Source organism: Bufo bufo, chromosome 4 (assembly GCF_905171765.1).
Source record: "Bufo bufo chromosome 4, aBufBuf1.1, whole genome shotgun sequence".
Classification (NCBI taxonomy): Eukaryota; Metazoa; Chordata; class Amphibia; order Anura; family Bufonidae; genus Bufo; species Bufo bufo.
In genome coordinates this window covers 47,514,104-47,658,282 of record NC_053392.1, presented here as the reverse complement: position 1 = coordinate 47,658,282, position 144,179 = coordinate 47,514,104, and the positions used below count along the sequence as shown (strand labels likewise).

At 44.9% G+C, this 144,179-nt stretch overlaps 3 protein-coding genes across 5 annotated transcripts in view; 2 read left to right on the top strand and 1 right to left on the bottom strand.

The window, feature by feature from the left end:
• Positions 1-45,328: 45,328 nt before the first annotated feature.
• Positions 45,329-101,331, top strand: PAQR8 (progestin and adipoQ receptor family member 8). Of its 3 annotated transcripts, none has more exons than XM_040427202.1 (2): positions 45,329-45,429; positions 96,692-101,331. In XM_040427202.1, the coding sequence occupies exon 2, from the start codon at positions 96,739-96,741 to the stop codon at positions 97,801-97,803; it is 1,065 nt and encodes a 354-aa protein (XP_040283136.1). In that variant the 5' UTR covers positions 45,329-45,429; positions 96,692-96,738; the 3' UTR covers positions 97,804-101,331. The 3 variants fall into 3 exon arrangements, with proteins under 3 accessions (XP_040283136.1, XP_040283138.1, XP_040283137.1); XM_040427204.1 differs by lacking the exon at positions 45,329-45,429 and adding an exon at positions 92,579-92,619; XM_040427203.1 differs by lacking the exon at positions 45,329-45,429 and adding an exon at positions 92,588-92,614.
• An 11,303-nt stretch (positions 101,332-112,634) lies between these two features.
• On the top strand, positions 112,635-130,585 carry EFHC1 (EF-hand domain containing 1). The gene is made up of 10 exons (XM_040427200.1): positions 112,635-112,751; positions 121,982-122,203; positions 122,357-122,644; positions 122,802-122,951; positions 125,285-125,477; positions 125,567-125,787; positions 126,931-127,071; positions 127,181-127,394; positions 128,074-128,215; positions 130,450-130,585. Exons 1-10 carry the CDS (start codon positions 112,689-112,691, stop codon positions 130,508-130,510), a joined length of 1,695 nt encoding a protein of 564 aa, XP_040283134.1. The 5' UTR covers positions 112,635-112,688; the 3' UTR covers positions 130,511-130,585.
• Positions 130,586-140,760: 10,175 nt separating this feature from the next.
• TRAM2 (translocation associated membrane protein 2) overlaps positions 140,761-144,179 on the bottom strand; it is a 24,267-nt gene continuing 20,848 nt past the window's right edge. The window contains exons 8-11 of the mRNA XM_040427201.1: positions 143,716-143,820; positions 143,457-143,600; positions 143,107-143,276; positions 140,761-142,130 (exon numbers count right to left, since the gene is read on the bottom strand). Of these exons, the coding sequence (XP_040283135.1) occupies positions 142,057-142,130; positions 143,107-143,276; positions 143,457-143,600; positions 143,716-143,820 (493 nt within the window). The 3' untranslated portion in view covers positions 140,761-142,056. The remainder of the gene's footprint in view (positions 142,131-143,106; positions 143,277-143,456; positions 143,601-143,715; positions 143,821-144,179) is intronic.

Genomic DNA, 144,179 nt, shown 5'->3' with positions numbered 1-144,179 from the left:
TTCTGGTGGGATTCGAACTCACAACCTTCTACATTACAGCCAAAATGTTAACAACTACACTATAGAGCTGCATGGCCAGTCACTTTAAAAAATAAAATAAAATATGAGACTTCTGCTGTATAGGAATACTTACTACTAGTAAGTATTCCTATACAGCAGAAGTCTCATATTTTTATTTTATTTTTCTCAAGAAACTGGCCATGTGGCTCTATAGTGTAGTACAGCAGAAGTCTCATATTACAGCAGAAGTCTCATATTTTTATTAAAAAAATTTTCAAGAAACTGGCCATGTGGCTCTATAGTGTAGTGGTTAACATTCTTGGCTATAATGTAGAAGGTTGTGAGTTCAAATCCTGCCAGAAACTTTTCAGAAATAGAGGCTAAATTAGATTTAAATACACGTGGTGTCCCCAAGTCAGAGCAGGGACTCCGAAGCCAAACTAGAGTCCCGACACACTCCCCTCTTCAGAGCAGGGGGTGCCTGTTTTTTATGCTCAGGTTCTCCTATTGACTTCCATTGTGCTCGAGTGCTCTGTAGAGCACCCGAGTATCGGCAAGTGTTCTACTCAAGCACCAGAGCACACAAGCACTTTGGTGCTCGACCAACACTAGTCTGCAGAACTTTAAAGGGAGTCTGTCATCACATTTTCACCTTTTTAACCGTTCCCATAGCTCTCTAGCACCCTTATAGTTGATAAAAACGTTACCTTTATAATTATTGGTGGACTTTTCAAACTGGCAAAAATGATCTTTGTAAGGTATGTAAATGAGGGCTCGCAAGTGCCCAGGGGCGGCGTCAACCTCCTTGGTGCCCAGGCAGCTCTGCCTTTTCCTCGCTTCCCCCCGCCCAGCCTTTCCCTCTGCCCGCCCATCATCTTACTGTTTGTATCGCCGAGATCCCGCACCTGCGCGCTGAGTCCCTCGGCCGGCGCATGCACACTGCGATGCCCATTTCTGGTACGGCATCTCAGTAATTACTCAGCGCGCAGGCGCGGGATCTCGGCGATAGAAACAGTAAGATGATAGGGAAAGGCTGGGCGGGGGGAAGCGAGGAAAAGGCAGAGCTGCCTGGGCACCAAGGAGGTTGACGCCGCCCCCTGGGCACTTGCGAGCCCTCATTTACATACCTTACAAAGATCATTTTTGCTAGTTTCAAAAGTCCACCAATGCTTATAAAGGTAACATTTTTATCAACTATAAGGGTGCTAAAGAGCTATGGGAACAGTTAAAAAGGTGAAAATGTGATGACAGACTCCCTTTAAGTTCTCGGTAGAACACAGAGCAGGCCGGTTGCAGGGAAACGCAGATGCAATGTCCCGGATGCACTGTCTGGCGTGTGTCCACCCCCTCAGGGTTGAACAAATGGGGGGGTATGTGACACAGTGAGGGGTTGTGTCTGGTAAGGCAGGTATTTTCCTCCCAGCATGTACGGCTGGGCTGGTTTCCAGCCAGATGAGGTCAAATACCGGACCGGAGTTTAAGTGCCAGTCTGGCTTTTGGCAGCACCTGCCTGTCCTTAACCACTTAAGGACCACAGGTTTATATCCCCCCTAGTGACCAGGCCCTTTTTTACAAATCGGCACTTCACAACTTTAACGGTTTATTGCTCGGTCATGCAACTTGGCACCCAAATGAATTTTACCTCCTTTTCTTGTCTCAAATACAGCTTTCTTTTGGTGGTATTTGATTGCTGCTAAGATTTTTTGTTTTTCCGATATTAATCAAAATAGGCCGCAATTTTCTCAAAAAAAGTGTATTTTTTACTTTATCTGGTTAAATTGTTCAAATATAATTACATTTCTATACAAGTTTGTGTCAGAATTTATTGTTCTACATGTCTTTGATAAAAAAAATCCAATAAGTGTATATTTATTGGTTTGCGCAAAAGTTATAGCGTTTACAAACTATGGTACAAAAATGTGAATTTCCGCATTTTGAAGCAGCTCTGACTTTCTGAGCACCTGTCATGTTTCTTGAGGTGCTAGAATGCCAAGATAGTATAAATACCCGACAAGTGACCCCATTTTGGAAAGAAGACACCCCAAAGTATTCCGTGAGGGGCACGGCGAGTTCCTAGAATTTTTATTTTTTTGGCACAAGTTAGCGGAAAATGATGTATTTTTTTTATTTTTTATTTTTTCCTTACAAAGTCTCATATTCCACTAACTTGTGACAAAAAATAAAATTTTACATGAACTCACTATGCCCCTCACAAAATACCTTGGGGTGTCTTCTTTCCAAAATGGGGTCACTTGTGGGGTATTTATACTGCCCTGGCATTTTAGGGGCCATAATGCGTGAGAAGTAGTTTGGAATCCAAATGCATAAAAAATGCCCTGTGAAATCGTAAAGATACTCTTTAGAATTTGGGCCCCTTTGCGCACCTAGGATGCAAAAAAGTGTCACACATCTGGTATCGCCGTACTCAGAAGAAGTGGTGCAATGTGTTTTGGGGTGTATTTTTACATATACCCATGCTGGGTGAGATAAATATCTCTGTAAAGTCAACCTTTCCTATTTTTTTTATACAAAGTTGTCATTTTACAGAGATATTTCTCTCACCCAGCATGGGTATATGTAAAAATACACCCCAAAACACATTGCCCTACTTCTTCTGAGTACGGCGATACCACATGTGTGACACTTTTTTGCAGCCTAGGTGCGCAAAGGGGCCAAAAGTCCAACGAGTACCTTTTAGGAGGGCATTTTTAGACATTTGGATTCCAGACTTCTTCTCACGCTTTAGGGCCCCTAAAATGCCAGGGCAGTATAAATACTCCACATGTGACCCCATTTTGGAAAGAAGACACCCCAAGGTATTCCGTGAGGGGCATGGAGAGTTCATAGAAGATTTTTTTTTTGGCACAAGTTAGCTGAAATTGTTTTTTTATTTTTATTTTCTCACAAAGTCTCCTTTTCCGCTAACTTGGGACAAAAAGTTCAATCTTTCATGGACTCAATATGCCCCTAAGCGAAGTCTTCTTTCCAAAATGGGGTCATTTGTGGGGTGTTTGTACTGCCCTGGCATTTGAGGGTTTCCGTAATCATTACATGTATGGCCAGCATTAGGAGTTTCTGCTATTCTCCTTATATTGAGCATACAGGTAATAAGATTTTTTTTTTCCGTTCAGCCTCCGGGCTGAAAGAAAAAAATGAACGGCACAGATTTCTTCATTCGCATCGATCAATGTGGATGAAAAAATCTCAGCAAAAAAATGTGCAAAAAAAAAAGGAGGGGAAAGGCGTCTGCCAGGACATAGGAGCTCCGCCCAACATCCATACCCACTCAGCTCGTATGCCCTGGCAAACCCGATTTCTCCATTCACATCAATCGATGTGGATGAATAAATCATTGCCGAAATTTTTTTATTTTCTATTTTTATACAAAGTGTTTGCCAAAGCAACGCTCATAAGCGTCAGCTCATAAGCCTCGGCAAACGTATCTTTTACTGCAGAGGAGAAATCTCGTCTTGCAGCGCCGCATACACCGACTTGTGTGTAATCTGACAGCAGCGCAATGCTTCTGTCAGAATGCACATCAGTGCTGCAGCTGCTTGATCGCTTGGTCCACCTAGAAGGTAAAAAAAAACGCAATAAATTTATTAACATTAACTTTATATAACATTTGAACAGAACATTAACTTTTATAAACTTTATTGAACTTTTGAAACAGAACATTAACTTTTTTGCTTACCTGTGATTTTTTTTTTGTTTTTTGTTTTTTTCCTTTAGAGGACAAACCTCTCCTTCCCCTTGGGACAAGGTGCAAAGCGCAAATCGCCCAGAGATGTGGCGAAGTACATTATGCACTTTGTCCCAGGTGAAAGGAGAGGTTTTCAGCAGCTCTGTGTGAAAGGGCCCTAAGACCCCTGTGTGCCTGTCCTGTGGAACGCAATCCCTACACTAATAGTGTACCTGTGTGTGGAACTTGCCGAAACACTCCCCTATGCATAGGGCAGGGTGGTCAGGACAGTCAGGACAAAAAAAAGGTGGTGTCACGCCTTATTCCACTCCTGCTACAGACACAACATCTTTTTCTTGGGGAATGTTGAGTTGGGGTACCAGGATAGACACTGGGGAAGTGTCTGCCATGTAGCCGGCTCACTACATCAGGGACTTGGGGCACGGACCCTCCTGGATACAGGATTTCCGAAATGATCTCTTCCTGGAATTTTAGGAAGGATCCTGTTCTCCCAGCCTTACTGTAGAGAACAAAACTATTATACAGAGCCAATTGAATTAAATATACAGACACCTTCTTATACCAGCATCTGGTGCGTCGGGAAACTAAATAGGGAGCCAACATCTGGTCATTGAAGTCCACCCCTCCCATGTGAAGGTTATAGTCGTGGACAGAGAGGGGTTTCACAATGACTCCAGTTGCCCTTTCAATTTGGACAGTCGTGTCTGCGTGAATGGTGGACAGAAGGTAAACGTCCCTCTTGTCCCTCCACTTCACCGCGAGCAGTTCTTGGTCACACAAGACAGCCCTCTCCCCTCGTGCAAGTCGGGTACTAACGAGCCGTTGGGGGAAGCCCCGGCGACTAGGTCGCGCGGTGCCACAGCATTGAATTCCAACTAGATGTAAGTGCCGAAGAGGGCCAAGCTTGAGTAAAAATTGTCCACATATAAGTGGTACCCCTTGTGGAGTAAGGGTGACACCAAGTCCCAGACAATCTTGCCACTGCTCCCCAGGTAGTCAGAACATCCGACCGGCTCCAGTTTTGAGTCTTTTCCCTCATAGACCCTAAAACGATATGTATAGCCTGTGGCCTTTTCACAGAGCTTATACAGTTTGACCCCATACCGAGCGCGGTTGCTGGGGATGTACTGTTTGATGCCAAGGTGCCCGGTAAAATGTACTAGGGACTCGTCTATGCAGATGTTTTGATTAGGGGTATACGCATCTGCAAATCTGGATGACAAATGGTCTATGAGGGGCCGAATTTTGTGGAGCCGGTCATAAGCAGGGTGGCCTCTTGGATGACAGGTGTTATTGTCAGCGAAATGCATAAAGCACATGATGACCTCAAAACGTGCCCTGGACGTTGCAGCAGAGAACATGGGCATGTAATGTATTGGGTCTTTAGACCAATAGGACCGCAATACATTTTTTTTAGTTAGACCCATGCTGAGGATAAGGCCCAAAAAAATGTTTTAATCGGAAACTGTGACTGGTTTCCACCGGTAAGGCTGGGCATAGAAGCTTTCCGGATTGGCGGTTATATACTGTGTGGCGTAGCGGTTGGTTTCTGCCACAACTACGTCATAGAGATCCGCGGTGAAGAACAGCTCAAAAAACTCGAGGGCCGATCCTAAATGAGCTGTCTCCATGCGAACTCCAGACTGGGCGGTGAAAGGGGGCAATACGGGTGCGGCGGAAGCAGGGGAGTGCCAATTAGGATTTGCCAGCACCTCTGGGAGACTAAGGCCCCTTTCACACGGGCGAGTATTCCACGCGGATGCGATGCGTGAGGTGAACGCATTGCACCCGCACTGAATACCGACCCATTCATTTCTATGGGGCTGTTCACATGAGCGGTGATTTTCACGCATCACTTGTGCGTTGCGTGAAAATTGCAGCATGCTCTATATTCTGCGTTTTTCACGCAACGCAGGCCCCATAGAAGTAAATGGGGCTGCGTGAAAATCGCAAGCAACCGCAAGCAAGTGCGGATGCGGTGCGATTTTCACGCACGGTTGCTAGGAGACGATCGGGATGGAGACCCGATCATTATTATTTTCCCTTATAACATGGTTATAAGGGAAAATAATAGCATTCTGAATACAGAATGCATAGTAAAACAGCGCTGGAGGGGTTAAAAAATAATAATAATAATTTAACTCACCTTAGGCCACTTGATCGCGGCCCGGCATCTCCTTCTGTCTCCTTTACTGAACAGGACCTGTGGTGAGCATGCATTATAGGTCAAGGACCTTTGGTGACGTCACTCCGGTCATCACATGGTACGTCACATGATCTTTTACCATGGTGATGGATCATGTGATGACTGGAGTGACGTCATCAAAGGTCCTTTACTCAGGTCCTGAAGAAAGAATACAGAAGGAGATGCCGGGCTGCGCTATCAAGTGGACTAAGGTGAGTTAAAAAAAAAAAATTTAACCCCTCCAGCGCTATTTTACTATGCATTCTGTATTCAGAATGCTATTATTTTCCCTTATAACCATGTTATAAGGGGAAATAATACAATCTACAGAACACCGATCCCAAGCCCGAACTTCTGTGAAAAAGTTCGGGTTTGGGTGCCAAACATGCGTGATTTTTCTCACGCGAGTGCAAAACGCATTACAATGTTTTGCACTCGCGCGGAAAAATCGCGGGTGTTCCCGCAATGCACCCGCACATTTTCCCGCAACGCACCCGCACATTTTCCCGCAACGCCCGTGTGAAAGAGGCCTTAGATTTCTACGGGCCTGTGAACGCGGTGGCTGCGACGGGGGCGGTTACTGCACGTGCCACCGTACCAGCTTGAACTGCCCTTCTGGTGCTCGCCACTTCACCAGGGAATACGGCAGTGCTGGTAGAAGGTCCAGGATGTGCTGCGCTGCTGGTGTATGCCGCACCATAAACAAGATCAGCGCTAGCACCACTCTGCTGCAAATGAGGCTCATCACGCGGGGTATGCAGAACCCTGACATGGGGTCGGGTACGCCTGACCATAGCAGGGACCTCAACCTCGTCATCCTCACTAGCGGTTAGAGTGCCACTGCTGTCTACAGGTTCATATTCTGAACCACTGGATTCAGCGGGTGAGGCGTCCCCATCGCTTTCATCCATCACGGCCAGAATCCTGTAGGCCTCTTCAGCTGAATACCCCTTGTTTGACATTTTGAGCTCACTAAATTTAGGGGGTATTCCTCTGAGACTACCCAGGAAAAAGAGAAAACCTACCTAGTAAAAAGGAGTGCTTGCGAAGTAAAGCTGCGACCGCTAATAAAGATCCAAAAAGCTCAAAAGTGATCTTTATAGCGCCGCAGCGATTTTACTGTGTTTTTGCAGTGATCAGATAAAAAAAATTCTGTCACTGCGGTGGGGCGGACTGAACGCAAGTGTGGGCACAAGATCAGGCCTGATCGGGCGAACACTGCGTTTTTTGTAGAGCCTAAGGTGACCCTAATGTACTTATATAGATCTGAATGCGATCAGTCTTGATCACTTACAGATACTATATAGTACTAGTGCTGATTAGCGACAGCGATGACGCTAATCAGCGACTAATCAGTGACTGCGGTGCGGTGGGCGCTAAACTACCTAACAAGTAGCTAATTACCTGGCAGGGATGAGGGACCCTTACAGGGGGGTGATCAATGACAGGGGGTGGACAGGGGGGTGATCAGGGAGTCTAATATGGGTGATCAGGTGCTAAATAAGGGGTTAATAAGTGACAGGGTAATGTGTAATGTGTGGTGATTTGGTGCTACTTACAGAGCTGCCTGTGTCCTCTGGTGGTCGATCCAAGCAAAAGGGACCACCAGAGGACCAGGCAGCAGTTATATCAGACGCTGTTAACAAAATAGCGTCTGACATACCCATTTCATTGGTCATTTCAAAAATCCACAGCCTGCCAGCCAATGATCGCGGCCGGCAGGCTGCAGATGAACTTGTGAACTGCGCGATTCCTGTGAACGCACGCTCCTGTGAGCGTGCGTTCACAGGAAATCTCGGCTCACGCGAGATGACGCCGATCGGCGTTAGTGTGACCTGGCAGAGCCGCCGCAATCACGCCTTTCGGCGTTCGCGAGACGGGAGGTGGTTAAATAGGCAGCTGGGCTCAGCAGAGAGGTCTCTGTTTTTGGGATCTGAGGCTTTGTGCCATGCTGGAGGGCTAAGAGCCGCTCGCTGGGGAAACAGGCCCCCCTAAAGCCTGCAGTGGACTCCTGGAGGCAGAACTGCCAGCAAGGTGACTTGTGTTATATGAACTTTCCATTGTGTGTGAATTAACACCAAGACTGCAAAGTTACTGCTGTTTTGTGCAATTGCCTCAAGTGGGAATAAACACTGACGTTTCGAGTTAAGAGCTTGTATTTTGCCTCTGTACTGTGCCCGCTTACCCTATCTACCAGAGCTAAACTCCACACCACCTAATAGTATTAAGATTTATGAATGTTACACAGCAAAATATCCCCATGTAGTACCCCACATAACCTGCATTCTGACATTATTTATTGTGGGCGCTGATTACGTTTATCAGGTCCAGGTGCTTGAGTTTGACAAATATACACAACCATACCTACCCCACCCTGGTGGCAGAGTCCTGGGTATGTGAGCAGGTATACTGCATACACATTGAATGCTTCCTTCGAATTTATTATTTCATTACTATAAAAAAGAATAACCAGCAACCCCACCCTAAATGCCCATTTTTATATTGATTAACAGGGCCAGAGAAGTTCCTTCCAGACCAGAGGTGTTACAGGTTCTTGAAATAGTAAGGTGTTATTAGTTATTAGTAATGTTCCTGATAATTGCCCGATTGTGAGCAGAGGTGTATTTTCATACAGCAATCATCTCCTCTGAATGTGGATGGATAATTACTACTGTGATCATTCATCCCCCCTCCATTGTGTGCCAGCACAGGTTATCCCATGATTGATGTAAAAAAACTAAAATCGTACATAATCTAGTACAAGCATGTCAAACTCAAAGGCTAACATGGGCCAAAAAAACTAAATTTAAGTTTATGTGGGCCGCATAAAAAAAAAAAAAAAAAATCGTACATTTTCATAGAACAACATTGTTGTTTCATGACTGCTGACCCCCAACATCCCGTTGCCCAATAACACAAGTGAGACCTATATATATATACAAATATTAAACTTCACTATATAAGACGCACCTAGGTTTTTGAGGAGGAAAATAAGAAAAAAATATTTTTAACCAAAAGTTGTGCTTTTGGTGGGCTTTGAATTAATGGTGGTCTGTGCATGACACTATTATGGGGGATCTGTGGATGACGCACTGTCATGTGGGGGATCTGTGGATGGCACTGTTATGGGGGACCTGTGGATGGCACTGTTATGGGGGATCTGTGGATGGCACTGTTATGGGGGATCTGTGGATGGTGCTGTTATGGGGATCTGTGGATGGCACTGTTATGGGGATCTGTGGATGGCACTGTTATGGGGATCTGTGGATGGCACTGTTATGGGGGATCTGTGGATGGCACTGTTATGGGGGATCTGTGGATGATGCACTGTTATGGGGATCTGTGGATGGCACTGTTATGGGGGATCTGTGGATGGCACTGTTATGGGGGATCTGTGGATGGCGCTGTTATGGGGATCTGTGGATGGCACTGTTATGGGGGATCTGTGGATGGCACTGTTATGGGGGATCTGTGGATGGCGCTGTTATGGGGGATCTGTGGATGGCGCTGTTATGGGGGATCTGTGGATGACGCACTGTCATGTGGGGGATCTGTGGATGGCACTGTTATGGGGGACCTGTGGATGGCACTGTTATGGGGGATCTGTGGATGGCACTGTTATGGGGGATCTGTGGATGGTGCTGTTATGGGGATCTGTGGATGGCACTGTTATGGGGATCTGTGGATGGCACTGTTATGGGGATCTGTGGATGGCACTGTTATGGGGGATCTGTGGATGGCACTGTTATGGGGGATCTGTGGATGATGCACTGTTATGGGGATCTGTGGATGGCACTGTTATGGGGGATCTGTGGATGGCACTGTTATGGGGGATCTGTGGATGGCGCTGTTATGGGGATCTGTGGATGGCACTGTTATGGGGGATCTGTGGATGGCACTGTTATGGGGGATCTGTGGATGGCGCTGTTATGGGGGATCTGTGGATGGCGCTGTTATGGGGGATCTGTGGATGGCACTGTTATGGGGATCTGTGGATGGCACTGTTATGGGGGAATCTGTGGATGGCACTGTTATGGGGGATCTGTGGATGGCACTGTTATGGGGGATCTGTGGATGGTACTGCTATGGGGTGGGATATCTGTGGATGGCATTGTTATGGGGTGGGGGGATCTGTGGATGGCATTGTTATGGGGTGGGGGGATCTGTGGATGGTGCTGTTATGGGGGATCTGTGGATGGCATTGTTATGAGGTGGGGGGATCTGTGGATGGAACTGTTATGGGGGGGATCTGTGGATGACACTGCTATATGTCATCCACAGATGCCCCTCATAACAGTGTCCCCCAATACACCGGCCCTCTGCTCACCGAAGTATTTATAAACGGGAATCCTTATCCTGTTATTAAGTTGAACTAACGCTGCGCTCTCCCATGTTCCCATGTCCCCTGTATCCCCACAGCACTTACGAACACGCTTCCATAGCAGGCAGAGCGGACGGCACCAGTAACGTCACTCACTGACGTCGCGCGTCTGCTCCGCCTGCTTCATTCATAAAGTGGGCGGAGCAAGCGCTCGACGTCAGTGAGTGACGTTACTGCTGCCGTCCGCTCTGCCTGCTATTGAAGCTACAGGGGAACATGGGAACATGGGAACATGGGAGAGCGCAGCGTTAGTTCAACTTAATAACAGGATAAGGATTCACGTTTATAAATACTTTGGTGAGCGGCGGGGCCCGGTGTAAGAGTACAGTGACTGCACCGGGCCCCGCCCCTAGTTACGGACTCCAGCCCCTCCTCTCTCCCGGCTCATACATAGCAGTCTGCGATGCTGCATCTTTGCCGGGCCGCAAAGATATTCATTGCGGGCCGCATGCGGCCCGTGGGCCGCATGTTTGACACCCATGATCTAGTACATGCCAACCTCTTTCTAAGGCTAGGGCTACACGACGACATTTATTGTGCGACATTTCGTCGCACTAATGTTGCGCGACAATTTTTATAATGAGAGCTATGGTGTCGCTCTGCCACATGCAACATGCTGCGACTGCCACACGACAGTCGCCAAAAATCTATTGAAAATTGATTTTTCTGCGACTGTCGTGTTGCAGTCGCAGCGTGTCGCAGTGCGACACCATAGACTATCATCATAAAAATTGTCGCGCAACATTGGTGCGACTAAATGTCACACGACACATGTTGCAGTGTAGTTGTGCCCTATGTGTCGTGCGACTTATTGTCGTCGTGTAACCCTAGCCTAAGGGCTCATTCACACGACCGTGGTTTGGTTTCGCATCTGAGCCGCATTTTTTGTGGCTCAGGTGCGGACCCATTCACTTCAATGGGGCCGCAAAAGATGCGGACAGCACTCCGTGTGCTGTCCGCATCCGTTGTTCTGTTCCGTGGCCCTGCAAAAATGATAGATCTGTTTTGATAGATCCGTTTTGCGGACAAGAATAGGCATTTCTATAATGGGCCGCCCGTTCCGTACCGCAAATTGCGGAAGGCACACGGGCGGCATCCGTGTTTTGCGGACCGCAAAACGCGTCACGGTCGTGTGAATGAGCCCTAATAAAGCTAGAACCAGCCCCATACCTCACATGGACCCATTCATTGCTCCAATTGTTCTGCTAGATTTATTTGAAGCTGTCAGCTCAGTGGGCGTGTCCTGTCTGCTGCAGCTGGTGACAGTTGAACAATGGAACTGAGCACGTGTGTCCATCTCAGTGAACAGGACAGAGAAATTAGAAAAAGAGCAAACAGCAGGTGGCGCCATACAGATAGATTTCAGTGAATAATAAATTTTTAATGACATGCAATTACAAAAGTATTCAGGTTTAGGTGCTGGTTTGAAAACTGTAGAATTTTTTTTTTTGTGGGACAACCCCTGTAATATAGGGCGATGATGATTTTATGTGTTGCCCGATGAACACACTTATTTTCCTTCTTGTATTACGGGACACCCTTTTGAGGTGCTTGGATTTCTGCTGTACGGCTGCCATTGAGCAGCAAAGTCATTCAGTATTTGCCAAACCTCTCACTCCCCATAGGGTATTAGGTCTGCGCTGTTGACTTATCTGAGGCAGCAAACACACGAATAAACACTTACCTCCCACAGGCTTCCAGTTTCCATTAGTTGTTTGTGTCCTCAGTTGTTTCTAATGCGCCAACAGAGAATTAATTGAGATGAAAAATGACAGTCTCGATGCCAGGCTTTATTATGTGCTAATTCAACATTGCCTACTCACCGAGAGACAAAACGTCTGGAGATCTTATTGCACCCGACGTCTACGTCCTAAATAAAGCATTTTTTTGGCAGAGTATGCTATTCTGACCTTATACGCTTTACCTAGGGTTTATATATTAGACGACGCGGGGACACATCATTATTGTATTGAAACATGTGAAACCCAAACTAATAAAAAAAAATGCACAGAGATGAGGTTTTCTGATAATATCTGAAACCTAACAATCGCATCATTTTAATCTTCCATTTATTGCAGCAGTGTAAACTGGAATGACATTTTGACAGAGACGAGAAAATTATATTAGCAAACTGTTAAGATCTGAAAGCTAAAATTGCATCATTTTAGCCTTTTATATACTAGGATTAGGAATTTTATGTATGAGGAGCGGTTTGGGACCTGGACTCTGCTCCCTCTAAGCCAGGCGATACAGAACTGAGTCAAATAAATATTAACTTAACGCGCCTATTAATTAGCTATGGTGGAGCCACCCATACAGAACCACACACTATCCGAGCAAATAGCATTAAACAGGACCCAGGTCTAGGACAGTGAAGGTTATTTTCTGCATCGCTGGTGGTCTTCAGCAGTGAAGGGGTTAATGTCTGTATGCCTGGTGGTCTGTGGCAGTTGCAACGATCAGTGGGCGTGGAACCATTGTGTCAACCAACCGGTTTGCTTTTGGGCAAAATCTAAGAGTGTTATCTTGGCAGTCCCCTGATTCTCCTATACAGGGATCTGGACTTTGCCGTAGGGGAGCCACCAAGCTGCAACATCTTGGATTGGTCACAGCGAGGTTGAAGGCTGACCCACGGGGTCAGAGACACCAGTACGGGGCACCAAGAAATCAAGAAAAACTCGTAGTCAGAAACAGGCTAAGGTCAGGGGAGGCAAAGTCCGAAGGTCAGGGCAGCCAGCTCAAAGTAAGTACAGTGATCAGGCATGGGTCAGGTCAGGGGGAAGACAGTCAGAATCCAGCAGAAGTCAGTACATGGACAGACAAGCAGATTATAGCACCTTTGCAGGGTCTAGCAAGCTAGTGAACCTATTGCTCAGGCAGAGAGTGAAACAAACAGCACAGCATATATAACAGAAGCTGATTAACACATTAGAAGCAGCTGCACACAGAACCAAAGGAGGGTTAACCCTCCCAATACTGCAGAATGAGGAGAGGTTCAATGAAGGACACCTCAAATAGACACAGAGGACACCAGCATTCGTACCCGCTCAAAGTAGCGGGGCAGCGGCATGCCGCCGTCATAACGGTAGTAAAGTATTTAGCATCAGCATCCCTGGTGATCTAGGGCAGTAAAAGGATTCATCTCAATATTCCTGAAGATCTAGGGCAATGAAAGTGTTAATGTAAGTGTCCCTGGTGGTCTAGAGCCTTCTATACCAAAGAAATGTATAAATATTAATTTATTTTGTACATTGCCTTGAAGTGAATTTCCAGAAGTAAAATACTGATCATCTATCCTCACCCCTGCTGATCAATTGTTTGAAGAGACTGCAGCTGCAATTTCAAACAAGGCCACTACACAATGTATGGCGCTGTACTTGGTAAGCTGTGTGGTCATCATGACCTCTTCATACAGCTGATGGGCAGGAGTGCAGAGTGTCGGACCCCTACTGATCAGATATTGATTACCTGAGGATAGGTCATCAATATTCTACTCCTGTTAAACACAGTTTTAGGAAATCTAAAAAATGGCTGCATTTCCCACTTTATCAGTTTCAGAAATGGAAGGGAGGGGGTGCAACTGCATGCATTGTGCTCAGAATGGTTGTCACTTTCCTTACCCCACGTATAAACTGAATTTTCCTTGGCTCGGAAGATAACCCACCAAACCTTCAAATTAATATGGCTCCCTACTACTGATGAGCACTGAGCCATATTTCTGGACCATCAAAAACAATATAATAGCAGAGAGTCAGGAAGGAAGCGCTCCTTCCCAACAATCTGCTGATCGCTGGTGGAGGAGACCACTGCATTTACATGCAGCGATCCCCTCCAGAGTATGGGGAGGAGCAAGCTCTACTGCCATTGCTCTTCCCTATTCTGACCTGTTGTTTGCCGGCAGGAGATTGTGTTTACACAGCACGATCTGCTGCCAGTAAATTATCTTTTTTATTTTATATTAGCCAATATTGCATAGTTCAGTTGTTTTCATGCCACCAGGGCTTGCAGCATGTAAATGAATACAGATCCACAATGAGTGGCCTTACATAATCACAAACATGTAAGCAACCTCTTGACCCCACCCTGAGACCAAGGCTCACATTTGCGATCAATGTAATGTTAGATTGGGGTTAACATAGCTCTATGTAGAAAAACCAATAAAACTGAATCAGAGAGCTGTGACAGTGCCCTTTAAATTGTCCCCATGAGTAATGTACAGCCTGTTATGCACTGAAGCAATATTTATGATAATAAGAAAGTGACTGTAATCATTTCAGATTCCAGATTACATCTCCAAATGCCAGTATGGGCCAGAAGGTTTTATGTGAAGGAGCATACCAATTGCACCATCCCTCAGATAGTTAGAGGTAGAGAATATATAGCCTTATGTATGGACATTCTCAGGGTGACCGGTGTCGAACTGGGGTTCCTTGGACCCAGAGGATATTATTCTTGGGGTCAAACCCCCTATATTATCAATAAAGTATAATAGGTTTTGAATCAAAGAATTAGCACTTAGTGGCAAGTGACCAGCTCCAAAGGCAGCCAAATGTTTTGTTTTGTTGTTTTTTTCTTCTAAATCTTTGGGGCCCATTATGGTATCAGAGCTGGGTCCACCATAGGATCCTCTGGTATTCTGGTGGGCCAGTCCAACCCTGAGAGTGACTATACCCCACCAATTACCTACACTATAAAATTGAGCTGTGCATGGAGCTAGTAATAACATGGTGACAATGAGGTCACTGTATGGGCCTCAGGAAGCCGTAACACTGAGGAAATTGCTTAACCCTTTGAAAAATCTGGAGAAACTTCTTTCTACTTTTTTCGTCCTCTGAAGGTCTAGGAATCAGAAAAATGGCAAAAATAAAGGAGACGAGTTTTAAGGACAGGAAATTTTAACTTGAACTCGAGTAGCCTTGGAAATAAAAGGCCGTTCAAGTCTTTCAGCATTGACACCGTGCACCAGCTTTGGCCTTGGATGGAGTCCAACATTGGTTATAATGAATGAAGTGTAAGGAGGGAGGATGGGCCCCACTACCACACAATACCTTGTACTCTGTCTCATAGTCCCGACAAAGAAGCATGGAAATAAGCACCTTAATAATGCCTGAATAGAGCTTTTGTCACCAGTTTAAGAACCCAAAACCTTTACTTGCTACTTGAGAGAGTTCCCGGTAGCCACTGACCTCACTGTGAAATCTCATCTGATGAAAGTGTATGCGGATTCCATGGGGATTCTTGAAAACCCCCACAACATAATGTTATATATGCTATACTGTGAATTAAAATGTTGCCTCACTATTGGACCTGTGTGGCCGACACCTATAGGGTCTGACTCAAGTAAAAATTTGCTAACAAATTCTAATGATCAAAAATGCCCCCCCCCCCCCCCCCCTTCCCCTGACCAATACAGTCAAACTGGTCCGGTGTGCACAGGTCAAGATTGAAAAACTTTGTGACTACAACAGTAGCCCCTTAAAAGGTTGACCGGTTATTCAATTTTTTTTCGTAAAGTGCCCAGAGTGCATTAAACAATATAAGGATCAATACCCTCACCGATCCCTCGTTCCGACGGGTTCCCAGAGGAATCCACTTCATGGTCTGCTCTGCCAACTACTGACCTATCACAACCAGTGATAACGCTGAGCGAGCCATTCCTGGAACTTCCTGTGTACCAAGACTGGACCAGGAAGTAGAGACCAGCTGGGAACCAGTAAGGTTCGGAACGGGAGCAGTGGGAAACTTTACCCAAAATTTAGCCCCACTGGACAAGCCATTTAAAGGTCTCACAGCTAATCGGCAGGCTATAGGCGGCAAACCAGGAGGTCACAAGCCAGGATGGTTAGAAACAGTGTGCCCCACCCTTCTCTGTATGGCCTAGGGAACGCAGGAATGAGGACCACCACCGTGAGTACTGCTACCACCATCATCGCCACCACTACCACTGCTGTCTTCTCTTGTTCTCCCCTCCTGGGCCCGCTGCAAATGTATGATGGTGGTGGCACTGTATAGCATTTTTTCATACAGCCCTAGTTATTGGCCACCATACTACGTGGCATAATTAAGCACTGTATGCCACCACTCGGGAGGTCCAGCATGCTGTTCCTGCACTCACGGCTCCCTGGTTTTCTGCCGGCACCACGCACAGCATCAGGACACAGTACGCGTTCAGGACACAGTCCAGCACCTGGGGAAAACCAGGGAGAGGTGAGTACAGCCAGCACCAGGAGAGCTACACTCACCACTCCCCGGTCCTACTGTGTACTAATGAGCCATATACCATAATGGATGCGCTTATCAGAATTTACTCTGTAAGACTCACTGCTATTTTCCTCCACTTTTTGGGGGAAAAAAGTTAATCTTAGGGTGCATTCACACGACCGTATGTATTTTGCGGTCCACAAAACGCGAATTTGCAAAAAAATACAGGTAACATCCACATTGCATCAGTTGTTTTTTTTTTGCAGATCCATTGTAACAATGTCTATTCTTGTCCGCAAACGGACAAGTATAGGACATGTTCTATCTTTTCTGTGAGACTGCGGAACGGACATACGCATGCGGATGGGTCCGTGTGCGATCCGCAAAAAATCCAGATCAGATATGGACCAAAAATACGGTCATGTGAACGGAGCCTTATGAAGTTAAAAAACACGGTCCTTTTTTTTTTTGTTTTCACTTTTACCCCACAAAGAATTTCTTTCCCGTTTGTAGATTCCCAAAGATTTGAAGATACGGAAAATTAAATGGTTTCATCAAAAATATATTTTATTTGCAGCATGAAGCCTCCTATCGCCTGTGTGTAGTGGTCCAAATCCTTACAACTAGTTTCAGAGGCTACTATGCGTCCCTTGTAATGCTACCAGTGATCACTGCTGTCCAAATAGGCCTGTGTTTACCCCAGGAGGGAATTTTGGACATATAGGGACACTTTTCAATAAATTCCAAAAATGATCCCATAAAACCCCTTTAATCTGAACTTTGATGACTCGTGTTGCGCAGTTCTTGCAGTATATTTTTTTCCACCAACCTATGGTGATTTTTGTTTCTGTAATGACACACTACTTCCCTTTTTTTCAGGATGGAAGCTCTTGTGAAATAATACTATACTGTCACAGTCCATGTGCTTCAAAGTGCAAATTCACCCTTACGTAAGAGTCCCGTGGGCTGTCATGTGGCAGACAGCCCACGGTGTGGTCCTGGAGGATCCCATGTGGCTCCCTTACCATAGGAGCAGCCAACATTGCAGTTGGTAAATTAGGGCCCAGTAGACCCCGTCCCCCAGGAGAGCCCCCAAAGCATGCAGGACCACCCATTTATGAGCAGAGCTTACCTAAGTCTCACCCATTTTAGACCCAGGACAGACCTAATTTGGAGGGACTGTCTCAGAAAATTAGGAATAGTCCCTCCAAATTCGGAACTGCTGGCCACTATGTTGTAGTAGGGTTGAGCTAATTTTCTGTGCGGCCAATGCCGTTACACGGACTAATGTATATGTCCGCCATATTGTTAAATTTGAAGCATTTTGTACCATTTTCACCAAAATAAACACCCCTCAGTACGTACCTCCCAATGTTTGAAAAATCGCAAAGAGGGACAATATGTGCGGCGTCCATTGCGCCAATTTTTTTCATACTAGGCCACACCTCTAACTCCGCCCAAAGCATAATTGCTGACTCATAATTACAGAACTGCAGCAGCCTGGGATGGGTTGGGTTAGGCTCCATTCACACGTCCGCAAATGGGTCCGCATCGGAACGGGTGCAGACCCATTCATTTTCTATGGGGACGGAGTGGATGCGGACAGCACACAGTGTGCTGTCGGCATCCGCATTTGCGCAGCTCAGTATGTTTTGATTTTGAGGCTACAACTGTATGAAAATTGTAAAAAATTACACTTTTCCACAGGCTATGACACCTCCATGTTTATACTGCTGACACAGTAGGCCTCATTTCTCTTTGTTGCCCATAGCAACCAATCATAGCTCAGCTTTCATTTCCATAACTGCTATGGGAATTGGTTGCTATGGGCAACACAGACAGTCTTAGGCCTGAGATACGCACTACATAGCTGTAGGCCGAACACGCTGTCTCTCCTGACCCCTGTACACACATGCAGGCTCGGCTTGGCCAAGCATGCATGTGTCCTAAACGGAGAGGAAGCGGCTGCCAGACACCTCAAGTAACAGAGCAAAAGGATCAGGCAGTTAAAATCCAACTGCCCGATCCTTATGTTCCCTGAGTCGGCAGGCCCCCATTCACATTAGATGGTACGCCAGCCCCACAGAAATTGACGTTTATCCAGCTTAAGCTATATTATGGATTTATACATATCCCTGGCAACCAGAATGCAAACTCCATACTTTACCCTGCTGGCTGCATTCAGAGAGTGCCTATTGCAGTACGCAGCCCTGCAGGGTGAGCGAATGTGAGGTCACAGGGGTAGTTAACAAACCGAGGGTTGCTCTTGGTACTCACAGTTTTTATATACCCTGGGCAGGCGTACAGCAGTGATGGAGAGGCTGGCACATGGATCCTCTGGGGCACTCTCTGTGTATAGGGACCAGGCCAGGTGGTAGGTGAGGTGCCCTGGGTGTTGTAGGTTTAGTGTGCCTGTGGCAAGATCCCTTATAGTTCGTGATGCCAGTGCCGGTAACGGTGGCACACCGATTTGTTGTAGGAATAATTGAGGTACACAAAGTTGCAGTGAACCAGAACTTCTTTTTACTGAACAGTCCAAATATATACAGTCTTCAGTTAGTTCCATATGTATAATGTTGAATACAGGCAGGCTTCACATAAATGGCAGGCAAAGTCTTTGCAAGATACTCAGAGGGAATAACACTTACAGATCAGGCTGCACTTTCCTCAGATCCTGTCTGGCTTTCACCAAGGCCCATATGCCCTATTGCTGGTTTTATCCTTGGGTAGGGAAACCTTCCTCTGGTATATATCTTCTTGCTGTAAATATCCTTCTGCCCTTCAGCTTTCTATTTAGCTGGATAAAAGTGGCTCTGCTCTGTAATTGGTAAGGTGCTATATATCCTCAGGAGGTAACTTCTTCTCCTGGTTGCAAGCTAGGAGCCTGGGCTATCTAGCTGCATGTCAGAAACTGCTCTTCAGCTTTCCTCTGGCTAAAGTGCACACTGGCTTCTGACCACCACCCCTTCTCTGGACTAGACTATATATACTAGGGGGTTCCCTAGCTCCCTCTACTGCCTAGGAGGAAGAACTACACCCCTAACAGTCCTGGTACACAGGAGATAATATGACAACATACATGAAAATGCAATATAAAATACCATGACCATGTTCCACAAAAGGGTGGAGAACAACGTGACCCAATTGACCCTTGAGTAGTGCCCACCATTACATAGTGGGACACTACACTATGGGTATATTTTTCATGCTACTTGGCTGTTTTTAGCTTTGATTCACCGCCTGTCTCATCAAGGCTAATCATCATAAAAATAAAAATAAAATAAAGATATGCATATAAAATTTGGTCTATAGTGTTATTGACCTTCTTACTCAACAGCTACACAGAAAGCGCCTAATCCCCACAGACATCAATGATAATAATGTTTTGATATACAGTACAGACCAAAAGTTTGGACACACCTTCTCATTCAAAGAGTTTTCTTTATTTTCATGACCATGAAAATTGTAGATTCACACTGAAGGCATCAAAACTATGAATTAACACATGTGGAATTATATACATAACAAACAAGTGTGAAACAACTGAAAATATGTCATATTCTAGGTTCTTCAAAGTAGCCACCTTTTGCTTTGATTACTGCTTTGCACACTCTTGGCATTCTCTTGATGAGCTTCAAGAGGTAGTCCCCTGAAATGGTTTTCACTTCACAGGTGTGCCCTGTCAGGTTTAATAAGTGGGATTTCTTGCCTTATAAATGGGGTTGGGACCATTAGTTGCGTTGAGGAGAAGTCAGGTGGATACACAGCTGATAGTCCTACTGAATAGACTGTTAGAATTTGTATTATGGCAAGAAAAAAACAGCTAAGTAAAGAAAAACGAGTGGCCATCATTACTTTAAAAAATGAATGTCAGTCAGTCAGCCGAAAAATTGGGAAAACTTTGAAAGTAAGGGCTATTTGACCATGAAGGAGAGTGATGGGGTGCTGCGCCAGATGACCTGGCCTCCACAGTCACCGGACCTGAACCCAATCGAGATGGTTTGGGGTGAGCTGGACCGCAGAGTGAAGGCAAAAGGGCCAACAAGTGCTAAGCATCTCTGGGAACTCCTTCAAGACTGTTGGAAGACCATTTCAGGGGACTACCTCTTGAAGCTCATCAAGAGAATGCCAAGAGTGTGCAAAGCAGTAATCAAAGCAAAAGGTGGCTACTTTGAAGAACCTAGAATATGACATATTTTCAGTTGTTTCACAATTGTTTGTTATGTATATAATTCCACATCTGTTAATTCATAGCTTTGATGCCTTCATAGTCATGAAAATAAAGAAAACTCTTTGAATGAGAAGGTGTGTCCAAACTTTTGGTCTGTACTGTATCTCTATACAGTACTTTTAAAATCACAAACGTCATGAATGGCGAATTTGTATTATAGAGCCACCCACACTTAAGAAGTTGCTACTCACTCCACTGGGGGGCTGTCAGACAGGTTAAACTCAAGACACCTGAGACAGTAACCCCCCCCCCCAGCCAAGGTCGCTTAAAGAATCTGAGACGTTGGAGTCAGCACGCGAAATCTTAAAAGGACACACACTTTGGAAAATTACTACTCACTTCACTGGGGGGCTGTCAAACAGGTTAAGCTCAAGACGCCTGAGACACATCCAGGGCTTCTCTTCACTCTCTTTAATAAACAAGGCTCAACGCGTTTTGGGGTGTACATAAAAGACCCCTTCCTCAGGAGAAGAATATTAAACAAAATTTGTTTAATATTCTGCCCATGAGGAACGGGTCTTATGTACACCCCGAAACGCGTTGAGCCTTGTTTATTAAAGAGAGTGAAGAGAAGCCCTGGATGTGTCTCAGGCGTCTTGAGCTTAACCTGTTTGACAGCCCCCCAGTGAAGTGAGTAGTAATTTTCCAAAGTGTGTGTCCTTTTAAGATTTCGCGTGCTGACTCCAACGTCTCAGATTCTTTAAGTGACCTTGGCCCGGGGGGGTTACTGTCTCAGGTGTCTTGAGTATAACCTGTCTGACAGCCCCCCAGTGGAGTGAGTAGCAACTTCTTAAGTGTGGGTGGCTCTATAATAAAAATTCGCCATTCATGACGTTAATATTTTAAAAGTACTGTATAGAGATATATCAATACATTTTTATCATTGATGTCTGTGGGGATTAGGCGCCGTCTGTGTAGCTGTTGAGTAAGAAGGTCAATAACACTATAGACCAAATCTTATATGCATATCTTTATTTTATTTTTATTTTTCTGACGATTGAAGTGTTTAGCCTGGTGCTAACGCTATTTTTTAGCAGCCTCCCCTATTGTTGTTGTTTTTTTCTTTTTTTCTTTTTAGAGATCTATACATTAATAATTCACTAATAGTCCTATCACCGTTGGCGCCTTTTGAGTGGGATATTCCTTGTCTAAAGGACTTCCTAACCTCCTCCTTTATTGTTTTGTTTTACTTTTACTTTCATCAAGGCTAAGGCATTCCACCCCCATGCTTTACACTGCAGCTCTATCTTTTCAGATTAGCACAAGCGCAGCAAGAAACCAGTGATACATTTTGAGGGAATGAAGCTCTATAGGGGGGTCCAGGAGATTTCCTTGATATAATTTGGGGAGGGTCAGTCTCACGTATTTGGTGCTACAGCCGCCTGTGCACATTAGCTCAGTTTTTCCAACCATCACTGACAGGGTGCTCCAGGAACCAGCGGGGAAGGGATAATCAGTAGTGTTGGCCGAACACTAATTTTACTTGCGATGCTCAAGTCTCCTCCCCGCACGTTTGTTGCCTGCTACGCAGCCAATAAACGTGCAGGTAAGTACTGCCCTTCACTGTAATGCCGTAGCCATGTTGGCTACTTGCATTACAGTGATTGGCTGGCTGGAACGCGTCATCGGGTGCTATATAGTGTTCGGCTCAGTCTTAGGGCTCGTGCACACAACCATATGGCTTTTAACAGATCCCTTATGGTTTTTAACAGATCCCTTTTTCAGTTTTTTGTTTCAGTAGTGTTTCCAGTTCCGTTCTTCCGTATGGCATATACAGTATACAGTAATTACATAGAAAAAATTGGGCTGGGCATAAAAAACGGAACGGATACGGAAGACATACGGAGTACATTCCGTATGTGTTCCGTTTTTTTTGCGGATCCATTGACTTGAATGGAGCCACGGAACGTGATTTGCGGGCAATAATAGGACAAGTTCTATCTTTGAACGGAAAGGAAAAACGGAAATACGGAAACGAAATGCACACGGAGACACTTCAGTTTTTTCTGCTGACCCATTGAAATGAATGGTTCAGTATAAGTAACGCATACTGAATTAAAAAAACGGCCAGTATACTGAACGCAAAAAACACTCGTGTGCATGAGCCCTTAGTCAGGGAGAGCTGGAGAGCAGAAGGAAGAGATAGTGTAGGGAGGGAAATAGGAATATTTTAGCTTTTATACTTGTTATAGACCCAAAAGTCCTTTTAAGGCAGCAATATATATTTTTTGCGCAAACCTGCGCTAAATAGCTTGCAATTATTTGGCAGCTGCAGACAGCGACATTATCTGCGCTACATCTCCTGTATAATGTGTGCGCAGCCTAAAAATATCTGTGACATCCAGTGTACTTTTTCTGTAGACGGTGTCCGCTGCGGACAGTTACATTACCTGGGGTACATCTCCAGTATAAAGTTAGCACATCCTAAATATCAGTGACATTGATTCAGTGTAATTTTTTGTTAGGCGGTGGTGACAGCGACATTACTTAGAGAAAAAAAGACAATGCAACAGCACTCTGCAAACCAGATAAAGTACAATAATGCCATAGTCGCAAAAAATATTATAGTGCTAATGCTATGCTTATTTATAAAGTGAGATGCTTGGCAAATGCATTTTTGTACAAAACCATTTGAGCCTGTCTGCCAAACGTCAAGGCGATCTCTGTATGACGGGAACCTAACACGTATTACTACCTGTTATGCGCCATAATGGCCGCCATAAAGTTCAGGAAGTGTTGGATCCACATGCATGCTGGATCCACTCTGCCTTTTACCATTTTTGGTGCCATAATGGCCTCCATTACTTCCAAGGGATGCAGGTACCAACATGCATGCCGAGCCCACTCCATACCTTTCCTTGTGCCAGACGGCTTCCAATGAATGTAGTGAGAGCAGCTACAGCTTTATACTGAAAGTAATTAAAATCAGCCTATGGGGCAAACAGGCTGCCATGGCTAAAAACATAGAGAAAAAAGACAATGCAACAGCACTCCGCAAACCAGATAAAGTACAATAATGCCATTGTCACAAAAAATATTATAGTGCTAATGCTACGCTTATTTATAAAGTGAGATGCTTGGCAAATGCATTTTGTACAAAACCATCTGAGCCCGTCTGCCAAACGTCAAGGCGATCTCTGTAAGACGGGAACCTAACACTAAATACTACTTCTTATGGACGTCTCTCCAAAACTGATGAAAATACGAGAAGAAAACTGGTCTGGTAGCCTGCCAAGAGGCCTACAGAAACATTAAAGGAGCTGCAGGAATATCTGGCAAGTACTGGCTGTGTGGTACATGTGACAACAATATCCCGTATTCTTTATATGTCTGGGCTATGGGGTAGAGTGGCAAGACGAAAGCCTTTTCTTATGAAGAAAAACATCCAAGCCAGGCTACATTTTGCAAAAACACATCTGAAGTCTCCCAAAAGCATGTGGGAAAAGGTGTTATGGTCTGATGAAACCAAGGTTGAACTTTTTGGCCATAATTCCAAAAGATATGTTTGGCCCAAAAACAACACTGGACATCACCAAAAGAACACCATACCCACAGTGAAGCATGGTGGTGGCAGCATCATGCCAAGGGGCTGTTTTTCTTCAGCTGGAACTGAGGCCTTAGTTAAGCTAGAGGGAATTGTGAACAGTTCCAAATACCATACAGTCTATTGCTCCCTGTTTCTGTGTTCGGGTGCACTGATTATCATGTAAAGTGTATCCTAGTCGATGCATCTCATAAGCAACTCCACTGTTCAAGGCCTAAGGCCCCTTGCAAACGAGCATGTATGGATTAGGTCCAAATGCGTTGCGAATGCGTTGAGTGAAAAATGTGTTCACAGAGGCAGAAAAGATAATATGCCTTTAAGATTCATTATATGGATGTGAGGTAAGCTCAATGACACAGCAGAAACAACAAAAAGCATAGAGAAACTGTTGTTGCTGGGCAGGAGTCTAGACCAATCACAGCCAGCTTCACACACAGCAGGAGTTTTGGCCAATCACAGCCAGCCTCACACACAGCCTGTGTGGGAAATTCCCTAGCAGGAGCTGCTAGAAATTATTATTCACCAGAGAGAGAAGCTGAACAGACATTCACTCCACTAAGAGCTATGTTTTATGGAAGCAGAGGGGCCAAAATAGGTATTTAAAACGTTTTTAATGTTCCTACTGTTAATATAGTGATTAGAACTGTATACTGAACCAGTTATATGTGTGTTTACTTACAGTTCCACCAATTGCAAACTACAAAGTTCACAATCCAAACAAATTGCATACAAATGCTAACTGCTCAAACCAGATCATAAGAAATTGTATAGAGCAAACTGCAAACCAAGTAGAGCAAGTGAACTATTGGTTAACCTCAGATATACCTCTCAGAGAGATCATAAAGTGTTTAAATATCTTAAAGTCAGAGTACAGATACTGAAGAGAGAAATATATCCACTATTTTATGTTGAAAGACAAGATCGAACAGTTGAACCACCATCTTATGAATACCGCCATTTTGTGATATCTTTTCAACACGTGTTTTGTACATGGACTATCTGCTGCGGAGGCGGCAGTGTTATATATGAAGAAAAGTTGAAGTTAATAAAGAAGTTATTTCAAGCATTTGGTGTGCTCTTTAAACCTACTGCTTCCATAGAACGACGCTAGAGGAATTACAGAGTAATAGACAGTCTCGTTAGAATATCAAAATTCTTCTAATGCCACAGCACAAAAGGCACTTCATAGTGCTGCGCCTGTTGAAGTGCAACTATTGCCCTCAGAGGGCAAAGTGATAGCGCTCTTCAACTTGCACAGTAAATAGCGAATTAGAGCAGCGGAGCGCCAACATATACCGCTGCACAGCAACTGATCCCTGAGTGAGCAAGCAAAGACACCTCAGCGGAGCTACCATAAAGGTTATAGAACGTGTGCATTAGTCAAACTGCAGCAGACTCTTAAAGTGACAGAACAGCAAAGGCAAAATAGTCAGACAAAGAGCGCCTACCCTCCTGCAATCCCTAGAGAGAGAAAGAGACGCATGGTGGGAGGCCAAAGTCCAGAGCTAGAGTTCCCGCACTGCTATCCACGGAGAGATAACGTACTGCAGCCAGCTAGTTTCCCGCCACTAGGCCAAAGCCTGCAAGCAGCGTATCCAAGCTAGCGCATCGCAAGTCTGCACAGAGCATCGCAAGTCAGTGCAGAGCATCGCATCATATCAAGAAAAGACACGTCTCCTTTATTTCTGCATTTGTCAATATTGCATTTAAAGTGAAAGGCATCTTATTATTTGTATTGATTGCGATAGCATTAAAAGTAAAATGTCTGAGCCTAGTATTACCATGCCAATATTAGAGGATGCAAAGATATATAGAGTAGACTTTGAAGAGCAAGGAAACCTGTCTGAGGTAGAAGAGTCTGATATAGCATTAGTCTTGCCTCAAACAAATATATCCCAGAAAAAGAAAAAAAAAACATCCTGCACGATATGATAATGAATGTTGCGGATGTGCATGGAACATGGAGGTAACTAGGAGCAACACACTATATGTGTGGGGTCTGCGCTCCTGAACATAAATGTATAACGGCATAGGCAGGTTTAGCGTAGGACCCGCCTGTACTGAGACCACCTTGTCGCTTGGTAGGTGGGCTTAGATGTGTTTTGATCAAAATGTATTGACTAAGTGTCTCAGAATTTATTATGTTATGCTTGCATCTATTATTATAGTGCATTATTTTCTGTGACTGCTCAAACAAATATAGCCCAAGCAGATGAACTAAGACGTTCATCACGTGCCAGAAAACCGACCTCAAATATGGAAAATTTGGAGCAAGAAGCAGCACTGAAAGGAAAAAAGTTCGCCAGAATGTATGATAAGTAGAAATTATACATTAAAGACATTCGTAAAAAGCTAAAGCAAGAAAGTATAAAAGGGAACTTGAGTGATATGGTAGAGACGGTAGAAGAATCTGAATCAGAGCTTATGGCAGCATATGTCAACCTGCAGTCGTTTACAACCACTTCCCAGGATATTGTAAGGAACATGGACACATGTACTGCAGTCACTAAAGATTTAGTAAAGCTCATGAGAGAACTTTCATCTGCAGCTAATTATGATGAAGTTAAAGCAAGAAGTAGAATGAATGAGCAATGAGAGACTATGCTAGGTCCTTAGGAGAAATCACAATCTCAAGTGTGACTTCCTTCGCTAGCAGAAGTGCCACCCATATATCAGAGTCCTCAAATACTTCAGCCAAAAGAAAGGAATTAGCTGTCAAGAAAGCAGAAACTGAAATGGAAGCTGACATCGAGCGCAGCGCTGTCAAATAGAAGCACAGGGCCATCAAATGGAAGCTGAATTGAAAAGTCTGAAAAGGCAAAAAGAAGTTAGATCATAGAAGCCAGACTCAGAGTTCACGAAGAGGATATGAATCAGAGTAGTCATAGGTACAAATCTGTACTAAGTGAAGAAGCAAACTCCTACTTTCCTACATACTCCCAGGAGAATGTAAGGAAATCTCCAGCACTTAGTGAGGAATTAAGTCATTATCCTTCCATCCCTGCTTAGAAAGACAAAGAGAGACCTAGTCCAGTGTTAGGAAAAAGGTGTGGATTTACCCTCTATCTCTACCGGAAAAGAAGCAGAAAGGGACCCACCTAATTCAGAAATAAGTGAGAAAATAGAACCGGATGATTCAATTCCTAGATGCCACGGCAATGCTCAGGAGAATGTTACAACCATTGTCCCAGCAAGACCACAGAGAACAGTCCTAACTAGACTTCCCGTTCCAGAACCTACTGTATTTTCAGGAGACGTACTGAAGTTCATAGAGTGGAAGGCAAGTTTTGAAATGATGATTGAGCATCATTGCTTCAGTCCAGTCGACAAGTTACTCTACCTTCAGAGATATGTTGGTGGGGAAGCAAAGAAAGTTCTTGAAGGTAACTTCAATAGAAAAGACGAAGAAGCCTACAAGCAAGCTTGGGAAAAATTAAATGCAAGATATGGTCATCCTTTCTTAATACCAAGAGCTTTTAGAGAGAAATTGAATAACTGCCCTAAAATAGGTCCTAAAGAACACTTCAGACTCCAAGAGTATGGTGACTTCCTGCAAGCATGCAGCAATGCCATCCCACATGTTCAAGGTCTAGAAGTACTGAACGACTATCTAGAAAACCACAGGATGCTAGCCAAGCTACCTGAAGAATTGGCTTCTAGGTGGAATCGCTATGTGACTGAACAGTTAGATCTAGGCAGAAACTTTTTGTTTTTATGAAGAGGTGAGTAGTAGCCTGGACAGAGAGGCCGCTGTGGATGTAGTGTTTCTGGATTTTGCACAGGCTTTTGATACTGTCCCTCATAGACGCCTAATAAGTAAAGTAAGGTCTATTGGCTTGGAAAGTATAGTTTGTAATTGGATTGAAAACTGGCTGACGGACCGTGTCCAGAGAGTGGTGGTCAATGATTCCTATTCAGAATGGTCCCAGGTTATAAGTGGTGTACCGCAAGGTTCAGTGCTGGGCCCTTTATTATTTAATTTATTTATTAATGATGTTAAGAACGGGATTAATAGCACTATATCTATTTTTGCAGATGACACTAAGCTGTGTAGAACTGTACGGTCTATGGAAGATGTCCACAAACTACAAGCTGACTTGAACACTCTGAGTGATTGGGCATCAACTTGGCAAATGAGGTTCAATGTAAAGTTATGCATCTTGGTAGTAATAATCTCCGTGCTTCATAAGTACTAGGTGATGTAGCACTGGGAAAGTCACTTATAGAGAAGGATTTGGGTGTCCTTGTGGATGGTAGATTAAATAATAGTATACAATGTTAATCAGCTGCTTCTAAGGCCACCAGGATATTGTCATGCATTAAACGAGGCATGGACTCACGGGGCAGTCATGTAATATTACCACTTTACAAAGCGCTGGTGCGGCTTCATTTGAAATGCGCAGTCCAGTTCTTGGCATCAGTACATAGAAAGGATGCACTGCAGCTGGAAAAAGTACAGAGGAGAGTGACTAAAATGATAAGGGGCATGGAGGGTCTTAGTTATGAAGAAAGATTAAAAGAATTGAATTTATTTAGTCTTGAGAAGAGACGTTTAAGGGGGGACATGATTAACCTGTACAAGTATATAAATGGGCCATATGAAAAATACGGCGAAAAGCTGTTCCATGTAAAATATGCACAAAAGACAAGGGGGCACTTCCTCCGACTGAAGAAGAAAAAGTTCAGTCTGCAGAAGCGTCAAATCTTCTTTACTGTAAGAACTGTGAATCTGTGGAATAGACTTCCTCAGGACGTGGTCACTGAAGGAAAAGTGGACAGATTCAAAAAGGGTTTAGACGAATTCTTAAAAGTAAAAAAGATAAATGCTTATGAAAACGTGTAGAAATCTGAGTCTCACTTCCTTCTGGGATTCACGTCCCCACCTATCCCTTGGTTGAACTTGATGGTCGTTTGTCTTTTTTCAACCGTAATAACTATGTAACTTTCCAAGTTTTAAAGAGTTCTCTGAGTTTGTGAATGAGGAAGCACGGATAGCATGTAATCCAGTAACATCATCTTACGTCTTAAAATCCTTAGAGGAAAGGCCTGCAAGAGAGATAAGACATGCAAGAGCAACTAGCTTTGCAACCAATGCAGCAGCTAAAGGTCCAGATACCTACGAGAGCAAGTTTAAAGTCACTACTGGGGTCAGTAGAGAGACAGAACCAACAAATCTTCAGACTACCTTCAAGTGTATGTTCTATGGAGAGAACCACTCCATACACAAGTGCCAACAATTGAAGGAGAAGTCCCCAGAAGAAAAGAAGAAATTTGTACTTGTCAACCAACTGTGTTTTAGATGTCTAAAGAAAGGCCATGTTACTAAGGAGTGTAAGAAAAAGGCCACATGCAGCGTTTGCAAAGGACACCATCCTACACCACTACATGAAGAACGTCCAAAGAAAGATAAATCCTCAATACTTAAAGATCCTGAGGAAGAAAAGAAAGTATCTGTATTCTCTTGCAGAGTGAGGGAAGGAGAAAGCAACGTCACATCAATGGTTGTACCAGTTTGCATTTCAAATCCTAAAAGGAGGAACAAGAAGGTATACACCTATGCGCTACTGGATGCCCAGAGTGACGTCACCTTCATTGATCAAGAAATCTGCAAGAAATTACAAGTGGCTACAGAACCAGTGAAGCTCAAACTCACCACAATGACGGGGAGAGACACATTAGTGAACAGTCAAAGGGTCAAAGGACTGACAGTTAGAGGACTTCATTCAAACTTCACATTAGATTTACCTCCAGCTTATACAAAAGATGATATACCTCTAGATCGATATCGCATACCTACCTGTGAAACAGCCAATAAATGGGAGCACCTATCTGTCATATCTCATGAAATGTCCCCGCTGAAGGAATTTGGTGTTGGACTGTTGATAGGTTACGATTGTCCCAAAGCCTTGGTACCACGAAAGGTAATCACAGGAGAAAAGGGTGAACCCTACGCTGTTGAAACTGATCTAGGATGGGGTGTTGTTGGAGGAAAACAGCAGATCATAAACTCAAGACAGGTGACAGGATTGTATCATCGAATATCTGTCCAAGAGTTACCAACTGGGGGTCACTGAAATCCACCATCTAAAACATAGCTTTTATTAGTATATTACAATAAGAACTTGTCCCCATATATACACAAAAAAATGAAAAAAATTATGATAATAAAATGAAAATAGCTATCCCATAAGGGCAATGAAGTATAGGGTGGGTCGGGTAGACCAATGATGAAAATAAGGGAAGCTGACCCTAGTTTCACCCTATACTAGATGGCCCTACCTACAAACGGAATAGCCGCCCCGATAGGGGCGATCCTGTGTCTCGTGCCTCCTATAAACCCTAGGAGACCCTAAACAGGGGGATGGGTACTGCCAATAGATCAATGGCAGGCAACCTATTCCTAGACAATAACGTACAAAAAACAACAAATAGTTGTATCCAAAGTGATATAGACAAAGACACAGTACCAAACATGTGAGCACACGTGAGGTCTGAGAACAATCCCAACGCGTTTCGCCTAATTGATGATAGGCTCATCAGGGGATTACTATGAGAGTGTTGTCAGAACAAACATAAGAGAAATATGAATGGACTAAGATGCAGCCAATCAAAGACAACAATTGAGAACTAAAGTATTGTCTATATGACTCCCGGTTAACAGTCAGGTGGTCAATATCCCAATGTGCATGTAAGATAATGCCGATATTGATGTATCAGGACATGGAATGATGATAAGCAGGCATATAAAGGCAGATTAACAACATGTTACAACCAAAGAGGTACAAAGATGGCTGGATAACTGATATACAATCCAAGTCTATTCAAATAACAACCCCTTATTGGTATATTCTGTGGTGCAAATAGCGAAAACAATGTCCATAAGATAGAACCACAAGCCAATTCAGTAACAACAGATATTGGTAGAATCCCATATAGACAAAAGGGGATATATAGATATGACCCCCGGTTGATAATCAGGTGGTCAATAACCCCCATGTGTAGACAAGAGAATACCAGTGTTAATGTATCAAAACATGATGGTAAGCAGGCATATATAGGCAAGTTGACAACATGTTATAACCAAGGAGATGGCTGGATAACCGATATATAATCCAGACACATTCAGATAACAGCCTCTTATTTGTATAAGTGGCAGAACAAATGCCCAAAAAAAAAAAAAATGGAACCACATACAACCTCAGTTATAACAAGCGTGAAATGGTGCTAGGTTTGCGCCATGATAATTAGTGATACTTGCGTGCCCAGGCACTAGCGGGAAAGGGGAGAGAGGTCCCACCAACAATACATGCTGCCGCGCTGATGATGTCTGCAGAATGACACGCTGTATGGCGCGCTGTTTTAAATGACGGCTGGTCACCTGACCAAAAGCCGATCATGTGACCGGGAGGAACGCCCATCACCCGGATGCTGGCTGATCATAGGTGCCTGCACTGCTCACCATTCAGTGTCACATGGCGGCTGGCCACCTGACCACAAGCCGATCACATGACGGCTGGTCATCTGACCACAAGTCGATCATGTGACTAGAGAATACCGCCCACCTCCAAGGTCCTGTAGCTTTTTTATTTATTATTGTTTCATAGACCTGCGCTATTCGCTACTATATGTAACAGGGTGCGCAGTAAGTGGCTAAAGAAAGATGTTCAATTCGGCAATGATAAAATTAATCCAGTATATGAAGATATCGGGAATAACTTAGATAAGTGTAGTGTCCCACTACGTAAGGGTGGGTACTACTCAAGGGTCAATTGGGCCACGTTGTTCTCCACCTCCTGTGGAACATGGTTATTGTATTTTATATTGCAATTTAATGGGAATTTTCATGTTATTTATGTTATATCCTGTGTACCAGGCCTGTTAGGGGTGTAGTTCCTCCTCCTAGACAGTAGAGGGAGCTAGGGAACCCCCTAGTATAAATAGCCAGGTCCAGAGGTAGTTGAGTTGAGTGTTCAGAAGCCAAGTTTGCACCTTAGCCAGAGAGGAGCTGAGAAGCAGCTTCTGACATGCAGCTAGATAGCCTAGGCTCCTAGCTTGCCACCAGGAGAAGAGCCTGCCTCCTGAGAAACTAAGTTCCTACAAAAGTACAGTGCAGAGCCAAGTTTATTCCAGCCAAACAGAGAGCTGAAGGGCAGAAGGATATATTTAAAGCAAGGAGTCATATACGAGAGGAAGTTTTCCCTAACCAAGGATAAAGCCAGCAATAGGGCATACGGGCCTTTGGAGAAAGACACACAGGATCCTGAGGAAAAGTGCAGCCTGATCTGTAAGTGTTTAACCCTCTGAGTATCTTGCAAAGAACATTGCCTGCCATTTGATGTAAAGCCTGCCTGTCACCATCTTTTACATGTGGAACTGACCAAAGACTTTAAATAGTTAACCTGTTCAGTAAAAGGAAGTTTTGGTTCACTGCAACGTGTGTTCCTCACTTATTACTGCAAGAAATCGGTGTGCCACCGTTACCGGCACTGGCGTCACAAACTATAAGGGATCTTGCCACCGGCACCTTAAACTTCCAACACCCAGGGCACCTCACCTACCACCTGGCCTGGTCCCTATATACAGAGAGTGCCCCAGAGGATCCATGTGCCAGCCTCTCCATCACTGCTGTACGCCTGCCCAGGGTCTTCTACAAATTGTGAGTACCAAGAGTAACCCTCGGTTTGTTAACTACCCCTGTGACCTCATATTCGCTCACCCTGCAGGACTGGCATACAGCATAAGGTTATGTAGGAGTAAATAAAAACAGAAATAGCCTATCAAAAGGAGTATATGTCTGAGGATATTAAGTGGTCCAGAAAAGACAAGGGGGAGGGTAATATTATGTATCCTCTCACTTAGGGAACTGGTTTCCAAATGAACTCTTTTCGAACCTTATGATAATGATGACCGTATGTTAAATGAAGCACGCAAATTCAATACATTCATTGAGTCCAGATGGTGTGATGGTATTAAGGGTATAGATCCACCTGGACTCCTTTTGTTTCAGAATTTTATCCGTATCCCCACCCCTAATAGAGGGTCTAATTGTTTCAATCGCACTGAAGCGTATCGTCTGCGGATTGCCTGCATGGTTTAAACAAACATGTCTAGCCACTGGTTTATCTCGTTTGTTCCTGATATCGCCAATATGTTCAAGGATCCTTTGCTTGAAGGCTCTGCTCGTCTTGCCTACATATTTTAAACCACAAATGATTGTGCCATATAAATGACATTAATGGTGTTAAAATTGGCAAAACAACGAATATCGAAAGTTTTGCTATTCTGGCTGTTAGAAAAGGTCCTACCAGTGGCTATGAAGTTGCAGGCTTACCAACTGGAAGTCCAGCAAAAGTAATCAAGATCCTTGAATCCGACTTTGCAGACATAAGTTCTAAAGAATATAGTGTATCCCAAGAAGACATAAAGTTCGTACACACTCTAGAAGAAAGTATTCAGCAGAACGACCTCATCTGCCAAATAACAGAAATCTTGCCCTAGCAAGATTGAAATGTTTGAAGAAAAGGATGGGAAGAGATCCCAAACTCAAGAATGATTATTTGAAATTCATGGAAGGCATCCTCGAAGAAGGACATGCAGAGAAAGTTAATAACCAACTAAAGAAGGAGAAGTGTGGTACATCCCTCATCAAGGTGTTTACCACTCAAATAAACCAGATAAGATTAGAGTAGTATTTTATTGCTCAGCAAAGTACAATGGTGTTGCATTGAATGATCATTTACTAAAAGGACCAGATCTTACAAACACTCGGCCTGGAGTACTCTGTAGATTCAGAAAGTATCCCGTAGCCGCCATGTGTGACGTTGAAAAGATGTTCCACTAGTTTCATGTGAAGAATGAAGATAGAGACTTCCTGAGGTTTCTATGGTGGGAGGACGGAGATACAGATTCAGAGCATACAGAATACAGAATGAAAATACACTTGTTTGGAGCAGGCTCGTATCCAGATTGCACCAATTATGGTATGAAGTACCTGGCCAATAAGAATGAAAAGGATTGCTCATGAGCAGCAAATTTTCTGAAGAATAACTTTTATGTAGATGATGGTCTCATAAGTCTAGAGTCCACAGAATCTGCAATCAAACTAGCGAAAGAAAGCCAAGAGTTATGTGCAAGAGGAAACCTGCGCCTTCATAAATTAATCTCAAACAACAGAGAGGTACTGGAATCCATCAGTGACTCTGAACGTGCAGCAACAATGAAGAATGTAGATCTCAATTATGATCATCTTCCAGTTCAGAATGTACTTAGATTGGGATAGAATGTAGAGAATGACAAGTTCTTCTTTGAAGAATCTATTGAAGAGAAAGTTGCAACTAGACGCACCATTCTTTCCGCAGTGGCTTCTATATACGATCCATTGGGATTCTTGGCCCCAGTAATCCTCAGAGCAAAATAAATACTACAAGAATTATGCAGACAGAAGTTGGGATGGGAAGAGCCCATACCTGAAAATGTGAGGCCAAGGTGGGAGAGTTGGATAAGAGACTTGCAAAACCTGAGAGAAGTTCAGATACCCAGATGTTTTGTACCTCATGATTTTGGAAAGTACAAGAAAATAGAACTTCATAATTTTTCAGATGCCAGCAGTTATGGTTAGGGTCAGTGCTCCTACATCAGAGTAATAGGAGAAGAAAAGATACACTGTGCCCTGGTTATGGGTAAGGCCAGAGTTGCACCTACCAGTATTCAGACAATACCAAGATGGGGTGGGGATGGGGCGAATGTTGCGACCGTCGGGTGTATCGGCTGAGAGGGAGGAGGGGCTGGGGGCCGACATCTGGTTCTGTAATGGCAGCGGGGCCCGGTGCAGTCACTGTATTCTACTACACGGGGCCCAGCTCACTGTAGTATAATCATATCTAACTTGTGGGTATTGTTAAAGTATTCAAATCATCTTAAATCCAGTGCTGTACTATTTAATACTAACTTCTTGGCAGCATAGCTCACTATGTCAAGCACCTGCTCCTCCCAATTTATGAATAAATCAGGCGGCGCAGGTGCATGACATAGTGAGCTACGCTGCGAGCGCCCGCCCGGCCTCCTGACTGCCAAGAAGTTAGTATTAAGTAGTACAGCGCTGGATTTAAGATGATTTGAATACTTTAACAATACCCACAAGTTAGATATGATTATACTACAGTGAGCGGGGCCCGGTGTAGTAGAATACAGTCACTGCAGCGGGCCCCGCTGCCATTACAGAACCAGATGCCGGCCCCCATTCACTACACAGGGACACTGTTATGGGGGATCTGTGGATGACACATTGGATAAGATGCTATATATGTGTCATTTACAGATGCCCCCATAACAGTGCAATCCACAGATGCCCCCACAATGATCCCCCATAACAGTGCCATCCACATATGCCCCCATAACAGTGCCATCCACATATGCCCCATAACAGTGCCATCCACATATGCCCCCATAACAGTGCCATCCACAGATGTCCCCATAACAATGCCATCCACAGATGCCCCCATAACAGTGCCATCCACAGATGCCCCCATAACAGTGCCATCCACAGATCCCCCATAATAATGTCATCCACAGACCACCATTAGATCAAAACCCACCAAAAGCACACCTTTTGGTTCAAAATTTTTCTTATTTTCCTCCTCAAAAACCTGCGTCTTATAGGGCGAAAAATACGGTAACAAATCCGGACCATTGGCATCACATTGACACAAAGCATAACCCAGCAGATCATGCTTCAAGAGGCCTGAATGTATCAGAATTGAAAAATTCAAACTGGTTCACAGGCCCAGAGTTCCTTTGGGAAAAGGAAATCACTCCCAGTAAAGGTTACACAGAATTGTCTATGTGTGATCCAGAAGTAAAAGTTGTACAAACATTGAGCACTGCTGCCAAGTGTCGAGATGACATACTTGAAAGACTAGCCAGATGTTCAAAATGGAATACAGTCATAAACGTAGTAGCTCGAATTCAACGTTTGGCAAAAGGAATCAGAAAGAAGGAATTGTTTAATGTAGAAGAAAGAATGAAAGCTGAAGAAACAGTCATAAGACTCATTCAACAGAGATTCTACAGTGAAGAGTTGAAGAGACTTAGTCAAGAACCTAAAAGGCTTCCAAACAACCACCCATTGTACAAGCTTAATCTTGTTCTGCAGGATGGTATACTGAAGGTGGGAGGGAGACTGGAAAATGCATTGTTACCTAGCAGAGTGAAGCATCCAGCAATTCTACCTAAAAATTCTACCTTCACAAGATTGATTATTGATCACTACCACAACAAATCCTTGCATCAAGGAAGAAGCTTTACCCAAAGCTGTTTGAGAGAAGGTGGTTACTGGATTGTGAAAGGAAGCAAAGTTATAGCAAAGTATATAAGTAAATGTGTAGTCTGCAGGAAGGCACGTAGACCTACCGAAGAGCAAAGAATGGCAGATTTACCAGCAGATCAAGTAAACCCATCACCACCATTTATTTATAGCAGAATGGATTGTTTTGGCCCATTCATCACCAAACAGAACCACAAGGAGTACAAAAGATATGGACTAATATTTATAAGTCTGAGCTCCAGAGCAATTCACCTGGAAATGTTAGAGGATATGTCAACTGAGGCATTCATCAACGCCTTGAGATGTTTCATAACCATTAGAGGCACTGTCAAAGAGCTTAGATCTGACCAAGGATCTAATTTTTTCAGAGCGAAGAATGAATCGAAGAAAGCTCTAAAAGAGAAAGATAAAGAAAAAGTAACAGTGTGATTTTCATATGAATGCTCCACATGCAAGCCATACAGGAGGATTTTGAGAAAGACAAATCAGAACTGTAAGAAATGTGTTAAGTTCAGTGTTAAAAAAGAACGCTGGAAGAATAGATGATGCTTCACTTAGAACCCTATTCTATGAAGTAATGTCTATTGTTAATAGTCGTCCACTTACAGTTGGACATAACATCAACGATCCAACAAGTTTGGACCCTTTAACTCCCAACCATCTACTTCACCTTAAGTCTGATTACATACAGCCACCACCTGGCAAGTTTACCAAATAGGATTTATTTGCCAAAAGGAGATGGCGAAGAGTTCAATATCTATCAGAACAGTTTTGGAATAGATGGAGAAAAGAGTACTTAGCCAATCTTATGCTAAGAAGTAAATGGCAAACACCCAAAGAAATGTCCAAGTTGGTGACATAGCGTTAGTGAAAGAAGAAGATTTACCTAGAAGTCAATGGAAATTGGCCAAAGTTCTAGAAGTTCAGAAGTAAGAAGAGTGTTGTGTCACGGATGCTGTTGCAGAAAGCTGGAACTTATAAATAAACATCCGACTGGCTTGATCATAAACTAAGGAGCATATGGGTGAGCCCTATAAAACCCCTAGAGCTCTCCCTGACTGCTATGCCCATGCAAAGGTCTTTATGGTAGACGATTGCCTGCCCACGTACCTTATACTGTGTGACACCTGAAAACCCTATAATAGTGAGGGGACACGACCACCGGCTCCCTGCACTTAATACGGACGGAGTCAGGGTCACCTAGAATCAAGCCAGCAAGGAAACACAAATAAAGGAAAAGGACTTATCTGAGGAATCAGCAGTAGCAGCCTCCAGCAGTGAACAACTCATCCAGGAGGAAGTATAAACTGCAAGGTGAGGCAGTATGGGAGGGAATATAAAGGGAGACAATTAGTGTAAATAGGTGACAGCTGGGAGAAGGAAAGGAGATGACAAAGTGAAACCAAAACAAAGAACCTCATGCAAGAGGTAGAGAAGAACGTCTAACAGACCTTCTCACAGAACTGACGGTGACATGTTGTTACAAATAGGAGACTCAAAACTTGACAAAAAAGGAAAACGTCTCACTACTCCACTCAAGTTGGAACGTCCTATACAGAAGTTAGTTGTTCTACTTGAGTGTGATAAAAGACACTTGGAAGTTGAGAACCTGATGGAAAATTCCTCAAATTCATGTTCAAGTCCTACGACTAAGAACATAGAATTATAGGTAATTTTGGTGGGAGTGCAGCTGGCCAGCAAAGACTTGTCCTAGGTTGCTAATATAGCTTGTGTGTTTATACAGCTAGACCTGTCAATAACCTTAATACAGTTCCTATGTTTGTGTGTTAAAGACAAAAGCAGAGTTATTTACTGTGACTTCATGTTTAGATATCATAAAACTGTTATATATATATATATATAGTGTTCACAGAAGCAGAAAAGATAATATGCCTTTAAGATTCATTATATGGATGTGAGGTGAGCTCAATGACACAGCAGAAACAACAAAGCATAGAGTTAAACTGTTGTTGCTGGGCAGGAATCTAGACCAATCACAGCCAGCCTCACACACAGCCTGTGTGGGAAATTCCCCTAGCAGGAGCTGCTGGAATCATTACACCAAAGGAGAGAAGCTGAACAGACATTCACACCACTAAGAGCTGTGTTTTATGGAAGCAGAGAGGCCAAAATAGGTATTTAAAACAGTTATATAATGTTCCTACTGTTAATATAGTGATTAGAACTGTATACTGAACTAGTTATATGTGTGTTTACTTCCAGTTCCACCATATGCAAACTACAAATGCGAACTGCTCATACCAGATCATAAGCAATTGTATAGAGCAAACTGCAAACCAAGTAGAGCAAGTGAACTATTGGTTAACCTCAGATATACATCTCAGAGAGATCATAAAGTGCTTAAATAACTTAAAGTCAGAGTACAGGTACTGAAGAGAGAAATATATCCAGCATTTTATGTTGAATAACAAGATTGAACAGTTGAACCACCATCTTATGCATGCCACCATTTTATGATACTTTATTCAACACGTGTATTGTACATGGACTATCTGCTGAGGAGGCGGCAGTGTTATATATGAAGAAAAGTTGAAGTTAATAAAGAGGTTATTTCAACATTTGGTGTGCTCTTTAAACCTACTGCTTCCATAGAATGGCGCTAGAGGAATTACAGAGTAATAGACAGTCTGGTTAGACTAAAAGTCAGAGATATTAAAATTCTTCTAATGCCACAGCGCAAAAGGCATTTTATAGTGCTGTGCCTGCCACAGAGCAGACGGAGGAGAAATGTGCTCTTTTGCGTTTCCAGAATACATTCAAAAAATGGCTTCCCCTATTTCTCCATTTTTAATGCAAAGAGTCTGATAAAGTGTATGATATGATTGTCATCTACTTCCGCCTATCGATTCGTTAGTACATTGGGTGTCTCTTTTTATTTCGAAGAAACATTTGCATAGTAACTCTATGGAGAGTGAAAAATAAAGAGGAAGCCCCGGGGTAGGACGTAAACCACACTCTCTAAAGGAAACCTGGACTTAAAGGGCCAGGACTTAAAAAATGGGCTTCATTTAATAACATCTGTATTTCCAAAAGGGTTGTCCCAAGATTAGGAAATGTGATAAGTATCTGAAAGCTGAAGGTTCTCGACGATCACGTGAATGGGTGGTCCATTCTCCCCATTTGCACAGAGAGGGTGTCACTCCATTCAAGACCTATGGGACTGTAGAAGATGGCCAAGCAATGCACTTGGCTACCTCCATCAATCCCATAGCTATTGAATACAGCGGCGCATGGGACCCCCTCTTCATGATCAATGGGAGTCCCAGCGATAAAACACTAAGTGATAGGTTTTGATCTTAGGAAAACCTCTTTAAACATGCAACTATAATTAAAAGAAGGGTCCCTCATTTGTATGGAGTAGCAGTAGCGCATGAACGCTAACGCACCATTCAGTAGCTATGTGACTGATGGAGAAAGTCAACTACATTGTTCTGCTATACTTTGAAAGGAGCGGGTGCGCATTGAAACAAGGGAAAAAAGGGAACCCCCTCTCTTGTGTTGGGTGGGGGTTCCAGTGGTGGGACCCCCAGTGATCAGACACTAATCACCTATCTTGTGGATAGACCAGGACATTCTCATACTAGCACTATAAAATAGGATTGGTTCTCTGTTACGGACAATGGTTGTGGAACCACTGTGCCAACTAACCGGTTTGATTTTGGGCTAGTCCTGAGGGCATTATTCTGGCAGTCCTGTGGTTTCAACCCTTTACCCCTATACAGGGACCTGGTCTTTGCTGCAGGGGAGTCACCGGGCCGCTACCTCTTGAAATAGTAGTTGGCAGCTGACACACAGAGGTCAGAGACTCCAGGGCAAAGCACAGAACCAGGTTGAGGTCAGGCAGGCCAAATCCATGCGGATCCAAGACAAAACATAGACAGAACCAGACTGAAATCAGGCAGACAGAGTACATGCAAATCCACAGAACAGACTCAGGATAATGGCAGACAGAACTAGGTCAGAATTCAGACAACAGGCAGAAGAAGGAGCACAGGTAAGTAAATACAACAGTCTATCCAAAAGCAATGCTTAGCCTTTTAAACAGGCCTCAAAGCAGACTTGGCTAATAGCTAAATTAGCATCTCATCTGCAAGTAGCTCTTTCCAGGTAACTACCATTTATTAGAGCAGAGAAACTTGGCTTAGCTAGCTGAAAGGCCTTAGTCGGGGTCTCAGGGTACTCTTTCTATTATGGAGCAAGCCTAGTATGTGTGAGGAATTTTGTAGGCCAGGCAACACTGCCCTAGGTTTCTGAAAAAACATATATTCAAATTAGAATATCTTACTTCTGCTGGCATCAGAGAGGCTTAGCTTTCCTTTATTTCTTTGGAAGGAAGTGGTTTTTGTCCAGCATATTTATCTCCACCGGACCCCAATATATTCAAAGGGGCAGGTGGGCATTGCTAGATCCAGAAAGCTCTGGCAGACTGTTCTCTGTCTGAACTATACCATGAGTGTGAAAGAGGGGGGAAAAAAAGCTAATTTTCTCCAGATGCCAGTAGAGGATGCCAACTAGTTTGCATCTATTTTTTTTTCCAGGAAACCCAGAGCAGTATTACTTGGCCTACAATACTCCCCATTCATACTAGGTTCTCTCCATAATGAGAATGAGTACCTCCCTAAGATCCTGACAAAGGCCTCTCAGCTAGTTAAACAAAATGTCTCTGCTCTGATAAAGAGTAATCATTTGGAAAGAGCTATTTGAAGATGAGATGCTGACTTAGCTATTAGCCAAGTTATACTTTAAAGTCTGCTTAAAAGGCGAACCAGTGACACAGTTGTTCCTCTCTTATTTCAAGACATTTGCTTATCTCTAGTTGTCACCTTATACAGGTAAGGAGTTGCTTATTGGGTTCATTGCATCTGGTTGTGATGTGTTACAGTTGTAAATGTACTTATTGTGTTACACATGTATGGTAGTGGTGTGATACAGATGTGGACTTTTCTATTTTATAATTTTGTATCTGGCAGCGATAAGTTACAGTATAATACTTATATATATACAGCTCGACTGTATCTAGCAGTGTTATTTAGCAGTGCTGTGATGCTGTGGGGAGGTTGTATATTATGTTACACTGTATCTGGTAGTGTTATTACAGTTCAGTAGTATTACAGTATATTGTATTATACTGTATCTGGTTGTGATGTATTACAGTCGCAGATTTATGTATTGTGTTACACTGTATATGGTTGTGATGTGATATACTATAGTAGTTGGGTACAGTGTATGTAGCAGTGTTATGATGTAGTGAGAACATTGTGGATTGTGTTACACTGTATCTGGCAGTGATGAGATTCAATTAGGGTGTTATACATTATGTTACATTGTATCTAGCAATGTTATGTTACAGTATGGTAATTGTATATTGTGTTAAACCGTAGAGATGTATCACACTATGGTGGCTGTATATTGTGTTACACTGTGGTGATGTGATACACTATATTAGTTGTGTACAGTGTTCGGCTGGATGTAGCAGTGTAGTGATGCGGTGAGGAAGTTGTGGATAGTGTTGTACTGGATCTGCTGGTGATGTGATACACTATAGTAGTCGTGTACAGTGCTCGGCTGGATGTAGCAGTGTTGTAATGCGGTGAGGAAGTTGTGGATAGTGTTGCACTAGATCTGCTGGTGATGTGATACACTATATTAGTTGTGTACAGTGTTCGGCTGGATGTAGCAGTGTAGTGATGTGGTGAGGAAGTTGTGGATAGTGTTGCACTGGATCTGCTTGTGATGTGATACACTATAGTAGTTGTGTACAGTGCTTGGCTGGATGTAGCAGTGTAGTAATGCGGTGAGGAAGTTGTGGATAGTGTTGCACTAGATCTGCTGGTGATGTGATACACTATAGTAGTTGTGTACAGTGCTCGGCTGGATGTAGCAGTGTTGTGATGTGGTGAGGAAGTTGTGGATAGTGTTGCACTAGATCTGCTGGTGATGTGACACACTATAGTAGTTGTGTACAGTGCTCGGCTGGATGTAGCAGTGTAGTGATGCGGTGAGGAAGTTGTGGATAGTGTTGTACTAGATCTGCTGGTGATGTGATACACTATAGTAGTTGTGTACAGTGCTCGGCTGGATGTAGCAGTGTAGTGATGCGGTGAGGAAGTTGTGGATAGTGTTGCACTGGATCTGCTGGTGATGTGATACACTATAGTAGTTGTGTACAGTGCTCGGCTGGATGTAGCAGTGTAGTGATGTGGTGAGGAAGTTGTGGATAGTGTTGCACTAGATCTGCTGGTGATGTGATACACTATATTAGTCGTGTACAGTGCTCGGCTGTATGTAGCAGTGTAGTGATGCGGTGAGGAAGTTGTGGATAGTGTTGCACTAGATCTGCTGGTGATGTGATACACTATAGTAGTCGTGTACAGTGCTCGGCTGGATGTAGCAGTGTAGTGATGCGGTGTGGAAGTTGTGGATAGTGTTGTACTGGATCTGCTGGTGATGTGATACACTATAGTAGTTGTGTACAGTGCTCGGCTGGATGTAGCAGTGTTGTAATGCGGTGAGGAAGTTGTGGATAGTGTTGCACTGGATCTGCTGGTGATGTGATACACTATAGTAGTCGTGTACAGTGCTCGGCTGGATGTAGCAGTGTAGTGATGCGGTGAGGAAGTTGTGGATAGTGTTGCACTAGATCTGCTGGTGATGTGATACACTATAGTAGTCGTGTACAGTGCTCGGCTGGATGTAGCAGTGTAGTGATGCGGTGTGGAAGTTGTGGATAGTGTTGTACTGGATCTGCTGGTGATGTGATACACTATAGTAGTTGTGTACAGTGCTCGGCTGGATCTAGCAGTGTAGTGATGCGGTGTGGAAGTTGTGGATAGTGTTGCACTGGATCTGCTGGTGATGTGATACACTATATTAGTTGTGTACAGTGTTCGGCTGGATGTAGCAGTGTAGTGATGTGGTGAGGAAGTTGTGGATAGTGTTGCACTAGATCTGCTGGTGATGTGATACACTATAGTAGTCGTGTACAGTGCTCGGCTGTATGTAGCAGTGTAGTGATGCGGTGAGGAAGTTGTGGATAGTGTTGCACTAGATCTGCTGGTGATGTGACACACTATAGTAGTCGTGTACAGTGCTCGGCTGGATGTAGCAGTGTAGTGATGCGGTGTGGAAGTTGTGGATAGTGTTGTACTGGATCTGCTGGTGATGTGATACACTATAGTAGTCGTGTACAGTGCTCGGCTGGATGTAGCAGTGTAGTGATGCGGTGTGGAAGTTGTGGATAGTGTTGTACTGGATCTGCTGGTAATGTGATACACTATAGTAGTTGTGTACAGTGCTCGGCTGGATGTAGCAGTGTAGTGATGCGGTGTGGAAGTTGTGGATAGTGTTGTACTGGATCTGCTGGTGATGTGATACACTATAGTAGTCGTGTACAGTGCTCGGCTGGATGTAGCAGTGTAGTGATGCGGTGTGGAAGTTGTGGATAGTGTTGTACTGGATCTGCTGGTGATGTGATACACTATTGTAGTTGTGTACAGTGCTCGGCTGGATGTAGCAGTGTTGTGATGCGGTGAGGAAGTTGTGGATAGTGTTGTACTGGATCTGCTGGTGATGTGATACACTATAGTAGTCGTGTACAGTGCTCGGCTGGATGTAGCAGTGTAGTGATGCGGTGAGGAAGTTGTGGATAGTGTTGCACTGGTTCTGCTAGTGATGTGATACACTATAGTAGTTGTGTACAGTGCTCGGCTGGATGTAGCAGTGTAGTGATGTGGTGAGGAAGTTGTGGATAGTGTGTACTGGATCTGCTGGTGATGTGATACACTATAGTAGTTGTGTACAGTGCTCGGCTGGATGTAGCAGTGTAGTGATGCGGTGAGGAAGTTGTGGATAGTGTTGCACTAGATCTGCTGGTGATGTGATACACTATAGTAGTTGTGTACAGTGCTCGGCTGGATGTAGAAGTGTAGTAATGCGGTGAGGAAGTTGTGGATAGTGTTGCACTAGATCTGCTGGTGATGTGATACACTATAGTAGTCGTGTACAGTGCTCGGCTGTATGTAGCAGTGTAGTGATGTGGTGAGGAAGTTGTGGATAGTGTTGCACTGGATCTGCTGGTGATGTGACACACTATAGTAGTTGTGTACAGTGCTCGGCTGGATGTAGCAGTGTAGTGATGCGGTGAGGAAGTTGTGGATAGTGTTGCACTGGTTCTGCTGGTGATGTGATACACTATAGTAGTTGTGTACAGTGCTTGGCTGGATGTAGAAGTGTAGTGATGCGGTGAGGAAGTTGTGGATAGTGTGTACTGGATCTGCTGGTAATGTGATACACTATAGTAGTTGTGTACAGTGCTTGGCTGGATGTAGCAGTGTAGTGATGTGGTGAGGAAGTTGTGGATAGTGTTGCACTAGATCTGCTGGTGATGTGATACACTATATTAGTTGTGTACAGTGTTCGGCTGGATGTAGCAGTGTTGTGATGCGGTGAGGAAGTTGTGGATAGTGTTGCACTGGTTCTGCTGGTGATGTGATACACTATTGTAGTTGTGTACAGTGCTTGGCTGGATGTAGCAGTGTAGTGATGCGGTGAGGAAGTTGTGGATAGTGTTGTACTAGATCTGCTGGTGATGTGACACACTATAGTAGTTGTGTACAGTGCTTGGCTGGATGTAGCAGTGTAGTAATGCGGTGAGGAAGTTGTGGATAGTGTTGCACTAGATCTGTTGGTGATGTGATCCTCCTCCCGCCTCCTCTTCTGTCTCACTTCTCATAAACACACCCTGTTTGTGATCTGCTTCTGGCTGAACATTCAGCCTCGCCGCTTTATCCAGTCTGACGGCCCCAGGAGGCTCAGCCCGAACTCTGGCGGTACTGCGGGAAGGTATTGTACCCCTGTCTGCACTCTCTGTGTGTTACCCCGGCTGCTTATTGTTATTGTCTTCCTTTTCCTTGATACTAGTGTTACATCAGACGAAGACAGCATCTCTGCTCCAAGACACTTGTTGTGCTCATGTCACTCACTCCTGCATCGTATGCAGTGCCTGGTCACTGCTGCTGCAGAACATCTTGGTTTAGTCATTCATTTGATGATCAGCTGATGTAGTTAAGGGGGGCAATTTTATAGCTCAAGATGTTCTGGGGCAGCAGTGGTCCAGCTCTTCTAATGGGAGGTTTAATCATGCTTTTACATCGATTTCTATATTGTTTTGAGAATTCCATCCAAAAATGAAAGTTTAGTTTTCTAAGAAATCTATATAGCTGTCCTCTACCCAGAAACAGGGTGTGATTGGGAAGACGGGGGTCCACTTTGGCGGTTTTCATGCCGCCTGCCCATTCATTAAGAGTGTGGGAAATAAGTTGTCAAAGTCCTCGCTACTGTATTTCTTGCACAGTCTTGTCAGATTTCTAGGCAGTCAGGAAACCTAAAGATTATCTTGTCTGCATTTAATTTTGTGCGAGCTATTGTTTCCTGTTATCATCCACTTCAGTCCAGGAATGAGTCCAGAAAACTCCCTGCCCCCACGATGACTGCTTTATCTTAGATGGCTGCGATGCCGGGACCCTCCGCAGAAATGTATATAGTGTACAGAGGTGTGAGAGATAACACCGTCCTGTAACACTGTTGTATGAGGTGTACTGTCCTCCCTGTGAGATATCAGTGCTTCAGGGTTAACCTGTTGCAGACCTGTCTTGCCTTTCCTCTGGGATTCCACTCCTTGCATTATTTTCCTATAGATGGAGAGGGAATGATGTTAGACTAGAATATGGGCATTAGTCCATAAAGGGGTAGTCCCTGAATATTAAAAACTCCATTGTATAACCCTGACCTGAAGCATTTTATATCCTTATGAGAAATGTCAATAAACCTTCACAAAATTTGTTTTTATACATACATACACACCACACTTGTGATGCACTGACAATTCTGCTGGAGCAGTCACTGTGTACATACATTACTTATCCTGTACTGATCCTGAGTTACATCCTGTATTATACCCCAGAGCTGCACTCACTATTCTGCTGGTGCAGTCACTGTGTACATACATTACTTATCCTGTACTGATCCTGAGTTGCATCCTGTATTATACTCCAGGGCTGCACTCACTATTCTGCTGGTGGAGTCACTGTGTACATACATTACATTACTTATCCTGTACTGATCCTGAGTTACATCCTGTATTATACCCCAGAGCTGCACTCACTATTCTGCTGGTGGAGTCACTGTGTACATACATTACATTACTTATCCTGTACTGATCCTGAGTTACATCCTGTATTATACTCCAGAGCTGCACTCACTATTCTGCTGGTGGAGTCACTGTGTACATACATTACATTACTTATCCTGTACTGATCCTGAGTTACATCCTGTATTATACTCCAGAGCTGCACTCACTATTCTGCTGGTGCAGTCACTGTGTACATACATTACATTACTTATCCTATACTGATCCTGAGTTATATCCTGTATTATACTCCAGAGCTGCACTCACTATTCTGCTGGTGCAGTCACTGTGTACTTACATTACATTACTTATCCTGTACTGATCCTGAGTTACATCCTGTATAATACTGCAGAGCTGCACTCACTATTCTGCTGGTGCAGTCACTGTGTACATACATTACTTATCCTGTACTGATCCTGAGTTACATCCTGTATTATACTCCAGAGCTGCACTCACTATTCTGCTGGTGGAGTCACTGTGTACATACATTACATTACTTATCCTGTACTGTTACATCCTGTATTATACTCCAGAGCTGCACTCACTATTCTGCTGGTGCAGTCACTGTGTACATACATTACATTACTTATCCTGTACTGATCCTGAGTTACATCCTGTATTAAACTCCACAGCTGCACTCACTATTCTGCTGGTGGAGTCACTGTGTACATACATTACATTACTTATCCTGTACTGATCCTGAGTTACATCCTGTATTATACTCCAGAGCTGCACTCACTATTCTGCTGGTGCAGTCACTGTGTACATACATTACATTACTTATCCTGTACTGATCCCGAGTTACATCCTGTATTATACTCCAGAGCTGCACTCACTATTCTGCTGGTGCAGTCACTGTGTACATACATTACATTACTTATCCTGTACTGATCCTGAGTTACATCCTGCATTATACTCCAGAGCTGCACTCACTATTCTGCTGGTGGAGTCACTGTGTACATACATTACATTACTTATCTTGTACTAATCCTGAGTTACATTCGGTATTATACTCCAGAGCTGTCCTCACTATTCTGCTGGTGGAGTCACTATGTACATACATTACATTACTTATCCTGTACTGATCCTGAGTTATATCCTGTATTATACTCCAGAGCTGTACTCAATATTCTGCTGGTGCAGTCACTGTGTACATACATTACATTACTTATCCTGTACTGATCCTGAGTTATATCCTGTATTATACTCCAGAGCTGCACTCACTATTCTGCTGGTGCAGTCACTGTGTACTTACATTACATTACTTATCCTGTACTGATCCTGAGTTACATCCTGTATAATACTGCAGAGCTGCACTCACTATTCTGCTGGTGCAGTCACTGTGTACATACATTACTTATCCTGTACTGATCCTGAGTTACATCCTGTATTATACTCCAGAGCTGTACTCACTATTCTGCTGGTGCAGTCTGTGTACATACATTAGTTATCCTGTATTGATCCTGAGTTACATCCTGTATTATACTCCAGAGCTGCACTCACTATTCTGCTGGTGGAGTCACTGTGTACATACATTACATTACTTATCCTGTACTGATCCTGAGTTACATCCTGTATTATACTCCACAGCTGCACTCACTATTCTGCTGGTGGAGTCACTGTGTACATACATTACATTACTTATCCTGTACTGATCCTGAGTTACATCCTGTATTATACTCCAGAGCTGCACTCACTATTCTGCTGGTGCAGTCACTGTGTACATACATTACTTATCCTGTACTGATCCTGAGTTACATCCTGTATTATACTCCAGAGCTGCACTCACTATTCTGCTGGTGCAGTCACTGTGTACATACATTACTTATCCTGTACTGATCCAGAGTTATATCGTGTATACTTCAGAGCTGCACTCACTACTGTGTACTACCAAATACTGTATAGCACTTGGTGTAAAGTCGATGCTTTAGACACACAGTAAATATAACATATGATTGGACCAGTCTAGAAATCCTTCTGTCTGCAATGATTTGACCACAGATTTAACTTACTGCATTGAGATAACTAAAAACTGCTGCAAACACACTGCAGACTTGGAAATATTCCGGATGTATAGAATCTCCTGCCAACTTACGGTATTTACGCTGTATGTATTTATCCCATTCACATATACTGTACTCTCAAAAGATCTGGGGCCCAAGTCCCAATGCATATGGCCCAATTCTCAGAGTCGACCAAACGCACAGAAATTATAATTCCTTAGCCCCTCCACCATAGAGTCCCATGTAAATAATATCACACATCTCTCCTGTCCCCTCCAATATACAGTCCCATGTAAATAACATCCCTCTCTATCTACAGCCCCCTCCAAAATACAGTCCTATGTAAATAACATTACACCATCTCTCCTGCCCCCTCCAACATACAGTCCCATGTAAATAACATCACCCCCTCAATATTCAGTCCAAAGTAACTAACATCACCCCCCAGACACCTTCAACATACAGTCCCATGTAAATAAAATCACCCCCTCCCCAGCCACCTCCAACATGCAGTCCCATGTAAATAGCATAAGCCCTCAACATTCAGTCCCATATAAATAATATCACTCCCTCCCACAGCCACCTCCAACATGCATTCCCATGTAAATAACATAACCCCCCTCAACTTTCAGTCCCATGTAAATAACATCACTCCATCCACTGTCCTATGTAAATAACTTTCCTCCCGTCAGCCCTAACATACAATCACAGTTAAATAACTACAACTCCCAACATTACTCTGCCTCTCACACTGAGTAATCTACCCCTTCACTTACCTCTCCTCATGTACAGACCTCACCACAGCTTCTTCCCAGGACTTCTCTTCACTGCTGAGCCATCCTCTCCTGCACTGGTCACATGATGGTGACATCATCGCAGGTCCTTTTCAGCTTCTGCATTAAGAACTGATCAAATGGACTGTGATGTCATCACAGGTCCTCCAGCTCTTGCAGGGCATTAGATTCAATTGTATTGCCGTCCTTAGGACTGCAATACAGTTGTATCTATCTGGCAGGCAGTACATTCGGAGCCTGGGACAAAACATCAGGGGCCCAGGCCCCGAATGTTTTAGCCTAGCAACACCCCTGCTCCATATACTTATACTACCCACACAGTGCTACTGTACAGTGGAAAAATAATGCCCCTATACAGTCACCTCATGATATTGCAATACAATTAACCAATAGTATGCACAAATAATAGTCCCATACAGTACCCATATAATACCCATATAACACATAGTACCCATATAACACTGCCATATAGTACCCATATAATACTCAATTCTTTGCACAAATAATACTCCAATACACTATTTATATAATACATAATGCTATGCAAAAAATAACACTTCCATACAGTGCTCACATAATACTACCATGCAATTCACAAATAATGCTTCCATACAGTATCCATGTAATGCAACATGCTATGCACAAATTATACTTCCATACAGTACGTGCATAATACTACCATACAATGCATAAATCCTGAAACATAGCACTCAGCTAATACCCAATAATATGGATAAATTATACTCCTATACAATACCCACATAGTGCAACTATACAATGTAAAAATAATACATATATACAGACACCTCATGATCTTACAATACAATACCCAAATAATACCTACAGTACCACTATACAGTACCCATATAATACATAATGTTATGCACAAAATATACTTCCAAAGAGTACCCACATAATACTAACATACAAATGCACAAATAATACTCCTGTACAATACCCATGTGATATATAATTATATGCACAAATAATACTCCCAAAGAGTAACTGCATATTACTATGCAGTTCATACATAATACTTAAGTATAACAATCAACTAATACCCAATTCTTTACAAAAAATAATACTGCCATACAGTACCCACTTAATACTACCATATAATGTACAAATAATACTCCCATACAACCTCCATGTAATATATAATGCTATACGTAAATAATACTCCCATTACAGTACCTGCAGAACTGTTCTACCATAGAATGCATAAATAATAGTGAAATACAGTAGTCACCTAATTCCCAACTTTATGCACAAATAATACTCCCATACAGTACCCACATAGTGCTACTATAGAATATGCAAATAATTCCACTACATAGTCTTCTCATGATATTGCAATACAATACACACATTATACCTTCAGTACTGACATACAGTACTCAGAAAATACTACCACACAAAGAACAAGTAATACTGCTATATATTGCAAACACAATACTGCCATATAATGCACAAATAATACTGCTATATATTGCCAACTGAATACTACTATACAAATAATTCCCCCTCTACATCATCCACATACATCATACTTCTGGTCTATGATGGTTAACAGGGTAATCATCATTTAACTGGTGGCTAAGTCGTAATGTTTTCTACTGTACAGTCAACTAGCTGAGGTGTTTCCTGTTTTAATTGCCCCTCAGTAGCAATTGCCCCCTCTAGCTTGGCGCACACCCTTATTGCTGTTTATGCAATCTCAACTCAGAGCAGAGCTGATATTTCCACAGCATAGTTCCTCAGGGGCGGTACATAACCCTATTTGGTGTCATCTGAATTCCTTTTATGCTCCGCCCCTGCACTACACATAACATCAGTTTTGCTCTGAGTTCTCCTTTAATATATTACTGTAGGTAATATTCTTGAACAAATTGTGCCTTAAATACGCCTCCAGCAGCTGCTTGTAGCCATAAGTAGACTCTAGTATTTAAAGGGGAAGTTATTCAGGATTAGCCATAGATATGGAGTCACACAGGCCCCAGGATTCACACTGTGATAAGCTGATTCCTGCTTAGAGTATTCCCTGAGATTCACGTCAAACACGGCTTCCCCTGTCAGCAGTCGGCAGTAGTATCACCAAATACACGTCCCCACTGCTAATTAACTCACGTCTTTTTCTAGCTCCTCAGTATCATCCACCTTTGAAGTGACAATTGTGAAGTTGCTGTGACAACCCTGGCTGGGCAAGACCGTTTTTTAAAGGAACAGCAGGAAGTCTTTGATACCAGACACTAGAAGTACAGTACATGGGGGTGGGGACCGGGGGTATGTTCAGTGTTTGATGGAGGTGACATGACTGAGAACCCACGACTGTCACCTAATATGTTTTAGAAAAATTTTGTTAGACTAATATAATATATACACTGTATTCTGCATTTTCTAATTTAAAATTACTTTTAATATTTTTTAGAGGCTCCACCCCCATCCCTCCTCCTAAAACATACAATTTAACAGCTTTCTGTAGGTATCTACAGCTGACGGGTCTATTATGTGAATATTGAGCAAAGCTCCACCCCGTAGACTAAGAGATAGGCACACCCCTTAGACTCATTCAGAAATAGACACACCCTTTAGACTCATTCAGAGATAGACACATCTCCTTGACTCATTCAGAAATAGACACACCTCCTTGACTCGTTCAGAGATAGACACACCTCCTTGACTCGTTCAGAGATAGACACACCTCCTTGACTCGTTCAGAGATAGACACACCTCCTTGACTCATTCAGAAATAGACTACACCCCTTAGACTCATTTATAAATAGGCACACCTCCTTGACTCATTCAGAGATAAACATACTCCATAGACTCATTCAGAGATAGACACACCTCTTCGGCTCATTCAGAGATACCCATCTTAGACGTTATTTAAAGGGGTATCTAAACCATTGACATTTATGGCAAAGTATTTGCGGGATGCATCAAAAAATTTGACTATTGTTAGCCTCAACTGTGCAGTCCCCATCATAAGTATGGGGAGGACGCCTTAAGTGGCTGAAAAGGATAGGAGAAGGAAAGATCAGCCATGGCTTAGCCCATAAGGGTCAATAGTCCCACCTATCAGACATAAATGGTGCACCCTATGGACATGACAGAAATTCCAGTGCTGGGAATGCCCCTTTAAAAGGGTTCTCCGGGTTTATAAAATCTATTTTCATATATCCTGCTAGGGAATTTGAAGTTCAGGATTCAGGATCTTCATCTCTTGGCCAAACTGGTTTCTCTGGAGGACCTACCCTGTCCTACAGTACATAGACAACCCATTGATATGAATGGACGTGGTGTAATTCTTATTTTTCCCTCTGGAGGTGCTGCAGAGAACTTGAACACTTACTGCAAGGTTCACCTACAAATTACAGCTGATTGCTGGAGAACACCTTGTGATCTGCTAAATGTCACAGGCCCCTTCTAACACATAAGGACTGTCCAAAGCAGAGAACTCTGCTTATATGTAGTGGTGAATTTGAGGTTTATTTAGTACTCAGTCAGTCTGGGCATACTTGCCCGCAGATTTTTTGTAAGACTATCTTGCAAAGTTGACTGCAAAAGAGGTAGAATTCATGATAATTTGTGCCAAATGTCCTCATTCCCAGGAGGAACAGGGGCAGGGCATCGAATGTAGAGTACCCCTTCAAGCCAATATAAATATTATGTGAGAAATATGAAAGATATATACAGTGAAATTACAGTTTCGGTCACATACGAAATTTCACTGATCCATCTATTGGTCTTGTTGGACAATGAAAGGTTCAGGGTACCACTGGGAGAAGATCTTGCACTGCAGCAGGATGAGCGTGTCCCATCAGTCGGCGGCCTCATCAGGAAAGTTAAACGTTAACAAGGAACACATTTGTTGATGGCTCCGGGTAGAAAGCAATTCTAGGAACTGTTATTGAGCATAATCAGCTGCAGAACAAGTAATGTAGGAAATAGCAATTAAAGGAGCAGTAAACAAAAAAATCCTAAAATGCTATGTTTGGAAGTGACCAGCAAGACAAAATTAGATACATGGAAAAATTTAGGATCAAAAGTTTTTAGCTTTCCTGCAGAGCAGAAAAATAATTGCTTTTGGCAGCCTATAGGGGGCGAAAAGGCGCCTGCAGAAGTTCCCACATAGCAGGGGTACTCAACTAGTCTACTTATCTGAGTCTGTGTTCAGATGAAGGTCCTAGATGAGCACCAACAGTAAACATGTCTTCTGTGCATAGAAAAACCAGAGCAGATCCCAAAATGAATTTAGACCCCAGATAGAGCAGCTAAACTTATTCAGAGTTCAGACCACAGACCAGACCCTCAAAATTTATTCAGACCCCAGAACAGACATATACAATTAATCAGACCTCAGACCAGACTGCTAAAATTTATCAGACCTCAGACCAGAACCTAAAATTAATTCAGACCCCAACACGCACCCCTAAGATTAATTCAGACCCCCTAAACAAACCAGGTCCAAGTCAGCCCCTAAAATTAATTCATACCCCAGACCAGCCCCTAAAAAGGAATTCAGACCCTAAACCAGTACCTAGGTTAAATCAGACTCCAGACCGGCCCGCAAAAATGAATTCAGACCGTAGACCATTACGTAAGGTAGTTCAGACCCCAGACCAGCCCCTAAAATGAATTAAGACGGCAGATCAGGCAAAAAAATATAAAGACATATGCTTGCTGGTACCTGGTCCACTTCCAGGCTTAGGTCTGCTGGTTCCAAGAAGCTGGTGGGTGTCCCTGGTTCAGATTTGGACCATGGTCAGCCAAGGAGGAACGTAGCAACTGATTGGTACTTTATATGATGCTGGGACTTCATGCTCTGAATGAGGTAGAGAGAGCTGCATTATTCAGTTGTTGTATACAGAGGACACAGTGGTAAAATAAAGAATAATCTGTGACCGCACTGGTCACCCACCCTAAGGGTAGGTTCACATCAGCATTCAGAAATCCATCAGGCTATTCCAACAGAGGAGCAGCCTGCCCGTGTTCACTGTATCCGACATAGCCAGATAATTCCATGAACCGATACATCCCCATTGACTATAATAGGATCCAACGGGGGATCCAGATCCTTTTTGACTTTTGGCTGGTGAAAAAGTTGTGCGTGTAGGACTCTCTATCTGGCCAAAAGCGGGCAGCATTGGTGACGGAAATCGCCTGATCTCGTTATTGTTAATAGGGATCCGGAGGTTCACGGCATTATCCACCTATGCCGGATATGTTTTCTGAACGCAGGTGTGAACCTAGCCTAAGACATACATAATATAATGGCAGGCTATGCTTCTGGTATGGGGCCCTTGTAGAGAGGGATCCCAGCCTGGATTGGCCACATCCCATTTACTATTGGGTGGCAAATGTCTGTTTAGGACTCCCCTCCCCAGAGGAACTGCATTTTTAGCAAACATGGAGATGAGAGGTTGGCCCAAGGATCCCAGAAAGAGTATGGAGGAAGCAACAGACGCCACCATAATGGGTGGGCCCTTCACAGTGGGGCTCCTCTCGTTTTTAGGCAATCTTCTTTTTTGTGTTTGTCTCACAACTCCTTTATGCAGCAAATGTTCTAGAAATAGTCCCTGATTTTCCTCTTGTAAATTTCTATCCAACTTTTTTCTTCTCGCCTGCAAGGATACGTAATAGGTGCCCGGTGACAAACACTAATGGCTGTCATTACTGCGCCCAGAGGGACTGTCACCTATTACACTAGTGTCTAATTCTACACTGGAATTCAGTTACAGCCTCCCCTTGTACCTTACTCCATCTCATCAGCTGTGTGTCAGTCTTAACTGCAGTTCTGGCATTCTGTTTATGAACAAGGGTGAAAAGAGCTTCATTAAATATTTATTTTATTTTTAACTAAAACTTTATGCACTTCAGTGAGCAATGTTGCATCCATAACCACAGTCTGTAAGGACCCCACAACAGTGCCGTATGAGAATGTCAGATGTAAGTAGATTCCCTGTTGTGTAAATAAATTATATTGTGTGACATTCATATCGGACACCCGGAGTGAGATCATTCTGTCATTCCCCAACTGTTACTTTATGTGACGATAATGGAAAAAAAAGCCTAAATAACACCACCAAACTACCTACATAATAGTGCCACACAGTACCTAAATAACACCACCAAACTACCTACATAATAGTGCCATACAGTACCTAAATAACAACACGAAACTACCTACATAATAGTGCCACACAGTACCTAAATAACACCACTAAACTGCCTACATAATAGTGCTATACTGTACCTAAATAACACCACTAAACTGCCTACATAATAGTGCTATACTGTACCTAAATAACAACACTAAACTACCTACATAATAGGGCCATACTGTACCTAAATAACACCACTAAACTGCCTACATAATAGTGCCACACAGTACCTAAATAACACCACTAAACTGCTTACATAATAGTGCTATACTGTACCTAAATAACACCACTAAACTACCTACATAATAGTGCCACACAGTACCTAAATAACACCACTAAACTGCCTACATAATAGTGCTATACTGTACCTAAATAACAACACTAAACTACCTACATAATAGGGCCATACTGTACCTAAATAATAACACCACTAAACTGCTTACATAATAGTGCCATACTGTACCTAAATAACACCAAACTACCTACATAATAGTGCCATACTGTACCTAAATAACACCAAACTACCTACATAATAGTGCCATACTGTACCTAAATAACACCAAACTACCTACATAATAGTGCCATACAGTACCTAAATAACAACACCAAACTGCTTACATAATAGTGCCATACTGTACCTAAATAACAACACCAAACTGCCTACATAATAGTGCCATACAGTACCTAAATAACACCAAACTACCTACATAATAGTGCCATACAGTACCTAAATAACACCACTAAACTGCCTACATAATAGTGCCATACTGTACCTAAATAACAACACCAAACTGCCTACATAATAGTGCCATACAGTACCTAAATAACAACACCAAACTACCTACATAAGGCTACTTTCACACTAGCGTTCGGGTGTCCGCTCGTGCGCACCGTTTGAAGGGGCTCACAAGCGGCCCCGAACGCATCCGTCTGGCCCCAATGCATTCTCGGTGGAGGCGGATCCGCTCAGAATGCATCCGCCTGCCAGCGTTCAGCCTCCGCTCCGCTCAGTGAGCGGACACCTGAACGCTGCTTGCAGCGTTCGGGTGTCCGCCTGGCCGTGCGGAGGCGAGCGGATCCGTCCACACTTACAATGGAAGTCAATGGGGACGGATCCGCTTGAAGATGACACCATATGGCTCAATCTTCAAGCGGATCCGTTCCCCATTGACTTTACATTGAAAGTCTGAACGGATCCGCTCAGGCTACTTTCACACTTAGAAAATTTTCTAAGTTTTAATGCAGACGCATCCGTTCTGAACGGATGCGAACGTCTGCATTATTGGAGCGGATCCGTCTGATGAAACATCAGACGGATCCGCTCCGAACGCTAGTGTGAAAGTAGCCTAATAGTGCCATACTGTACCTAAATAGCAACACTAAACTACCTACATAATAGTGCCATACTGTACCTAAATAACAACACCAAACTGCCTACATAATAGTCCTATACAGTACCTAAATATCACAACCGAACAGCCAACAGTGCCATAGTGTTTCAAATAAAGGTACTATACAGTACTCAATATAATAGCGCCATGCAAATAACTGTGCTACTCTGACCATATAATAGTAGTACATGGAGAAAAGTAACAACACCATATATTGCTATAGAGTGCCTACAGAACAATGTCCATGTTTGGCAAGGGCCTCACTCAGGAGGACTGAACACATACATACATTAAAGGGATAGTCCATTGATTAAAATTGGAATTGTGTACTGCTTCATTTCACCTATGGGGGCACTGCAGTGAAAATTAACATTTGGAGTTGGGTTCCTCCACTGCTTACAGCTGATTGATATGGTTCCAAGAAATGGACAACCTGAAATGTACTTTTATTAGGGGGACTTCTAACAAGGTGCCAGACAACCCCTTTATTGGCGCAATTACAAGTGGTCATCTGGTTGTCAGGGCATTGATGATCGCCACTAAAAAGCAATGGGCACCCCGTCATATCTATGGACAACTAACATCCATACCTGCATGCTACCTGTAGTGCAGTGCTACCTCCCAACTTTTGAAAAGAAGAAAGAGGGACACCATGTGCAAATTTTTTCTGCAATAGGCCACGCCTCCAACTCCGCCCAAAACATAACTAAACACCTAATCCCTGCTAGTCCCCTAAATGCCCCCACATAGTAATTATTCCTCCTTTATGCCACCGCATAGTATTTATGCCCACATTGTGCCCCCTTCACAGGTTATGCCCAGATATGTGCCCCTCACAGTAGTTATAACAGATATGTGCCTCCTCATAGAATTATGCCCATCATTGTGCCCCCTCATAGAATTATGCCCAGCTTGTGCCCCCTCATAGAATTATGCCCAGCTTGTGCCCCCTTCACAGAATTATGCCTAGCTGTGCCCCCTTCACATGATTATGACAAGCATTGTGACCCCTTCACAGGAAGGTAAAAAAAAATCTCCACATACTCCACACACATTGTCCACCAGAAGGTACCCCCCCCACACACACACAGTGCCACCCAGAGTGCCCCATAAACAATACTCAAAATCACAGATGGTATTAAGCTAGTAGGCAGAAAAGGCGCACCATTGGGTAGTATCGTACAAACAGGTGAATATCGGATTCCAAAATGAAGGCTCACCTTGAATAGTTGTGCTAACCTTAAGCACAACTCTAGTGAAGGCTCATCAAGATGTGAGCTGGAATCCCAGATAGCGGTTGGTCGGCACCCACGGATGAAGGTCTTCTTATCAGGGACGCCTGGATCCGCCAAGAAGGTTACAGATCGCCAAAGCACAGGATTATCCCACGGCGCAAGGAACCAACCAAAGATCCAGTGCAATCTAGCTTGAAATATTTATTTAGCGGATACACAACGCATTTCGGGGATTAGCTCCCCTTCATCCGGTGAAACTGCATATACACCTGTATATGCAGTTTCACCTGATGAAGGGGAGCTAATCCCCAAAACGCGTTGTGCATATGCTAAGTAAATATTTTAAGCTAGATTGCACTGGATCTTTGGTTGGTTCCTTGCGCCGTGGGATAATCCTGTGCTTTGGCAATCCATAAACAATACTAGCCAGACAGTGCACCCATAAACAGTGCCATACATGGTGTCTGCCAGAAAGTGCCCCCCTACACAGTGCCACCCAGGGTGCCCCATAAACAATACTAGCTAGACAGTGCACCCATAAACAGTGCCATACATGGTGTCTGCCAGAAAGTGCCCCCCTACACAGTGCCACCCAGGGTGCCCCATAAACAATACTAGCTAGACAGTGCACCCATAAACAGTGCCATACATGGTGTCTGCCAGAAAGTGCCCCCCTACACAGTGCCACCCAGGGTGCCCCATAAACAATACTAGCCAGACAGTGCACCCATAAACAGTGAGGTCTAGTGTCTGATGACCTAGTGGCTGCTAGCGACAACTGGGGGATTAATGTCACCTTTGACAACTGATATAGACACCAACAGGTGATCTATTTCTATATATTAGACAGGTTAGATGGTGTGTGAGGTTAGCTTGTCGCCAGTAATAGTAAGGGCATAGTAAATACCTCTAATGCACTAAGCCTGAATTGGGTGTTTGCAGAGATATAGGTTTGTATCTTTATTTGCAGTGGAGGTCGTCAGAACAGCTCGGCAGTCTATCTGTGCGCGGTCAACTACGCAAACGACACACATGTCGACTGTACTAAGAGCCGGGCGCGCGTTATCGATTGTATGGTGGTGATGCTAAAGTTACAGTGGGATGCGAAAGTTTGGGCAACCTTGTCAATCGTCATGATTTTCCTGTATAAATCGTTGGTTGTTACGATAAAAAATGTCCGTTAAATATATCATATAGGAGACACACACAGTGATATCTGAGAAGTGAAATGACGTTTATTGGATTTACAGAAAGTGTGCTATAATTGTTTAAACAAATTTTGGCAGATGCATAAATTTGGGCACCACAAAAAAGAAATGACATCAATATTTAGTAGATCCTCCTTTTGCAGAAGTTACAGCCTCTAAACGCTTCCTGTAGTTTCAAATGAGAGTCTGGATTCTGGTTGAAGGTATTTTGGACCATTCCTCTTTACAGAACATCTTTAGTTCATTCAGGTTTGATGGCTTCCGAGCATGGACAGCTCTCTTTAAGTCACACCACAGATTTTCAATTATATTCAGGTCTGGGGACTGAGATGGCCATTCCAGAACGTTGTACTTGTTCCTCTGCATAAATGCCTTAGTGGATTTTGAGCAGTGTTTAGGGTCGTTGTCTTGGTGAAAGATCCAGCCCCGGCGCAGCTTCAGCTTTGTCACTGATTCCTGGACATTGGTCTCCAGAATCTGCTGATACTGAGTGGAATCCATGCGTCCCTCAACTTTGACAAGATTCCCAGTCCCTGCACTGGCCACACAGCCCCACAGCATGATGGAACCACCACCATATTTTACTGTAGGTAGCAGGTGGTTTTCTTGGAATGCTGTGTTCTTTTTCCTCCATGCATAACGCCCCTTGTTATGGCCAAATAACTCAATCTTAGTTTCATCAGTCCACAGCACCTTATTCCAAAATGAAGCTGGCTTGTCCAAATGTGCTTTAGCCCACCTCAAGCGGAGAAAAGGCTTCCTCTGCATCACTCTCGCATACAGTATTCCTTGTGTAAAGTGCGCCGAATGGTTGAACGATGCACAGTGACTCCATCTGCAGCAAGATGATGTTGTAGGTCTTTGGTGCTGGTCTGTGGGTTGACTCTGACTGTTCTCACCATTCGTCGCTTCTGTCTATCTGAGATTTTTCTTGGTCTGCCACTTCGAGCCTTAACTTGAACTGAGCCTGTGGTCTTCCATTTCCTCAATATGTTCCTAACTGTGGAACCAGACAGCTGAAATCTCTGAGACAGCTTTCTGTATCCTTCCCCTAAACCATGATGGTGAACAATCTTTGTCTTCAGGTCATTTGAGAGTTGTTTTGAGACCCCCATGTTGCTACTCTTCAGAGGAGGGAAACTTACAATTGACCCCCTTAAATACTCTTTCTCATAATTGGATTCACCTGTGTATGTAGGTCAGGGGTCACTGAGCTTACCAAGCCAATTTGAGTTCTAATAATTAGTTCTAAAGGTTTTGGAATCAATAAAATGACAACAGTGCCCAAATTTATGCACCTGCCTAATTCTGTTTAATCAATTATAGCACACTTTCTGTAAATCTAATAAACTTCATTTCACTTCTCAAATATCACTGTGTGTGTCTCCTATATGATATATTTAACTGACATTTTTTATCGTAACAACCAACGATTTATACAGGAAAATCATGAGGATTAACAAGGTTGCCCAAACTTTCGCATCCCACTGTATACTACAATGCACACCTCATTTGCAGTCCATTTGTGTGTGCCCATTAATTCTGCAGGCTGCACACTCGTATCAACTGCCCTTGGAGTGTTACATTACACTCCGCTCGTTACAGCTCAATTAGGGACACTGTGGCGGACAGCTGTATCAACTCTACCTCTGTATATCCCTTGTCTGCACCATACACATCAAGTCAGGCATGCCTCTTCAACCTATATTGCTGGTGGTGACCAAACACACACATCTAACATGCTGCCCCTCAGCTAAATCCTATCGCTACAATTGTGCTCCTAACTGTTCACTGTCTAAAAAACTGAAGCGCACCACTATAACACCCCTCCCGACATGTTTCGCCACAAAGTGGCTTCGTCAGGGGAAATGGGGTACTAGCCACTTCCCCTGACGAAGACACTTTGTGGCGAAACATGTCGGGAGGGGTGTTATAGTGGTGCGCTTCAGTTTTTTAGACAGACAGATAGACTGCCGAGCTGTTCTGACGACCTCCACTGCAAATAAAGATACAAACCTATATCTCTGAAAACACCCAATTCAGGCCTAGTGCATTAGAGGTATTTACTATGCCCTTACTATTACTGGTGACAAACTAACCTCACACACCATCTAACCTGTCTAATATATAGAAATAGATCACCTGTTGGTGTCTATATCAGTTGTCAAAGGTGACATTAATTCCCCCAGTTGTCGCTAGTAACCACTAGGTCATCAGACACTAGACCTCACTGTTCTCTGATCATTTTAATATATTTTTCCTTCCTCACACTTTGGTTTTAATAATGAATAAATAAAGATATATTTTTATCACAGCACTTATTAGGTAGAGACCCTGAAAGGGATTTTTTTGGGTCTATTGACCGTTTAGTGTATTGATTTAATATCCCGAGGGTCCCTATGAGGGCTTTTGACCAGACCCATAAATAGTGCCATACATGGTGTCTGCCAGAAAGTGTCCCCATACACAGTGCCACCCAGGGTGCCCTATAAAAACAATACTAGCCAGACAGTGCACCCCTAAACAGTGACAACACAGAGTTTCCATGAGAAAGCCCCCCCACACATTTCCTGCTAGTGAATGTAGTCTAATGAGAAGGGGCGGAGTTGTGACAACTCGTCGGTCTTTTCTGAATCAGTATGTAAATGTCATTCCCAAATTAGGAACCAACCTCACTGGAATAAAGACCAGAATGTAATAACAACGATGGAGAAATCCTGTATTTTGGGGGTAGTTACGTCCAAGGCCACAGACAATGGCCGACCCACCCTCATCTCTAGAGTAATCCAACCTTGACAGGAAAACAAATGTAATTATGGGGCTAATGAGTCCCAGAAGAATAGACGAGGAATGAGTCGACGGAATATTGACTTTGCGGTAACAATGTATCAGGTCAGACAAGGTAACACCCTGGTGTCAGTGAGTGTCACCTCATTACGCTTCATGTACGCCCTGGGGTTCCTCACCTGTTGTCAGGAGTAATGAGGAACAACAATTCATTCATCTTCATTGTCAAGTTAAGTGTACTCGGCAATGTGAAGGCGTTCAGGTTGCCCAGCAACCAGCAATCTTAGAGCCGGGGTGACCACCATTTAATTACACAAAGCTGTGAGACTTGCTATCAGTTTTACGTAGACTCTCACTCGATTCTGCCCAGACTTGTTCCTGTCAACAGTTAGTATAATGTATACAGAGAGGGAAGAATGGAGACATAGATCCACGTTTACTATTATAGCTGGACCTGAATTCTGGCGTAATTTGCACCAAAATGTGGCAAATTTTGGTATAATTTGTTGAACTTTGTTGGGACCCCTCTCCAATGACAATTGGTAACACCCGGTTGTCAATTTATTCTTACATTTCCAAGAAGAACAACAGAGCAATGACACATTTCAGATTTATGAAAAAAGTCACCCCAACCTTGTTATATCACGTTTATCTGCATTCACAGCTTTTCAGACAACAGAAGATGAATTGGCTAAAAGTGACATCACTATGAGGTCATGGTGACATCACTAGTCCTACACCAGGGAGTCCCTAGGATTTCTTGAGCTACCCAAGGGGTATAATTAGGGTCTACCATGTCTGTTTTGGGATGTTAGGGATTAGGGTCTTTCCATAATGGGTTCTGAAGATTCCTTGACTGGGTCCAAGGTCTTACTGGACTACCTTGAGTCCAACAGAGGAGATGAGACATGAGATGCATGTACTCTTCAATTGCATCGCAACCTCTGTTGGACTTCTAGTCCCTGTTGTCTCTGGAGCCCATTTCCATATCAGGACCTGGGCCCACCAAAAGATTCTTCTGTCCTCTGGTGGACCTGTCCAGCCCTGAAGAAAAATTAGCCTTCTGTCCAGAGCCATAGCTGTATGCGGGATTGCTGAGAAGCTCATTTTTTTAATCTCTTACTCAGCGCATCGGATACAATACCCCATTGTGTCCCATTGTAAATGTGAGATGACATCATCGTGGTGCCAGAATACATTTAGAGTTTGTTGTTTTCTCCGTGGAGCACATAGCAAAGCAGGAACATGTTACCTACAAAACAAAGATAAGCTTTCATGAGATGATAAGATGATAATTTTGTCAAATAGAATCAGGCTACGTACTGCGCAAAAATATGCCTATCATTAATTGCCGATTTGCGCAATCGTGAATATATTGGAGCACTCTATCTGCATATAAAGGCATTGTAATGTTCTGCCGCGCCAACCATTTTCTCCAGTCTCAGGAAACTTCTAGCAGCTTGAAAAATGTAGCAACAGTGACCCACGCCTGCATTGCGGGGCGCAATACGCGCATATTATATTATTCGCGAAATATAGCAAATTCGAATATTGCCCCTGCCGCTCATCACCACTAGCGGTGAATGGAGAAAGCCGTGCATGTGCAGGCTGCTCTCCATTCACTGCTGTGCTGTAGGGTCCCCTTTCTTGAGATAGGGGTGGGTCTCATAGGTGGAACCCTCACCTTATTAGACATTTATGGCATCTCCTGTGGAGATGCCATAAATGTTCAGATTGGACAACCCCCTATATGTTATAATTCAGATCAGACCCTAAAGTTTTCCCAGATCCTAGAAAAATTTGATTCCAAAATTCCCTCCCCAATATTCAGATCCCAAAATTAAGACTCCAGATCCCAGAAAAATTAGATTCCAAAATTTAGTCCTCAATATTTAGATCCCAAAATTAAGACTCCAGACAACACTTCATTATTCAGACCACAGACAACAAAATTAATCAGAATCTGTAATTCGGTGCCCAGATTTGACCCATTATTGGTCCCCCCCCCCTTCCTTCAGCTCCTCTTCCTCTATGGTTGACCCCAGATGTTTATATTGTGTGCAGCGGCGCCTGATGCCGAAGATGAACCGGGAGTAAGGAGAGGTGGCTAACATTGCCTGTTAATTATTGGATTAATCCAATAGATAACAGCTGATTTAAAAAATATATACATATCTGCTGATGTGGTCTGGGTTGGTGATACCCCCAACACCCCTCTAAATGCGCTCATGTGTTTGCAGGACAAATATCTGCCCTAAGAAAATTTGGAGAATCCTGGTAAATAATGTTCTGTTGGCAACTATACTAAAGTGTCAGTCAGGTGCCACTAGGGCAACTTTTGATATTATTTTGGGCAAGTGAAGATCCCATCAGTGGCCAACTATGCCCAATAATCTTTCTGGACAAGTTAACCCCTTTATGCACTGGCTCTGGGTCACTTATGCAATGGCCGGGTTTGGGGTGGCATCAATGCTATGCCGGGTCTGGATCACCATGTGTTGATGTTCTCTAGAAGGAATGGTTAGGCGTGGTGCACCCTAATGGAAAATATGTTCAGATAGGGTCTGCAGGAAACCTGTGCGCTTCTTTACTGGAGGAATTCAAGTGCAAAACAATACAGGTTATGCACTGAGCTGGTTTTTCCAGTCTTATCCGTGGTAGAAGAAGGTTCTGTGTTGAGAAAAGGCCTGAGCTAGCTGTCCCTCTATCTCTCATAAGGCTGATACTCTGGTCAAAGGCTGGTGGCTCAGGGTCTGTGGCCTATTCATCCGATTGGAGCCCTGGTCAACAGGCTGATAATCCGAGGTCTGTGGCTCAGCATCCTCATCTCAGTGTCTTCTTCTGGTCACTCATGCAGTCTCTTTGACTAAGCACTGGTCCATATCTGCAGAAAGCTAGGGGCCTTACAGTTTGTAGCAGAACTAATACCTTCTAGTGGGAGGGGTGGAGTGGATCAAATGTTGTTTATTTATAAGGTAGGGGGTATGTCCATGTGCTGAAACGTGCCTGTACCACCTGATGGATGTGTCACGGGTCAAAGCTCTTCCCAATGTAAAAGAATATAGCGCCGGCGGACATCGCCATATGTTCGCCCATCCGGCAATCCGCGAACTAGCAAAGTTCGCTGTGAAACGACCGCAACGCCATCTCTAGTGAGGAGGGCTCTGGTGGCCCTATGGGCATTAGGCCACTGGGAAAATTCCCTGTAGGGTCTATAGCCAGTCCACCCCTGAGGGCACTACACTTGTAGCCACATAGTGCACCGCTGAGCTGATTACCGGATACTGGGGCACTTATCACAGCCCTGCTCCTGTACATCTGCAGCCTGTTATGGTAACCGCTTGCGGTTTGTGATTTATCGTGTACGGGGCAGAATACGAGTCCGGTTTGTTTAGGCTCCGGGTAAACAGTTTATGTGTGAGCAGCTATGAGAGCGCTGTCCTCAGGAGGAAGATGCTGTAATAACACAGGTTGCTCAATGACCCCCCCAAGGAAGCTACAGACTGTGTCAGCTTAACCCATTGCTTCCTCTCTGACTGTAATAGCAGATGTGGCATAAAGCTTCTGAACGTCGATGCAAAACCTGCTCAGGGGCCCCTCACTCATCACGTGACACGTCCAGCACTGCTGTCTCCCTATGCGGCAGGGCCCCCCCTACACAAAACATTATGAAAATCGCTTTACGGCAGCCCCATGGTCCATAGACACAATGGTCAGGAGGGGGAACCTCATTGACATCTGTGGGAGAGTTTTCTAGACATAGTGCAGAGGTCATTGTACTTGGAAAGGATAGATAAGATGTGACAATCAGCTATTGTGAAAGGTGGATCCTGTCTTATCTATACACAGAGGTGATATCATTACAGGCAGGATTAGAATGACAGATAAGCTGATAACTGCCATAAAGTGATCTGTATAGACCAAGAAGTGGTGCCCATTATTAGGCTAAGTGGACAGTGCGAAAACGGCAGGAATTTATGTTTAAATATAGATATTGACATGGAAAATTAAAAATAACAAAATTTGATCTGGGACCTGAATTAATATAGAAGTCTGTGGCCTGAATTACTGAATTAAGGCTCCCTTCATACGAGTGTATTGAACTCCAACTCCAGAATACGCACGGATTCCGGATGATGTACCATCTGTATTGTCATCAGTATGGCTTCAGTAGTTCATCCGGATTTCCATGCTTATTCATTTCTTCCTGCATTTTTGATGCCTGGACCAGTCAATCATAGCACAGAGGGCACGGCAGTTGCCCTCACAGCTGGGTTAATTTAGGGGTCTGATCTCGGGTCTGAATTAGGCCTCTTGCACACGAATGTATTTTCTTTCCGTGTCCATCCCTTTTTTTTTTTTTTTTTGCAGACCATATGCTGAACCCTCCAGTTCCATGAGTCCGCAAAAAAAAGCGGAAGTTACTCCGTGTGCATTCCGTTTCCGTATGTCCGTATTTCCGTTCCGCAAAAAAATAGAACATGTCCTATTAGTGTCCTCATTACGGACAAGGATAGTACAGTTCTATGAAGGGCCAGCTGTTCCGTTCCGCAAAATACGGAATGCACACGGACGTCATCCAAATTTTTGAGGATCCATTTTTTGCAGATCGCAAAATACATACAGTCGTGTGCTTGAGCCTAATGTAAGGGTATGATTTAGGGTTTGATGTCTCCTATGCTTCAATCCTGCATTTTCTGCGGCTGACGTGTGTGGAGGGCACCATTGTCCCAGCAGCACAATCTCATCATGCTGGAAGTTGGAAGGCTCGGCCCAAAAGTGACCTGTAGCGGTTTCTTTCACATATCTGTTCCTGAAAAGATGAATGATAATTAAAAGGGTTTGCCTAGATCAGCTGTATGATCAGGCACCAGCGCCGCAGCCTTCTCTCAGCTCACCAAGCACAGCGCCGTACCTTGTATAGTGGCCGTGCTTGGTATTGCGCTCAGAGACATTCATTTCTATGGGGCTGAGCTGGGCCTAGGCCACGTGACAGGTGAATGTGACGTCACTGGCCTAGGAAAAGCTGAGAGAAGGCCGCTGTGCTCACAGGAGCGCCGCTGCCTTCTCAAAACAGCTGATCGGCGGGGGTCCCAGGTGTCGGACCCCCACTGATCAGATACTGATGACAATTCATCAGTATAAAAATCTTGGAAAACCCCTGTAATATAATCACTATAAGAACTCATTTACAGCTCATTACCCAGCTTTCCTGGATTCCTGAATGGCAGTTATCCAGTGGTTGATATCACTACATAATTAGGTATTCTAGACTCTACGAAATCTGACTGACAACTAATAGAAACTTAAAGGGGTATTCCGCTTATAGCAAGTTATCCCCTACCCACAGGATAGGGAATAACTATGAGATTGGTGGGGGCCCCTGCCCCGTTTTCGTGATTGGCGGGGCTCTCAGCGGTAAGACCCCCACCTATTTGATAGGATAGGGGGTTATAACCAGAATACCCCCTAACTAAGCCAATATACCATTTGGTGCCTCCTAGTACAGGACCGGTGTATATAATAATCTGTACCTAGGAGGATTTGACAATCAGGGGCCCGGAAAAGCTGAATAATAAAACTTGTGGGATCTGTTATTAGAACCACAAATTATCTGTATCTGTATCTGTCTTACATCTGTTCTTGAGAAAACTGGGTGACAACCAATATGGCCTTTATGCCATCTCCCACGGAGGGGGTTGTCAGGTTGCCTAGACTCCTGAATGCCTATGCATTGACACTTTTCTTCCTCCCATATAACCTTACATTCTGGACTCCAGAAAAGCTGGATGACAACAGAGTCACCGGAACGGCGCCCACAGAAGTTGTCACCCAGCTTTCCTGCATTACTGAAGATCTGCACATCAGATGTTACTCTTCTGGGTTTGGGAAAATGAAGGTCTCTGGTGTCGGTGGGTAATAATTCAATTAAGAATTATTAATTATGGTCATAAAAATTATTAATCATAAAAAAATTAATTTATACAATTTTTCATAAATTCTTAAAAACATGACCTGGTGAATTGTAGACAACCTAATTGATACAATTCACATCTGAGTCCGACTATTTCCTCAGATAAATAAGTTCTTTTTGACGTGAGATGACGTTAATGATAAAATGTAGCTCTGCATTGTACAATAATACACAGGTATTATAAAAATATGCAGATTTATTGATTACAAGATTATAAACATATATATAAGTAAATAAACACAATGATACATGCAAATGAATATATATAGCGTTAATATAAAGCATTACAAGCTTAACAATACATGTGAGTGGAAATAACTCGTCACATTATAACAAAGCTATTATTAGGTTAGGATATCAAAATATGAACATAAGTTATATACATTACTTCTGTTCAGAGAAAACCTCATGATATCAGGATGGGAATGTCTAATCCTAGACATCAATATAGAATGCTAAATACATTCTGCCCCCCTCTAACCAACTACACATCACATGACTTCAAGATGGGCAAATCCATCCAAGGATATAACTTAGAAGAGATAACCATATCCTTCCGCCCCATCCTGGACTATTTTCACATACATGACTTTGGTAAGACTATTAAGACAAATAACAGGGATCTAGGATTTTGCTAGTCCATATCTTAAATGGGAAGGATTTGATATAAGTCCTTCCTGTGGGAATCCATCACTTAGCTTGGCGAAGAATGTTCTATTAATAAATATATATATATATATATATATATATATATATATATAAGCAATTATTTAATGCTTTGTTAGATTATGAGTCTAGATTCTTCTGCAGGTAGAATGAAGCCTCACAATATCCTAAGACTACATCTCAATATGGAGATGATCAATTAATTTAATCATTTATTTATTCGCCAATCTAGATGGTATAATTTCACCCACACTATCAAATTAGTCTTAATAAAATGAAATATCATTTTTTGTGTCTCTTACCAAGTCCTAGTAGGAATCTCACTTCTGCTCCTAGGAAAGCTGGGTGGTCCATCATAGCACATCTCACCATGGCTTTCATCTTGATAGACCTCAACTTCTCCTCTCCTCTCTCCTTTTCTTTCTCACCTTCTCTTCTAATGAGAAATATATACAATATACTGGATACATGTTGTCTTCGTAACATATAACAATATAATATAAACAAATATATATATGTCCTACTGATTGTCTTATGCTAAGGACTAACTAAGGCTCATTAAATGAATACATACATATTATATATTTTGCTTCATTAATAAATGCCTAATTGTATAGGTAATTATCACCAGCTGCACAGAGCTTATCTTTTTCTACCGTCGTAAATTTAAAAGTAAACAAGGAGGATTCTTCTCAGACTGGTATATTCATGGGAAGGATAACACTGAAGAGTATAAACCTTTGTGTGACCTTAATTTGGCCTACTCAAGACATACAAAATTGTAACTATAGTCGAGCATGGCTCTTAAAGGAAATGAACATCCATTTTGACAATAATGAATTGGATATCAATGCATTTACCTATGAAAAGGCACAACAAATCCCCCCTTTTCAGCATATTCAATTTCGTTATTAGAAGGTTGAATAGGCTGAAATGCAATAAAGGGCTAAATGCTCCAAATCATTATGGATTGGGGAACGCAAGTTTTACCTTGGAATAAATTTATCACAATTTTGTGTGTACTTTTACGACACAAGTCTAACGCACAAACTTTATGATTAGTTAAACTACAAGTAGGTTATGTTCCTTGTATAAGTGATAACCGCATAGAACGCATATTATACAATTGTTTCGTTCTTTTCTTGTATGACCACTGTAGAGAGAAAGACGTTTCGGTCGTTTTCTGGACTTTCTGGAAACGTGTCTCTAGTTAAGATCTTTCTTTGGTCCTCTAACTTAATAACGTTGCTGCTAAAATGAAAAACTGGAAGTAATAGCTTCCTGGCTTGTCAGCAACTTAGCAACTCGATTTAGCGAGCGGTGCTTGGCATCATATCTTCATGTCTGCGATCTCGGATACTTTGTCATGTTGCACTGGTGTGATGTACTTTTGCAGCGGCTGTCGAATCTCCTGGGGCTCTGCCCACTTGTCCCTCCTGGATACATCTTGGATACATCTGGGTTGGCTCCGACTGGACGTCTCTTGCGTCACGGATAGCCTTGACCTCAGGTTCTCTTGGTTCCGGATACAAAGACTTTTAGGATTCCGCCATCTGTCCTTTCATCTACACGTGATCCCATCTTGGGCCATCATCTAAGCTTAAGAAAACAACAGACAGTATGAGTAACAACGCAGCAAAAACTTTATCAAACATATACCCGCCTATTTTAGGCCTTTGATTTATGCCATACTTTAGCCAGCAGCAAGTTGAGGACTTTTATGTTTTGTTTTTTTTTCCCAAAGAAAAACAAACTACAGGGTACCATGAATAGATATAACTATTCTTCCTCTGCTAGGCTAATATAGCCTTAGGTGTTATGCTTATTTAGGATAATAACCCAATCAATACTTTGAGATTACCTCGAAACAGAGTAATATATATGCGTCCATATATCTACATGGAATACAGTGACGACAAGTTAGTCACAAATGATAGACAAACAATATGGTTAGTATAACTGTTCAGTATCTTTTCAGTCATACGATACCACCACCAATCATATGAAATTTATGATGTGTCTCCATCTTCAAATTTTTGATTTTTCAATCTCAGTTCAGCTCTTGGCGTTTTTAGCACTGAAATAAAACTCTACACAAACATTATGTTAATGATCCTGTGGAAAAAATTGATTAGTAATCAATATCATTAATCATTTATTGACTTTCTATAATTATTAATTTAATGAAGTAGTTTGCTTCGTTTACTGGACATTTCTATGTCAGCGAAGTATTAAATAACTTTTCCTTTACTCTTTATTCACTTCATGAAATAAAGAATTTACATTCAATGGAGTTGGGAGAATCTTACTCTTCCTTTCCATTAGGCTGACTTAAAAAATCAGCTCGCAGCGCAGCTCTGTGACCTCTGACCTTTTCACTGACATGTACCTATATTTAGGAATGTGCTCCTCACCCCTCCCTTAGGAGACTTTTTAAGGCAACTAGGGTTAGTTAACAGAGCAATTTAAGATACAGTTTTGCGCTTTTCACTACAAAACAAATTAGCAGGTTCTAGGTACTCTGCTTAAAAAATAATAATTCACAAACAGATAAAAAAAAATCTGAAACGATTAATCAGAGATATATAAAAACAATTCCCCCCTTAGGGAATTATCATATCTGCGGCAATTGCAGATTGTACATTAGGATCCTATAAGAAAGCATGGTTACATTAGCATACATAGCAATTAACCTGTTTAAAACTGTTTTCTTATAGATTCTATTTATCAATAACATTGGGTCAGACTTTATGTATAAAGTTCCTCTATTATCCTGTAACGCCCTGAGCTACTAAACTCAACCTCCCTGTATATGGGGGTAAATCTCCAACTATGGGAGTTAACTGGCCAGGAATTAATAGGAAGGTTCCTGAGTCAAACAAAGGACTAGAACCGGACCCTGTACCGCCTAGGCTAATGAGACCTACATCTGTTCCCTATCTTGGGACAATTTACTATTAATTTCAGCCGATACAAAAACATCAATTGTGTTTAGCATAGACAAACAACTCCTGAGTTGATTTACATGTCATGCACTGGTTGCATTCGTGTAATAACACTTTACTGCAACAACTCATCTGCGGTTCTGGTATGGGCTTAACCCCTTCAGTACCAGGACATTAATATTAAATATGTATAGACCACGCCCTTCTAAGGGTTGTAAACGTGATCTGGCTGTAGCATTCTAATGCCAGCAACAATATACATGACAATTTATCATTAATATGTCATCTCATCAATCATAATCTCGCTGGGGCCTCCACTTATGTCGGTGGGTAATAATTCAATTAAGAATTATTAATTATGGTCATAAAAATTATTAATCATAAAAAAATTAATTTATACAATTTTTCATAAATTCTTAAAAACATGACCTGGTGAATTGTAGACAACCTAATTGATACAATTCACATCTGAGTCCGACTATTTCCTCAGATAAATAAGTTCTTTTTGACGTGAGATGACGTTAATGATAAAATGTAGTTTTGCATTATACAATAATACACAGGTATTATAAAAATATGCAGATTTATTGATTACAAGATTATAAACATATATATAAGTAAATAAACACAATGATACATGCAAATGAATATATATAGCGTTAATATAAAGCATTACAAGCTTAACAATACATGTGAGTGGAAATAACTCGTCACATTATAACAAAGCTATTATTAGGTTAGGATATCAAAATATGAACATAAGTTATATACATTACTTCTGTTCAGAGAAAACCTCATGATATCAGGATGGGAATGTCTAATCCTAGACATCAATATAGAATGCTAAATACATTCTGCCCCCCTCTAACCAACTACACATCACATGACTTCAAGATGGGCAAATCCATCCAAGGATATAACTTAGAAGAGATAACCATATCCTTCCGCCCCATCCTGGACTATTTTCACATACATGACTTTGGTAAGACTATTAAGACAAATAACAGGGATCTAGGATTTTGCTAGTCCATATCTTAAATGGGAAGGATTTGATATAAGTCCTTCCTGTGGGAATCCATCACTTAGCTTGGCGAAGAATGTTCTATTAATAAATATATATATATATATATATATATATATATAAGCAATTATTTAATGCTTTGTTAGATTATGAGTCTAGATTCTTCTGCAGGTAGAATGAAGCCTCACAATATCCTAAGACTACATCTCAATATGGAGATGATCAATTAATTTAATCATTTATTTATTCGCCAATCTAGATGGTATAATTTCACCCACACTATCAAATTAGTCTTAATAAAATGAAATATCATTTTTTGTGTCTCTTACCAAGTCCTAGTAGGAATCTCACTTCTGCTCCTAGGAAAGCTGGGTGGTCCATCATAGCACATCTCACCATGGCTTTCATCTTGATAGACCTCAACTTCTCCTCTCCTCTCTCCTTTTCTTTCTCACCTTCTCTTCTAATGAGAAATATATACAATATACTGGATACATGTTGTCTTCGTAACATATAACAATATAATATAAACAAATATATATATGTCCTACTGATTGTCTTATGCTAAGGACTAACTAAGGCTCATTAAATGAATACATACATATTATATATTTTGCTTCATTAATAAATGCCTAATTGTATAGGTAATTATCACCAGCTGCACAGAGCTTATCTTTTTCTACCGTCGTAAATTTAAAAGTAAACAAGGAGGATTCTTCTCAGACTGGTATATTCATGGGAAGGATAACACTGAAGAGTATAAACCTTTGTGTGACCTTAATTTGGCCTACTCAAGACATACAAAATTGTAACTATAGTCGAGCATGGCTCTTAAAGGAAATGAACATCCATTTTGACAATAATGAATTGGATATCAATGCATTTACCTATGAAAAGGAACAACACTGGAAAGGGAAGGGTTAATTATCAGTGGTGACAGGTGACTGGAATCCATTGTGATTGACATGAGAGGAGAACCTGTTCATTCAGTCTAGTGAGGGCAGAGACAATGGTCGCCAGGCAACCGTCTCCGCTAGTGATACAGAAACTGCCTTGGAGGAATTCCTGTGTGGGCCCTGCCCGGCAGTCACATTGCTGCTTCATCAGTTCCTGGAACATGAGGACTGGCATTTCTAGATTTCTGATTTACAGGTTCTGGGACCTGGGCCCCACCTTACATGTGCTATTTATAACAGTGACTGTTTGGCCCCTCAGGTACTAGGACCCGGTGTCTCCTATAGCTACACCTCTGCAGACCTCAGGTACTAGGACCCAGTGTCCCCTATAGCTACACCTCTGCAGACCTCAGGTACTAGGACCTGGTGTCCCCTATAGCTAAACCTCTGCACATCTCAGGTACTAGGACCCAGTGTCCCCTATAGCTAAAACTCTGCAGACCTCAGTTACTAGGACCCGGTGTCCCCTATAGCTACACCTCTGCACATCTCAGGTACTAGGACCCAGTGTCCCCTATAGCTACGCCTCTGCAGACCTCAGGTACTAGGACCCGGTGTCTCCTATAGCTAAACCTCTGCAGACCTCAGGTACTAGGACCCGGTGTCCCCTATAGCTACACCTCTGCAGACCTCAGGTACTAGGACCCGGTGTCCCCTATAGCTACATCTCTGCAGACCTCAGTTACTAGGACCCGGTGTCCCCTATAGCTACACCACTGCACATCTCAGGTACTAGGACCCTGTGTCCCCTAGCTAAACCTCTGCAGATCTCAGGTACTAGGACCCGATGTCCCCTATAGCTACACCTCTGCAGACCTCAGGTACTAGGACCCGGTGTCTCCTATAGCTACACCTCTGCAGACCTCAGGTACTAGAACCCAGTGTCCCCTATAGCTACACCACTGCACATCTCAGGTACTAGGACCCTATGTGTACTAGGACCCTGTGTCCCCTAGCTAAACCTCTGCAGATCTCAGGTACTAGGACCCGATGTCCCCTATAGCTATACCTCTGCAGACCTCAGGTACTAGGACCCGGGGTCTCCTATAGCTAAACCTCTGCAGATCTCAGGTACTAGGACCCGATGTCCCCTATAGCTATACCTCTGCAGACCTCAGGTACTAGGACCCGGTGTCTCCTATAGCTACACCTCTGCAGACCTCAGGTACTAGGACCCGGTGTCTCCTATAGGTAAACCTCTGCAGACCTCAGGTACTAGGAGTGAACCCTGTGTCCCCTATAGTTACACCTCTGCAGACCTCAGGTACTAGGACCTGGTGTCCCCTATAGCTACACCTCGGCACATCTCAGGTACTAGGACCCAGTGTCCCCTATAGCTAAACCTCTGCAGACCTCAGGTACTAGGACCCGGTGTCCCCTATAGCTACACCTCTGCAGAGCTCAGGTACTAGGACCCGGTGTCCCCTATAGTTACACCTCTGCAGACCTCAGGTACTAGGACCTGGTGTCCCCTATAGCTAAACCTCTGCACATCTCAGGTACTAGGACCCAGTGTCCCCTATAGCTAAACCTCTGCAGACCTCAGGTACTAGGACCCGATGTCCCCTATAGCTACACCTCTGCAGACCTCAGGTACTAGGACCTGGTGTCCCCTATAGCTACACCTCTGCAGACCTCAGGTACTAGAACCCAGTGTCCCCTATAGCTACACCACTGCACATCTCAGGTACTAGGACCCTGTGTGTACTAGGACCCTGTGTCCCCTAGCTAAACCTCTGCAGATCTCAGGTACTAGGACCCGATGTCCCCTATAGCTATACCTCTGCAGACCTCAGGTACTAGGACCCGGGGTCTTCTATAGCTAAACCTCTGCAGATCTCAGGTACTAGGACCCGATGTCCCCTATAGCTATACCTCTGCAGACCTCAGGTACTAGGACCCGGTGTCTCCTATAGCTACACCTCTGCAGACCTCAGGTACTAGGACCCGGTGTCTCCTATAGGTAAACCTCTGCAGACCTCAGGTACTAGGAGTGAACCCTGTGTCCCCTATAGTTACACCTCTGCAGACCTCAGGTACTAGGACCTGGTGTCCCCTATAGCTACACCTCAGCACATCTCAGGTACTAGGACTCAGTGTCCCCTATAGCTAAACCTCTGCAGACCTCAGGTACTAGGACCCGGTGTCCCTTATAGCTACACCTCTGCAGACCTCAGGTACTAGGACCCGGTGTCCCCTATAGTTACACCTCTGCAGACCTCAGGTACTAGGACCTGGTGTCCCCTATAGCTACACCTCTGCACATCTCAGGTACTAGGACCCAGTGTCCCCTATAGCTAAACATCTGCAGACCTCAGGTACTAGGACCCGGTGTCTCCTATAGCTACACCTCTGCAGACCTCAGGTACTAGGACCTGGTGTCCCCTATAGCTACACCTCTGCAGACCTTGGGTACTAGGACCCGGTGTCCCCTATAGTTACACCTCTGCAGACCTCAGGTACTAGGACCTGGTGTCCCCTATAGCTAAACCTCTGCACATCTCAGGTACTAGGACCCAGTGTCCCCTATAGCTAAACCTCTGCAGACCTCAGGTACTAGGACCCGATGTCCCCTATAGCTACACCTCTGCAGACCTCAGGTACTAGGATCCGGTGTCCCCTATAGCTACACCTCTGCAGACCTCAGGTACTAGGACCCAGTGTCTCCTATAGGTAAACCTCTGCAGACCTCAGGTACTAGGACCCGGTGTCTCCTATAGCTACACCTCTGCAGACCTCAGGTACTAGGACCCGGTGTCCCCTATAGCTGCACCTCTGCAGACCTCAGTACTAGGACCTGGTGTCCCCTATAGCTACACCTCTGCAGACCTCAGGTACTAGGACCCGGTGTCCCCTATAGTTACACCTGAGGTCTGCAGAGTTTTAGCTATAGGGGACACTGGGTCCTAGTACCTGAGATGTGCAGAGGTTTAGCTATAGGGGACACCAGGTCCTAGTACCTGAGGTCTGCAGAGGTGTAGCTCTGGAACCTGAGGTCTGGAACATGAGGACTGGCATTTCTAGATTTCTGATTTACAGGTTCTGGGACCTGGGCCCCACCTTACATGTGCTATTTATAACAGTGACTGTTTGGCCCCTCAGGTACTAGGACCCGGTGTCTCCTATAGCTACACCTCTGCAGACCTCAGGTACTAGGACCCAGTGTCCCCTATAGCTACACCTCTGCAGACCTCAGGTACTAGGACCTGGTGTCCCCTATAGCTAAACCTCTGCACATCTCAGGTACTAGGACCCAGTGTCCCCTATAGCTAAAACTCTGCAGACCTCAGGTACTAGAACCTGGTGTCCCCTATAGCTACACCTCTGCAGACCTCAGGTACTAGGACCCGGTGTCCCCTATAGCTACATCTCTGCAGACCTCAGTTACTAGGACCCGGTGTCCCCTATAGCTACACCTCTGCACATCTCAGGTACTAGGACCCAGTGTCCCCTATAGCTAAACCTCTGCAGACCTCAGGTACTAGGACCCAGTGTCCCCTATAGCTACGCCTCTGCAGACCTCAGGTACTAGGACCCGGTGTCTCCTATAGCTAAACCTCTGCAGACCTCAGGTACTAGGAGGACCCAGTGTCCCCTATAGCTACACCTCTGCAGACCTCAGGTACTAGGACCCGGTGTCCCCTATAGCTACACCTCTGCAGACCTCAGGTACTAGGACCCGGTGTCTCCTATAGCTACACCACTGCACATCTCAGGTACTAGGACCCTGTGTCCCCTAGCTAAACCTCTGCAGATCTCAGGTACTAGGACCCGATGTCCCCTATAGCTACACCTCTGCAGACCTCAGGTACTAGGACCCGGTGTCTCCTATAGCTACACCTCTGCAGACCTCAGGTACTAGGAGCGGACCCTGTGTCCCCTATAGTTACACCTCTGCAGACCTCAGGTACTAGGACCTGGTGTCCCCTATAGCTACACCTCGGCACATCTCAGGTACTAGGACCCAGTGTCCCCTATAGCTAAACCTCTGCAGACCTCAGGTACTAGGACCCGGTGTCCCCTATAGCTACACCTCTGCAGACCTCAGGTACTAGGACCCGGTGTCCCCTATAGTTACACCTCTGCATACCTCAGGTACTAGGACCTGGTGTCCCCTATAGCTAAACCTCTGCACATCTCAGGTACTAGGACCCAGTGTCCCCTATAGCTAAACCTCTGCAGACCTCAGGTACTAGGACCCGATGTCCCCTATAGCTACACCTCTGCAGACCTCAGGTACTAGGACCTGGTGTCCCCTATAGCTACACCTCTGCAGACCTCAGGTACTAGAACCCAGTGTCCCCTATAGCTACACCACTGCACATCTCAGGTACTAGGACCCTGTGTGTACTAGGACCCTGTGTCCCCTAGCTAAACCTCTTCAGATCTCAGGTACTAGGACCCGATGTCCCCTATAGCTATACCTCTGCAGACCTCAGGTACTAGGACCCGGGGTCTCCTATAGCTAAACCTCTGCAGATCTCAGGTACTAGGACCCGATGTCCCCTATAGCTATACCTCTGCAGACCTCAGGTACTAGGACCCGGTGTCTCCTATAGCTACACCTCTGCAGACCTCAGGTACTTGGACCCGGTGTCTCCTATAGGTAAACCTCTGCAGACCTCAGGTACTAGGAGTGAACCCTGTGTCCCCTAGAGTTACACCTCTGCAGACCTCAGGTACTAGGACCTGGTGTCCCCTATAGCTACACCTCGGCACATCTCAGGTACTAGGACTCAGTGTCCCCTATAGCTAAACCTCTGCAGACCTCAGGTACTAGGACCCGGTGTCCCCTATAGCTACACCTCTGCAGACCTCAGGTACTAGGACCCGGTGTCCCCTATAGTTACACCTCTGCAGACCTCAGGTACTAGGACCTGGTGTCCCCTATAGCTACACCTCTGCACATCTCAGGTACTAGGACCCAGTGTCCCCTATAGCTAAACATCTGCAGACCTCAGGTACTAGGACCCGGTGTCTCCTATAGCTACATCTCTGCAGACCTCAGGTACTAGGACGCGGTGTCCCCTATAGCTAAACCTCTGCAGACCTCAGGTACTAGGACCCAATGTCCCCTATAGCTACACCTCTGCAGACCTCAGGTACTAGGACCTGGTGTCCCCTATAGCTACACCTCTGCAGACCTCAGGTACTAGGACCCGGTGTCTCCTATAGCTACACCTCTGCAGACCTCAGGTACTAGGACCCGGTGTCCCCTATAGCTAAACCTCTGCAGACCTCAGGTACTAGGACCCAGTGTCTCCTATAGCTACACCTCTGCACATCTCAGGTACTAGGACCCAGTGTCCCCTATAGCTACACCTCTGCAGACCTCAGGTACTAGGACCCGGGGTCTCCTATAGCTACACCTCTGCAGACCTCAGGTACTAGGACCCAGTGTCCCCTATAGCTAAACCTCTGCAGACCTCAGGTACTAGGACCCGATGTCCCCTATATCTACACCTCTGCAGACCTCAGGTACTAGGACCCAGTGTCTCCTATAGCTACACCTCTGCAGACCTCAGGTACTAGGACGCGGTGTCCCCTATAGCTAAACCTCTGCAGACCTCAGGTACTAGGACCCGATGTCCCCTATAGCTACACCTCTGCAGACCTCAGGTACTAGGACCCAGTGTCCCCTATAGCTACACCTCTGCAGACCTCAGGTACTAGGACCCGATGTCCCCTATAGCTACACCTCTGCAGACCTCAGGTACTAGGACCCAGTGTCTCCTATAGCTACACCTCTGCAGACCTTGGGTACTAGGACCCGGTGTCCCCTATAGTTACATCTCTGCAGACCTCAGGTACTAGGACCCGATGTCCCCTATAGCTACACCTCTGCAGACCTCAGGTACTAGGACCCGGTGTCCCCTATAGCTACACCTCTGCAGACCTCAGGTACTAGGACCCAGTGTCTCCTATAGCTACACCTCTGCACAAGATTTATAGTGAGCTCCACCGGTTCTGCTCTGCACAGACTTATACTGTGGAGCAACTTGGGCAGTGGGTTATTACTAATGAGGGTACTCTGGGGCAGAATTATTGAGCACCACTTCTGATGGCACTATTACTATGGAGTCATCCTAGCACAGAAACCTTTGGGGGCACTATAGGAGAGAATTATTACTATTGGGAGCACTTTGGAGAAGAATTATTAATTAGGGTGGCACTTCTGGGGGCACTACAACTATGAAGTCACCCTGGCACAGTATCTTTTAGGGGCACTATAGGCGAGCATTATTAATATTGAGGGAATTCAGAATTCAACAGTTACTTTTCGGGAGAGTATAGGGGAGAATTTTTACTGTTGGGGCATGATATTTTGCACAATTATTTTGGGTGTACTATGTGGGCACTTTTACTATTGGGGACACTTGGCACAAGTTTTTTTGGATGAACTGCTTGGGCGCTGCTACTTATTTTTTGGTCACAGTGGGCATTATTACTGTCGGTGACTTAATTGGAATTACTATTTTGGGGGACACTAAACATGTGGCACAATTACTGTGAGGGGGATTATTTGTTGGGCACGATTTTTTAAGGGCACTGTGTGAGGCACTAATTACTATAAGGGGCGCTATCTGTGTCTCGCTCTGGAGGACCTGTCCAGCCCTTCATCGCACGTACAACCCACTGATTTGAATGGACATTGTGTAATACTTCCTTTCTCCTGTGGGTGCGCTGTTGGGAAACTGAACACTTACTACAAGGTTTATTCCCAGATTGCAGCTGATACATTGTGATCTGCTTATTGTCAAGGGACCCTTTCAACTAATGAGAATTGTCCAAAGAGGTATCTAGGGGATTCCCACCTACCATGGTAAGGCATATGTTGTATGGCGTGGCACCAGTGGACAGGGGATAGATATTTTGGGCTGTTTTTCCTGTGGTTTTATAATAATTACACTTGTGGTTTCTAATATACAAGCAGTTCTAGGAAATGGTCCTAAACCTCACTGCGGTCCTGTAATAAATACTGAAAGTATCACTGTGCTTGTGGTTCTCACTGTGGTAGCGGACTGACTACAAAAACACCAAAAAAGCTGCAAGATGAAATAATAAAATAAAAGCTACAATTCAGTTTTTACTATAAATCTTAATATTAAAGGTTTTCTTTGAGACTATAGGACTGATGACCTATCCTGATCGGTGGGGGTACGACACCCGGGACCCCTGCCATTCAGCTGTTGCGGATGGCACCGGCGCTCGCAGTAGCACTGCGGCCTTCTCACAGCTGTTCCTAGGCCATGTGATGACACATTCATCGGTCATGTGGCCTAGGCGCAATACCAAGTACAGCCGCTATACAATGTACGGCGCTGTGCTTGGAGAGCAGAGAGAAGGCTGCGGCGCTCACAGGAGCGCTGGTGCCTTCTGAGATAGCTGATCGTCGGGGTCCCATGTGTCGGACCCCCACCAATTGGAGTTATTTGAACAAATAAAAGCATTGTTATTTGAGCCCCATCATGTATGGCACATATTTATACACTGTATGACTATACACAGTTTGGGGAGGGTACCACACAGGGTCCCATGCAACACAAGACTGGCCCTGATTGGCAGCTGAAATGCCCCTGAGGATCTCCTCCATATCGCATCACCCAGTCTAAGGATAGCTGTAAAGGGCACTGCTCTGATGTATCACTGCTCTGCTCTATCACTGCTCTATCACTGCTCTGCTCCATCACTGCTCTGCTCCATCACTGCTCTGCTCTATCACTGCTCTGCTCTATCACTGCTCTATCACTGCTCTGCTCCATCACTGCTCTGCTCCATCACTGCTCTGCTCTATCACTGCTCTGCTCTATCACTGCTCTGCTCCATCACTGCTCTGCTCTATCACTGCTCTGCTGTATCACTGTTCTGCTCCATCACTGCTCTGCTCCATCACTGCTCTGCTCCATCACTGCTCTGCTGTATCACTGCTCTGCTCTATCACTGCTCTGCTCTATCACTGCTCTGCTCTATCACTGTTCTGCTGTATCACTGCTCTGCTGTATCATTGCTCTGCTGTATCACTGTTCTGCTCTATCACTGCTCTGCTCTATCACTGCTCTTTTCTATCACTGCTCTGCTCTATCACTGCTCTGCTCCATCACTGCTCTGATGTATCACTGCTCTGCTCTATCACTGCTCTGCTCTATCACTGCTCTGCTCTATCACTGTTCTGCTGTATTACTGCTCTGCTGTATCATTGCTCTGCTGTATCACTGTTCTGCTCTATCACTGCTCTGCTCTATCACTGCTCTTTTCTATCACTGCTCTGCTCTATCACTGCTCTGCTCCATCACTGCTCTGATGTATCACTGATCTGTTCTATCACTGCTTTGCTGTATCACTGCTCTGCTCTATCACTGCTCTGCTCTATCACTGCTCTGTCTATCACTGCTCTGTCTATCACTGCTCTGCTCTATCACTGCTCTATCACTGCTCTGTTCTATCACTGCTCTGTCTATCACTGCTCTGCTCTATCACTGCTCTGTCTATCACTGCTCTGTTCTATCACTGCTCTGTTCTATCACTGCTCTGCTCTATCACTGCTCTGCTCTATCACTGCTCTATCACTGCTCTGCTCTATCACTGCTCTGTCTATCACTGCTCTGTTCTATCACTGCTCTGCTCTATCACTGCTCTGCTCTATCACTGCTCTGCTGTATTACTGCTCTGCTCTATCACTGCTCTGCTGTATCACTGTTCTGCTCTATCACTGCTCTGCTCTATCACTGCTCTGCTCTATCACTGCTCTGTTCTATCACTGCTCTGCTCTATCACTGCTCTGCTCTCTCTGCTCTATCTCTGCTCTTTCACTGCTCTGCTCTATCACTGCTCTGCTCTATCTCTGCCATGCTCTATCACTGCTCTGCTCTATCTCTGCTATGCTCTATCACTGCTCTGTTCTATCACTGCTCTGCTCTATCACTGTTCTGCTCTATCACTGTTCTGCTCTATCACTGCTCTGCTCTATCACTGCTCTATCACTGCTCTGCTCTATCACTGCTCTGCTCTATCACTGCTCTGCTCTATCTCTGATATGCTCTATCACTGCTCTGCTGTATCACTGATCTGCTCTATCACTGCTCTGCTCTATCTCTGCTATGCTGTATCACTGCTCTCCTCTATCTCTGCTATGCTTTATCACTGCTCTGCTCTTTCACTGCTATGCTCTATCTTGCTCTGTTCTATCACTGCTCTGCTCTATCACTGCTCTGCTCTCTCCGCTCTCTCTGCTCTATCTCTGCTATTCTCTATCACTGCTCTGCTCTATCTCTGCTCTATCACTGCTCTGCTCTATTACTGCTCTGCTCTATCTCTGCTATGCTGTATCACTGCTCTGTTCTATCTCTGCTATGCTCTATCACTGCTCTGCTGTATCACTGCTCTGCTCTATCACTGCTCTGCTCTATCTCTGCTATGCTCTATCTCTGCTATGCTCTATCACTGCTTTGTTCTATCGCTGCTCTGCTCTACCTCTGCTATGCTCTATCACTGCTCTGCTTTATCTCTGCTCTGCTGTATCACTGCTCTGCTCTATGACTACTCTGCTGTATCACTGCTCTGCTCTATCACTGCTCTGCTGTATCACTGCTCTGCTTTATCTCTGCTCTGCTTTATCTCTGCTCTGCTGTATCACTGCTCTGCTGTATCACTGCTCTGCTCTATCACTGCTCTGCTCTATCACTGCTCTGCTCTATCACTGCTCTGCTGTATCACTGTTCTGCTCTATCACTGCTCCGCTCTCTCTGCTCTATCACTGCTCTGCTCTATCTCTGCTATGCTCTATCACTGCTCTGCTGTATCACTGCTCTGCTCTATCTCTGCTCTGCTGTATCACTGCTCTGCTGTATCACTGCTCTGCTGTATCACTGCTCTGCTCTATCTCTGCTATACTCTATAACTCCTCTGTTCTATCACTGCTCTGCTGTATCACTGCTCTATCTCTGCTTTGTTCTATCACTGCTCTATCTCTGCTATGCTCTATCACTGCTATGCTCTATCATTGCTCTGCTCTATCACTGCTATGCTCTATCACTGCTCTGCTTTATCTCTGCTCTGCTGTATCACTGCTCTGCTCTATCTCTGCTATGCTCTATCTCTTCTCTGCTCTATCACTGCTATGCTCTATCTCTGCTCTGCTCTATCTCTGCTCTGCTCTATCTCTGCTATGCTCTATCACTGCTCTGCATTATCTCTTCTCTACTCTATCACTGCTCTGCTTTATCTCTGCTCTGCTCTATCACTGCTCTGCTTTATCTCTGCTCTGCTCTATCACTGCTCTGCTTTATCTCTGCTCTGCTCTATCACTGCTGCATTCCCTCACTGTTATCACCTCGTAATATAAACCCGCCACACCTTGTAACTGCCCGGCGTCATCACTCCTCCGGGGCGCACCGTAATCTTATGTGCAGTGCACACCTTAAAACCTTCTGTAAATAAAGCCTCATCACTGTGGAATGAAATATTCCACTACTCCACCAGTTTTCATTTCTGAACATTTTCAATATCTCTGCTTGCTGGAACTGAAGACCTGTACAAACCTAGTACCTCTAAGAGCTTCTACAATTGTATCCAGTCCAGAAAATATTCTCTGAGCTGAATCGTCTGGATACACATTGTGGCAAATTATCATGCCAGAAGTCTAGGCTGGATACAAGCGTAACAAACCCTCAGCTGGCAGAATTAATAGGTGTCCGCAGCAAGCGGAGTTCTTGAAAACGATGAGATATATTGAAACACAAAAGGAAAATACTTGGTGTTTGTGGTCCATAGCAGACAGAGGAGTGGGGAGGGCTGCTGCTGTAGCCAGTTGCCTTACAGACAGATCGAGCTTTGTGAGGCTGACTCCTGGGACATATGGGCTCATGCACACGGCCATTGCCCCGCCGTGGCCGTATTGTGGCCCGCATACGGCGTGTCCGCAATACACGGGGCACCGGCCGTGTGCGCCCCGCATCATGGATTCACTTGAATGAGTCTGCAATGATGACGATATGGCTTTTTCAGTGTTTTGAGGTCCGTTTTTCACGGATCCGTTGTTCCTTTTTTTGTTTCCGTTGTGTTTCCGTTTCCGTTCTTCCGTTCCATTTTTCCGTATGGCATATACAGTAATTACATGGATAAAATCGGGCTGGGCATAAAATTTTCAACAGATTGTTGCGCAAAAACGGAACGGATATGGAAGACATACGGAGTACATTCCGTATGTGTTCCGTTTTTTTTGCGGACCCATTGACTTGAATGGAGCCACGGAATGTGATTTCCGGGCAATAATAGGATATGTTCTATCTTTAAACGGAAATACGGATACGGAATGCATACGGAGTACATTCCGTTTTTTTTGCGGAACCATTGAAATGAATTGTTTCGTATACGGACCGCAAAAAACAGCCCGTAAACGGGGGGAAAAAACGGTCGTGTGCAGGAGGCCTAATTATGTGACTGCCATGACATTGCTGGGTGATAGGAGCAGGCAGCGTTGGGTTATATGAGTTCTCAGCATGGACGGCGCTGCCTGCAGGTGAGCAGACCAAGGGACCATAATATCCCATAGTGAGATGGTGGCTTGTATCCTCCGCACATCTGCGAGGCCGGGGGTGGACCATATTGCACAAAAACTATGACCAGGTGCAATTCTTCATTTCATATTTGCCTACTCTTCTGAATTGTCTGGGGTCTGGCGATCTCCTGGCATTCCGAGAAGAGCAGAGGTTTCCTGCAATCCACCACTAGAGGGAGCTTGCTGCATATGTATTTAAATTGCACCCACTGACTTCAATAGGAGCTATATTAATCCATATGCAGTGAGCTCCCCCTAGTGGTGGCTGTGGGCAGCCAGAATTTAATCACCTAACCCTGCCTGCTTGCCCTTTCCAAGGCCCTTGGAGAAATTTGTTGCCCACTTAAACAATGCACTGCCCTGGGTTGTTTCACCCTCATAGCAAAATGGGTGGGACCAACCATGACTGGCCCCATCTCTCCACGGGCCCCACTGCAATTGCATGGTGTGTATGCCCTTGCCTCTATTTAGGTTTCTACTATGCTGTCCATAGCAGTGTCCTGCCCTCCGTAGTGAGGTTGCCTGTTTGGGGGGGGTTTACATCGTGTGACAGCGCTATGGACAACAGGTCATCAAGTAGGAACCAAGCTACAGATGGCAGACTGATGACATGGTATAGAAGGGGTTAACAGACTAATTCTTGTAACTGTGCAGCTGCAAAACTCTCTCTCTCCCCTCCCCCATGCTTTACACTGCATCTCTGCTTGTCCTGATCTCTTGCTCTCATAGGCACAAGCACAGCAAGGCTGTTTCGTGATCAGCTGTTATCTCCAGAGCGACCACTGCAGGAGAAATGTGGTATTACACCAGGTCTATTCAAATGAATGGGCGCAGGTGCGGACCTAGAGGGTAGACACAAGCAGCGGTTCACCCTCTAAGACACCCAAAAGCCCTAATGGGGATCCTAGACAGAGGGAGACAACCCTATTAATGGGCATGATTTGTAATGTAATTGTATATAATGCAGTCAAATATGGTGACGCTTCCCCTTTAATGACATGGTTACTCTGTAGCAGCGGAGTGCTTTCTCCACTCTTGGCTAGCATTCACTTCCTCTATTGTGAAGCCCTTTCCAGGAATGTGCTAGTCACACCCCGATCGCTCCGCTTACGTAACACCAGCTGTTACAGGAGGATTCCTCCAGCGCCCGTGTCTCCAGGAACAGCAGAGTTTAGGCCTCTTGCCCACGAACGTAAGGGCTCCGTGCCCGTGACCGCATACGGCGGTTCCGCAATACACTGGGCGCCGGCCGTGTGCATTCCGCATCACGGATGCGGACCCATTCAAGTGAATCCGGAGGTGCGGAACGGAACCCCACGGAAGCACTACGGAGTGCTTCCATGGTGTTCCGTTCCGTGCTTCCGTTGCGCAAAAAAAATTAAACTCGTTCTATCTTTTTTGCGGAACGGACGGATCGTGGACCCCATTCAAGTGAATGGGTCCGCGATCAGCATGCGGCTGCCCCGCGGTCGGTGCCCATGCTTTGCGGACTGCAGCACGGGCACGGAGCCCTTTCGTTCGTGGGCAAGAGGCATTATTCTTGTTTCTGGGAAAGCTGGGTGACATTTAGTATGGCGGCCAGTACAGTTTCCACCGGTGTTGTCCTGACGCCACAATCTCATGCTGTTGTGTCAGGTGCCTGGGAAAGCTGGGTTTCAACCAGTCCTGGGTCTATTAGAGATCCTTTAGGGCAGGGATCAGCAACCTGCGGCGCTCCAGCTGTTGGGAAACTACAATTCCCAGCATGCTCCATTCATTTCTATGAGTGCTCTTATGGATGCACGCTGGGAGTTTCACAACTGTAATGCCGGAGGTCGCCGACCCCTGATTTAGGGCTTATCTCCCAGCGTTTTCGCTCTGCTGAAAGGCAGATCTCCCATATGGCTGCAGATCTAGGTCGATTTGGCAATCAGGAACCTGGGAAAGCTGGATGTTATGTGTAGCTATGTCTTCAGTTTATGCCTCACTACATGATCAGGCTGCTTGGCCAATCAGGAGCCTGGGAAAGTTTGGTTTCCGCCCCCGCGGATCCTCCAGGGAATGGCATACAAGTTTGCCAATAGTTCTATCGTGGTGCATCCCCGGCTGCTAAAAGGTGCAGCACTGCTCAAGGATTGGCACTCGCTTCCTGGCACAGTCGCTTTATGTGAATTTTAGGTCTCTCAACCCCCTTTTTGTGACTTTTGAATGCCCATGCAGCATTTTTGGGCTATCGTGGGTGTGGCGGCCAGGGCCAGGACATCAGCCCCAACAAATTTACCAACATTTACGCCTGGCGAAATACAACTCCAGCTAGGGTCTAGTTTCCCCCCCTGTCAGGAGCACACCTCGTCATAAATTAGACGCGTCGTCCTCCAGCAAAGACAGCGCAAAAGGAGAGTAAAACACCCGTCTTAGTAAATGACCCCCATTGAGTCCAGTTTCGGGATTCTCACTTGTTGCTATTTCTGAATCCTCAGGATGCTCACTCCACCCATTCTCCACTGTGTTTATAACTACCACTCCTGTGTGACCTACATGAACCTGCCTGATAGCAGGAAGACACTGATTTCTTAAAGGGACACGCAAGCTAAACTGTATCTGCTCTGCACTGGCTGCGCAGCTGAAAAAACTATTATTGTTCCCTGGCATCAGCCACGTAAGCATAGCGGGCATAGGGGCAGATCACATTCAAGCTTGGGCCAGACTACCGTAGTTTTATACGGAGAAATGGAAGCAGAAATGAAGCAGTGAAAAAGTGGGTGGAGTACCAGTATTCTAGAGAGATAAATGTAAGCGGGGGAGGAACTGTGAAAAGTGGGTGGAGTGACAGCATAATAGACAGATAAATGTAAGCGGGGGTGGAACTGTGAAAAAGTGGGTGGAGTGGCAGTATAATGGACAGATAAATGTAAGCGGGGGAGGAACTGTGAAAAGTAGGAGGAGTGACAGCATAATAGACAGATAAATGTAAGCGGGGGAGGAACTGTGAAAAGTGGGTGGAGTGGCAGCATAATAGACAGATAAATGTAAGCGGGGGTGGAACTATGAAAAAGTGGGTGGAGTGGCAGTATAATGGACAGATAAATGTAAGCGGGGGTGGAACTGTGAAAAGTGGGTGGAGTGGCAGTATAATGGACAGATAAATGTAAGCGGGGGAGGAACTGTGAGAAGTGGGTGGAGTGGCAGTATAATGGACAGATAAATGTAAGCGGGGGTGGAACTGTGAAAAGTGGGTGGAGTGGAAGCATAATGGACAGATAAATGTAAGCGGAGGAGGAACTGTGAAAAGTGGGTGGAGTGGCAGTATAATGGACAGATAAATGTAAGCGGGGGTGGAACTGTGAAAAGTGGGTGGAGTGGCAGTATAATGGACAGATAAATGTAAGCGGGGGAGGAACTGTGAGAAGTGGGTGGAGTGGCAGTATAATGGACAGATAAATGTAAGCGGGGGTGGAACTGTGAAAAGTGGGTGGAGTGGAAGCATAATGGACAGATAAATGTAAGCGGGGGTGGAACTGTGAAAAGTGGGTGGAGTGGCAGTATAATGGACAGATAAATGTAAGTGGGGGAGGAACTGTGAAAAGTGGGTGGAGTGGCAGTATAATGGACAGATAAATGTAAGCGGGGGAGGAACTGTGAAAAGTGGGTGGAGTGGCAGTATAATGGACAGATAAATGTAAGCGGGGGTGGAACTGTGAAAAGTGGGTGGAGTGGCAGTATAATGGACAGATAAATGTAAGCGGGGGAGGAACTGTGAAAAGTGGGTGGAGTGGCAGCATAATGGACAGATAAATGTAAGCGGGGGAGGAACTGTGAAAAGTGGGTGGAGTGGCAGTATAATGGACAGATAAATGTAAGCGGGGGAGGAACTGTGAAAAGTAGGAGGAGTGACAGCATAATAGACAGATAAATGTAAGCGGGGGAGGAACTGTGAAAAGTGGGTGGAGTGGCAGTATAATGGACAGATAAATGTAAGCGGGGGAGGAACTGTGAAAAGTAGGAGGAGTGACAGCATAATAGACAGATAAATGTAAGCGGGGGAGGAACTGTGAAAAGTGGGTGGAGTGGCAGCATAATAGACAGATAAATGTAAGCGGGGGTGGAACTATGAAAAAGTGGGTGGAGTGGCAGTATAATGGACAGATAAATGTAAGCGGGGGTGGAACTGTGAAAAGTGGGTGGAGTGGCAGTATAATGGACAGATAAATGTAAGCGGGGGTGGAACTGTGAAAAGTGGGTGGAGTGGCAGTATAATGGACAGATAAATGTAAGCGGGGGTGGAACTGTGAAAAGTGGGTGGAGTGGCAGTATAATGGACAGATAAATGTAAGCGGGGGAGGAACTGTGAAAAGTGGGTGGAGTGGCAGTATAATGGACAGATAAATGTAAGCGGGGGTGGAACTGTGAAAAGTGGGTGGAGTGGAAGCATAATGGACAGATAAATGTAAGCGGGGGTGGAACTGTGAAAAGTGGGTGGAGTGGCAGTATAATGGACAGATAAATGTAAGTGGGGGAGGAACTGTGAAAAGTGGGTGGAGTGGCAGTATAATAGACAGATAAATGTAAGCGGGGGAGGAACTGTGAAAAGTGGGTGGAGTGGCAGTATAATGGACAGATAAATGTAAGCGGGGGTGGAACTGTGAAAAGTGGGTGGAGTGGCAGTATAATGGACAGATAAATGTAAGCGGGGGAGGAACTGTGAAAAGTGGGTGGAGTGGCAGCATAATGGACAGATAAATGTAAGCGGGGGAGGAACTGTGAAAAGTGGGTGGAGTGGCAGTATAATGGACAGATAAATGTAAGCGGGGGAGGAACTGTGAAAAGTGGGTGGAGTGGCAGTATAATGGACAGATAAATGTAAGCGGGGGAGGAACTGTGAAAAGTGGGTGGAGTGGCAGCATAATGGACAGATAAATGTAAGCGGGGGTGGAACTGTGGAAAAGTGGGAGGGGTGGCAGTATAATGGACAGATAAATGTAAGCGGGGGTGGAACTGTGGAAAGTGGGAGGAGTGACAGTATTCTGGAGAGATAAATGTAGGCAGGGGTGGAACTGTGAAAAAGTGGGTGGAGTTACAGTACTCTGGATAAATATAAGCGGGGGTGGAACTGTGAAAAGAGGGTGGAGTGACAGTATTGTCAGGAAAATAAATTTATGCAGGGGTGGAGCAAAACCGGGTTTTGTTACATTAGTTTGCACTGATAATCATAAGCGGAGGTGGAACTGGAAAAAATCGGGTTGATTTACATTGTTTTTAGACTGATGAATGTAAGCAGGGAAGAAACAGAGAAGAAAGGGGTTAGAATAAAATTGTTTTAAATGGATAAATGTCCCCAGGAGTGTAAATGTGAAGTTACATCATTTTTGGACTGATGAGTGTAAGAGGGGTGAAGGAGCGAAACAAGTGTTACATCATTGCTGATAAAGTTAAGCAGAAGTGGAACTGTTAAAAAAGTAGATGGCAGTACATCATTTCTGGACTGTTAAATGTAAGCGGGGGTGGAGCTGTAAGAAATGTGGGCGGAGTTACATTCTGTGGACCGTTTATACCAAGCAGGAGTGAAGCAGTAAATTAGCAGTGAGCAGTGCCCCCCTCCACCCCTCGGTGCACCGAAGCCCTTATTTGCATATGGAATTCAACTCTGTTTTCTCTGGAATGGCGCAACAGATTTTCACCATCTAGGTTTTGTTTTAGTCAGCAGAATCAACCCTAACAAGGCAGTAGATCTGATTTGACAGGGTTGATCCTGCTGTCAGGTCCTCTTTAAATATATTCACTCATTTGTGGATTATATCTGTTCCTTGGAAAGCTGGGTTGTCACTCAGCTTTAAAAAAAAAAAGAAAAAAGAGATATAACCTGTCATGGCTACGGTTTATATGAAATACCCTATAAAATCTCAGCTTGATAAATCACGTCAGAATAGGGCAGTGTCCCTTTAAGGCCTCTTGCACACAAATGTGTGCGCCCCGTCGCCGCGCTGCGGGCCGCAATGCACGACAACTCACCGCGGGGCAGCCGCAGCGGATCACAGACCCATTCACTTAAGGCTTATTGCGCTCCGTGGCCGTATTGCGGACCGCATTTGCGGATCCGCAATACACGGGCGCCGTTCCGTGTGCATTCCGCATCACGGATGCAGACCCATTCACTTTAATGGGTCCGCAAATCCGGAGATGCGGAATGGTGCGGAACGGAAGCACGAAACGGAACCCTACGGGAGCACTACCGAGCGCTTCCGTGGGGTTTCGTCCCGTACTTCCGTTCCGCAAAAAGATAGAACATGTTCGTGTGCAATAAGCCTTATCTGTTAATCTGTTATCAGTCATTGCTTTACGGCGCTGTAAAATTTTATTACTGGACACAACTGATTTTTTTGACGTCACATCACCAGGAGCGGTTTTGTAATGCCGCCATGCGCGGGACTGTCCGTGATCTGACCGCAACCCCCTTCTCTAATAGTAGGAACGTTTTAAAACATGGACAGGCTGGGTCCACCACAGTGGGGAGCGCTAGTCTCTCGCAGCTCTGGCAAATAGAGGGGGGTCCCCAAAATGAATTTTATGGACCCCCCCCCCCCCCCCCCCATTAATCTAGATTGCAGTGGCGAACCATAAACTTCTGCAGCCTCTAGATGGCGGTATATACTGGAGGGGGGGGGGGGGGGGGGGTCAATGTAAATGGATTGTAAATGGAAAGAAAATAACTGGTGACCCCCCCCCCCCCCCCCCCATGGAAATATTCTCAACATGCACTGACCTCCTGCTGAGTTTGTGGTGATGAACTGCAGTGTAAAGCATGGGGAGCACTACAACCTGAGCATCAGACTTACTTAGGCTCCAACACACACTGCAAGGTTTGTTACAATGTATCACAGCTCTGGTAAACATGATCAGGACAGGGTTTCGGGCTCTGGATCCAAACGAAATACTTTCATTCACTGACAGCAAGAAGAGATCTTGAAGGAAGTGGATGCCCTGGGAGGTTCCAGTCCAGTGACAGATTCACGTGTTGTGACACCCACACCCGGGACCTGCCTGGTTACAGGTGGGTGTAGCTGCCGCAGCAGGCACGGCCCTTCCTGATATATAGGTATTGTCTACCAGTATATAGCAGAGCTCACTGAGGGAGGACGAGCAGGGAGACCTTTCCGAGAAGGGTAAGGTAACACAATCCATACACAGATATGTACATACAGATGTAGCAGAGCTAAGTTTGTCATTAGACTCTTTAGCCACTAAGATAATGCTGTAGGTTTACCTGCAGTCCTATGTAGGACATTGTGATATCACCATGACAAACTCAGCCCAGCTATACCACTATGTTAATATAAAGGAAAGACAAGGAAGGAGACTTTTCTACGAAGTGTAAAATGACAGCACAAATTATACAGATGTAGCAGAGCTCAATTTGTCATTGAAAACGTTAGCACCAGTGCCTAATGATCATTCTCTGGAGTTTAGATGAGGAGGGAGACCTTTCCGTGAAGGGTAAGGTAATGAAATCTGTATACTGTATATGAATATATATATATATATATAGATGTAGCAGAGCTCAGTTTGTCACTCTCTGACTTGCAGCCCTGTGTAAAACTGTATAGATAGTACGTTAAGATGTCACCATGACAAACTCAGCTTTGCTATGTCTCTATATTAATATAAAGGAATGACAAGGAGGGAGATCAGTAGACAAGATGTAGCAGAGCTCTGTTCATTCCTCATGATCGCTCTCTTAGCAGGTATACCTGCAGTCCTATGTAAAAACTACACAACACCTTACTATAGTACAATGACGAGGGGAAGAACTTTCTGACGAATGTAAAAGGAAAACATGATTTATACAAATTTATAGACAAATGTAGCAGAGCTCAGCTTGTCATTTAACTATAGTGCGGTAGGTTTACCAGCAGTCCTATGTAAAACCATAGATATCACCATGACACCTGAAAATTCATAGGAAACATGAGGAAGCCGTTCCTAGAAGAGTAAGACGACAGCATTATCAATATAGACATACAGATGTAGCAGAGCTCAGCTTGTCATTTAACTATAGTGCGGTAGGTTTACCAGCAGTCCTATGTAAAACCATAGATATCACCATGACACCTGAAAATTCATAGGAAACATGAGGAAGCCGGTCCTAGAAGAGTAAGACGACATCATTATCAATATAGACATACAGATGTAGCAGAGCTCAGCTTGTCATTTAACTATAGTGCGGTAGGTTTACCAGCAGTCCTATGTAAAACCATAGATATCACCATGACACCTGAAAATTCATAGGAAACATGAGGACACGTTTCGACACTTAGGCGTGTCTAGAGTGCGACCGGGGCCAGGCCGGGACTTCGGCCCCGACAAATTTACCAACATTTACGTCTTGAAACATACGTAAATGTTGGCGAAGAACCACTCCAGTTGGGGTCTGGTTTAGTTTTCCGCCAGCGCAAGGGGCTGCGGAAGGTGCGTCTGATTTCTGACGAGGGGCACGCCCCCGCCAGCAAAGCCAGTGCAAAAAAAGGGAAACAAAGAGTGGCGTAAAAAGCCGGTCTTTGTAAATGACTTCTTGTATTTCCTGCTCTAGGGCGGGGGAGTTGTGGCCCTTAGGGTGTGGCCCTCAGGGGGCTTCTGACAGACCAGATCACCAGGATTTACCTGTTCAGCTCCTCCTTACAACAGTTGGCTAGGTCATGTCCATACCCACTCATGCTACCATGGCACCCTAGTTTTAGACACGCGCCACATTGATTAAAAGCTGTACGGCTCTGCTATGCGATCAGCGTATAGCAGCTTTATGTTTGCAATGTACGGCAGTGATATTTGGGGCGTCGCACTATGGCACAGTATGTCGTTTTTCCCCAACGTGTACGCTTGTTTCTAGATATACACATAAGTAAATTTGTCAGGGCCAGAGTCCCGACACCGCCGCTGTGACACGTCCACCCAAACGTCGAAAACTTTTCAACACCAAGCGCGCGACTTTATATTGTCGCACAGCCAGTCAAGACAGCTAAAATAGTTGCAAGTCCCTTGATAAATAACCCCGACATTCTGGGGAGGACTGGAGTTGAGAAACGCTGGACCGTATGTATTTTGCGGCCCACAAAAACGGATACGCCAAAAATACGGATGACGTCCGTGTGCATTCCGTATTTTGCAGAACGGAACAGCTGGCCCCTATTAGAATGCGGACAATAATAGGACATGTTCTATTTTTTGGCGAAAAGGAATGCACACGGAGTAACTTCCGTTTTTTTTTGCGGACTTGTTAAAATGAATGGTTCCGCATATGGTCTGCAAAAAAAACAAAAACGGAACGGACACAAAAAGAAAATACGTTCGTGTGCACGAGCCCTTAAAGTATAACTCTGTATGGCGGCATTATATAGGCATAGTATAGTTAGGTCTACTGTATTGACATTGTATGGCGCTAATGTTAAGCCACTTTATGATAAAAGGCGTGATACCGTACGATACTGTTATTAGATTACGGCACTATGTGTATGGCCATTGGAGGGCACTATATAGCGGTATTGCGGTGGCAGTGTATGACACTATTGCGTATTGTCAGTTATTTGAACATTTTGAAGCACCAGTATTAGAGCATTGTATTACAGTTTGGTCTATTGTATGGGCACTATATGGCGCTATTATTTGACAGTGTATAACACTGTTATCAGAACACAGTATGACTATATATACTATTGCTACACCTCTGTGATTACTGTATGGTGGTATTATCTAGGCATCGTATGACTGTGTGTATTCCTTGGGCACTATTATTTGTACACTGCATAATGGCATTGCTGTGGCGGTGTATCACAACGTTATTAGATTACTCTATGGTGGTATTATCTGGGAGCTATATTATTTTGGACACTGTATGACGCTATTATTAGAAGACTATATGATGACATTGCTGTGGCGGTGAATGGCACTGTTAGTTGGGTAAAGGGCAGTAATTCTGTTATTTGAGTATTGCATGACTCTCTAGCTAAAGTATTATCTGGCGGTACTATATTAGCACTATGTAGCTTATCGTATGGGCATTGTATGGCGTTATTTGGGCACTCTATTAAATTGTTGCGGCACTGTATAGTGTTGTTATAGTTTTGTACTTTTGTGTATTGTAGGCGCACTATATGGCGCTATAGTAGGAGATTATATTAAGGAAATTATTAAAGCATCGTATGCTCTCTTATAGGGCGCTGTACGGCCCTATTATTAGGACACTACATAACGAAATTAGAGCATTGTTATGGCAGTGTTATTTAGACATCATCCAGTTTGGTCTATTATATGGGCTCTGTATGGCACTATTATTAGGAGACAATATAAGGACATTAGGATATTGTATGGCAGTATTATTTAGACATCATCCAGTTTGGTCTATGATATGGGCAATGTATGGCACTATTATTAGGACACTACACAATGACATTATTAGAGCATTGTATAGCAGCATTACTTCTACATCGTACAGTTTGGTCCATTGTATTGGTATTGGATGGCACGATTATTAGGGCACTGTATGGTGGTACTTGGCCAATGCAATCTTAGGCTACATGCACACGAACGTTTCCGTGTCCATTCATTTCAATGGGTCCGCATCAGTATGTCCGTTCCGTAAACCCCCCTTCCCCCCCCAAAAAAAAATAATTTGAACATGTCCTTAAAAAAACGAATGGAATACGGATGTCATCCGTTTTCGTTTTGCGGATCCGCAATTTGTGGACTGCAAAACAGTGACATACGGTCGTGTTCATGTGGCCTTTTGTGCACGTTATGTATGTCGTTTTTTAAAATACTGTATATATACTTACCTCCATAAAAATGGGGAGGGTTGCCCACGTAATGTTTTGTCTGAGGGCCTCCGCAGAGAAGGACATAGCTATAAGGAGTACAGTGACCCTGGTGCTACCAGTGGTATAAATGGCACATGGCAGGTGAGGGCATGTTACAGGCCACAATGATACGTAAAAGGGATAAATGACTACTTACATTGTAGTATGCTCTTATTGCCATGTATTAGTATTATGGTTTTCCAACCTCACATCAAGCTAAAAGCCTTCACTCTTTGAGAATCTCGATAAATTATAAAGAAGCGGAAAGATTCATCTGGTTTTGAAGTAATGGAAGATATGATTAGATAAGATGGTCATGAAACATTTGTCTCTGTTAGTCCTTGTTTTAGATGTTTTTTATGAGTTGACTTATGTTTTTTCCCCTCTCTTTAGGTCGAAATCAGATTACATCGACGTTCATCAACCTCAGTTCTCCAACAATGACTACAGCCATTCTGGAATGTATAAGCACATTGTCTATCAGTGGTCAACAGCTACGCCGCTTCCCCAAGCTCCTAGAGAGTGGCCTTCTCAAGAAGATGCCTTCTACAGTCAAGGATTCGGATGTTCCCAAGCTCTTCAGAGAACCCTACATTCAGTCTGGATACCGACCGACAGACCAAGACTGGAAGTATTACTTTCTTAGCCTTTTCCAAAAGCACAATGAATCAGTGAATGTCTGGACTCACCTTCTGGTGGCCTTGGCTGTCCTCTTGAGATTTCGAGCCTTCGTGGACAATGAAGACTTCTCCTGGAATACATTATCCATCCCTCTAGTCTTATATGTGTTGGCCTCGTTGACCTATCTCACATGCAGTATACTTGCACACTTGCTCCAGTCCAAATCCGAGCTGGCACATTACACTTTCTACTTCATGGACTACGTTGGGGTTAGCACTTACCAGTACGGAAGTGCTTTGGCCCATTACTACTATAGTTCCCACCAAGCTTGGTATGACATACTATGGCCTTACTTCTTGCCGGGGGCTGCTTTACTGGGATGGTTGTCCTGTGTGGGATGCTGCTATGCCAAATATCGCTACAGGAGGCCGTATCCAGTTGAGAGAAAAGTCTGCCAGGTTGTCCCTTCTGGGTTGGCCTATATCTTAGATATTAGCCCAGTGGTCCATCGGATTATAGTTTGTTCTATGGAGGACTGCTCAGACAGGGCGATTTGGTTTCATTCTCTACAGATCATCTTCTTTGTTATTAGCTCCTACTTTTTCTCTTGTCCCGTCCCGGAAAAATTCTTCCCTGGTGGATGTGATATCATCGGCCATGGCCACCAAATTTTTCACTTACTTTTAGGATTATGCACTCTGTGCCAACTGGAAGCCGTGCTACTAGACTACCAGGCCAGACATGAACATTTCACCACACGGTACAGTCCAACCTTAACCCTATACTCTTGCCTTTCGTTCTTCTTGCACATTATCTGCACAGCCCTTACGGCCTTCTACCTACGGCAGAAAATTAAGGAAAAACTAGCCAAGAAAGACTTTTAAGGAACACAAGGAACGTCTTTTACTTCACATCTCATCCAGATCATGTTATTTAATAACATAGGACCTACTCATTTATTTACCACTAAAACAGAGGTTTGGATGTAAAACTGAATGTTGGTCATTTTTTTTAGCCTTTTACAATTTTCTTTCCAACATGGTGTCTGTCCAAGGCAGCCATTAGCACTTGTGGAAAAACCTCAGAATATTGCACTAATTTTTCTTCCTTTGGTGAAAAGTCCCATTTAAAATTGTCTTAGAAAATTAAGCCAATTTTTTTGTCCAATAGAGAAGGTGATCATCAGTAGAACTTTCCCTTTAATTAGATGTTTCAGGTTTTTTTTTAGAACTTGAAACATTTCTGAACCCTTTAACAGGAAATCCAGTTAAGAGTTTGATGCTTCTGTTAAGCAGTTCTCAGGCATGGAAAATTCACGTTGAAGGGCTTCTCTTGATGGTTAAATGCCGGTTGGGACAAACATAGAAGATGTAGGACTCCACAAGAAGGACCAAACTTGATGGTGCCAGGTTTTGTAGGACAGAAGGACATGATTTCTCCCCCTTTCTATGACCCTTGGACCAAATCCCAAATATTGTTGCTAACAATAAAGAAGCACTCAGTTTTTTTATTTTTTTATTTGCCTATATAGTGCAGATTAGGCCATTATTAAAAAATAAGATAGAGGATCTTTTGTATACCTTGTATAATCTTGCTTTGTTCTAACCCTAACCCATCATGCATGACTTTGCAGAGATAGAGGGGTTGGAGTCTCATCACACTGCACTGCTCTATGTAAAGGCAGCCATGACAGATCAGTGACATAGAAAGGCTGTCCCCTCACACTGCAGGGTCATGTTCTCCTATGGGCCTGTCTGTCCTGTCTGCCCTGTCATGTCTCTCTCTCCTCTGTCAGCTCTTACATGCAGGACGCAGGGAGACCAGTGTGAATCTACATCCCATAGAACTACACTGGAGAGTCAGCACACAAAGATAGTACAGGCAGGTACTGCAAGTCAGTATACATTCACCTACTATATATCTGCACTTCTGGACCTTTAGATAGTGGAGACATTACATCTTCAACAGAATACAAGGATATACAGAGGAACACGGAGGTAGGGGAGGGGCCTGAGTGCTGCCAGGAGGGATTTGATAGGTGATGATGTTATTCTGTAGTTCACAGGAAGTCAGCCACAGGGAGAGACTGAGTTCCTGTTTACACATTTGAGCAAGCAGTCAGACTTGAGATTACATGACCAGGTTCCCATAATGAAAGAGTACAAAATATATGAATGCCACTGAGGGTGTAATAAATTACACAGCTAAAATACTGGTGGCAAGTTAGTAATATATGTAAAATAGAAAAAAAGATTCAGAGTGCTTCTTTAAGTTCTTCAGTAGAGGTAGAGAGGGAAGGGGTTGGGCAAACCAAGACTAGGCCCCTTCTTTCCAAGGGCTCCATAGCAGCAACATGAAATGTATGACCTTGACTGTGGGCAATTATTTGCAATGGTTTCTAAGCTTCAAGCAACACTTGATCGCCTACCTGGTCCTCAGTAGGTCTTGGCCAATAGATGACAAATTAGGTATGACAAGGGGACCAGATATGGCATGGGACAGAATATATCTGAGAGACTTGTTACAATAGTTTAGGTAATGTTTCACAATGGCACTTCATACATGATCGAAACTTGAACTTATCTTGTGTTGAACTGAAGGACTTTGGGCTCCTCATTCTACTATCAGCTTAAGATAGTGTTGACTTTTCCTGCATCACCTGGGTCTTTGGTGGGCCATTCCAACCCTGGACCTATCCTTTTCGTAGTATTGATAGCTTCCATGTGTTGACTTTTCCTGCATTAGCTGGGTCTTTGGTGGGTCAGTCCAACCCTGGACCTATCCTTTTGTAGTGTTGATAGCTTCCATGTGTTGTTCTAACACTGTCCGTCAACATCATGGAGAAGACCTGGTTCAGATTTCTCTTGGCCTTAGGCCAAGTTCACTCCAAGTTCACTCTATTTGGTCAGTTATTTCCATCTGTTATTGTGAGCCAAAACTAAAGCGTTAACTGGTCATGTGTCTTAACATGGAATGTTCCTTGACCTCAGCCTTCACCTTCCAAGGTGAAAAATCATAGAGTTCAGTTATTGTCTCCAAGACCAAACAGTTCTCACCCATCGGAGGAATCGGTTGAGGAGGAAGGAAAGAATCTTTACAATTTTGGTAATTAGGGTCTTCTATTGTGGAAATCTCCTTCATTTAATTTTGAGTCCAAGACTTACGTTATTATAACTTATTATACTCATGGACAGTCTTAACATTTAATGAGCAGGTGCTGGCGATTGTAGCCTTTTATATACTGTATAAGTTTATGTCTAATCTTTAATAATGCGATATGTAAAATAATATAAAAACTGTATAGAAGATTGCGCTGAAGGCTGGCCGAGGTGTTTAGTTTGCACTGGAAAATAATCACTAGATGCAATGAAGCAGGCCTTTGCATGATGTCCACGTGTTCTCTGAGTGGACGTATAATGCACATGAGACTCTTGGGCCACTGGCATCCTCACGTAATGCCAGCGGCCACTTATGCCATATTAGCCTATATAGAATAAGCAACAATAGATATGCAACTGACCACTGTGACTAAGTAATTAAAGGAACTGTCCACAGCTTGAGGAACCCACTTAAAATTTTAAGAGTAAGTACCACCAGTCTTATTCCTTTCTAGTAATACGTATCATATTGACCAAGAGGTTGGCCATGTTGATTTATGGTGCTGTTGTTCTGGGTTCAAATCCAACCAGGGCAGCATATGTACATTCAAAAGAAGAATTCCTGCGCCTACTCTCTGACTGCACCTAAGTACCAATGACTAGAAGCAGGGTTCTACCAAGTCTGCTGTCCTCTAAGGTATAAGTAGTATCTATATGCGACACCTTCGCGCCTACCTGTACTTCTAGAGGAGAGTCCGCGATGTTGATGTGTAGTGGTGAATACTTGATAGTTGTCCCTATCCTCCAGTCCGGTGGAAACAGTCAGGCTGTGTAGTTGGAAAACGGGCCCCGGCCAGCAGCATGTTTCCTATTCAAAAAAGCTTGCTCTCCAAATCGGAGCGCCGGTGACCTCACGGTAGCAGGAGCTGTTGTGCACCAAAAATCTGGCGCCTTTCGAAGGGATCGCCTTTCTTCCTCGGGGAGCATCCAGGGCCCTAGAGCAGCAACATGGTACAGGCTTCTTGGTACCCATAGTCTTTCTGGCTCCATAGTGGGGAAATTACATTGTTAGCTCCTCGGGGGTGGAGCCTAATCTGAATAAATATATTGGCTTTGATTTATCATACCTTCACTCCTGGCATTAAAAAGTAGCAATAATAGGGATTTTGCGACTTGCGCAAAATTTAAGCGATTGCTCTAAATTTTGTGACTTTTTTTTGCACTCTCTTGCACAAAATGTTGTGACTTTTTGCATTTTTAGACCACTCACTCCAGTTTTGTAATGTGGGTGCGGTTAGCTATGTTAATGAGTTTCACTCCAGATTTATCTCTGAGACTTTTTTTTTTTTTTAAGTCACAAAAAAGTCGCAAATCTCACTCCAGGAGGAAGGTGGAATCGGAAAACTGAAGGAGCTTCTCTAGACAAAAGTGTAAGGGCTAAGGATAAGACAAATTTATCAAGTAACATGAGACATTTGATAAATGTGGCAACGCAGACTCAAGCAAAACGGACTTGATAAATTCCCCCCATTGTCTTTACAATATATATATATCAGTGTTATATATCGTAAATACACTTGTACCCATAATGAAGGAATAAAGCTCCTCGTTAATCTAATATTCAGGGTCACTGACGGCCCTACAAGAACGTGGCAGAACGGTCCCATACAATTATAAATTGCTTGCAATTTTTTTATTTTTTTTATTTTTTATATATACATAGATTTTTCAATGGTCAAGCTGCTGACATGGTGGAGTTCCTTACATCCACCGTGTGTAGGTTTTTACTATGTATGATGAAAATATGTTTTAATACCTGGTACTGTACTAGAGTGTAAATACCTAGGACCTCATTTATCAAAAGGATCTGAAATTAAAGGGGTATTCTAATTGTAGGATATGGATGACTCATCGTCAGGATAGGCCATCGATATCTGATCAGTGGGGGCTGCGATGCTCCAGTGAGTGCTGCGGCCTCCTCACAGTATACCAAGCACAGCGCCATACATTTTATAGTGGCTGTGCTTGGTATTGCAGCCTAGGCCCATTCACTTGAAAGGGTTATCCAACCTCTATAATGTCCCCCCCTAATGCCCGGGCCCCTCGTACTGGTCATACTTACCCCGCTCACTGGCACCCACGTCGCACGGCTGCCTCTGCATCTCCTTGTGGCGTGGATCAAAACATCCGGCGACCCGGGGGCGAGGCAGCCAGGACACGAAGGGAACGAGCCTTCCTAGCAAGGGAGGCTCATTCCTGTTGCAGCCTGCTATTGGTGGAAAATTACCCCCCCCCCCCCCTTCCCCTGTTGCCATAAGTTTTGATCCGCGTGATGGGAAGATGCAGCGGCGGACGTGCGACATCAGAAGCGGCGCGGAGTAAGTATGACCAGTATGAGGGGCACAGGCATCAGGGGGGACATTATGGCGGTTGGATAACCCCTTTAATGGGACTGAGCTGTGCCTAGGCCGTGTGACCAATATTCCTGATGTCACTGGGGTAGCGTTCACCGTGTAACTAAATCCATCTTAAAGGGATTGTCCACATATGGAAATGGAGAAACCCTTTAAACGATGTAGAAGCCTACCCACCATCTCAGATTTTGACTAATTCTACTAGAATTTATTCAGGGTTTTTTTTTTTTTTTTTTTTTTATGTTATCGGTAATACTTTTTAAAATAATTTATATATTTTTTTCAATTATTTGTTGATCCCAATATAAAATCTTGACAAATCTCCACAGTTGTGTCTTGTACTCATTCATTTGCCTACGTTTTTTTTTTTAACTTGGTGTAACTTGTACGTGGTGACCAAATACAATAAAATACTTTTTACACTCCCGGTATTTTTGATAATTACTTCAAGGGTACTTCTTTCCAAAAATGAAGATTTGCCTGTGCCTCCGAATCCTTACCATTATTTGAAAACCAAAAAGAAGGACATGTTAAGCCAGGGCTCGACAAATCCCGGGCACCAGGTCGCCATGGCGACCAGGAATTTGATCCTGGCGCTTGGGTATTTGTCAGCCCGTTTTCAAAGATGCGCTCTTGGCGCGCACCATGGTTTCCTGAGCCGGCACAGTGGAGAAGGAGAGGAGTCCCTCCCTCCCCACTGTGCGCGGCTGCTGCTGGCCACTAAGAACAAAGTAGGAGGAGAAGGGGAGGGACTGTGGCCACTGCGCCACCAATGAATGTGCCGGCCATATCCCGGCCCCTATGACTGCACGCTGTGATCCGCGCGATTAACCCCTCAGTTGAGGGGTTAATCGCGCGGATCACAGCGTCCTGTCAGAGGTCGGGTGCCGGGAATGTTTGTCTGCATTGGTGGCAGTGGGCAGTTCTGATCGGAGTCCCAGCAGTGTAATGCTGGGGCTCCGATCGGTTACCATGGCAGCCAGGAGTCGCGCTACTGAAGTCCTGGCTGCGATGGTATGTTAGTAAGCAGCATTATACTCACGTGCGCCGTGGCCGCCGGGCGCTCCTTCTTCTGTCTGTGCGGCTCATTGCTAATGCTTATAGCATTAGCAATGCGCCGCACATACCTATGAGAAGAAGGAGCTCCCGGCGATCACGGCGCACGTGAGTATAATGCTGCTCACTAACATACCATGGCAGCCAGGGCTTCAGTAGCGTCCTGGCTGCCATGGTAACCGATCGGAGCCCCAGCATTACACTGCTGGGACTCCGATCAGAACTGCCCACTGCCACCAATGATGGGGGGAGGAGGAGAAGGGGGACCCTGTGGCCACTGCCACCAATGATTAATACTGGGGAGGGAGGGGGGTGGGTTTGTTACCAGAGGGGGCTGATAAGAGGGAGGGGGGAGGGGCTGATCAGAGTCTGGGGGGGATGATCAGAGGCTGGGGGGGCTGATCAGAGGCTGGAGGGGCTGATCAGAGGCTGGAGGGGCTGATCAGAGGCTGGAGTGGCTGATCAGAGGCTGGGGGGGGCTGATCAGAGGCTGGGGGGCTGATCAGAGGCTGGGGGGGATGATCAGAGGCTGGGGGGGCTGATCAGAGGCTGGGGGGGGCTGATCAGAGGCTTGGGGGGCTGATCAGAGGCTGGGGGGGCTGATCAGAGGCTGGGGGGGGGGGCTGATAAGAGGCTGGGGGGGCTGATCAGAGGCTGGGGGGGCTGATCAGAGGCTGGAGGGGCTGATCAGAGGCTGGCTGCCATGGTCAGCTCCCTGCTGTTGTGTGCACAAAGCACAGGGCAGCAGGGAGAGTGTAAAGTCCTATTCAGCCTAATAGAGCTCTATTAGGGTGAATATGACAAGGGTTCTAGCCCTTAAGGAGGCTAATAGTTATTAAATAAAAAGTAAAAAAAAAAAAAAAAAGTTTAAACACCCCCCCCCAAATTTAGAAAACAATATATCGCGATATATTGTCACGGATGGTGTACAGGAAACAAGACAATACCATATAAACAAAGACTCTCTGGATCCACAACTAAGGAACAAAGGGAGACCCCTGCAATAGACCTGCCACTCTCCCTCACTGCTCAGCCTATGCGAACACCCCAAAGGTGGATGGGCGCATATCCACGTTCCTCGGCTATCTATTACCTGAAGACCCTACAATAGTGAGGGGACACGACCACCGGCTCCCTACACTGACACGGAGGGAGTCAGGGTCACCTGGATCCAGAAAAGAGAAAATCATAAATACATAAACAGCACTTATCTTGCAGACGACTGACGACTGAGGACTGGGAACTGGGAACTGGGAACTGGGAACAACATGCACACACACTCCAGGAAGTTGTATCAGCCGCACACTACTGCATTATGGGGAGGAACTTAAAGGGCAGCAATCAGTCCAACTGCATGACAGCTGAGATAGACTAACGAGATGAGAAACTAAACCAAAACAAAGAAATTCAAGGAGGAGGATCTGAAAAGCTCCTGTCAGCGCTTCTCAGCTGTTTGGCTGTGACATATATATCGCATATCGCACATGCTTAAAATTATATCGCAATATAGATTTTATGACGCGGCTCCGCCTGGCTCCTAACTTTTTTAGCTGGCTCCTAGATTCCAAGGAAATTTGTCAAGCCCTGTGTTAAGCCTCACCCGGGAACACCCACAAGGCCCACAGGAACGCCCCTATTTTGAGCACATTGGTATAAGATCCACCCATTTAGGGTGCGGTGTACAGGACAGACAAGTAAAAATTGGGACTGAGTGGAGGACCTTATGGGTGACCACCTACTGGAGTGGACTGACCATTTGGTTAAATGGCCACTGTCTAGGGTTCTTGGCATTAGGGTGGCCCACAGACCTTCACCTAGAAACTGATCCATCCATAGTCAGTGGGGGTGGGTGTCAGCTCCATATATATGGAGTACAGCCGTATTGTCAGCCATATCGGGTCTGCCACCTAACCAGAGGTGGACCAAGGTTCTCTGGGCATTTGAAAAGTAGGGATCATCTCCATTCTGCATCCACCCTTAGAAAGATGTATGGTTTAGTATTTAAGTGAGGGCAATGCAGGTGGTAGTAGTCCACAAGGAAGTAAAGGTGTCACGTGGGGAGTGGGGAAAACCCCCCGACCGTACGATGAATGGGGAATAAGGAAAGCAACTAGGCCTGAACACAAGGATAAGGGAGCAGGTCACCTCCTATAGCATCCCTAATCCTCTCCCTAACTCCTCACCGTATGAGCGGACCTGGATGGTAGGACGGCTCATACCCTGGATACCTGAGGCCCTGAGTCGTCCTGAGAATCCCTCACAAAGGAGCTAAGGAGAGGCGCCCTGTTCTTTTGAGAACAGGAGTCTCAAAAGGCCTAGAAGCAGAGAAATTAAAAGACCATATGCAGCAACTGGATCGGCAGGTAAGAACACCGGAAAACACACTTACCTGCCGCTGCCACCACGACTGGAACCCGTGCATACGTACAGGAGCCCACACACCAAACCAGGCACCGTACAAACAACACATACAGGAAACCAGCTCACCAGTAACTGCCTGGACCCTCATGCAGCAAGATGCACGGTGGCCCCGGGCAGCGCAGCATACAGACTATTGGTTCACCCTTCCGGGAAACCAGCCCCCTTCCGGAGGAAGACAACAAACGGGAAATGTCAAGCAACCATGCTGGAAGATATCACCAAACATACCAGACATGGAACACCAAGCTAGACATAACAACACACCAAATCATAACCCCACACTAAACATACAACACATGTAAGGGAGGGAAGACATCGCTGGAGACCTCGATGTCCCACTAGGAGGCCCTGAATCTGGGAGATGAAACATGAAGACCAGGAGCATAACTCCAGCACACACCATTGCTGGAGTACCACTGACTGGCCTCTAGCCACAGGTAAGTTAAAGCACCTAGTGACCACACCCAACAAGGTGGTTAACCCCTCCAGCACTGGACAGAGGAGGATACAACTTAAAGGGGAAGTGCACACACCAGCATAAAAAGCTACACGTTGCCGCAGGCAACAACATGCAAAGCAGCCATGTCATGGCACACACCACAAAGGCCGTGACACTGCCCCCGCATGCTGAAACAGCAACACGTTGCCACAGGCAACAGCAAGCGTGGCAAAAGTGTCACAGAGCACACCAAAGGCCGTAACAAAAGGGGCCCACAGATCAAAATGGGAACCACATTATGGTGTCGGGTTTTGCTACTCATGTTTGCTAAGAATCTAGTTCCTCTGGAGAAGGTAGTCCTATACACCAGTGGCACAGATGTGTAAGGTCACCTATTGGGAAGATACAGGAGGCCAAGGCCAACCACTAAATACCGCCATTATATGTTACACTGATCACTACAGTAATAACCACCTTCTAACCTACCTACCTATAATTGCTCCTCAGGCCTCCCTTTCACTACACAACTTAATTTTGGCTGCCCGCGATTTTTAGATAATTTGTCCAAAAAAAAGAAATTTTCTTATTGGCATCGCACCAGTAAGACGTCATGGACAATATTCCCAGCATGCCCCGAAATCTGCATCAAATTGATCACAGGATTTGGAAAAATAAAATAACATTTATTAGAACGGCAAGTATTGTATCAGTCCTACAGAACATGGGAGAGAACATCACTGCAAAGGCGGCTGGAGGGATGATCCCCACGTCCTTCATATGACTACAGCAGGTCACTGATGTCATAGCGGGCGAGGTGAGCCGGTTATTACTGCACAGTATGTGAGCGAGCCCGTGTGATGTCAGAGGGCGGCCAAGACAAAGGACAGAGGACAATATCCTGCATCAGCCTTCAGTGTAAAGGCGCCACCATGTGGCCAGCACCTGAACAGTTTTAAAATGTATTTTTATGTAACAAAAGTATTACATATTATTACTACTGATATTATTTGCATAATAAATGGCATATTTTGTATGATGTTATTTTTATATTATATCATTTATTTTTCTTTTAGTTCCAAAGTGATGAAGGCATTTTTATACACAATGATCCTAACTGCAGGAATTATTATTATCAAAGGGGTTGTAGCAAGACCAACCCTTATTACCTAACCACAGGAATTCATTGCTGCTCCATTCAAACAGGGGACACTGGACCCCCATTTTTGTCATAGGGGGTGGAGCCAGTGATTAGACCCCATCGATCAGACACTAACCCTTTCCCGACATGGTGGATGTCAGGCGCCAGATCAGGAGACACAGCAGAGAGTCCATGGTCACAGACAACTCCAAACATAGACTTGCGACCACGGCATCTGACCAGTCATTTACTGGGAGCACTGCACTCCCAGTAACCAAACGGCTCCCACACGACCAGGACGTTGGAGCCATCCGGTTGCTATGGCTGCCTCAGGCCCTCTGAAGACTCCTCTGTCACATCAAAGTTCCTATCAAGCCTGCCTATGGCAGGGCTTGATAGGAACTTAGTGAATCTCCCATAGGCTGCAATGGTAAATCATATAAACAACCAGATGATTGTATGTTAAAGTCCCCTAGGGGGACAAAACAATTATTGTGAAAATAAATAAATAAAAAAAAAAAAAAAAAAAAAAAAATTATATATATATATATATATTTTTTTTTTCAAATCACCCCCTTTCCCCATTTTACAAATAAAAATAAATTATTTTACAAATAAAAATAAACACCCAAACTATTAAAATATAAATGTATTTATTTCATACACTGAATAGCGTAACAGAAAAAAAAAATCTAAATGGATGACCTGCTATTTTTTGATCACTTCGCCATCCCATCCTAAAAAATTGAATAAAAAGTGATCAGAAAAGTCATATAGACCCCAAAATGGTAACAAGGAAAAATATAGCTCACCTCAGAAAAAATTAGCCCTCACACAGCTCTGTAGATATAATAAAGTTATGAGGGTCTATGTTATTTAATTCTTTAAACATAAAAACACAAGAAAAAACTATATACGGTAAATGTGATATCGCTGTATTCGGACTGAACTGGAGAAGGTAATAGGTCAGCTTCACTGCATAGGGAACGCAATTTGGATTTTTTTTTTGCCAGCTTTACACTACATCATATGCAGTATTAAATAGTGCCATTAGAAAGGACAACTTGTCTCACAAAAAAACAATGGAAATAAAAAAAAAAAGTTATGGTTCTTGGAATGCTGAGAGAAAAAAAAAAGGAAAATGGCAGGAAGGGGTTAATCATCTACCCTACAGATAGATGATAAGTGTTAATCTTGGTACAACCCCTTTAACCCCTTAGGGACCCATGACGTACTGGTACGTCATGTGTATTTCCGATCACCGCCGCCCGGCAGGCGGTGATCGGAACCCGGTGCCTACTCAAATCATTGAGCAGGCACCTTGGCCCGTGACCCGTGACCCCCCCGTGTCGGCGATTCAGACCTGCGGTTTGCGATTTTACCTGCGGTTGCGGCGGCTGGCGGCGGTGCCATCGGGTCCCCATGGGGCTGTAGGGGGGACCCGATGTCATGGAAGGCAGCGTGATGCCTTCCGGTGACGAGCCTGTGAGGTCCAGCCCCCTGGATCTCACAGGCCGGAAGCTGTATGAGTAATACTCACTGTATTACTCATACAGCCAAGTATTGGAATGCATTGTAAAAGGAATAGACCCCCAAAAGTTCAAGTCCCAAAGTGGGACAAAAAATAAAGTAAAAAAATTAAGTTGAAAAAATTAAGTTTTCCCCCCAAAAAATTTTACGTTTCAAGTAAAAATAAACAAAAACGTCATTTTCCCCAAATAAAGTTAAAAAAAAATTGTAAAAAATAGGGGGGGGAAAAAAAGTATACATATTAGGTATCGACCGGCTCTATAAAAATATCACATGACCTAACCCCTCAGATGAACACCGTAAAAAATAAAAAATAAAAACTGTGCTAAATAAACCATTTTTTGTCACCTTACATCACAAAAAGTGTAATAGCAAGCAATCAAAAAGTCACACGCACCCCAAAATAGTGCCAATAAAACCGTCATCTCATCCCGCAAAAATCTTACCCTACCCAAGGTAATTGCCCAAAAACTGAAAAAATTATGGCTCTCAGACTATGGAAACACTAAAACATGATTTTTTGGGCTTCAAAAATGAAATCATTGTGTAAAACTTACATAAATAAATAAAAAAGTATTAGGTATCACCGAATCCGGGCAATAAATATTGAGTTTTGTTTGGCTGTTAACCCTTGCTTTGTTACTGGAAAAATTTATTAAAATGGAAAATTTGCCAAAAATTTTAAATTCTGAAATTTCATCTCCATTTGCCAATAACTCTTGTGGAACACCTAAGGGGTTAACGACGTTTGTAAAATCAGTTTTGAATACCTTGAGGGGTGTAGTTTCTTAGATGGGGTCACTTTTTTGGAGTTTCTACTCTAAGGGTGCATCAGGGGGGCTTCAAATGGGACATGGTGTCAAAAAAACCAGTCCAGCAAAACCTGCCTTCCAAAAACCGTACGGCATTCCTTTCCTTCTGCGCCCTGCCGTGTGCCTGTACAGCGGTTTACGACCACATATGGGGTGTTTCTGTAAACTACAGAATTAGTGCCATAAATATTGAGTTTTGTTTGGCTGTTAACCCTTGCTTTGTAAAAGTAAAAAAAATCTTAAAATGGAAAATCTGCCAAAAAAGTGAAATTTCTAAATTTTATCTCTATTTTCCATTCATTCTTGTGGAACACCTAAAGGGTTAACAAAGTTTGCAAAATTAGTTTTGAATACCTTGAGGGGTGTAGTTTCTTAGATGGGGTCACTTTTATGGGTTTCTACTCTAGGGGTGCATCAGGGGGGCTTCAAATGGGACATGGTGTCAATAAAAACAGTCCAGCAAAACCTGCCTTCCAAAAACGGAATATGGCATTCCTTTCCTTCTGCGCCCTGCCGTGTGCCCGTACAGCGGTTTACGACCACATATGGGGTGTTTCTGTAAACTACAGAATCAGGGCCATAAATATGGAGTTTGGTTTGGCTGTTAACCCTTGCTTTGTAACTGGAAAAAAATTATTAAAATGGAAAATCTGCCAAAATTCCATTAATTCTTGTGGAACACCTAAAGGGTTAACAAAGTTTGTAAAATCAGTTTTGAATAGCTTGAGGGGTGTAGTTTCTAGAATGGGGTCATTTTTGGGTGGTTTCTATTATGTAAGCCTCGCAAAGTGACTTCAGACCTGAACTGGTCCCTAAAAATTGGGTTTTTAAACATTTCTGAAAAATTTCAAGATTTGCTTCTAAATTTCTAAGCCTTGTAACGTCCCCAAAAAATAAAATATCATTCCCAAAATGATCCAAACATGAAGTAGACATATGGGGAATGTAAAGTAATAACTATTTTTGAGGTATTACTATGTATTATAGAAGTAGAGAAATTGAAACTTGGAAATTTGCAATTTTTGACAAATTTTGTATTTAAATAAAAATGATTTTTTTTTAAACTTAATTTTAGCAGTGTCATGAAGTACAATATGTGACGAAAAAACAATCTCAGAACGGCCTGGATAAGTCAAAGCGTTTTAAAGTTATCAGCACTTAAAGTCACACTGGTCAGATTTGCAAAAAATGGCCTGGTCCTGAAGGTGAAATAAGGCTGTGTCCTAAAGGGGTTAATACTAATAAAAGTGTTATTATCTTATTTTTAGATGAGATTTTTTTTGTAATAACTGTGATAAGAAAATTTTATTACATCTCTCAAAACTGATTCTCACCCCCTCTATAATTATCTGCATATTACAATGCAAGGTTAGACCTATAATTCTTCTGACTGCATGTGACCACCACTAGAGGGAGCTAGTGCTGAGCTCCATAGGTACTGGATAAATCTGCATGCAGGGAGCTCCCCCTAGTGGCAGTTACCAGTGTGGTCCTCACCTCCCAGCGGTTGTCACTCTAATAGCAGTTCTCCTGAATAGTTAAGCTGATTTTCCGGCCTCTGGGAAAGCTGGGTGTCCTACAGTCTAATGGCCTAGGTATACTGCAGGGGAAATATCACTGTATAGCGGACGGATTTGCCGTCCCGAGTGATGTATCACTGCCTTACTAGACGGATTTGTCATTCAGGACTCTGGGAAAGCTGGGTCTCCTGAATATTTTTTTTTCTGCCCAGTTAAAGAGTAGTCCTGCATGACTGCATAGGTTGCCTTTTAGGACTCTGGAAAAGCTGGGTGTCTGGAATGATGAGTCTGTCTAGTTATGCAGTGGGAGATGTAAAAAAGCCCAAATAGACATAAGGCCGTTCAGGTCTCTAGGAAAGCTGGGTATTCAAGTATACAGCGTACATCTGCCCTTCAGGGCTCTGGGAAAGCTGGGTCTCCTGAATGCTAGTACTAACTGCCTGAGATGTGTCTCTGCATAACTAGACATTTTGCCTTTCAGGACTCTGGGAAAGCTGTGTGTTTAGAATAGTACCTGCCCTGTTATACAGGGTGCCCTTCAGGTCTCTAGGAAAGCTGGGTATCCTGAAGGACATTTCTAATTAGACAGATTTGCCATTCAGGACTCTGGGAAAGCTGGGTGTCCTGAATGCTAATACTAATAGAGCCCGAGATGCATCTCTGTAGAACTAGATATTTAGCCAGTCAGGCCTGGAGGAAAGCTGGGTGTCCTGAAGGACATTTCTAATTAGAAAGCTTTGCCATTCAGAACTCTAGGAAAGCTGGGTGTCCTGAAGGACATTTCTACCAGGTTCTACAGCAGGGTGGGCATGATCACCTAATTAGAAAGCTTTGCCATTCAGAACTCTAGGAAAGCTGGGTGTCCTGAATGGCAATTCTTCCTACTTATACAGCGTGAGGGTTCCTTCACGCAAGATGCGGACCCATTCACTTCAATGGGTCCGCAAATCCAGAGATGCGGAACGGAAGCACGGAACGGAACGCTATGGAAGCCATACAGGAACGGGACACCAACGGTCGTGTGAACGAGCCCTTAGTAGACATTCAGCCGCTCAGGTCCCTGGGAAAGCTGGGTCTCCTGAACAGGAGGCCGATTGTTTTGTCATTCAGGACTCTGGGAAAGCTGGGTGACCACTAAGTGTCCCCACGTAATCATGCTGCGTGTACAGGAGACCAGGAAGCTGACAGAGTCAGGTGACCAGCAGCAGGGGGTGTGGCCACACAGTGTTTACCATTACTATGGAGACCAGAGTCAGGCCTGACCGTTGCCTGGAGACAGAACAAGCTGCAGGGAGACGGCCGGGCCCACAGACCGAGAGAGGAGACATCCAGGGAGACATCATGTCCTCTCATCCTGTGCACGGGCTGCCATTCCTGCCCGGGAACACCTACCGGGATCCGACCGTAAGTGGACGCTGAGATGTGATGACGACGGGGCATTATATAATCTACTATCCCTTATGACCATATCCGTTTTTGCAGGCCACAAATGGCGGATCCGCAAAACATAGATAATGACCAAGAGCCTGCCGCCATTTTTTTTTTACTCCTGCAGAAATGTCCTGTCCTAGTCTGAAAAACGGACAAGAGTGAGACTCCTATCTTTACAGATGCGAACAGTACACGGTGTGCTATACGCACCTTTTGCGTGCCCATAGAGATGAATAGGTCCGTATCCGATCCGCAAAAAATGTGACTCGGATGAGGACCGAAAATACTATACCCGTCGTGTACCATATATAATACTATACCCGTCGTGTACCATATATAATACTATACCCGGCGTGTACCATATATAATACTATACCCGGCGTGTATCATATATAATACTATACCCTGTGTGTATCATATATAATACTATACCCGCTGTGTACCATATATAATACTATACCCTGTGTACCATATATAATACTATACCCTGTGTACCATATATAATACTATACCCTGTGTGTACCATATATAATACTATACCCGGTGTGTATCATATATAATACTATACCCTGTGTGTATCATATATAATACTATACACACCCTATACCCTGTGTGTATCATATATAATACTATACCCTGTGTGTATCATATATAATACTATACCCTGTGTGTATCATATATAATACTATACCCGATGTGTACCATATATAATACTATACCCTGTGTGTACCATATATAATACTATACCCGGTGTGTATCATATATAATACTATACCCTGTGTGTATCATATATAATACTATACACACCCTATACCCTGTGTGTATCATATATAATACTATACCCTGTGTGTATCATATATAATACTATACCCTGTGTATATCATATATAATACTATACCCTGTGTGTATCATATATAATACTATACCCGATGTGTACCATATATAATACTATACCCTGTGTGTACCATATATAATACTATACCCGGTGTGTATCATATATAATACTATACCCTGTGTGTATCATATATAATACTATACACACCCTATACCCTGTGTGTATCATATATAATACTATACCCTGTGTGTATCATATATAATACTATACCCTGTGTGTATCATATATAATACTATACCCGGTGTGTACCATATATAATACTATACCCTGCGTGTATCATATATAATACTATACCCGGCATGTACCATATATAATACTATACCCGGTGTGTACCATATATAATACTATACCCAGTGTCGGACTGGGGTGCCTAGGGCCCACCAGTGGAATTGATTTTGGGGGCCCACCCTAGAGCTGGAGATATAACTTGTTAATTTTTCAGTCTCGCACACATGAATGTATGCATTTTAGCACACAATACAGTAACAGTATGCTAAACAGAACAGTATTGTGCACTGCACTATATCAAATAGTTTCTCTTTAAAGGGAGTCTGTCATCAGTTTCACCTTTTTAACCCTTCCCATAGCTTTTGAGCAGCATTACAGTTGATAAAAACGTTACCTTTATAAGCAATCGTGGACTTATAAAACTGGCAAAAATCATCTTAGTAGGATGTGCAAATGAGGGCTCGCAAGTGCCCAGGGGCCGCGTCAACCTCGTAGTTGCCCAGGCAGCTCTGCCTTATCGTCGCTTCCCCCGCCCAGTCTTTCCCTCTGCCCGCCCATCTTCTTACTTCTTCTTTCGCCGAGATCCTGCGCACTGAGTCCGTTAGCCGGCGCATGTGCATTAATTACTGTGATGCCATACCAGGAATGGAATGCGCCGGCCGATGGACTCAGTGCGCAGGCGCGGGATCTCGGCGAAAGAAGAAGTAAGAAGATGGGCGGGCAGAGGGAAAGGATGGGCGGGGGGAAGCGACGATAAGGCAGAGCTGCCTGGGCACCTACGAGGTTGACGCCGCCCCTTTGCACTTGCGAGCCCTCATTTGCACATCCTACTAAGATGATTTTTGCCAGTTTTATAAGTCCACGATTGCTTATAAAGGTAACGTTTTTATCAACTGTAATGCTGCTCAAAAGCTATGGGAAGGGTTAAAAAGGTGAAACTGTGAGGACAGACTCCCTTTAAGCAACTCATTTAGTTGATAACTGTATCTGTTATTTACAGTAGTTTGGACAGCAGTCACACATGGACATTCCATGTCCTAGATGAACCACCCAGTCCCCCAGCCTAAACAATATCCAAAGTGAAGGAAATGTTTCCTGCATATTCAAAAGGATAAGTTTATTGAAGTGATCGCAGTAGTGCCCCGGCCTCCTCACAGCTCACCAAGCTCAGCGCCGTACATTGTATAGCGGCTGTGCTTGGTATTATGTTCAGCCCCTTTCACCTCTATGGGGCTGAGCTGCTCCTAGGCCACTTGATCAATGAACCCGACGTCACAATGAACCCGGCCCACAAAAATCACAGAGAAGGGCACAGCGCTCACAGGAGCCCCGGTGCCTTCTCAAACAGCTGATCGGCAGTGGTCCCAGGTAGGGATCGACCGATTATCGGATTTACCGATATTATCGGCCGATATTCAGGATTTTCAAAGTTATCGGTATCAGCATCTAACCTTGCTGATATGCCGATAACGAATCGCGAACATGGATCGCACTGCTATCAACGTTCAATGTTCCCTCAGCAGCACACCAGTGAGAGGCAAGAGGGGAGGAGGAGGGGAGGGGCTGTGGCCATTGCTCCACCAATGATGTTAACTCAGTTATTAATTCAAATATAGGAGGCGGGTGAATCATATAGCTGCACCTGAGGGGTTAACTGTTGTGGATCGCAGCTACCCCTCATAGAGGTCAGGTGTCGCTATATTTGAATTAATGGGCAAGTTATCTTCATTGGTGGCAGTGGCAGCTTCTGATCAGAGCCCAAGCAGTGTAATTGCGGGGCTCTGATCGGTTACCATGGCAGCCAGGACGCTACTGACGCCCTGGCTGCCATAGTCAGCTCCCTGCTGCCATGTGTACTATGCACAGGGCAGCAGGGAGAGTGTGACGTCCTATTCACCCTGATAGAGCTCTATTAGGGTGAATAGGACAAGGGATCCAGGTTCTAGCCCCTAAGGGGGAAATAGTTATTAAATAAAAAAAAAAAAAAAAATATTAAGTATAAATATTTAATCTTAGATATATAATGGCATCTCTTCGTTTAACAACAGATTTGTGTAGGAATTTTTAAAAGAAAATTCAAAAATGAAAATGCACAAAATATTGGTATAAATTATCGGCTATCGGCCTGAAAGTTCACAGGTTATCAGCTCTAAAAAAATCAATATCGGTCGATCCCTAGTCCCGGGTATCAGACCCTCACCAATCAGATACTGATGACCTATCCACAGTCATATGTGACTGATATCAGCCGCTCCTCTTATAACGCTCCAGCACTGATATAACCTCCAGAGACATTACATCACATGTGACTGATATCAGCCGCTCCTCTTATAACGCTCCAGCACTGATATAACCTCCAGAGACATTACATCACATGTGACTGATATCAGCCGCTCCTCTTATAACACTCTAGTACTGATATACCGTATTTTTCGCCCTATAAGATGCACCGGCCCATAAGACGCACCTAGGTTTTTGGGGAGGAAAATAAGAAAAAAAATATTTTTAACCAAAAGGTGTGCTTTTGGTGGGTTTGGAACTAATGGTGGTCTGTGGATGGCACTATTACTGGGGATCTGTGAAGGACACTGTTATGGGGGGGGATCTGTGAAGGACACTGTTATGGGGGGGGATCTGGGGATGGCACTGTTATGGGGGGGGATCTGGGGATGGCGCACTGTTATGGGGGATCTGTGGATGACGCACTGTTAGGCCTCATGCACACGACCGTTGTTTTATTCTGTGTCCGTTGTTCCGTTTTCGTGATTTTCTGCGGACCCATTGACTTCAATGGGTTTGTTGAAAACTCGGCTAATGCACCGTTTGTCATCCGCGTCCGTGATCCCTGGTTCCAGTCCGTCAAAAAAATATAACCTGTCCTATTTTTTCCACGGAAAACGGTTTGCGGATCCATTCAAGTCAATGGGACCGTGAAAAAACGCGGAGGCACACAAGATTGTCATCCGCGTCCGCGTCTGTTTTTTCCCTATCATTTGCTTGGCAAACTTGACTTAGATTTTTTTTACTTTCCTTCATGTCTGGTGATCCTCCAAAAATAAATGAAGACACACGGAAACAAAAATGGAAACGGATCACGGAACAATGGAACCCCATTTTGCGGAACGGAACACAACAACGGTCGTGTGCATGAGGCCTTATGGGGGATCTGTGGATGACGCACTGTTATGGGGGGATCTGTGGATGACGCACTGTTATGGGGGGGATCTGTGGATGACGCACTGTTATGGGGGGGGATCTGTGGATGACGCACTGTTATGGGGGTATCTGTGACGGACACTGTTATTGGGGGGTATCTGTGGATGGCACTGTTATGGAGGGGGATCTGTGGATGGCACTGTTATGGAGGGGGATCTGTGGATGGCACTGTTATGGAGGGGGATCTGTGGGATGGCACTGTTATGGAGGGGGATCTGTGGATGGCACTGTTATGGAGGGGGATCTGTGGGATGGCACTGTTGTGGAGGGGGATCTGTGGATGGCACTGTTATGGAGGGGATCTGTGGATGGCACTGTTATGGAGAGGGATCTGTGGATGGCACTGTTATGGAGGGGGATCTGCGGGTGGCACTGTTATGGAGGGGGATCTGCGGGTGGCACTGTTATGGAGGGGGATCTGCGGGTGGCACTGTTATGGAGGGGGATCTGCGGGTGGCAGTTATGGAGGGGGATCTGCGGGTGGCACTGTTATGGAGGGGGATCTGCGGGTGGCACTGTTATGGAGGGGGATCTGTGGGTGGCACTGTTATGGAGGGGTTATCTATGACGGACACTGTTATGGAGGGGGATCTGTGGGTGGCACTGTTATGGAGGGGGATCTGCAGGTGGCACTGTTATGGAGGGGGACCTGTGGGTGGCACTGTTATATATGTGCCATCACAGACCCCCCACCCCATAACAGTGCCATCCACAGACCCCCCCACCCCTTAACAGTGCCATCCACAGATGTCCCCCATAAAACTGTCATCCACAGATCCCCCCCCCCACCGCTCCAGTATACAAATATAAAATGTCTGATTGAATTAAAAGTTATTACACATGCCACCTCACTCCTAATATTACTGTACATCCTAACAGCTTCTGTACAACGCAGGCAGGCCGGGCGGCCAGCGCGTCACTCACTGACGTCACGTGCCTGCGCCGCCTGCTTGATTCATAAAGTAGGCGGCGCAGGCACGTGACATCAGGGAGTTATGCTGCCGCCCGCCCGGCTGTTAGGGTGTATGGTAATATTAAAAGTGTGTGGGGGGAGGGGCATGTTTAATCACTTTTAATTGAATGAGACATTTTATATTTGAATATTGCAGCACCGGAGCGGCGGGGCCGGAGTACAGTGACCGCACCCAGTCCCTCCCCGCTCTCGTATACATCGCAGCCTGTAAAAATGTCAGCATTCACCCCATAAGACGCAGGGTCATTTTCCCATTTTTGGGGGGGGAAAAAGTGTGTTTTATAGGGCGAAAAATACGGCAACCTCCAGAGACATTACATCATATGTGACTGATATCAGCCGCTCCTCTTATAACGCTCCAACGCTGATATAACCTCCAGAGACATTACATCCTATGTGACTGATATCAGCCGCTCCTCTTATATCGCTCCAGTACTGATATAACCTCCAGAGCAGGGGCGTACATACAGGGGTCGCGGCTGGGCCCGGCACTCCAGGGGGCCCGGCCGCCTGTGGACCCCTGGCCCCGCCCTGCAGTAGTGCTGTGCCTGCCTGTATAAGGGCTGTTTCACACGAGCGAGTCGATTGCGGGAATCACGCTCCGTGTGTGAGTGTGAACCTCTGCTCTGGACATAGTGACATAAAGCGGTCAGTATGATTCTGTGGAAAAAAGGCCATGCAGAGACACATAGCATTATAAATCATGATAATGCCGTGCGCTCCTGCAAGTCCAGAGCGGAGGATCACACTCACACACGGAGCGCGATTCCCGCAATGGACTCGCTCGTGTAAACAGCCTTAATCCGGGCGGCCGACCCGGGGCCCGCCACCCAGTGTTGCGTTTCTGCGCTGTAGTGCCAGGCCAGGCCAGCCCTACCCTCCTTGAGTGAGAGTCTCCCCCCCCCCCCCCGATTCTCCTCCCCTAGTCATTTCCTGTTGGGCGGCCGCACCGGACACAACGTTTCCCTAGGCTGCGCAGGCGCACAACAACGCCGAGACGCAGCAGGAAGAAGGAACCGGAGAGCGTGAAGAAGCCGGTGCAGGTTCGGAAGTGAAGATAAGATTTGTAAAAAAAAAAAAAAAAAAGGTCTTCATAATTGCTCACCACATTTATGGTCAGTGAGTTCAGATTAGACTCAGAGTAGGGTCTGATGGGGGCTGGCTTTATAACTAGCTCTGCTATATTTCTGTAGCCTCTGACTGCCCAGTTGGGCTGAAACTACTACACCCAGCATGTTCTGGCAGTAATAGTAAATGGATATTGGTGCAATTCTGAGCTACTAGTCTATATAATACAATATAATAGTATATAGACTAGTAGATCAGAATTGCACCAATATCCATTTACTATTCCTGCCAGAACATGCTGGGTGTAGTAGTTTCAGCCCAACTGGGCAGTCAGAGGTTGCAGGCTACAGAAATATAGCAGAGTTAGGCTACTTTCACACCTGCGTTTCTGGGTCCACTTGTGAGATCCGTTCAGGGCTCTCACAAGCGGTCCAAGACGAATCAGTTTAGCCCCAATGCATTCTGAATGAATAAGGATCCGCTCAGAATGCATCAGTTTGCCTCCGTTCAGCCTCCATTCCGCTCCGGAGGCCGACACCAAAACGCTGCGTGCAGCCAAATGGATCTGTTCTGAACGGATACATGCATTTGCATTATAGGTGTGGATCCGTCTGTGCAGATTCGTTTTGGTGTCCGCCTGACAATGCAGAGCCAAACGGATCCGTCCTGACTTACAATGTAAGTCAATGAGGACGGATCCGTTTTCACTGACACAATATGGTGCAATTGAAAACGGATCCGCCTCCCATTGACTTTCAGTGTAAGTCAAAATGGATCCGTTTGCATTATCTTTTTTTTTTTTTTTGTGGTAATGCAAACGGATCCGTTCTGAACGGATACAAGCGTTTGCATTATCGGTGCGGATCCGTCTGTGCAGATACCAGACGGATCCGCACCTAACGCAGGTGTGAAAGTAGCCTAAGGCTGCATTCACACGTCTGTGGTGTGTTGCAGACCCGCAAATTGCGGGTCCGCAACACACCAGCCCGGCGCCCCCATAGAAATGCCTATTCTTGTCCGCAAGCTGCGGACAAGAATAGGACATGCTCTATCTTCTTGCGGAGCTGCGGACCCAAAATCAGGGCCGCACTCCGCAATTGCGGCTGCAGACAGCACACTGTGTGCCGTCCGCATCCATTCCGTCCCCTTAGAGAATGAATGGGTCCGCACCCATTCCGCAAAATTGCGGAAAGGATGCGGACGTGTGAATGGAGCCTAACTCTGCTGCTGGTGGAGGGAGGTTGGGGGGGGGGGGGCGGCGACGGGAAGGGGGGCCCCATGGTTCAGTTTTGCACCGGGGCCCCATGGATTGTGTGTACGCCACTGCTCCAGAGACATTACATATTATGTGGGGGTGAGGGGCTGGGAAAGTGTGAAATGCCACTGATGAGAGGGAAGAGGGGGACACTGGGAGACATAACTTCTTGCCCTGTATAAAGTATAGGTGAGATAGTTGGTGGGAAAGGTCTGTGAGGGGCTGGAACAGGGGGACACAAGATGTGCAGGGGCAGCAGCTTCAGGACTCTCCTAACTTCCCAGTTCCCTCCCACAGTAACTTACCCCAGTTCTGCTGTGTGGAGTAGTGGGACCAGAGAAGAGGACAGAACTTTATACTGGAGGCACAGTGACTCAGAGAGAGCAGCGTCTCCATTATCTCCTGCTGCTGCCTCGGCTCCTCTGGCTCCGCCCCCTCCTCACACATGCTGGAATCTCACACTGCAGAGAGGAGGGGGGGAGCTGTCTGCTCATGTCGGGTCGGTGAAGTTTACTTTGGAGAAAGGGACAAGCGCTGCAAAGTATTGTGCTGTCCCTTGGCTTTCACCAAAGTAAAATGATATGTGTGCCAGTGCTGCAGTCCAGCCCCTGATAACAGCCAGGCGCCTGAAACTGAAAGTATAGCAACTGCCCTGCCCCTGCTGGTGGCTCTGGCTGCAGTATAAGCAGACAGGCAAGGGGCCCACCGGGCATTTCACCGGCTTCCCGGTGAGCCAGTCCGAGCCTGACTATACCCGCTGTGTACCATTTATAATACTATACCTGGCTTGTACCATATATAATACTATACCCGGTGTGTATCATATATAATACTATACCCGATGTGTACCATATATAATACTATACCCGGTGTGTATCATATATAATACTATACCCGCTGTGTACCATATATAATACTATACCCGGTGTGTATCATATATAATACTATACCCTGTGTGTACCATATATAATACTATACCCGATGTGTACCATATATAATACTATACCCGGTGTGTATCATATATAATACTATACCCTGTGTGTATCATATATAATACTATACCCTGTGTGTACCATATATAATACTATGCCCTGTGTGTATCATATATAATACTATACCCTGTGTGTACCATATATAATACTATACCCGGTGTGTATCATATATAATACTATACCCGGTGTGTACCATATATAATACTATACCCGGTGTGTATCATATATAATACTATACCCGGTGTGTACCATATATAATACTATACCCTGCGTGTATCATATATAATACTATACCCGGCATGTACCATATATAATACTATACCCGGCGTGTACCATATATAATACTATACCCGGCATGTACCATATATAATACTATACCCGGTGTGCTATATATAATACTATACCCGCTGTGTACCATATATAATACTATACCCGGCGTGTACCATATATAATACTATACCCGCTGTGTACCATATATAATACTATACCCGGCGTGTACCATATATAATACTATACCCGGTGTGCCATATATAATACTATACCCGCTGTGTACCATATATTACATTTCTTTTCCAGAAATCTGTTTTCCATCGCTCCCAGACCCTGACCTATCGTAATGGGTACAGCCGCCCGATGCTTCCCACAGTAGGGATCGGTGGGGATCCCATTACAGTGAACCAGCTGTCACAAGCCGAGCTCGATGAACTCTCCAACAAAAGACCTACTCTGACCTACGGTCAAGTGAAGCAGGCGCCGCCGTCCAGCTTCATCCCGGTGTACGTGGCTTTTGACAAAAAGGTAAATCAAGATGTAATAGATGGTGCCAGGAGCGGCAGGGGGGGTCAGTACCGGATAACGGGGGGCGCTCCTTCCTCTACGAGTCCCGTAGTCGTTTCTATAGTGGAAAACTCCTCCAGAATAATAAGAATCCGCTGCTTTCTCCATCTCTAGGTGTTAAGATTTGAAGCCTACTTCAAAGAAGCTGTTCCCATCTCCCAAGACGAGCACTACAGGGTACGGAGAGTGAGCGTGTATTACTACCTGGAGGACGACACTATATCTGTGGTGGAGCCCCCGGTGGAGAACTCCGGAATACCTCAAGGCACATTTATAAAGCGACAGAGACACCCTAAAAACGACAATGGGGATCATTACCACTGGAAGGATCTCAACGTGGGCGTTAACATCACCCTCTACGGCCGGACGTTCCGCATTGTCAGCTGCGACAAATTCACACAGGTAACGAGCGATTGATGGTAACAATGTCGCAGTAGTGGGAGGAGCCTGCAACTTTTCATCAAGTACTGATGCGTACTTGACGCAAAAAAAAAAAAAAAGTTGCTCCGCGGTAATGTACGCCGCACACATTTCATTCCTTTGATATCATCTTACATAGGACTTCCTAGAAAGCGAGGGCATCGAACTGGACCTGCCAGAAGAGATCCCTTCTGATCCTTACACTGAGTTCCGGAGAGAGCCGGACCGCACCTACAAAACACCCCCCGACTTCGATAAACTCAAGCAATTCCTAACCATGGACCGCAAGGTAAGAATCATTGTAAATACGGAAAAATTCCTTTAACCCAGAATCATTGGCACCTGATATAATTGCACGTCATAACATTCTGCCTACCTGAAGCCACCACTAGGGGGAGCTTAGGAGCTTACGAAGTCAGGTTTAGGCTTTATGCAGATGACCGTATGCATTTTGTGGTCCGTAAAAGGTGGACGTCGTCCATGTTTTGCAGATCCTCGTTTTGCGGATGGTAAAATACATACGGTCATGTGCATGAGGCCTTAAAGGGAGTCTGTCACCAGGGACCGCCCGATCACACTGTTTGCACAGACACAAAGCTGTGATTCCCCTGATTAAAACTGTGTTTTTCTTTTGTTTTTGTTGGTCCGAGACTCTGTTCCCAAACTATGATACTTTTTCTTAATATGCAAATTAATAACGCATCAAAACGCATTGCACCCGCGCAATAATAACTGAACAACTGAACGCGATCGCAGGCAAAGTCACAGGCATCATCCGCGCAGCTTCCGCAGACGGATCTATCTGCTCCGCAAAAAAAAAAAAACAGAACATGTTCTATTTTTTTTGGCAGTGCGGAGGCACGGAGAGAAACCCCACGGAAGCACTCCATAGTGCTTCCGTGGAGTTCCGTGACTCCGTTCTGCACCTTCTGGATCGCGGACCCGTTCAAGTGAATGGGCCGCGATCCGCAATATTGCCATGGGCGGGCAACGGCCGTGTACATGAGTTTTACACTGATACACTTCAATATGGAAGTGTAATAAAAGCTAAGACGCAAGTCCCAAAAAAAATCCAAAGTAAAAAAACTTTTCCCCTCTTTCAAAACAATTGATATCACAAGTTTCATGACCCAAACTATAAAATTAAAGCATTTTAATTTAGTAGTAAAAAATATATAAATCATAGAAATTTGGTATCTCTGTAATCATATTGACCCGGTAACTGCACAAGGGAAAAACAAAAAAAAATTAAATAAAAAAGCAATGGTGAAATTGCCTTCTTTTAAATAATTTTCACCCCCCCCCCCCCCCCCTTCAGTATATGATATGTATCCCAAACTGGTGCCATAAAAAAAAAATACAGCTCGACTTCCCCAAAAATAAGTCCTCATATGACTAAATCCATGAAAAAACTTATGGCTCTTGGAAAGCATTGGTGTAAAAACAAAAAAATAGCGCGTCCTTCAAGAAGGTCCACTGAGCACAATACTAAATACATATTCCATGAGCTCCCCCTAGTGGTGGCTGCTGGAAGTTGGAGCTTTGTGTCAGAAAAATGGCGTTCCAAGCTCTATAGAAATGATGTAGCTGACAAAGGCCTCTTTCAGACGGGCGTTGCGGGAAAAGGTGCGGGTGCGTTGCGGGAACATACACGATTTTTCCGCGCGAGTGCAAAACATTGAAATGCGTTTTGCACTCGCGTGAGAAAAATCGCGCATGTTTGGTACCCAAACCCGAACTTCTTCACAGAAGTTCGGGCTTGGGATCGGTGTTCTGTAGATTGTATTATTTTCCCTTATAACATGGTTATAAGGGAAAATAATAGCATTCTGAATACAGAATGCATAGTACAATAGGGCTGGAGGGGTTAAAAAAATATATATATATTTATTTAACTCACCTTAGTCCACTTGTTCGTGCAGCCGGCATCTCTTCTGTCTCTTTCTTTGCTGTGTGCAGGAACAGGACCTGTGGTGACGTCACTCCGGTCATCACATGGTCCATCACCATGGTAAAAGATCATGTGATGACCGGAGTGACGTCACCACAGGTCCTGTTCCTGCAATCAGCAAAGAAGGAGACAGAAGCAGATGCCGGCAGCGCGAACAAGTGGACTAAGGTGAGTTAAATTTTATTTTATTTTTTTTTAACCCCTCCAGCGCTGTTTTACTATGCATTCTGTATTCAGAATGCTATTATTTTCCCTTATAACCATGTTATAAGGGAAAATAATAATGATCGGGTCTCCATCCCGATCGTCTCCTAGCAACCGTGCGTGAAAATCGCACCGCATCCGCACTTGCTTGCGGATGCTTGCGATTTTCACGCAGCCACATTCACTTCTATGGGGCCTGCGTTACGTGAAAAACGCAGAATATAGAGCATGCTGCGATTTTCACGCAACGCACAAGTGATGCGTGAAAATCACTGCTCATGTGAACAGCCCCATAGAAATGAATGGGTCGGAATTCAGTGCGGGTGCAATGCGTTCACCTCGCGCATCGCATCCGCGCGGAATACTCGCCCGTGTGAAAGGGGCCAAAGGGTTGTCTAGACTGGATGCGATTGTTACAAACCTTCAGCCGTGAGAATATGTATTCACCTCAAGCTCTACTTTCCCAGGTCCTGCGGTTTTTCTCGCTCTGGGATGACTCGGGCAGTATGTTTGGAGAGACACGACCGGTCATTGTACACTATTACCTCGTGGATGACACCGTTGAGGTCCGGGAGGTCCACGAGAGAAATGACGGAAGGGATCCTTTCCCCGTATTAATGAAACGCCAGCGTTTACCGAAATCTGTGAAGGATCTAAGAGGTGAGAGGAACTGAATACCGCAGGAAAAAAAATTACTCGAAAATCTTCCATATCGCGATCCCTCGTCACATTTCATCTTTTCCTCACAGACACCTTTCCCAAATGTGTGCTGGAAATCTCGGACCAGGAGGTGACGGAGTGGTATTCGCCGCAGGACTTCATGGTGGGCCATCATGTCACCATTCTGGGGCGTAAGTTCTTCCTGTACGACTGTGACGCCTACACCCGGGACTTCTATCAGGAGAACCTGGGAATCCAAGACATGACCCCCGCAGACGTCAAGAAGCCGAAGGAGGAAGAAGTGAAACAGGTAGACGTAGAGCGAGGCCTTCCTTCACCACGTAGCTGGCCTGACCCTGCATCTACATACCCTTGGCTCGTCGGTGCCCCCTTGGCTCGTCGGTATCTACATACCCTTGGCTCGTCGGTGCTCCCTTGGCTCGTCGGTATCTACATACCCTTGGCTCGTTGGTGCCCCCTTGGCTTGTCGGTATCTACATACCCTTGGCTCGTTGGTGCCCCCTTAGCTCGTCGGTATCTACATACCCTTGGCTCGTTGGTGCCCCCTTGGCTCGTTGGTATCTACATACCCTTGGCTCGTCGGTGCTCCCTTAGCTCGTCGGTATCTACATACCCTTGGCTCGTTGGTTTCCCCTTGGCTCGTCGGTATCTACATACCCTTGGCTCGTCGGTATCTACATACCCTTGGATCATCGGTGCCCCCTTGGCTCGTCGGTATCTACATACCCTTGGATCATCGGTGCCCCCTTGGCTCGTCGGTATCTACATACCCTTGGCTCGTCGGTGCTCCCTTGGCTCGTCGGTATCTACATACCCTTGGCAAAATAAATATAGACCCCATATCAAACCCCAAAATATAGACTCCCAAATTAGACCCCAAAATAAATACAGTCCCCAGATTAAACCCCTAAATATAGAGGTTGGAGTAGACCTCCAAAATAAGTACAGACCCCAGACAGTACCCCGTAAAGAAACGAAGACCCCCTTAATAAAGACCTGACGTCAGAGGCCAGAGCCCTCCAGCAGCAGGGGTGCACCTAGCCTTTCTGCTGCCTGAGGCGAAAACTGAAACGACGCCCCCCCCCCCCCCCCCTCCCCATGCCAATTTCTTTTCCTAACCCCTTCCCTCCAGCCCTATTGTTAAAGACATACTTGGAAAACATGACATACAGCGCTACACAACATACAGGTAATACAGCGCCACATACTGTGCCCACTGTGCTTCCCAATACTATACTGCAGAAACAGATGATCCCCCTTCCGCTGCCCCCCTCTTGCCCCTACCTGGTGCCTCACCTCGCCTCATTGGTGGTGCACCCCCGATCAGCAGAAATCAGCCGAGGGGCAAAAACAAACAAAAGGGTTAACACTTGGATAGGACGACACAACACTAGAGCGGCTCTCTGAGGCGTCCTGTGTCTCTCTCCTCCAGGAGATCCCTCCATACAATGGCTACGGTCTACTGGAGGACTCTCTTCAGAACTGTCTCACCCTGGTGCCCAAACCGCCCAAGAAAGATGTGATTAAGATGCTGGAGAACGACCACATGGTCCTGAGATACGCAGCCGCCCTGGTAAGCTCCTCCGCCCTAGACTTTCTATGGCATTCGGGTCCCATGTGTTGACCCTCTGGTGGGTCACCCAGTCTACCTATCTAATGGTTCCCAGTTTGTTCCTCCCTAGGACTCGGTGAACCCTGAAGACAAGGGGCGACGTTTCATCCTGTCTTACTACCTGTCCGATGACACTGTCAGCATTTTCGAGCCCCAAGTCCGTAACTCGGGAATCATCGGAGGGAAATTCTTGGAGAAGAGCAGAGTTTCCAAACCGGGCTCCTCTATAGACAGTCCCGTCTACTACGGCCCAGCGGACTTCACCGTCGGCGCTGTTGTTGAAGGTGAGACGGTCATACCTGTTGCCGTCACTAGGGGGCAATCTTTCTATGGTGTACATTAGGCAAAGAGGTGTCTCCTAAGGAAAGAGAACCATCTTGCTAGCGCCAAAATCCGACTTTTTAACAAGGCCATCAGTATGAAAAAGCCCGGAGAACCCTCGTGCTTCGCGGAAGCTAATCGACTTAACTTGAAATAGTGTAAAAAACAAAAAAAAGTCATTCTTACCTGATCCATTTGCTCGCGACTGGCCGGCCGCTGCCATCTTGATTGAAGAACTCCTCCAAAATCCCGCTCGGCGACATATGACATCATCTCGAGCCGTGCAAGATTTCGAGCCAGAACTTCAATTGCGCCAGGCATCCCGTGAGCAAACGGATCAGGTAAGTATTATTATAATTTTTTTGCTTTATTTTACACTTTGTAATTTAGATCAGATTCCGCGATCATGTATGAACGCGGCATCTGAGGGGGTAGAGTAACGGGAAGCGCCGCAATCGCCGCTCCCTGTCATTGCACCCACAAAGAAATGCACTTTGTCTCGAAGTGGATCTTTTTCAGAAAATTCAGCGAAGCAGCCGAATCAAATTTCACAAAAAGTTCGCTCATCGCTAATGTACATTGACATCAATGGGAGTTCCCCCCCTAGTGGCAGCGACAAGTTTAACAGCCCCATTTCTCTAGTTTTCAGGCACCGGTTCATCATCACGGATGCGGACCAATATGTTTTAAACTACATGAAGGCGCACAAGCATCAGTTTCCCTGCAACGTGCTGAAATCATTGGAGAAACACTTCCTGCCACAAGAGGGAGACAGAGAGCTGGGGTAAGAGGACCACTTAAAGGCAGCAACTTCCAAAAACAGCGCCGTTCACCAGACAGACACAACCCATGTGCAGGTGGAGGAAAGCAGCCATGTTTTTTTGAATACTGGACTACCCCAGGGTTCAGTATTTAAAGGGGTTATGTGGGAAATTGATACGGATGGCCTATATCCTCAGGATAGGTCATCAATATCAGATCATCAGGGGTTTGACTCCCGCCGATCAGCTGTTCAAAGAGGCTGCAGCTCTCCTTGAGCCTGAGATATCGCCGTACATCGGTCACGTGACCTAGACGCAGCTCAGGCCCATTGAAGTGCATGGGGATGAGCTGCAATACCAAGCGCAACCACTATACAATGTACGGCGCTGTGCTTGGTAAGCTGCAAGGAGTGAATGCATCGGCCTCTTCAAACAGCTGATCGGCGAGGTTACCTGGAATGCCCCCCCTCCCCTCCCCAATCGATCTGATATTGATTACCTATCCTGAGGACAGGCCTTCCATATCAAATTCCTGGACAACCCCTTTCATTGCTTGGGGTGCTCCCCCTAGTGGTTGTATGTGTAACTACAGAAGCTAGCGCTCGTGAGCACAGACATAGTATTACATGGGGACAAGTCGGAAAAAGAAATAAAACAAAGTGTGCTTCAGTATCTCTGCTTGCTGTCAGTATATGGGAAAAGTCTTGGTTTGGATCCAGAGGCTGAGAACAGACCTAATATTGCTACAATGGCCTGTGAGCTAAACACATCGGCAGCGAAAATCTCTCTCCTGTCCTGATCGTTTGTTACAATGTGTCAGTGCAGGAAAGTGTAGAGTCACGTCTGCAGTCCAGGTGAAGATTGTCTGGATTGGATGCAATTGTAGCAAACCCTCAGCTGTGAGAAGCATTAGGTCAGGATGGATTTTTATTTTATGCAAACAAAAATGTTCCCATGCAAAGCAAGCAGAGATATTGAAAATGAATATTAGAAGGTTATGTAATAAAGTGTTGTACGCAGGCGGTAAGGATCTAGTCGTGGCATTTACCAGGAGTCGGTGCCCTCCCCCCTCCCCCGCCAGTATTCCGCTGCGTTCCCAGCAGTGAGCGCAGAGGATTTGGCAGACGTGGATTGGAAATGCAATCATTCCTGGACCCTGAATCACAGAATCCAAACCTCGGCCCTGACTGACTCCACCATCGCCCCGGGAGCGCTCTCCCTATAAAACAGCTGCACACTGCAACTTCACTGCTGGATTTCAGAAAGAACTAATAGATTTAGTCCAAAGGCAGCACAGAGTATTTCAGGAGATGAGTGTGCTGATCATTATAAGGGGACAATCACCCGTCCTCTCATGTGATGATGTTAGATGTGACAGGGGCAGTGTCTGAGGTGAGGACAGAGATCACGCAGACAAGTAATAACTGGAAAGAACGGGGTCACAGCAGCACAGAGTATTTCAGGAGAGGGGTGTGCCGATCTTGTGGGGGGCAGTGACCTGAGTCCTCTCATGTGATGTTAGGGGCCACATGTGACAGGGGCAGCGACATGATGTGAGGTGGAAATGGAGACAAGCTGGAGGTCACAGACTGATAGTGGTAGGGACAGAGCCCACAGCAGCACAGAGTATTTCAGCAGCGGAGTGTGCTGATCATTATAGGGAGGCAATGACCTGTCCTCTCATGTGATGATGTTAGATGTGACAGGGGCAGCATCTGAGGTGAGGACAGAGATGGAGACAAGCAATAACTGGAAAGAGCGGGGTCAAGGCAGCACAGAGTATTTCAGGAGAGGGGTGTGCTGATCTTGTGGGGGGGCAGCGACCTGTCCTCTCATTTGATGTTAGGGGCTGCATGTGCCAGGGGCAGTAACATGATGTGAGGTGGGAATGAAGACAGATAGTGGTAGGGACAGAGTCCACAGCAGCACAGAGTATTTCAGGAGAAGAATGTGCTGATCATTATAGGGAGGCAATGACCTGTGCTCTCATGTGATGATGTTAGATGGGGCAGTGTCTGAGGTAAGGATGCATAATAATTGCAAAGAGCAGGGTCACAACAGCACAGAGTATTTCAGGAACGGTGTGCTGATCTTGTGGGGGAAGGCAGTGACCTGTCCTCTCAGTGACATTATGTGAGGAGCGGAGTGCCCAGCAGCACAGAGTATTTCAGGAGGGGAGGGTGCAGATCTCGCAGGAGGATTAGACCCATCGAATATTCTGACTGGATGTTTTCTTGACTTCCTTTTGTGTTCACAGGGAAACTAATGTTCAGGCGATGACCAATGGATCAGCAGGAAGGTACGACCCGGTCATGTAACCCAGGAGGACCCCAGAAACCTCCCCGGCTGCGGAGGGACCAGCGGTTATTTATTTTACTCTTTCGCTATAAACGGTGCAAATAAAATACGCACAATGATTGGTTCTCGTGTAATTTCCTCATCCTTGTTTTCCTCCATTAAAGGCGTACTGCCGTTTCACGGCTGACCCAGCACAGCGCCATACAGTGTATAGTGGCTGTGCTTGGTATTGCAGCCCAGTCCCACTCACTTACCGATGGATGTGACGTCACTGGCCCAGGAAGAGGCCGCGACGCCTACCACGTCCTCTTCAAACAGCTGATCAGGAAGCGCAGGAGTCGGACCCCCACCGATCAGATGTTAAGGTCCGATCCTGTGGAGCCAGTAAGCCAAAGTTCTGACTCCGACTCCTTCATAAATGGCCAATAATTTTGTAATACATGTAGTAAAATAGTAACATCAGGCGTTTTCTTACTATCATGTGGCAACTAAGACAGAACTTAAAGCGGTGGTCTTACATCTAATATTCTACACATTCTACTATACTTTTATTATTTCATATAATTAAAATGTATTATAGCTACGGAATTATTCAATGAAATCTATCTGTATAGCGCCACCTGCTGTTCGTTCTTTTTTCCAATTTCTCTGTCCTGCTTACTGAGATGGACGCACATGCTCAGTTCCATCCTTCAACCGCCACTAGCTGCAGCAGAATGGACACACCCCCTGAGAAAGGACACACCCCCTCTGAGAAAGGACACACCCCCCTGAGCTGCCAGCTTGAAATAAATGTAGCAGAACAATTGGAGCAGTGAATGTGGAGATCTCTGGATCCATGTGAGGTGCAGGGCTGGTTCTAACTTTGTTAGACAGAGATTGTCATGTGATGTCGGATTTCGATTTTTACATTAATCATGGGAGAGCCCCTTTATACCATATTTATTGGAACACAATCCACTATGCATTTAATAACTGGAAAACATGGTTCTTCACTTAATAATTGTACAAAATATATGAATTTGTCCTTAGAAAAGCTATAAATGTATGTCCTGGAAATGCAGGTCTTAGGGCTCATTCAGACGGGTGTATGAAGGAGTCTGCATCCATTCCGCAATTTTGCGGAACGGGTGCGGACCCATTCATTTTAACGAGGCCGCAAAAGATGCAGACAGCACACCGTGTGCTGTCCGCATTGGTTGTTCCGTTCCGCAGCCCCCCCCCCCCCCCCAAAAAAAAAGAGAGAGACGATGTCCTATTCTTGGCATTTTCTATGATAGTTGCGGCCATGTGCGGTCCGCCGACATCTGTGTTTTGCAGATCCGCAAAACACTATGGTCGTGTGAATGCACCCTAAATGGGAATAAAAGAAACACGAAAAAAGTGGAGCTGCTATAGTCAGTGCTTGCCTTAAACGTTTCACATGAGCCCCCAGTCTGCCTCAGCTCTGGAAAGATTCATACCTACCTGCTACACGCAGCTCCGGTGCTGCCCATTGTGTCCATCTTCCGGTCCACGGCTTGTTTACTTCCTCTCCGGCAAGGGCATGATTATCTGCTCCGCTGCAGCCAATGACTAGTGTCCATAAGAGACACATTAACGCTGAAGCCAGTTATTGGCTGCAGTGGAGCAAATGACCATGCCTGTGCAGGGGACGAATTAAACAAGCCAAAGACCAGGAGACGGACACACAGGACCAGGGCAGGCGGTAGGTGAGTATGATTCTCTCCATAGCAAATGCAGGCTACAGGCTCCTGTGAAAAGTTATCTATTCCCCTTTAATACTGTCTTCCTGTTCTGTCTAGTAGTTCTGAGATGACTGCAGGCATGGCCAGTAGTGACCTTCCTCCTCTAGTCTTTAGAGGAGGAACTTACTCCTGAGCATGTGCCGCACAGTTTTCAGGCATTGTAACCAAAAGCATTGGAGAAGCAAGAAGATGCAGAGTATAAGGGACAGGGGAGAAGACAGAAGAGATGAGAACTGATTATCTATCACCACTAGAACACCCTGCTTATCACTGTATATAGTATACGGACAGGAGAGATGAGAACTGATAGTATACGGACAGGAGAGATGAGAACTGATTATCTATCACCACTGAACACTTTGCTTATCACTGTATTAAGTATAAAGGACAGGGGAAAACACAGGAGAGGTAAGAACTGATTATCACCACTAGAACACCCTACTTATCACTGTATTGAAGGGGTTGGCCACTTTGTTAGCACTTATTACAACTATAAAGGAAGTAGGTAGAAATTACACTTACTAATATATCTTCTAAGCAGATCTGCCTGGTTTTCCTGCTATTGGCAGCCACACCCCCTCCTGTCCTCACCACACCCCCTCCTGTCCTGCTCTCACCACGCCCCCTCCTGTCCTGCTCTCACCACGCCCCCTCCTGTCCTGCCCTCACCACGCCCCCTCCTGTCCTGCCCTCACCACGCCCCCTCCTGTCCTGCCCTCACCACGCCCCCTCCTGTCCTCACCACGCCCCCTCCTGTCCTCACCACGCCCCCTCCTGTCCTGCCCTCACCACGCCCCCTCCTGTCCTGCCCTCACCACGCCCCCTCCTGTCCTGCTCTCACCACGCCCCCTCCTGTCCTGCCCTCACCACGCCCCCTCCTGTCCTGCCCTCACCACGCTCCCTCCTGTCCTGCTCTCACCACGCCCCCTCCTGTCCTGCTCTCACCACGCCCCCTCCTGTTCTGCTCTCACCACGCCCCCTCCTGTCCTGCTCTCACCACGCCCCCTCCTGTCCTGCCCTCACCACGCCCCCTCCTGTCCTGCCCTCACCACGCCCCCTCCTGTCCTGCCCTCACCACGCCCCCTCCTGTCCTCACCACGCCCCCTCCTGTCCTCACCACGTCCCCTCCTGTCCTGCTCTCACCACGCCCCCTCCTGTCCTCACCACGCCCCCTCCTGTCCTGCCCTCACCACGCCCCCTCCTGTCCTGCCCTCACCACGCCCCCTCCTGTCCTGCCCTCACCACGCCCCCTCCTGCCCTGCTCTCACCACACCCCCTCCTGTCCTGCCCTCACCACGCCCCCTCCTGTCCTGCCCTCACCACGCCCCCTCCTGTCCTGCCCTCACCACGCCCCCTCCTGTCCTCACCACGCCCCCTCCTGTCCTGCTCTCACCACGCCCCCTCCTGTCCTGCCCTCACCACGCCCCCTCCTGTCCTGCCCTCACCACGCCCCCTCCTGTCCTGCTCTCACCACACCCCCTCCTGTCCTGCCCTCACCACGCCCCCTCCTGTCCTGCCCTCACCACGCCCCCTCCTGTCCTGCCCTCACCACGCCCCCTCATGTCCTGCCCTCACCACGCCCCCTCCTGTCCTGCTCTCACCACGCCCCCTCCTGTCCTGCCCTCACCACGCCCCCTCCTGTCCTGCTCTCCTCCATAGCTGCACGTGCCATTGAGGAGCAAACTTGTCCATGCCTGAAGGAGTGTGCTGCTCCCTGGGTCCTAAAGCACCCTGCTTGTATCAGATGTGCTTTCCTTCAGTGACTGACACTCCTGGCTGTGCAGGGCTGGAGCGGCTGAGCAGGAAGATTCAAGCAGAAATAAAGAAACTTTTGCAGGAGAAAGGGAGACTGAGGAGAAGCTGTGATGGCTGATGGAAGCCGACTGTAGACTCCATCCACTCTGTCTCCTGTACTGAGAGGCTACTGCTGTATGTGAGGATGTAGCAGAGCCAGGAAGGTGCTGTAGAACATAAACTGTGAGCAATCCCAGTGTCTGTCCTGTTTATGGCCCCTCTGCTGTGTGATCTTATCACAGACATGTTTATTACAGCCAGACCAAGAGTTTAACCCCTTCTGAGCTGTTGATATGGCTGAGGGCAGTGATATCAGCAGCAGTCACTGGTCTCATCTGGAAATGTGTGCCCTCTCCTTCCTGCACACTGTATATAGAGATGTGTGACACTCTGTATACAGTGATATGTGACCCCCCCCCCCCCACTGTATATAGAGATGTGTGACCCCCCCCCCCCCACTGTATACTGTATATAGAGATGTGTGACACTCTGTATACAGTGATATGTGACCCCCCCCCCCCCCCACTGTATATAGAGATGTGTGACCCCCCCCCCCACTGTATACTGTATATAGAGATGTGTGACACTCTGTATACAGTGATATGTGACCCCCCCCCCCACTGTATACTGTATATAGAGATGTGTGACACTCTGTATACAGTGATATGTGACCCCCCCCCCCCACTGTATATAGAGATGTGTGACCCCCCCCCCCCACTGTATACTGTATATAGAGATGTGTGACACTCTGTATACAGTGATATGTGACCCCCCCCCACTGTATACTGTATATAGAGATGTGTGACCCCCCCCACTGTATACTGTATATAGAGATGTGTGACACTGTATGCAGTGATATGCGACCCCCACCACTGTATAGAGATCTGTGACCCCCCCCCCCCCCCATACAGTGATATGTGACACCCCCCCTGTATATAAAGATGTGTGACACTCTGTATACTGTATATAGAGATATGTGACCCCCCCCCATACAGTGATATGTGCCCCACCACCACCACTGTATACAGATGTCTGACTACTCATTTCGGTTTTCCCCCAGGTGAAGGGTCATCCTATATTCATAGATGATTTCTAGGCCGTCAGCTGGGAGCAGGTCGTGTGATGATAGACAGGAGGCTCCTCGCTATGTGAGAAGATCAATTTGTACTTCTGGCTTCATTTGAGTCAGAAAACTGCCGACAATGAACATACATTTTTTGGGGCGACTGGTCACGCCCCTCCTGGCCATTGTCACATTATTATAATTTTTTTTTTAACCACCCCAGGACCGCCGTACGCAGGATTGCGTCTTTGCGGCAGCCCTGTTATTCCTTCTGGACGCGCCGGCACGTCATCTCGCGAGACGCGAGATTTCCTGTGAACGCACGCACACAGGAACTGCAGGTAATCGAGTGGATCTTCAGCGTGCCAGCGGCGATCATTTTAACCCCTTAAAGGTGTATTAGACGCTGTTTTGATAACAGCGTCTATAATACCTGCTACCTGGTCCTCTGGTGGTCCCTTTTGCTTGGATCGACCACCAGAGGACACAGGCAGCTCTGTAAAGTAGCACCAAACACCACTACACTACACTACACTACACTACACCCCCCCCCCCCTCCCCGTCACTTATAAACCCCTGATCACCCCCCTGTAAGGCTCCATTCAGACGTCCGTATGTGTTTTGCGGATCCACAAAACACGGACACCGGCAATGTGCTTTCCGCATTTTTCGGATCCGCACATTGCCAGAACTATATAGAAAATGCCTTTTCTTGTCCGCAATTGCGGACAAGAATAGGACATGTTCTATAGGCTCTACAAAAAACGCAGTGTTCGCCCGATCAGGCCTGATCTTGTGCGCACACTTGCGTTCAGTCCGCCCCACCGCAGTGACAGAAATATATTTTTTCTGATCACTGCAAAAACACCGTAAAATCGCTGCGGCGCTATAAAGATCACTTTTGAGGGGCATGGCGAGTTCACAGGAGATTCATTTTTTTTTTGTCACAAGTTAGCGGAAATTATTTTTTTTTTGTTTTTGTTTTTTCTTACAAAGTCTCATATTCCACTAACTTGTGACAAAAAATTAAATCTCGCATGAACTCACCATACCCCTCACGGAATCCAAATGCGTAAAAATTTTTAGACATTTATATTCCAGACTTCTTCTCACGCTTTAGGGCCCCTAGAATGCCAGGGCAGTATAAATACCCCACATGTGACCCCATTTCGGAAAGAAGACACCCCCAGGTATTCCGTGAGGGGCATATTGAGTCCATGAAAGATTGAACTTTTTGTCATAAGTTAGCGGAAAGGGAGACTTTGTGAGAAAAAAAAAAAAAAAAAAACTTCTATGAACTCGCCATGCCCCTCACACGGAATACCTTGGGGTGTCTTCTTTCCAAAATGGGGTTACATGTGGGGTATTTATACTGCCCTGGCATTTTAGGGGCCCTAAAGCGTGAGAAGAAGTCTGGAATCCAAATGTCTAAAAATGCCCTCCTAAAAGGAATGTGGGCCCCTTTGCGCACCTAGGCTGCAAAAAAGTGTCACACATGTGGTATCGCCGTACTCAGGAGAAGTTGGGCAATGTGTTTTGTGGTGTCATTTTACATATACCCATGCTGGGTGAGATAAATATATCGGTCAAATGCCAACTTTGTATAAAAAAAAAAAATGGAAAAAGTTGTCTTTTAGAGAGATATTTCTCTCACCCAGCATGGGTATATGTAGAAAGACACCCCAAAACACATTGCCCAGAGCCCAGATAATCAGTTCTCACTGCTCCTATCACCACTAGAACACTTTGCTTATCACTGTATATAGTATGAGAACAGGAGAGAACACAGATAATCAGTTCTCACAGCTCCTGTGTTCTCTCCTGTTCTCATAGTATGATCAGTGATAAGCAAAGTGTTCTAGTGGTGATAGATAATCAGTTCTCACTGCTCCTGTGTTATACCCTGTTCTTATACTTAATACACTGATAAGCAGGGTGTCCTAGTGGTGATAGATAATCAGTTCTCACCGCTCCTATCACCACTAGAACACTTTGCTTATCACTGTATATAGTATACAGACAGGGAAGAACATAGGAGAGATGAGAACTGATTATCTACCCTGCTTATCACCATTTACAAGGTCCTTAGATTGATAGAACATATATTTATGATTAATATTTCTAAAAATAAAATTACACAATATTAATAACAGATAATATTTTTTTAAGCTGGAGTTTAAGTCCATTTCTACGAACTCCGACTCCGCAGCCCTGCTGCCAATGCACTGGAGAGAGAACATACATTAACAGGTTAATGGGACTGTGCCATTAGAATGAACTTATAAGGGAGAGGTACAAAAGGTGCAACTCGAAGCTTGTATCAGCCCCTCCCACCTATCATGTGCAATTCATAACATTGGTGACGTCTTATGTGGTAGAGGATCCAGATGTTTCCTCCGCATCCACTACAGCGCCACCTCTGGGCGGGCAGGAAGGAGTTAAATAAATAAAAATGGAAAAATAAAGCTAAATATAAAACATGATCTATAAAATTGCAAAAATAGGGCGAAACAGGGAGGAAAAAAAAAATAAGAAAAAAAAAAATGACATTGCGCCATTTTTGCTTCTACACCTTTTATTTTTTTGAAAATGACAGTCGGTTTACAAAATTGAACAGTCGTTTGTATAAAAGGTTTCCCTTCCCCTCCCAACAACAACAAAAAGTAACATTATAAAAAGGAGAGCGATCAAGGCACTTAGAGGACAAGATGGAGGCCAAATGGTGAAAAGGCGCAGATTCCCTTGAGGTTGTTTGGTCCATTGTAGAATTACAGTCAGCTCGTTGTGCATTGATTGTAGACACATAAATGAGTACGAGACGAGGAAGACGCCAATGAAGGACATCGGCTACACCATCAACTTGAACGGAGAAAAAAAAAAAACCACTGCCGCTGTGCCTTCCTGCAACCTTTACCAGACTGTGCGCAACAACGGTACCATTAAAGTGCTTCCAACTGGATTCAATACACTGAACACTGCCTAGAGCGCTCTCCAACCTGCGACTTTCCAGCTGTCCCAAAGCTAAGCAGTCAGAGTATGTCGGAGGTTGTAGTTTTGCAACAGCTGGGGATGTATGACCGAGAGCTATTGTCAGACTAGTCTTCCATACCAGCAATTTTTTACCCTTGCAATGTTTGTTGCCCATTATTTTTTTCAAAAATTTGGTTTCAATGCTACGATGGTCAAGAAAATTAAGGGCGCCTGTCTATTTAAATTTTATATCATTACAATGTGCATACGACGTTCAGCACGAAACTGCCCCTTTTGCGCCACCTTTCATTCGATGGTTTTCCAGACCACGCCAAGAAGAGAAATTCATCTAAAAAAATATCGTCAAGAGAGGTCATAGTATCACGTCAGAAGACAATTTAAGAGCTCAGGCCATTATTAATGTCCAGAATGAGGGGCTCTGGGACTTCACAGAGCACCCGAATTTGCCTTTTGTCCCCATTCAGATTTTTACATGGATGTAATATGGCCACAGGACTCGGACCTCATGGTCCTACAGAACCAAACTTGATCACCATAGGTCTGACATTTAAGGAGTGTGGATTTAGATAATTGGTGGAGATACAGACTCACAGGCTCCACCCGTTATTAGAAAATAATTTTGGATGGATTTCCCCTTTAATTATGTGCAAGTGACCCTTCTCAACCACCGTAGACATCACATATCTTCCCAGGTACTCAGAGTTCAACAAGATGCTCGCTTTAGTTTTGATTGTCACGAGACACATTTTCTTTGTATTATCCATTATCTGGGTGACAACCAAGATGGCTACCACAGTGCCCTGGACTGCGCATAAAGCCATCGCAGACATGACAAACACAGCTCTGCTACATCTGTACACATTGGACACTATAATTTAGTACCAGAGGCGGAGCTGTGACAACCTCTCAAAGCATTCTTAAAGTGAACCTCTCCACATCGAGGCGGCCATTTTGAAGGACATTCGTATACTGGGATCTAGTGACATCACTCAACCTACACGTCATCAAGTCTCAGACAAGTTGAGGCGGGAGTATTGGCTGCCATATTGGTTTGTCACCCAGCTTTCCCAGATATGCCTTGACAAGAGAAGATTTTCATTTCCGAGATTGGGGCAGTCCGTTTTGACATTGTGTGCCCAATAAATGGTGCCAAGGGGCCCCGCGTGTCATATTTCCCCTCTTGGAGACAAGCTCCCCTTAAAGGGATAAAAGCCCTTTAATAAATTCTTCTGACAGGCACTTTTCACATTGCCTTACGCTATTTCACCAGCGCAGAGGGCACAATCTGCCTCAGTAATTTTACGTGAATCCTTATGGAGAGGATTTACTGTAATTGCAACCTCCCACCACTAGTGGCAGTAGAGCACATACAATATTAGCACCTGGCTGCTCGATCACATGATCCAAATCCCTTCTAAATACAGTAATTACAAATGGTCAATGTCAAAAACTGCTTCTGTGCCTAGTGACCTCCGTGAGGAGAACAGACCACGAGTATACACTATAGGCATCGACCAATCAGATTGGGCTTCCCAAAAAAGTCATTCGGGCAGAGTTAAACAAACTTTTTGGTGCCCATAGCAACAACCAATGAAATGAAAGCTGCACTGTAATTGGTTGCTATGGGCAATAAAGACCGATTCGGGTCAGACTGTTCTGATAAATGAGGCCCACTCCCCATTTTAAAATGAACCTAGTCTGATTGAATCGGATTGTCAATCTGGTTGGTCAGACATTGATCTAGGCCAGGGATGCTCAACCAGTGGCCCTCCAGCTGTTGCAAAACTACAAATCCCTGCATCCCCTAATAGCTGTAGGCTGTCCAGGCATTCTGGGAGTTGTAGTTTTGCAACAGCTGGAGGGCCGCAAGTGGAGCATTCCTGATCTAGGCTCTGCTGTAGGATGAGCTCTCGATATAAAGCTGAGAATGTATGTAAAGCAAAGTGTTTGGAGCTACATCACATTTTATGCTCCAGTCACATCCAAAGCTACAGACCAAAAAAGGACCAAACATCTCCCTGCTGCTCCAGAGAACGGTGCGCTAGTGATTTCTGAGGGATTTGCTGTATTTATACTGGGCCCAGTCTCAGGGTCCATTCACACGTCCGTATGTGTTTTGCGGATCCGCAAAACACGGACACCGGCAACGGGCATTCCGCATTTTGCGGACCGCACATTGCCGGTGCTCTAATAGAAAATGCCCTTTCTTGTCCGCAATTGCGGAACGGATGCGGACCCATTTTGCGGACGTGTGAATAAACCCTCAAAGGGGTATTTCCCATACTGACATTTAAGCAGTCAAAATCAGGACCTCCAAGTCCCCCAAACACCCACTTCTGGGTGTGGTTTGCATAAGCCCCACCCCAGTTTGGGGGAACTGTCCCAGCAAAATCAGGACTGTTTGCAAGTATAGGTATCCCCATGTCATAAAGTAACGGCATACCGCTAGGACTAGTGAGGCCTGAACTCGAGGACCCCCATGATCCTGACAATGAAGGGGCCGCAGTGCTACTGTAGAGCAACACCCTCTTTTTCCTGTACAACAATGCTCCCGCCCACCCCGCAGCACGTCTCCACTAACTTGAATGGGCCCACACTGCAGTACCCTGAACAGCAAGTGGCTGAGGGCCCCATAGTGTAGGGAAAAAACTGTGAAGGTGAAGAAGTGCTGGGGCCACTTCATTCTCAGAATGGGTGGAGGTCCAACAGCTTTGGAGGTGACTGGAGTATAATTTGTAAATGAAGATCACTGTAAGGAAAGTATTTGCAAAGTTACTCAAGATTACACATAGATTTTACAACATTCATTTTCAAATAAGTCATTGAGGACCAGTTTGCAAAAACAGCGCCACTCTTATCCATGGTTGGGTTTGGTATTGCAGCTTAGACCCATGAAAATAAATAGGGCACTTTTCTCTAACCCCGGACAATGCCCACTGACTTCCCTTCAATAATTTCGACTAGATGCCTATAATCCATTGGGCGTCAACCACCACACAAGCCATATTCAACTTAGACCTCAAGACACAAAGAAACAAGATCTAGGAACTTTCATGTCCAAAATATCAAGCCTGGTTAACCCAGAGGAACAAGAGAGGAGATATCTGCTCGGTGACCTTTGGTGCATATGGTTGACTAGGTCAAGTGAGGTTTATCGTGTTGAAAGTTTTATCCAGTTGCTCAAAGCAAAAACTCGACCAAGCTCCTGAAAACATTATGAGGTACTTGTAGCTCTCCAGTTCACACAAGGAACTTCCAGACGGTCAAGGACACGTGGCTTGAACTTGAAGGAGCTTACCTTTATGCCAACACATCCAACTCATTTGCCAACAGAAGAAGACCTTACGATCCTAGAGGAGATCAAAACCCCAATTTGTTGACTTATTGGCAGTAAAAACACATGGATTTGGGATTCTTTTTCGAAACCCAAAAAAACAATTCAAGGACAAAAATTATTTGGCTGACTGGCTATGGTTTAGCTGTGAAGACGAAGAATGGCAAAGACATTGAAGGAACCAACAAGGTGAGACAAACAACATCCAAGCAGTGGTGCCTACATGTTGTAGGATACAATGACAGCACTGAATGGGCCGTGAATGGAGGTAGAGCCCTAACAAATGATTGATGGTGTAGCCGGCATTGCAAAAAGTTCACTGTGCAAGGGTTAGAAAAAAAATAAAAAAAAATAATGAAATACTGTAATCCACTCTGAAGGAGGGAATGTAAGCTTTCCGAGGCCGTGTACCAGGTACGGGTGGAAGGCAAGTTCGGCACGTGGCAATTTTTTTTGTTAAATACCATAACAAAAAGTTTCTAATGAGGATTCTTAGAAGGCACTTTTTTCTGTTCTGGCCCAAAAAGGCACAAAAGAAGACAGTGTTTGAGGCACAGTTCTAGTCCCGTTCCTCTGTGTGCCCGGGATTCTCTGTCACATGAGGGTTTGGCTTGGTTTTTGATGTCGTGCTTTTTATTATGGAGACTTGATTTTTTTCGGTCGGGGTGTGGATCCATTCTCAGCTTTTATCAATCCGTTTTCGTGATAACCTACGGGAACAAGGAAAAAAAAATGCACAGTGTTCAAAAAAAAATTCAAATGGTAACCAAATTTTTCATAATAGACAAGGATGTGGCCTGTTAAGGCAGCAATATCATTGCCGTAAGAAGTCTCTAGGCTACAAGATTGGGTGTTCAATCTTTGTGCCCTTCCTTAGATCTCAGACATTCGACTTATCTAGAAAATGGTTGCTCAACACAGAAGCCCCTTCAAAATGACCCATAAGTGATGTGCTGCTTGGGGACACGTGTGCGTTGAGGCCAGTTATTGGCTGCAGCAGTGCACACGACTCAGTCTGTGTGAAAGCTGACAGACTGAGGACCAGAAGTTCAGTGAAGACAACCTGGGAACGAGGAAACCTGGTGGCTGGGAGTAGATGAGTATAGATTTCAACATGGGTACAGCTTGCTGGGTGGCAAATGAAAAACAAAAACATGGACAACCCCATTAAGGTAGCCATTTTTGGCTGCTATGACTAAGAAATTCTTACCACCACTTCAACAATTTACTTCACCATCATTGTTTTTGAGAAATATCTGAGAATTTCCATTGCAAGTTATACATTTTGTCACTGACTGGCTGATTAATGGGGGTTCTACAGCCGAGACCCACCCAATCATCTGTTATCACCAAAAGGAGTAGCTCAACAAGTGCAGGGTCGGAAATCAATGAGCAGCATCGGCGTAATGTTTGGGTTCCAAAAAGTTCTCCAGAAAAGGAATCTTATGGAATCCCCCTCCATAAGATCTTTTAGGGGATATACCTAAAGTAGGCAGATTCTTTCACCTGAGCAACTCAAACCTTGAGGCCTAGGACCTGCTTTATACCCGTCAAGAAGATCATGGGATAGGATGTCTCATGTGGACCACCAAAGATTGCATGGTCACCAATGATAGGACATTGAGGCCCATACACATTTGGACAACTTCTGCTTGTGGTTCTTTCCTTTTCGACTCCAACTCTTACCTGTATCCCTTTTAAGAACCTTGACCTGTTGCTTGGCCATCACAGCTACGGGAATCCTCTTTTTAGCAGCTTGTTCTTTACAGCACTCGCGCCAACGACGCAGCTGGAAGTGTATGAACCGCCACATCATCCAGGTCTGCGACACACACATCATGAGCAACACAATCATCCTGGAGAAGACAGATTTCCCAGATCTTAGAATACTACACCAGAGAACCGATTAGAAGACCATGCTCATTTAAAAAAAATAAAAAAAACTCTTGACAACTAGTGAGAGTTGTCACAGCCCCACCCCTATTCTTCACATCACAGCACAGTAATAGAACACTGACCTCATCAACCCAACTTACCTGAACAGTAATGTATTGAAGTTGCCTTTGTCTGGGTTGAAGGTGTGGATCTCTGCCCTCGCCAGACCAAACCCAATGGTCAGGACCGAAAGGGTGAGAGTAAACAGCCGGGTGACCACAAACACCACTGCCCAGGCGTTAAAACTGTGGGGAAAACACAGACAAGAGACGGCATCTCAGACTCGTTTATTGAAATATAGTTGACCGTCTCCACCCAACCGGGAGGGTCATACAGGGCTCCTCGACCCACAATACTCACAGCTTTTGATTGTTTTCATCAGTGAAGTAGAAAAGCCTCGCAATATGGAAGAGGAACTCCGCCACTGACTGTAGTAACAGCAATATCAACCCTAAACGGGTTAAACTGTGGAGAGACGGGGGAAAAGATAGTCACCTTGAGGCAAAATGAACTTCATGCCTATGTTTTGGGATTTTTGGTCGGAAGAACGAAACAGCAACCAAGATTTTAGGCTAAAGGTACTTTTACACAACTATGTATTTTGCGGTCCACAGAAAATACGGATGACGTTTGTCCATGTTACATCAGCTCATTTGGTTGCCCACAAGAACCCCAACTTTATCCCCCCCCCCATCCATGACACCTGGATCTTCTCTCTAAAAGTAAGCATGTGGTCATAGTTGCAGTGCCCACAAAGTGCCTTCACCACCCAAGGCCCTTGACGTATTATTCCGAGAAGGCGCAGGGAAGGGGTTAGGAAGGAC

What these genes read in the sequence shown, in the direction of transcription:
- EFHC1 (XM_040427200.1), top strand. Translation starts at nt 112,689, where the DNA reads ATGTCCTCTCATCCTGTGCACGGGCTGCCATTCCTGCCCGGGAACACC. An exon ending in ACGTGGCTTTTGACAAAAAG is followed by an intron (nt 122,204 to 122,356) that starts GTAAATCAAGAT and finishes CTCCATCTCTAG; the next exon opens with GTGTTAAGATTTGAAGCCTA. An exon ending in TGAGATACGCAGCCGCCCTG is followed by an intron (nt 127,072 to 127,180) that starts GTAAGCTCCTCC and finishes GTTCCTCCCTAG; the next exon opens with GACTCGGTGAACCCTGAAGA.
- PAQR8 (XM_040427202.1), top strand. Translation starts at nt 96,739, where the DNA reads ATGACTACAGCCATTCTGGAATGTATAAGCACATTGTCTATCAGTGGT.